Consider the following 101,943-nt stretch of genomic DNA (forward strand, 5'->3'; position numbering starts at 1 on the left):
TCTTGGGCTCACTCTTATCGCCTGCTGGGAATGATGGCATTTTAGTCTAGGGTTCTCTCTAGACACTTCTTGGTGGAGGAAAGAAAATCAGAGAAAGTGGGTATTGGAGTGCTCTGTGACCTCTCCTGACCTCTGTTGTTCAAGTCCATGAGGCCTAGGGAAGTCAGTTATTATTCTGAGCATTTGTCCTCCCTCAGGATAGGGTAGAAGTAAAGGCACAGCAGACGGAAGTAGAGGAGAGAAACAGCAGGAAAACCGGTAGTGGGAAGTCTAGGATTGTTCATTGTCTTATTTAATACTGTGAGGAGTCTAGGTTTATGGAATTAGAAATGGTTTAATATATTATTTATAATTCTCAATATAACTGATATTTATGGGAACTTTAAAAATAAGTACATAGAAAAACCACAAAAATTGGGAAAAAACATGAAGGAGGAATTCTTCATATTTTATAGCATGGAGTTAAAATATATTTTAAGCTTAATAAATTTAGATAAAATTGGCAAACACATCTTATCAGAACTGCTGAGAAGTGGTTGTCTGTGTAGCGTTGGAAGCAGGAAGAAAAGCAAAGAACAATGCATTTGCCTTTCCTTTTTGCCCCTTTTGTACTCTGATTTCTTTTCTCTTTTGCATGTAAAATACAATGAAAAAAATTTCATAAAGAATACACATCAGCAAAAACAATAATAATAAAAGAAATAAAATAGGGCATTTTATAGAAAGGGAAGAACTGAGTCCTCCAATTGTGAGATTTTCAAAGGTTCTCCAATGGGTGTTCATTTATTTACTTATTATTTTAGTTTATTTTTTAACATCTTTTATTGGAGTATAATTGCTTTACAATATTGTGTCAGTTGCTGCTGTATCACAAAGTGAATCAGCTATACATATACATATGTCCCCGTATCTCCTCCCTCTTGCATCTCCCTCCCACCCTCCCTATCCCACCCCTCTAGGTGGACACAAAGCACTGAGCTGATCCCCCTGTGCTATGTGGCTGCTTCCCACTAGCTATCTATTTTACATTTGGTAGTGTATATATGTCCATGTCACTCTCTCACTTCGTCCAATGGATGTTTATTGAGCAATTTTTTTCTTGTTTCTGTCCTTTGTTCTAGAGGATATGTGTCTTGGTGTGTGTATGTAAGGAAGGTGGTGATGAACTAAGTTGTAGGCCTTAAAATTCAAGTGGGTGTCATTTTATTAGGGTGAATAAATATATACAGAAAACAATGACAGAATGACAAATAACAGCACAAGGTAATTTCAAACCCTATGGACATATGGTGAGTCACTAAGTAATCAGAGATTTTTGCAAAAACTTCCCATTCTGTTTTTGGGAAACATTGCAGAAGCATGCTAATTGGTAAGGGATTTCTTTCCAAAAGAAGAAGACAAAGCTTTCTAGGAAGACATTTTGCCCTTTTTCCTTCTTCCTTCTGGAACTGAAGATATTAGGCCTCAAGGAGGAGCAAGAAGCCATCTTGCCACCAAGAGGCAAAAGCATAGGGATGAAAGATGATGAAACACGGTGTAGCAGGAAGACAGTGAGAGCCAGGCCACCAGCAGTGGAAGGGCTGAGTTTTGCAGGCTTTTAAGTTTACCAAATGTGAGAGGAAGGCCTATAAAAAATTTCAAAATGATGAATACATAATAAAATTAAAAGTGATAATTTACTTAGAATGAGAACAAAAAATCACAAGTTCCATATGATATGCTTTCAGACATGATCATGATTTCTTTTTTTAAAAAAGCACTACTGCAAACATTAGAGTTAAATGGGATATTTAATTTTAATAAAGCTTTCCTGCTGACGTTGGGAGTGAGAAGGAAATGGCTACTATTGCCATTTCTATTCAACATTATGTCCTAGCCACAGAAATGGGAAGAAAAAGAATTAAAATTTGTAAGGATAAGAAAAGAAACAAAAAATAAAACTATCAGTGACACGTTTGTATTGCAGAAAATCCACAAGTTACTATAGATGAGCTATCAACGTGATTAAGTGAATTTTAAGAAAGTTCACTGGTTACAAGGGCAGTCCACAAAATCAAATGCAGCTGTTCATATATCAATAGCAATTAGGAAATGATATTAGTAAAGCATATTATTTAGTGTAGCATCAAAAAAACACAAAAAACAAAAAATAAAACCACATTGAAATCCTAGCAATAAATCTTATTGTGTCTAAGACCTCTATCCCCAATACTGCAAAGCAGTATTCAAAGAAATTAAGACCTACATCATGTTCATTTATTGAGAGATTTAATATTTTAAGGATGTCGGTTCTCCCAAATTTTATCTATAAGTTCAGTGAAATCTCAGACAAAATCCCAGTCGTTTTTGAAATGTGGATATTGACAAGATTAATTTGGCCTTTACATGGAAATGTAAAGGGCCAAGAAGAAATCAAAGCAATCTTGAAGGGTAAAGTTGGAGAAGCCCACCACCAGATGTTAAGACCTATAAAGCTAAAGGAATTAAGCCAGCGTGATATTGACAACCAGTCTCCCATCCCTGGTGCCACTCTCTTCCTTGCAGAGACTTTCTTCACCCCACACAGAGTCCAACACCGTGTGCTGCTGGGCTGCTCTTTTCCTACCTGGAAACCCTTCTCACCCTTTTCGGGTTCCAACACCTCACATCCAGCCTTCACTCTGCTCTCCCCCACAGTGATGTCTTCTGCACCCTATTCAGGTCTGACACCCATGGCAGGGTGCCCCATGTGTGATGTCCCCCTTATACTCCTGTGATGGTTGGTGCTGTGTGTCAACTTGGCTGGGACATAGTATCCAGATATTTGGTCAAACATTATTCTAGATATTTCTGTGAAGGTCTTTTTTAGATGAAATTAACATTTAAATCAGTAGACTTTGAGTAAAGCAGATTACCTTCCGTAGTGTGGGTGGGCCTCACCCAATCAGTCAAAAGCCTTAATAAAAAAAGACTGGCTTCCCCTGAGGAAGAAGAAATTCTCCCAGCAGACTGCCTCTGGACTAAAACTGCAACACCAACCCTTCCCTGGGTCTCTAGGCTACCCCCCTACTATCTATCTATCTATATCTATCTATATCTATCTATCTATCTATCTGTGTATCTATATCTATCTATATTTATCTATCTATCATCTATCTCCTCTTGGTTTTGTTTCTCTGGAAAACCTGACTAATAGACCCTTCCTTGGATTCTGACACCTATGCTAGACTATCCCTCTTATGGACACTCTCCTAACACTGCTTGGACTCCTGGGCTTTTACACCCACTCAGGTCCCTGTAGTTCCCCTTAAACAGCTTTCCTCCACCTGCATCTACCTACATACCTACTTTCTTGGCCCCATCTAATGGCTCAGGATTGAATTATTCTGGAAGGAAAAGGACAAGACAAAGAAAGAGAAAGAAAAGAGAAGACCAGGAAAGGAAGGAGGGGAAGAAAACAATTGAATATTTGATAAATTTTAGAAAGTGAATATTATGTTGGATGTTATGTATCCAGAGAGTAGATGCATATTGCTAAGTGTATTTTACACTAAGTACACCTATGTCTAGGTCGAGATTAATAAGTGCTATTACACAACATTGTAGCCTTGAAATTTATGTTGATTTCCTATTACCTCCTGCTCTAGGATGAATAGAAACAAAGAGCTTCTTTTATTGATTGTATATTTAAAATGCTTTTCCATTTGTTCAACCACATAGTAGGCATAAGAAATCTTGGAAGTGATTTTTTTAAATTTATGAACCATGTATCTAATTTTTAAATTTATTACTCGAGAGATTTGTGGATCCAACAAACAACTGCCTGAGATTGTTTTTATATTTTTAAACAAGGCACTTACTTTCCTTTTAACTGTTCTCAAATTTATAGCCTGTTATATGTGTATATGACTTATATATGTGACTCATACAGGATACAAATTATAGAAATGGCCCAAGTAGTACTCAGAGCTTTATTATAAACAAAGCTACTGAAGTAAAGCCTGGTGTGTGATAAAAACAAAATATGAAACTTTTCTTGCAATCAGCCCTAAGAAAAATTCAAGCAAATGTTACTTTAAAATCAAATGGAATAAAATAAAAAGGAAATCACAAGACTCTTCAAGCCCTCAGATGTCTGTAATTCCTATGTGTATGGCTATTAGCATAACTGATACCATCTTGAGCACTAACAGTTTCTCCTGTCCTTCTGCTGACTCTACACAGGACTGTATTGTACAGTAAATCACTTCTCTGTCATGAGGGGATTCATGGTTAATAGACACTGTTTACTAATCATTAGGAACAGGTAGCCTTTAGTCCCCAGTGATGGAAACCTTCCCTGACGTATTCTCAGCATCCACAAGACTAGTTACCCATTCATAAATCTTGACTTAGGAATGCCCGTCCTCTTTCCAAGCAACTACCCCTTTCCCTAGGTCAACTAAAATCGTCCCAGTGGCCCCTTGGCAGTGTGAGTGCAGCTGTGAACCCTTCTGGATCGTTGTCTGCCCAATCCTATCGTGTGAATGTTACCCTATAATAAACTGATCCATTAATTATATCGAGCTGCCTGCCTTGTTTTTTGGTTTCAAAATGCCTTCTCAGTTCAGTGGGCATTTTTCATTCCTTCCATCCTCCAACACTGTTGAAGTCAATTTCTGAATAAAATAATAACTTAACATATCCTAATGATATATCAAGCTTGACAGATTCAAAAGACATCCTTCACGAATTCAGAAAGATACATGCACCCCAACATCCAGAGCAGCATTATTCTCAATAGCCAGAATATGGAAACAACCTAAGTGTTTATGAATGAATGAATAAAGAAGAGGTGGTATATATATATATATATATATATATATATATACACACACACATACATACACACACACATATACACAATGGAATATTTTTCGACCATAAAACGAAAATGAAATCTTGCCATTTGTGACAACATGGATGGGCCTGGAAGGTATATTATGCTTAGTGAAATAAATCAGAGAGAGATAAATATTGTATGTTTTTCCTTATGTGAGGAATCTAAGAATAAAACAAGTGAATGAATATAACAAAACAGAAACAGGCTCACAGATACAGAGAACAAACTGGTGGTTACCACAGGAGAGAGAGGCGGGGGGAGGAGCAAAATAGGGGAAGGGGATTAAGAGATACAAACTGTCAGTTATAAAATAAATAAGTCACGGGGATGTAGAGCACAGGGAATATAATAAATATTTTATAATAACTTTGTATGGTATGTAATCTATAAAAATATCAAATCACTATGTTGTTCACCTGAAAGTAATATAATATTGTAAGTCAACTATACTTCAACAAAAATATACATCCTTCACCAGTATCATTTTTGATAACTAAATGAAATGACAGCAATAGAAATTATGAAGGGAGGGGAAGAGAGAGAGAGATTCTTCCCAAAGTAAAGATATACTATGCTGAGTTTCTTAGAATGGTTAGTATGGAGGAAGACATATTTAAGTGGCTTTAATATGTGTGGAAAACCTCATTCTTTTCATAGCTCTGCATGTTTCCTTAAGACCTGGGAGAAAAATCCCTTGCAGACCCAGCATAGTACACACCTAATAACGTCTAGCAACTTCGCCACATTGGAAATATTCTTGTAGTCATCCCAAACATCAGATGTATTTGCAAGATTACACCTTTTCTTCCACCTTTATTCTTAATGGCGTTATTTGTTATTTTCTTATCAGTTGTCTGGAGACTTTATATTAATGAACAGATCATAAGAATATGGGAGATATTGCTGGGTGAACATCACTAGAACTCTTTATGCACAGGTGCTAGGGATAAATCTTTGGGTAAAAAATCCAGCATAACAAAACCAGACTCACTGTTTTAAAAAAATTTCCAGTCAGTCTTAAAACATTCAACTGAGAAGATAGAAGGAACTCAATAGAAACAAAATAAAAGACTTCTTGCCTGATGACTTGGCCCTGTGGAATGAGTGAGTTTAGGAAAGGTCTATTTCAGAATGATAGCTGTACTTAGAATTGTTTACCAAATAGATAATTTCCTAATTATTGGAGAATCTATTGACTAGCATCAGGTGAGGGAAAGGAAGAGAGGTACTCTCATATAAGTCAACTAGGTCTTGAAAATTCCTAAAGTTAACTGAAACACACTTTCCTTTACATCAAGGGAATAAAAGTGAGACTTCTGGTTTCAGCTCAGACATTCACAGAGCAGGAAAAAGTATTGCATCCATACTCTTATAATAAGAAAAAGCTGGAAAAAATGTAAATTACAACTTTTCTTGAACCCATCAGTGAGCTGAGGTTAGTGGATAAACAGCTAACTGGATAGCTAGAGTCAGGATCCCACAGGGAGAAGCAGGATTTGAACATTTACTGACTTGGGGCAGAAACCACTTAATACCAAATAAGTCAGTACAAGATTCAGATGGAAATTTTTAATGAGTTGCTAAAGACCAAGTGTGGGTTGGCATGAGAAAGTGAAGCCCCTGAAGGTGGCCAACAGAAGGGGGTTCACACCTCTTGCAGCTGATTCCTCCAGAACCTCCACCAGCCATTCGGGGGAGGTTAGAGAGGACACCAGGGGTGCCAGCTGGGGCAGAACAGCAGCTCCTTTTCCCATTCTGCTCACACCAGTCTCCCTTTTCTCCTCTAAGGAATGGAAGCTTTTCTCTTCAGTGGGGATGATCAACAAAAACTGTAGCTTGAGGGTGCTGGTGAAAACTCCTGCAGCTGAGAAGGAAAGCAGGAAGAAAAGCTCCACTCCTGGGAGAGGGGCACGTCACCCGCAAACGCTGGTTTACCCAGTCTGCCTGTCTCCCTCCTCCATACCCACGTCCACCCATGGTAACAAGCATACAGAGACTTCCCTGGTGGCACAGTGGTTAAGAATCCGCCTGCCAATGCAGGGGACACGGGTTTGAGCCCTGGTCCTGGAAGATCCCACATGCCGTGGAGCAACTAAGCCCGTGCGCCACAACTACTGAGCCCACGCACAGCAACTACTGAAGCACACGCGCCTGGAGCCCTGCTCTGCAACGAGAAGCACCGCAGTGAGAAGCCGGCGCACCCCAATGAAGAGTGGCACACAACTAGAGAAAGCCCGCGAGCAGCAACGAAGACCCAACACAGCCAAAACTAAATAAATAAATTTAAAATATATATATATATTAAAAAAAAACCCAAGCATACAGTAAAAATAAAAGTGGGATAAATTGGGGACAGCAGCAAGAGACAGATTGTTTGTGGGTAACAGGGCAAAGGGAGAACCAAATCCACATGGGGAGTAGACCCTAAATACAAGGTTTCCCTAGAGGAATTTGAAGCCCTTGATGCACTAAGGGTAACCACAGCAACAACAAACTTCAAATCCAGCCCCACTCCTGATAGAAACCCCATGCTACAGGCCTAGTAGAAGGAAAGATATGCTCATCTCCAAGTAGGAAAAATATTTACCTCTGTATCAACTGTCCTATACTACATTTATGACCTTCAACAAAAAATTATGACATAAAAAGGTAATAAAAAACACAGTCTGAATAGGCAAAGCAATCATCCAAACCAAACTCAGATATAAAACAGAGTACAGACATATTATTAGAATCATTAAACAAATGAAGGGTTTTTAAAGATGAATGTGACTCAAAGGAACATTTTTACAGAGGGTTTAAAAGTATAGAATCATTATTGATAAGATCAGTCTTAAACAAAATGGGGAATAGACAAAAGATTTTTGGTGCTAATCATCCCACTTTTCTGTTACCTTTGCCCTTGCTTTCTGAATATCTTCATTGTTTTCCATTTCCACTCCTTTTAAAAACCTATTGCTTTAAAATGATTAGAATCTCACTTCTACTGTGAAGTACCTGATAAATATATGATCTCTTCCAATTTAAACAAAGTCTCAATTCAAAGGTATAAGCTTCTAAGGATAGAACTTGAAACAGCCTCGAGTTTAACAATGGAGACTGGTTGGGAGTCAGAGGTGTGTCTGTGGGGTTTTGTTGTTGTTTTTTAGTGATAATTTTTAAATTTCTACCTTTCAACTACTTCTACCAACACTCCCTTTACAAAATATTTTAGTCTTATAAACTATGACAGTCAGGTTTGGAGTTGGTGTTGGGGAAATCATACTGCTTGTCTAATCATCTTCTTGGTTTCCAGGTGGTGAGCAAGTCTACTTAGGAAGGGTAGAAGGCACGCAAGAGGAGAGTGACAATGGCCACTGCCAAATTTGTTGTGATAAATTCTCAATATTTTTTTTTGGAGGGGGTAAAATCTCCAGAAATATATATGTTGAAATTGAAACAGAGAGACTAGCATGGTCCCTATGAATGAGATACATGAACACTTTTTGATTCTATTATAGTATTGATTACAGTGTATATTATCCTACATTTATATGCCTATTCTCCACCTCATTTGTGGGCTCCCAAAGGGCCAAGATTCTATTTCATAAATATTTTTATCTCATGCTTAGCATGTAGATGGCAGTCAAAAACCACTTTTTTGACATTTAAAAAAAATTTTTTTTGTTGAAAGATATTAAAGAAAATCTTCAAAACATCAGAAATCATCACTCCCTATCCAATGACTTAATACAGCTATTTTTATTTTTGCACATGGTTTTTAGTTCTTATTTATAACATTCATGTGACTGGCATTTTTGGAGTTCATTCACTCATTCATTCTTTCAAAAATAATTGATAAAGCACCTATTTGTCTGGCACCAAGCTAGATTCTGGGAATAAAATAAGTAGGTAAAATGAGTTCACTTCCTACTTTCCTAGAGCTTATGACTGGGGGGGAGACAGACAGTTACTAAATAATCATAATAAATGTAAAATTACCATTTTGATAAGAGCTGCATTACTACAAATACACTGGAAAATTTCTCACCAATTAAGAAGTCTGAGACATTGAAGGAATGGTGATTAAGCTTAGATCTGAATTCTGAGAAGCAGTTACATGGTAAAAAAGAGTATTTCAGGAGAGAGAAATATCATGATCAAAGACTCAATTGCATGAAAATGGAAGGGAGTGTGAAGACATGGTGTAAATAAGGAGACCTCAGTCTGGATACTCAAGTCTTTCTTCAGAGCAGGAAGGCATTCTTCCACTACATCTCTGATTAATGCTTCTTTTCCAACTCTGATTTCTTCCTCAAAAATAGATTTCTTAGGTTGGTGCTTTAGTTTGTCCTCTAAGTCACCTACCTTTCTTTTACAAATTGTTTCTTTACCTTTTTCTTCCACATTTTCACAGATTTTTCAAATGTATCTTCTTTATCATGGATTTGGGGTTTTGGCCATTGTCTTCTTTCAATTTTATCCAATGCATATTTTAACTACATCTTGCATTATTTTGCTTCCTTGAAAATTTTACTTATCATATTCTTATCTCTGTTGAATTTTTTCCCCTAGGATCTGTATTCATGTTTAATAAATGCCATTGAATTAAATATTAATATTTATTTTGGATTCCTGGGTTCTAAAGTAGATCAAATAATCTACTGTATATGTGTTAATGTTCCTTTCCTTCACTGCACATATCACATATAAATTTATTCTTTTAATTTATAGAACATTATAACATTTTATACTTTAATCTTGTTAATGTTCTTCTTCCCCTTTAAGTGTAAGTTCATCAAGAAAAAAAAAGGGAGAAGACTCAAATCAATAGAATTAGAAATGAAAAAGGAGAAATAACAACTGACACTGCAGAAATACAAAGGATCATGAGAGATTACTACAAGCAACTATATGCCAATAAAATAGACAACCTGGAAGAAATGGACAAATGCTTAGAAATGCACAACCTTCCGAGACTGAACCAGGAAGAATTGGAAATATGAACAGACCAATCACAAGCACTGAAATTGAAACTGTGATTAAAATTCTTACAACAAACAAAAGCCCAGGACCAGATGGCTTCACAGGCGAATTCTATCAAACATTTAGAGAAGAGTTAACACCTATCCTTCTCAAATTCTTCCAAAACATAGCAGAGGGAGGAACACTCCCAAACTCATTCTACGAGGCCACCATCACCCTGATACCAAAACCAGACAAAGATGTCCCAAAGAAAGAAAACTACAGGCCAATATCACTGATGAACACAGAGGCAAAAATCCTCAACAAAATACTAGCAAACAGAATCCAGCAGTACATTAAAAGGATCACATACCATGATCAAGTGGGGTTTATCCCAGGAATGCAAAGATTCTTCAATATATGCAAATCAATCAATGTGATACACCATATTAACAAACTGAAGGAGAAAAACCATATGATCATCTCAATCGATGCAGAGAAAGCTTTCAACAAAATTCAACACCCATTTATGATAAAAACCCTGCAGAAAGTAGGCATAGAGGGAACTTTCCTCAACATAATAAAGGCCATATATGACAAACCCACAGCCAACATCGTCCTCAATGGTGAAAAACTGAAACCATTTCCACTAAGATCAAGAACAAGACAAGGTTGCCATTCTCACCACTATTATTCAACATAGATTTGGAAGTTTTAGCCACAGCAATCAGAGAAGAGAAAGAAATAAAAGGAATCCAAATCAGAAAAGGAGAAGTAAAGCTGTCACTGTCTGCAGATGACATGATACTATATGTAGAGAATCTTAAACATGCTACCAGAAAACTACTAGAGCTAATCAATGAATGTGGTACAGTAGCAGGATACAAAATTAATGCACAGAAATCTCTTGCATTCCTATACACTAATGATGAAAAATCTGAAAGTGAAATTAAGGAAACACTCCCATTTACCACTGCAACAAAAAGAATAAAATATCTAGGAATAAACCTACCTAAGGAGTCAAAAGACCTGTATGCAGAAAATTATAAGACACTGGGGAAAGAAATTAAAGATGATACAAATAGATGGAGAGATATACCATGTTCTTGGATTGGAAGAATCAACATTGTGAAAATGACTATACTACCCAAAGCAATCTCCAGATTCAATGCAATCCCTATCAAACCACCACTGGCATTTTTCACAGAACTAGAACAAAAAATTTCAAAATTTGTATGGAAACACAAAAGGCCCCAAATAGCCAAAGCAATTGTGAGAAAGAACAAGGGAGCTGGAGGAATCAGGCTCCCTCACTTCTGACTATACTACAAAGCGACAGTAATCAAGACACTATGGTATTGGCACAAAAACAGAAATATAGATCAATGGAACAGGATAGAAAGCCCAGAGATAAGCCCACACACATATGGTCACCTTATCTTTGATAAAGGAGGCAAGAATATACAGTGGAGAAAAGCCTTTATCTTTGATAAAGGAGGCAAGAATATACAGTGGAGAAAAGCCTCTTCAGTAAGTGGTGCTGGGATAACTGGACAGCTACATGTAAAAGAATGAAATTAGAACACTCCCTAACACCATACACAAAAATAAACTCAAAATGGATTAAAGACCTAAATATAGGGCCAGACACTCTAAAACTCTTAGAGGAAAACATAGGCAGAACACTCTATGACATAAATCACAGCAAGATCCTTTTTGACCCACCTCCTAGAGAAATGGAAATAAAAACAAAAATAAATGGGACATAATGAAACTTACAAGCTTTAGCACAGCAAAGGAAACCATACACAAGACAAAAAGACAACCCTCAGAATGGGAGAAAATATTTGCAAATGAAGCAACTGACAAAGGATTAATCTCCAAAATTTACTAGCAGCTCACGCAGCTCAATATCAAAGAAACAACCCAAATCAAAAATCGGCAGAAGACCTAAATAGACCTTTCTCCAAAGAACATATACAGATTGCCAACAAACACATGAAAGAATGCTCAACATCATTAATCATTAGAGAAATGCAAATCAAAACTACAGTGAAATATCACCTCATACCGGTCAGAACGGCCATCATCAAAAAAATCTACAAACGGGGAGGAGCTTCAAGATGGCGGAAAAGTAAGATGCTGAGCTCACCTTCCTCTCCACAAATACATAAGAAATACATCTACACGTGGAATAACTCCTACAGAACACCTACTGAACGCTGGCAGAAGACCTCAGACCTCCCATAAGGTAAGAAACCCCCCACGTACCTGGGTAGGGCAAAAGAAAAAAGAATAAACAGAGACAAAAGGATAGGGATGGGACCTGCACCAGTGGGAGAGAGCTGTGAAGGACGAAATGTTTCCACACACTAGGAAGCCCCTTCGCGGGCGGAGACTGCGGGTGGCGGAGGGGGAAAGTTTCGGGGCCGCGGAGGAGAGCGCAGCAACAGGGATGCGGGGGCAAAGCGGGGAGATTCCCGCAGAGAGGATCGGTGCCGCCAGGCACTCACCAGCCCGAGAGGCTTGTCTGCTCACCCGCCGGGGCGGGCGGGGCTGGGAGCTGAGGCTCGGGCTTCGGTCGCGGCGCCGGGAGAGGACTGGGGTTGGCGGCGTGAACACAGCCTGCAGGGGATTAGTGCGCCACGGCTAGCTGGGAGGGAGTCCGGGAAAAGTCTGGACCTGCCGAAGAGGCAAGAGACTTTTTCTTCCCTCTTTGTTTCCTGGTGCGCGAGGAGAGGGGATTCAGAGCGCTGCTTAAAGGAGCTCCAGAGACGGGCGCGAGTCGCGGCTAAAAGCGCGGACCCCAGAGACGGGCATGAGACGCTAGGGCTGCTGCTGCCGCCACCAAGAAGCCTGTGTGCGAGCACAGGTCACTATACACATCCCCCTTCTGGGGAGCCTGTGCAGCCCGCCACTGCCAGGGTCCCGGGATCCAGGGACAACTCCCCCGGGAGAATGCACGGCGCGCCTCAGGCTGTTTCAACGTCACGCCGGCCTCTGCCGCTTCAGGCTCGCCTCGCATCCGTGCCCCTCCCTCCCACCGGCCTGAGTGAGCCAGAGCCCCGAGTCAGCGGCTCCTTTAACCCCGTCCTGTCTGAGCGAAGAACAGACGCCCTCAGGTGACCTACATGCAGAGGCGGGGCCAAATCCAAAGCTGAACCCCGGGAGCTGTGAGAACAAAGAAGAGAAAGGGAAATCTCTCCCAGCAGCCGCAGAAGCAGCGGATTAAAGCTCCACAATCAACTTGATGTACCCTGCCTCTGTGGAATACATGAATAGACAACGAATCATCCAAAATCGAGGAGGTGGGCTTTGGGAGCAAAGATATATATTTTTTTTCCCTTTTCCTCTGTGAGTGTGTATGTGTATGCTTCTGTGTGTGATTTTGTCAGTATAGCTTTGCTTTTACCATTTGTCCTAGGGTTCTATCCATCCGTTTTTGTTTTTGTTACTTTTTAAAATTTTTTTCTTAATAATTATCTTTTATTTTAATAACTTTATTTTATTTCACTTTATTTTATTTTATCTTCTTTCTTTCTTCCTTCCTTCCTTCCTTTCTTTCTCTCTCTCTCCTTCTTTCTTTCTTTCATATTTTCTCCCTTTTATTCTGAGCTGTGTGGATGAAAGGCTCTTGGTGCTGCAGCCAGGAGTCAGTGATGTGCCTCTGAGGTGGGAGAGCCAACTTCAGGACACTGGTCCACAAGGGACCTCCCAGCTCCATGTAATATCAAACGGCAAAAATCTCCCAGAGATCTCCATCTCAACGCCAAGACCCAGCTTCACTCAACGACCAGCAAGCTACAGTGCTGGACACCCTATGCCAAACAACTAGCAAGACAGGAACACAACCCCACCCATTAGCAGAGAGGCTGCCTAAAATCATAATAAGGCCACAGACACCCCCAAAACACACCACCAGACGTGGACCTGCCCACCAGAGAGACAAGATCCAGCCTCATCCACCAGAACACAGGCACTATTCCCCTCCACCAGGAACCCTACACAACCCACTAAACAAACCTTAGCCGCTGGGGACAGGCACAAAAAACAACGGGAACTATGAACCTGCAGCCTGAGAAAAGGAGACCCCAAACACAGTACGTTAAGCAAAATGAGAAGACAGAAAAACACACAGCAGATGAAGGAGCAAGGTAAAAACCCACCAGACCTAACAAATGAAGAGGAAATAGGCAGTCTGCCTGAAAAAGAATTCAGAATAATGATAGTAAAGATGATCCAAAATCTTGGATATAGAATAGTCAAAATGCAAGAAACATTTAACAAGGACCTAGAAGAACTAAAGAACAATCAAACAATGATGAACAACACAATAAATGAAATTTAAAATTCTCTAGAAGGGATCAATAGCAGAATAACTGAGGTAGAAGAACGGATAAGTGACCTGGAAGATAAAGTAGTGAAAATAACTACTGCAGAGCAGAATAAAGAAGAAAGAATGAAAAGAACTGAGGACAGTCTCAGAGAACTCTGGGACATTAAATGCACCAATATTCGAATTATAGGGGTTCCAGAATAAGAAGAGAAAAAGAAAGGGAATGAGAAAATATTTGAAGAGATTATAGTTGAAAACTTCCCTAGTATGGGAAAGGAAATAGTTGGTCAAGTCCAGGAAGCACAGAGAGTCTCATACAGGATAAATCCAAGGAGAAACATGCCAAGACACATATTAATCAAACCACCAAAAATTAAATACAATGAAAAAATATTAAAAGCAGCAAGGGAAAAACAACAAATAACACACAAGGGAATCCCCATAAGGTTAACAGCTGATCTTTCAGCAGACACTCTGCAAGCCAGAAGGGACTGGCAGGACATATTTAAAGTGATGAAGGAGAAAATCCTACAACCAAGATTACTCTACTCAGCAAGGATCTCATTCAGATTTGATGGAGAAATTGAAACCTTTACAGAGAAGAAAAGGATAAGAGAATTCAGCACTACCAAACCAGCTTTACAACAAATGCTAGAGGAACTTCTCTAGGCAGGAAACACAAGAGAAGGGAAAGACCTGCAATAACAAAGCCAAAACAATTAAGAAACTGGGAATACGAACATGCATATTGATAATTACCTTAAATATAAATGGATTAAATGCTCCAACCAAAAGACATAGACTGGCTGAATGGATACAAAAACAAGACCCGTATATATGCTGGAGAGGGTGTGGAGGAAAGGGAACCCTCTTGCACTGTTAGTGGGAATGTAAATTGATACAGCCACTATGGAGAACAGTATGGAGGTTCCTCAAAAAACTAAAAATAGAACTACCATACGACCCAGCAATCCCACTACTGGGCATATAGCCTGAGAAAACCATAATTCAAAAAGAGTCATGTACCACAATGTTCATTGCAGCTCTATTTACAATAGCCAGGACATGGAAGCAACCTAAGTGTCCATCAACAGATGAATGGATAAAGAAGATGTGCCAAATATATACAATGGAATATTAGTCAGCCATAAAAAGAAACGAAATTGAATTATTTGTAATGAGGTGGATGGACCTAGAGTCTGTCATACAGAGTGAAGTAAGTCAGAAAGAGGAAAACAAATGCTGTATGCTAACACATATATTTGGAATCTAAAAAAAAAAAAATGGTCCTGAAGAACGTAGGGGCAAGATGGGAATAAAGACACAGACCTACTAAAGAATGGACTTGAGGATATGGGGAGGGGGAAGGGTAAGCTGGGACAAAGTGAGAGATTGGCATGGACATATATACACTACCAAACGTAAAATAGATAGCCAGTGGGAAGCAGCCGCATAGCACAGGGAGATCAGCTCAGTGCTTTGTGACCACCTAGAGGGGTGGGATACGGAGGGTGGGAGGGAGGGAGATGCAAGAGGGAAGAGATATGGGGACATATGTATATGTATAATTGATTCCCTTTGTTATAAAACAGAAACTAACACACCATTGTAAAGCGCTCCATGAGATAGTGTAATTCTTTGTTTTTGTTTACTGTTATATTTCATTTTACCTGTCAGATTTTTGACATTCGATAATTGGTAAAGAAATAAATATTCAAGATAGTGCCTTTATTTTCTTTGCAATGTTTTAAAACACAGCTCTGTAATTTTCTGTCTTTTTTTTTTAATGATACAAGATCCCATCAGACCTGTCACACAGTAACCAGCTGTGGGTGATTTTTCCAAATTTCTGCTTTTGTGATTAATGAATCTTTTCTCAGGTTTACTGTTTGAGAATAGGTTAATATATATAACTTCCAGTGTAATTCTGAGATTGTAGCAAGCATTCATGTTGTGTGACTTTGGTATACTCAGGAACATCTTCTCCTGTCATGTGGTTTGTTTTTTTGTGTCTCTTTATCAAGGGCTCTATGTGAATTTTTTTTTAAAGGAGATGTCCTGGCTGTATCACAAATGTTTTGAATCAGACTCTCATGTGGGTGTATGATTGTGGTTTCTTTTAAAAAAGTGTTTCACAGTTGATTCTGATGACCCACTTTTTTTTTTTTTTTTTGCTATTCAGAGTAAAAACTACAACTTCTAGCATTCACTATAATAAAGCTGCCATCACTAGCAAATGCTGTATTCAAATATTTGTTCTCATTCACTCTACTTCTTATCCTACTTGTGAGGGTGTGAAAGATCTCTGTGCACCAAACAGAAACACACAAAAAGCCATGCAATTGAGAGAGAGTTGGTAAATGATTTGGTGCAGACTCCATTTCTGCCAGAGCAGACAAACAAAATGAAGACACATCTTTTAAATGGGCTTTGCTTTCTCAGGTTAATGTCAGCGTTTCTTAATCCATATCCATGTGCTTGAAAGAAACTTAACACATTCTGTAATATGTTGTCTGACAGTTGCAGCTTGGAAATTTTCTATTAGTTCTATTTCTTCAGCAGTATTTTAATGAGAGGTTGGAAGAAGATGTATCAAGTGCTGATAGTCAAATTAGAAATTAATAAGGTCTGGGAAATATATGACTTAACACATGAATGACAGATGTCACGATAGCATAAGCCCTCCATCATACTAGACTTTAGGCTTGAGTAACATTGTCCAAACTGGTTTTGGTTCTTGTTTTAAAAAGAAAGGTATTAAGCTTTTCTTCTTATTTAGACTATTAATTTCTCTCTTCCTTTTTCACCTCTACCTATCTTCTAGTCACCGGTTTTATTGCGTTACAATTACCTGAGCAAATACATTTTCTTCTATTACATATTAACCATACCTTTCACTTTAACTTTGTATGGATCATATATTCTAATCTTAACCACAAATGCATAGCCACACCTTAACAATGAGTACTCCCATTTTTTCCCATTTATAGTTTGTTTCATTGTCATAAATTCATAGGTGATTCATTGTTCCATCATTAGTATAGAATGTGAAAATTGTCAGTGAAGGGACCAGGAACTGCTCAGAAATAACATCCTACTCAATTAATACAATGTTAGTTGAAAACACAGCAGCAGAAGAATTTTTTTCTCCCCTTAAATATGTGTTTCACGGTCCACTGCGGCATCACTACTTAACGGTTCTAAGTTCGCTTCGTTCACGGATTTTCTTTCATTTTCTGATGTCTTGATATCTTTTCCTTGATATTTTTTCTTCATAACAGAAATTAATACAACATATAAAACAAGAGCTGGGAGTTTTAAGCCTGTAGTCAAGCCAAAGAAAGTATTTCTGTGAAAAGAGAAAAAAAGTCAGTTTTTACTTGGAAAACACTTTACAGTGTTGCTCTTCAGTATGCAGAAGGCCTTTAAAAAATAATATTTGAAATCTTACATAAAAACATTGAAGTAGCAATTTCAGTGATTCTTTTGATTGGAGCATAAGAAGTTTGTGATTATTTTTAAAGGACGATTAACCCACAGAAACTAAGGATGGTTCACGATCTGCCCAAGTGCTTTCCGTAAAATAAGGTATATTTGGAATGTTTAACTTTCTCAGAGACAGATTAGTTCATGTGTAATGAGAACAGATTATAAAGGAAATGAACTGACTGTGAGATAATCAGATTGAATCCATTTATATTGAACCAGGAGCCAGTGTTTACCTTATAGGCTTGCTGTCTACGAAGCCCTGCCCTGTAGTCTACTGAAAATTTTTCACAAGGCCACATAAAATTACCTAGTACACATGGTCTAGTCCAAGGATTCTCGGCTTTGATTGAACATAAGAATCACCTAAGGAGATTTTAAAACTCCCATTCCCCAGGCCACACCCCCTGACCAATAAAATCAAAATTGAAATAAGTATTTCAAAATAGAAGTTAGCATTTTGGGGGAATTCCCTGGTGGTCCAGTGGTTAGGACTCCATGTTTTTACTGCTAAGGGTGCGGGTTCAATCCCTGGTTGGGGAACTAAGATCCTGCAAGCTGCATGGCACAGCCAAAAAAAAAAAAAAAGGAAAAAAATAAATAGTTTTTAAAGCTCCTCAGGTGATTATAATGAGCAGGAAAGATTGATGACCACTGACCTGGTAGGTTGAGAAGCAGTCGCCTCATAACATTATTAACTAATAACATTATTAACTAAATGTTGAGAAGCTTTATGCAAAAGATACTTTGAACAATTATTAGGTTTAACTGAATGGAATTAATTCTATAACTTTGAGTTGTTTACAAAGTTTATTAAATGGTAGCTATAATTCCTAATATTATTATTACACTGAAAATATCTCATTCTTTAGTAATTAACATAGTCAAAGGAAAAAATCAATTAATGAAATATATTTATGAGAACTTACCCATATAATGTGGAATTGTATATCCGACAAGACCCTTGCTTCCCATAGTTGTTGACAGACCACTTCATACAAGCTCTATCAATCAGAGCCCCAAAATATATAGGAGCTGGAATTCCTCCTGCAACGTAAGATGAGAAGATGTCAACCCAAGGAACATATTTCAAAGGAAAAAGTGATATTCCACACTGATATATTTGGATTATGTAGAAATTAAAAATTTTGAAAAAAAATATTTTGGAGCACTTGTCCATTGATTTGGCCTAACTCTACTCAAGAATCAAGATTATGAGGAATCTCCAAAGCTCAAATCACATACAATAGCATAGACATCTTTTATCTACCCTCACCATGCCAACACGTATAGGGAAGAAGGAAAATTATATGCCTGTACATTGTTCTTCTTATAATGCCAATTAAGCCTGGTTGGTAAAAAGGAGAATGTTGTCAGTAAAACATAGAAGTTATATTGGTTCATATGTAATTTTTCTTAGGCAAGGAAGGACAGCTAGGATAGCAGGAGTAGAGTTATAACTTCACAGGGAAAGGGAAAATCTCTCAGCTCAATTGCTGCAAAGGCAAGAGATTTTTCAACTCTATTTTTAAGTAAATTAAAAGGTGGGGGCTTCCCTGGTGGCACAGTGGTTGAGAATCTGCCTGCTAATGCAGGGGACACGGGTTCGAGCCCTGGTCTGGGAGGATCCCACATGCTGCGGAGCAAGTAGGCCCGTGAGCCGCAACTACTGAGCCTGCGCGTCTGGAGCCTGTGCTCCACAACAAGAGAGGCCACGATAGTGAGAGGCCCGTGCACCGAGATGAAGAGTGGCCCCCGCTTGCCACAACTAGAGAAAGCCCTCACACAGAAATGAAGACCCAACACAGCAAAAATTAATTAATTAATTAATAAACTCCTACCCCCAACATCTAAAAAAAAAAATCTTAAAAAAAAAAAAAAACTGAATGCCAACACTAGGACTTCCTCCCCAGAGAAGCACAGGCCCAGCTTCACTGAGTGCTAGGCTCCTGGTAGGCTGTGCTTTTTTTTTTTTGGCCTCAGGGCTCCACTCCCACCTTCTTGGAGTCATGAAGCATTTTCTCTCCATTGATTGTGTTCTTTCTTTTTTTTTTTTTTTGCGGTACACGGGCCTCTCACTGTTGTGGCCTCTCCCATTGCGGAGCACAGGCTCTGGACGTGCAGGCTCAGTGGCCATGGCTCACGGGCCCAGCCGCCCTGCGGCACACAGGATCCTCCCGGACCGGGGCACGAACCCATGTCCCCTGCATCGGCAGGCAGACTCTCAACCACTGCGCCACCAGGGAAGCCCGATTGTATTCATTTTTAATACCTCCTGAAGCAGCCTGGGCTGTCCAAGGGCCTGTGGTGCTGAATTTTGCTTCTGTTGATGTTCTGATCATAATGATGCCTAGGTCTCTTCAGTGGCCTGTACCTAACCCAGTTTTTATTTGTAGTTATGATTTTGCAGAATTTGAGGATTTTCAGGAACACACATGTTGTCTTATAGCAGAAGTGCCCATCTGCTTTTACTGCTATTTTAATAAACTCTGACATTGACTCCTAATTCTAAGCATTAGTAACTTGACCAGATTTTACAGATATGCTAATTTTCAAATTTTATATTGTTACATAAAAATGGTAGTGATTCATAGTTTACAGTTTTGCCAATTTCATTTACTTTTAATCAGTCTCAATTTTCTGAGAGTGAGAAATCTTAGAATGTCAAGGAACTGCTGTCTGAGACGAATATATCTGAGGAAAACTGTTACTGAGAAACTGGATTAGGAATTCACAGGTTTCTACAAATCTAAGCCATTCCTTTGAAAAATGAAAACTATGTGCCAGCAATTTATTTTTCTTATATAAAAATAGCACTGGTTTGATCAAACTTAATGAATTAAATGTTTCAGGTAACAAACTTAGTCTTATATTATTGAAAATTTAAAACTTCAGATAACTTGTTTTCCAAATACCTGTTTCAGTTTAATATACCTTCCACAATTTACATTGTATTCAGACAGTTGTTTGTGACTGGACATTTGGTCCTCAGTATGTATTTCTCCCCTAGAAGAGTTAGATTCCATTGGGCCATATACTGGACGTATCAAAATAGGATGCTCAAAATCAGAATAGCAAAATTCCTTTTTTTCTATTTTACGTCTCTAGAGGAACTTCTATTCTCAATCTCATTTCAGCATATCAGAAGGAATACTAGCTCCCCCAATTCTCTTTCTATCTGCTAACTTCTATAGCTTAGATTCTAGGAGTGAGGCATCTCCATTGGATCTAGAGGAACTGCCAGGATTGGACAGAGAGCTACAAAAGACAAGGTAGAAACTTTAATGCACATAGCTAACTGAAAGAAGGCAGTCTGAAAAACTACTTACGGTATGATTCCAACTATATGATCCTCTTCCATAAAGTTTGCACTATTCCTGCCAGCTGGAAATAACTATCCTCTTTAGAACTCTTAGCACTTTGTAGCTCACTCACAGCCCTTATCCTACAGTACCTCCATCTTCTCCTTCTCTCCCATACCTTTTATATTTTCTCCTTTTACCTTTGAGGATCTGTGATTTTCTCCCAAATATACTTGTTGGACACCTGCTCCATTGTAACTTGGCCATAGTTATGCTTCTTTCTTTTGCTTGCAAGAGTCCCAAGGATTGACGCCCTCCCATTTCCTTTTCTTTCAGCCATCGGTGGTTGCCTCCCGGCCATGATCAGTTGCCTACCCCAATTCCTAGAGCAATCATGTCCTTTTCCTACTTCCCAGGAATAAGCATATAATGTAAACAGGTCTTAAAAAGCAGTAGCACAGGGGTTAGGTTAGAAGTTGTTAAGCTACCAACAGGAAACTGTATGGTATAAATGGCAAATGGCAACAAAGGGAAAAGGATAATTTTCTAAATCTTGTACTAATCACCTCATCTGAATATTTAGAAATAGGCCTTTAGCCTCTAGATTCTATAGTATTACTATTTGACAGCAACAACAAAATACAACTTCCTGAGCTTTCTTTCATTCAGAGCACTCCCCATTCTAAGATGCTCAGTTCTAGAATTTTAGTTCCCATGAAACCAAGCAGAACCCTGTGGGCCCCTGCAAGTACAAAGTTCCCTCCATGTCCCCTGCCTCTTGTTTGTAGAAAAGATGAAGTCTCCCAGGCCTTCCTGAGTCACAAAAGAGCAAGCTCAGGCAGTTAATGATTAGGACAGCAGAGTCACAGAATCTTTCCAGTGTCTGATGTACATCCCTGAGTTGTGTTGCAGATACCATAACTGCCACCAAAGAGAAAAAGCTAACCGCCTAATGACCAGCCTGTAGCCATGCCATAAGCTGCTCCATCTATGGCTAGCACAATTCCAAGAACTGGCTTCAGATAATGGGATTAACATTATTATTGCTCATGATAATCTATATTTGGTGGGCATCAAAATAATTGTAGTTTACTCTGCCTGTATATGTAGGTGGGCATCTAAAATTATCAGCAAAAAGATACTACAGATCCATGTCGACATCTTCCACTTTAAGAATACAATGCCCTATGTCGGCATGAAATTATAGAAGATGGACTTTCATCCCTAATCCCATGGAATGGAATGATGTCTGACAAGCAGCTCTTTTGCTCCTTTTCTGTTTGTCTATTTCTGTTCCCCTTAAACCTTAATTATAAAAATCAGATCACTAGGTAACATTTAACCTAACTCCTGACTTGTGCTCTACTTAATGCACACCATGCGTTGCCTAACCTGTTGATTCTTTTCCTAGATTAAAAGAAGTAGGAATGAAGAATTAAGTAATTAAAAATGATTGACTCTCTATCCCCAGTGCCCCCTTAGCAAACTTGCAAGCAGACCACATGGGCAAGATAGCATCCAAAGGAAGATCAGGAGTAGTCAGCAAGTCTGCATGAAGTGAAAAAATGATGAGGAATCTGACCTCCTACCTTAATAATTAACTGAGATTATTTCCCCTTTTTCCCTTTAAAAACTATCATGGCTGAGCAGAATCTTCAGAGATGGTTTTGGGATGAGTCTGCCTTCTCCCTAGATTGCTGGCTTTTCTGATTAAAGCAACTTTCCTTTCTACCAACACTTGCCTCTCAAATATTGGCTTTTGAACAGGGAACAGCCAGACCTGAGTTCAGTAACACCCATTCCCTTCTGCATTTTAAATTTCTATTAAAGGTTATCTGCCCCAGCCTTAGAGAACTAGTCTGAGGGACTGTGAAAGTCCTCATCTGTTGTTTTGCACAATCTCCCAGGTCTCCTGAGCTGTTTTGGGCATTACGCCCCTCAGCATAGAAGGAAGGTCCTGCACTCTGCATATGGGAAGAAATATTCCTAAGTCTTAAATTAAATTCTTGGAGACCACTGATCTTTGTTTTAGAAAGGATATAATACAACTATGATGATGCCTTTTTCTTACAGATTGATTCTAAATAGAACTGACAATGAAATTCTCTTTTAGGTCATTTAGTTCTCCTTTATCTCATTATTTTTCATTTACCACAAACATTAAAATGATATTTTACTTATACCTTTTTAAAGAAACTTTCTGATAATTGGAAATCAGTTACATTCAGTCTTTGAGCTTTGACATGAAAATTTATACCTGGAATTTATCATCTACATATTTATCATACCTAGTGTTCGAATAGTTAGTGAATGGAAACCCATGGCAAGTGATTTCAGTTCAGGTTCAACATTTCTGAAATAAGATAAAGGCAAAGCAACATTAAGCATCTCTAAAATACCAGATTGAGCTAAATATTAAAGCATTTCTCAGTGTTGTTCTTCATGATCTAATGAAAATCCTCAAGTGAAGAGCAGATATTATTTAAAGTTATATTTTCAGTTGTTTTAGAAGGCAAACATCTGAATGATAGTAACAGTTCTTATTTCTTTACTTATTCAATGTGTTACAATTTCAAGACAGTTTTACAAACATTTCCACATTTGATCCTTAGAAAATCCTGAGATAGTGGTTGGAATAGACTTTATGATATCTATGAAGACAGTGATTTCATGTGATCTATTCAGTTGACACCTGCCATATGAGAGAGCAAATACTTTTATGTAGGTCTTGGTCTGAGCAGAACTCTTTTTACTACTTCATTTCTATCATTGCTCTTAACAGAAAAGTTGACTAATATGATTCATAAACTACATAATATAACCAGGAAGGTCTAAAAAGATATCTGTATTCTACTGTCTAGTGTATTTAAATGTCATTTTAAAGGTAGCAAATACACTTGTATCCTCTCACAATTTAACTCACTTTTGCATTTAGAAAGTTATTTCCACAATTCCATATTTCTATGTTCAATGAGCTGATGATATAACCAACTCTGTAATAACCTAATACATATCAAGCAAAATAAATTATCTGACTGTAGTGGCAAGATGGGGGAGGGTGACTGAGGCTCAGAAGTTCTGTTTTTACCGAAATATTGAATTAACTGATACAAAGGTTTATTTTTTTTCTTGAATGACTGTATGTGTTCAGAGATAAGTAAATTTAGTCATTCAACAAACATTTGCCATGTGCCTCCTAGGAGACTCTATGCTAGTCTTTGTTATTGATATAAAGAGATAAATCATGTTTATAGTAACTAAATGCCTTAGATAAGTCATTCAACCTCTCTTAGCCTCAGTTTCCTTATCTGCTAAGTAGTCTTATCTTGTGTGTTGTGAGGATACAATGTAATAAGCTAGCCCTCTAAACCTCAATTTTCTTTACACAAAATTGCCCTTTAAGCCTTGTAGGAGAGCTACCCTTGAGTGAGATTCTCAAAAGTATTCAAGAAAGCTTATAAAAGTAAACAGGATAAAAAATTAAACATAGCATAATAAAAATTAAACACAGCAGAGTTATGTATTAAGAAAGAAAATGAATGGAAAGGGTTTTTCCTCTGCTTTTGCAAAAGGCAGGGACACTTCCACTAGCCGAGCTGAGGACACAAAACACTATGCTTGAGGGCAGTGAAGCCATGCCAGTAAGTAGATGAGGTCATGTTATTCAAAGAGGTGAGTTCTTCCCTGAGGAAATTGTCATGAGGGAATCAGCCATGACAGCTAACTAGTCCAGTTAGCTGTCTCTCTCAAATAATCAGATTTCTTAAAAGGGCTTTTGGGAAGAGAGAGAATGCAGTTTGTTCCTGGTTGAATTTTCTGTGACAAGTGCCTGAAGTGTCACTTTTCATTGCAGTTGATTTTTTAAAGGGTGTATTTGGCTTACAAGCTGGATGCAATAGAGGCAAAATTGAGATGTTTGCTATCAACTTGTATTTTTACCCAGGGAGAGGGCTAGTGTGTAGGAGAATTGAGCGGACTTGGGGATAGTGATAATATCTTCCTGAAAGGGAACTTGAAATCTTAGACAACTCAGTGGAAATGATAGACTTATGTGATATAATGACACACAACACACATACACACATATAGAGTGACAATCACACACACTCCTACATTCACATGGATGCACACTTACAGACCCTCATGCTCATACTTACATGCACACTCTCAACACACACACACACACACACACACACATTTTTATCATGTAAAGTATTGGTCACTGCAGCATGAGTCCTACCTCAATCTGACAGTGATCAGCTCTGTATTTTGATCAACATTTCTCAGGATGGATTCTCCACAAAAAGCACCTCCTATCATAGCCTTCTGTTTCCTCTGATTCTGTTCTTGCCTCCCAAAGACATATTTTCCACTCAACAGGCAGTGATCTTCTAATTGGATAAGATAGTTGTATAATTCTACTGCTCAGATCTCTCTGCTGGCTTCTTAATACAATGAGAGTAAACTCCAAAGTCTTTACTGTGATCCATAGGGTCTGTGCTCTCTGCACCATGCCTGCTCTCTCATTGTATTTCTTACCTCTTTCTTCTTCGTACAGTCCTCCTGGTCTTGTACATGTCAAGTATGTTCCACCTCAGGACTTTTACCTCCACTGCTACCTTCCCTGGATTGCTGTTCACCTGTTCATATCTGCATGATTTGTACCCTCAATCTTTATTCAGGTCTCATCAAATGACTTTCAATGGAAGGTATCTGAATTAGTACTGCTTCTCCACCCCCTCTTCTTTCTTTGCTTTTCTTTTTTCCTTTCTTTTTTCCTCATCAGGTTATTCTCATCTATGGTCTCCCCTTTCCCACACTGGGGGAACATCAAGTCAGGCTGTGGTGACAGTGGAATGGGGATCCTAAAGCAGACCCTGCCATTGCGATTTACAGAGACAGAGGGTAATTAAAACCCTAGTTAGTGAAGATGCAGTGCGCCTCCTTCCTCACCAGAATTTAGTGATGGAGGGCTCTGCCAAGGGCCTGAGCAATGTACTGTAAACTTGGCTGTTAGGCTTCTTAATGTTTAATTTTTTTGGATGCATGGTGATTAGCTAATTGCATTTTACTGGAGATGCAGGCCGTTGACCTAGTGAGGCTGGAGGTTCAGATGCTCATGGAATGTCGTGGTCTAGTTTGGTGATCCATCTCTTTCAATGGCTCAGACAGGTGATTGAATAAAATCCCCAGAAATGCACTTGGTAGACTAACCACACTTTGTAGAAGTGAAGTAGGTTGTTTATCATGCACATCCAGATCATAGCTTTAGCCTCAATTATTCTATAATATGTGGATTTCTTCAAAACTTAACTATTCTTGCAGAGAGGGTGGCTTTTACTAAGAGGAAAGGGGCTCTTATGATGAGTCGTCTTCTATAACTCCTGTCCAATTTTTAAAGATTCACAGAGTTGGTTGAGCTTTCAAATTCTTGGGAGGGAACAGTCTGAAACTACCATTTCTTTAAAACAGTGTTGTAAAAAAATGCTTTTGAAATTATTTCGAAAAAAGTTTTTGAAATTAATTATTCTTGCAGAAAAGTTGCAAGAATAGTACAAGAATTCCTTCCTTATTCCTGTCATCTGTATTTCCAAGCATTAAAATTTTATTACCTTTTCTATATTTTTACTCTGATTTTTTCTTCCTAATGCTTAACACTTCTTTTTTTTGTGTATTTACATGCTTATTTATTTATTGTTTCTTCTCCTACACCCATCCACTCTCCCATCCCTCACCCCAATGAAAGCTAGTGAAAGGAGAGCCCTTATCACTTTTGTTCACAGTTCCATCCGTGGCCCCTAGAACCGTGCCTAACATATATACTGAATGTGTAAATATCAACACTCCTGCTTAGTCTAGTTTTAATAATAGCCTTATGATGTAAGCATTGGGGAATCATTAATAGACTGAAGTTTATATTTTTATTCCACAGTCTGCCTCACAAAAGTTCTCTTTCAATAAAATCGAAGAGAAATCAATAATGTTGATGTGAGAAATCAATAAATGTTGATGTGAGAAATCAATAAATGTTTTTGATAAATGGTAATGTTGATCTTATCACTTTCTTATTAAGATAAAATTATCATCAATGTTGTAACAGTTTTCTCTAAAATTCTCGTTCTCCTCATGAAAAATTTTAAATTAAGAAGCCAAGACTTGTTGAGATGCAAGCTAATTTGGAGTTTTGAGACAACTTCCTGTAATTTAATGAATCTGTAATTTGGCAAATATGGAAAGCTTCTCCTTTTGAGTAGACAGTATTTTATGGTAAGGTAGAGCTTTATCTGTGGAATAAATTAGTATAAATAATTTGACAAGATTTAAGGGTCATTGTGGAATTTAAACAACTGTAGTCTCAGTTTATAGCTTTATACTCATTTTAAAAAACATTAATATATTTGTTTTCTTTCCCTTCTAAGTCATGCTGTTGGCTGACCGTGAACCTGTTGCTAACTACTTATGTCTTAAAAGTATAACTAGAGGTTAACCCAGATCACCATATTTACACATATATATTTTAATACCTACATGCAAGTCTTTACATGCTTTCACTTTTAGGTGATTGAATGATTAACTTCACCAACAGGCCTTGTATTACCTACTCCCTTCCTAACCCTGCAGTCTTACCTTGTGCCATCTGTCTCACTCAGTATGTTCCAACCAACTGGCTTCTCTTCACTCCTCAAACACATCAGTTCTTTCCTGCCTTGAAGCATTGGCATATAGCCCCTCTCCCTGTAAAGTTCTTCACTTGCTAACTTTAACATACCCTCTAGACCTTTAGATTGTGTCACGGTTTTTGAGAAGTATTTTCTGAGTCCTCTTCCTCACAGCTCCTCACCTCAATCCTAAATTTGTTTTTCCTTTTTATTCCCGTTAATAGCACTCTTTTTTTCTTAGTAGTACTAACGACAGTTTGTAATTATGTGTTTATTTTTAAGCTTATTTGCCTTACATAAGTCTTTCCTGTTATACTCTAAACTGTATGAGAACAGGTACTTTATCTGTTTTATTCACCATGGAGTATTCTTCACCAAGTGTGGTCTAAATATTTGTCTAATCAGTGGAGAAAAGAATGAATATTGCTCATGTATTTTTCTTTTCTCTACGAGGGTATTTGAGAGACTAGGTCAAAAGCCATTCTTTTAACTAGGATTAAAAACTTTGGAATATCATAGACTGTTTATATTATGTGATCTGGTTCCCCAATTTTTTTTTTCAATGGAATCAATAGGTGATTCACTCTGACAGGCCCAACAGGGTATAAGGCATCTCAAAATGAGAAGTTCTTTTAGAATAACAACGGGGATTCTTTCACATTGAGGCAGTTGTCGATCAGTCTCTGTCTTAAAATTCTCATTAAGAGGAGAAAGTACAGAATCTAGATTTTGTAGTGGCAAAGGTCAAGGCAAAATTATTATTAATTATGGCAGTGAAATATCACAGTAATCCTAAGAAAATGCACTCTTAGAAAATTTAAATGTAACAAAATATGAATTGGGGTTCCAAATATATTATGGAAAAATATGCACATTATTAGGTGTGTTTATAGTCTATGTAAAAATGCTTTTAAAAAGTAATACTCACTTAAAAACCAGCATGATATTTGAAGTGCTTCCCAATGCAGAAGAAAAAAAGATAAATATTTGCACTACTATATAAACATAAAATTTTCTTGTACATTGATCATTTTTGGGGCATTCACCCAACTTCATTGAGTTATTTCTGCTCTGGAAACCATTTACTTCCACACAACTACAGTTATGAAACATCTGAAAAATAGTTTTTGAAATATGACAGAATATATTTACAAAATATGACTGGGCTATAAATATATTCTATTATATTTAAAGACATCTCACTCATCTAAGCTAAAATATTTACAGTTTTTAAAGAAAACATTCTAACAATACAGTTGTTTAAGAATTGAAGGGCAAAATAGTTTCCTGGATTCCTTTATAGACAAGAAAATGTAATTTACTATTAACTTTTCATACATCCCTAAATTAAAAATTAGGAAAGAATAGAAAAAAAGTAATGTCTGAAACTCTGTAAATTATTTTCTCATCAATATAAAATGTTTAAATATTTCTCTATCACTCACTTTTATTTTCTATAGCACACCTACTTACTCTCTTTAACAATCTCTACAGAGTGTTAGTGACACTCCCTGAGTAGGATTGCCTAGGGAATCCAGAAATTATAGTAGTTTTGGAGGGGTCAAACCTGGGTCGAGAACCACCCATTCGAATGGGGCAAAGTCCAGGGCAGAAGGGACCAGGCACGGATGCTAGAATTCCACTTTGGCCAGCAAATACAACATCTGATTGCATAATGACAGATTATAGGATAGATGATGCCATTACCAGAGAGGTTCAACACAACAGAATACCCTAAAGGTTAGAACACAGCTGGAGAAAATTTAGGAACAAATGATTTTAGAAATTTAATTTGGCAGGCAGTTTATGTAGCTAGATGGCTTTAATAAATTCTGTTCTGAGTCTAGGCTAAACTAAGGTTTAAGGGAAATTTGAACCCATTAATGCTAAAGGCCAATTACTGAAGGAGGAACTGGGGAAGAATTTGAATTCATACTTATCTGATGACCAAGCTTTACTTTTTTTTTTACTAAGAATTGTATGGAGAAATTCTTTATGTAGCAAGCCTAAGTACAAAGGGCATTATTTTGAGTGATTAAGAAGGGATGACTTATTACTAAGAATTTGGTAAAAGAACTCCGCAGTGGTCCCTAAATGGTAAAGTATTAAGAAGATGATGTCTCCATAGTAGACAGAGCTCTCTTTAGGATTCTAACATCATGTCTCTTCCAGCCCTTCACGCATGGACAAGGTGGGACCATAGATTAAACGGGGCACTCTCAATGAAAGGCACTATAGCCATGCATACGAGATATGGGTTTTTAAGTATAGTCTTTGGGCCATTTTTGTGCAAATTTATGACTCAGCTTCAAAGAATCTAGGTTCTTCAAAAAGTTCTCAGTGACCTTCATTAATGCAGTTAGTAGGACTATGGGCAAGAAAATGATGGTAAAGTTTGAAAATCAAATACAGGAGAATGTGGTAGAGAGCAATGATCATAGCTGATAATATTGCTAATATTGGTGATAGGAAAAGGGCCCAGGAAATGGGTCCCCAACTTTGTGAGTTGTTCAGTGGATTGGAAGTAGAATAGAGAACACCATATCTGATGCCCAGCTATTGGAAGTTACTTGGGGGATTGGGGAGAACTCATAATTTGCATGGAAGGGGATATTTTGAGTGAAGAAGACAGTGGCACTTCTATGGGAGATGTTAGCAATAGTTAAGCAGAATATTAAGTTATCCTGTGTAGGAAAAGTGCCAACCTTGAAAAAAATCAAAATTGGAAGCCAAAAATTGGACAGTCAAGTGAGCATGAAGCCTTGATTAATTTCTTGGAAAGTCAAAAGGGTATTGAGCCTCAAGATAAACTCTCCAGCATCTATATGCAAGGTTGCATCTAGATGGTTGTCCTGAAAAGGCACCCAGATTGACAAGGGGTTGGCTCAGGATTTTCCCCTAGCATCTGAAGGGTAAAGTACTTCCAACCTAATGGAAATCATATCCTTTAGTCAAATGAGGTGCTTCCTAGAAATCATAAATGTTTTTAAATTTCAAAAGGTCATAGTCTTATAAACGCAAGAAGAAAAGGTGGGAGTAATCACATGAGAATTCAAGCAACAGAAAAATGTAGCTAGATGTGTAGCTGTTTGTGTCTCAAGCAGGATTTTATGTGAGGCTTTGTTTACACATCACAGCCATCACAATGACAGGCAATAATGGGAATCTTTTTCTATCTTTTTACTGGTGACCTTAGTTGTAGAAACATTTGGTAAGTAATTATCAAAGTTCAAGTAAGTTAAATCAAATCTGCAGTTTTGATTAAGGAGAAGAAAGTAAAAAATAATACTCACAACAGACTTTTTACTGCCACTTGAAGATTTGCATCCTGCTAAACAAGGTGATATGTAAGTTATTCCATTGTCTCCACAGAGTGGTTCCCATTGACTTTGATCACAATTGCAGTCAGAGTTGCAATAAGAAAGTGGTACATTTATATGAGATGCCACTGGATTATTTCTGGAAATATATGATAGACATATATCAGAAAGAGAGAAAAGAAGAAGAAAGAAGAAGAAGAGGAAGGAGAAGAGGAAGGAGAAGAGGAAGGAGAAGGAGAAGAAGAAGAAGGAGAAGGAGAAGGAGAAGAAGAAGAAGGAGAAGAAGAAGCAGGAGGAGGAGGGGAGAGGGAGGAAGGAGGAGGACAAAAAGAGAAGGGGAGGGAAAGGAAAAGAAGGAGGAGAGACGAAAAGGAGATGAGAAATAAGGGAAAGGGTTGTCTTTAAATTAAATAGAGATATTTTGCTTGTCCAAAATGGCAAAGTTTATTTTTAGTGCTTATTAACTTTTTCACCCTTTATCTTTACCCAGACATGATTTATGATGTAGAGAAAATAAAACATAAAAAAGAAACCAAAGAGGATAGGTAAGACATAGACAAGAGGTCTTTGTGATTCTGTCAAAAAATTCCTTAAAAATCACTTCAGTTTTCTAAGAATTGGTTTCTGTTCAGTAGGGTAATGGCATTAGACTAAGGTTCTTCTCAGCTCACTGTAAAGTCTCATGAATCTGTGAATGTTAATTAACTAGTTTGAATTTTTAAATCTATATTTTAACTACACAAGGAAAGGATTCAACGTGGTCAAAGCAGAATCCTTAAGGATCAATTTTTAAAAATCAAGAATAATAGAATCAGGCTTCCCTGGTGGCGCAGTGGTTGAGAGTCCGCCTGCCGATGCAGGGGACACGGGTTCGTGCCCCGGTCTGGGAAGATCCCACATGCCGCGGAGCGGCTGGGCCCGTGAGCCATGGCCGTTGAGCGTGCGCGTCCGGAGCCTGTGCTCCGCAACGGGAGAGGCCACAGTAGTGAGAGGCCCGCGTACCGCAAAAAAAAAAAAAAAAAAAAAAAAAAAAAGAATAATAGAATCAGTTGAGGAAGACTAGAAAAACTTCATATGCTTTTTTAAGGAAACCATAACAAAGTTTATAATGATTTACTGTGAAACATCGTTGTATTTATAAAATATAATCTTATAATATGGCTAAAATTATTAAATGGATTATTCATATAATTAATTTTCTGCTTATAGATTTTTAAAATTATTCTTTTTTTTTTTTGGTAAAAATCTTGATAAATTATCTTTGAATGAGAAAGTAATTTTCATGAAGAAAGAAGAAGGTAGATTCAGAAATTCTGTAATCAATGATTTTACTGAAAGCATCTAATACCTAATCCTGCTTGGGGACACACGATGGACAGGGAGTGATTTATCATAATGATTAATGACTCAGTCCGGACATTGCAATCAGACAGTCCTGTGTTCACATTAGGTCTGCCACTTCACAGCGATGTGACTACTCTTTCTAAAATTAGATTTGCCATTTGTAAGTCATAAATCCTCATAGAATTTTTTTTGGAAAAAAGTTAATTTAGCTGTTCTCAAACTTTCTGTTCCCAGCAGCCTGTCGATTCTTGAAAAGTATTGAGGACCCCAAGGGTTTTTTGTTCAAGTGGATTCTACTTATTGATGTACATACTCTACTAGAGATTAATAATAAGAAAAATTTAGTACATGAGAATGTGCAAGCACACATATCCTTAGCCAACAGACTGATATTATCATCACATATCTTGTAGCCTTAGAAAATATCTCTGTACAAGCACAGGGAAGTCTGTTCAATACTCTGTAATAACCTAAATGGGAAAAGAATTTGAAAAAGAATAAATACATATATATGTATAACTAAATCACTTTGCTGTACACCTGAAACTAACACGACATTGTTACTCAACTATGCTCCAATATAAAGTAAAAATGAAAAAAAAATATCACTATATACTCATTAGAAAATGAGAATGAAAAAGAAAAATACTATCTTGGTATTAATATGAAAATAGTTTAGAATTTGTTGACCATCTGCAAAAGTCTCAGGGACCCCTGTAGATTCTCAGACCACATTCTGAGAACCTCTACAGTAATTCATACTCTAAAAACTTACCCCAGTGACTAACATTTCATAAATGCTAAATATATTGATTCTGTTAATAGCCATCACTTAGACTATGAGTTCCATGAGGGCACTGAGGTATCCTATAAATTTTTTGACCTTTAAGGAGGCACTCAGTGAAATTTTATTGAATGAAAAAAGCCCATAGAACTCTAGCTGCCTTCTTTTGAATAGATAGCACAGTTACTGTGCTTGTTTCAGGGAACTGGCTTTAGGTTAAAGCCTGTATGCTTGTGCTGTGAAGTAGCATCATTCTGGAGTCACTGTATGACTTCAAACAAGCCACAGTTTCTCCGGGTCTCAACTAACAAAGGAAGAGGATATTAGAGGGTCGGGCTGCATAATCTCCAGGATTCTCTTCCCTCTAAAGTTCAATGTTCTAGGTACTCTGTATTTTGATATACCAGAGTGAGTGGTGGTCAATAGGAATATTCAACAACAAACAGGATTAGGAGGGAATGGGGAGATAATTCAAGATTAAGTTGGCAAGCCTCCAAGAATAGGATGATGTTTAGGTAAGCAAATGTGGGAAGATTCGACAGGTTCAAATTGACACCTCATAAGACCCAGAGTTTCAAAGCCCAAAGCCAACAATAAGCAGTGCTAAGGAGTCTGGTTACTAAACTGTGATCCAAGGATCTTTGCTTGTTGCTTGAACGTGAACATTCCTAAACTTAAATTGTTGGCTGTATTCAGGAGATGATCAGAAATCTGCACAGGAATCTTGCCCTTGATTTGGGGTAGAGACTGTAGTACTAGGTATACTGCACAATGCGTGATAATAATGAAAAGTAAAAGCTTTCTAGGTCTAATATGCCATTATGTATAGAGTATTTATCAATTCTACTGCTAATGAAGACAATACCAGAAGAAACAGAATTAGCTTGCAAAAAAGGAGAATTGAGTGCAGTGTACTGGTTTTCTTATAAAGATAATTGTTAAACATCAAAATTAACTGCAGATAAAGATTGTTCAGTCACTTTTGGAAAATGTCATTTATATTTCTCTTATGATTCACCCAAGATCATAGTGGTTAGGATTAAGAGTTTTGAAGTCAAAACCTTCAAATCTGAGTCAGAATCTTAACATTGTTAGATATGTAATCTGTGTATCTTTCTAAGCCTTGCTTTCCTTATCTATAAAATGGGGATAAAAGTACCCATCACTCATTGTAAGCACCCATAAATAATAACTATTACTATTACAAACTATATGGCTTTTCTTTAAGGAAGGAAAAAAAAGAACTTTTTGAGATCTTAAGAAATGAACATTTTAAGAATTTGTAAATTGAAATTTCTCTGAGTTAAAAGTTTAGTAAAATTGCCATCTGCCTTGTTTGCCTTACTTTCTTTTACATTAGATGGTTTATATATTGTGCTATTGGTATATTGATATATATATACAAACCCATCATAAGTCAAGGTTAGTCCAGCAACTGATTTGTTTTCACAGATTAGCGCAAAATTTAATAGGTGAAATAGGAAGGACAACATATGGCTACAAAATGAAAATTTCGCAATTCCAACCAAGGTAAATTTGAATTTTTTAATGATATATCCTCCTGTAAACACTCCAGATGCAAAAGTTGGTATGGTTATGAATCCTAGAAGTAAGAGAAAAAATGTAATTATATAAATATGGTTATTCTGAATGTCTTTACACATGAAACACTGTATATCAACCAAAATCATCCTATCTTGTTACTTCTTAAATAGAAGGCTGGCAGTCCAGGATGGAGGTAGAGGGTCAGTGCACCATGTGGGGGAGATAAAAATAATTTCTTCCTGCCAATGCTGAAGTTCTAGTTTCCTCAGTAGCAAAAGTCAGTGACTAAGAATATCTGTATGTCTGAACATATGGTTTTTATAAGGTGCTTTTTGTCCCCTCCCGGAAAACAACAACAACAAAATATCATCTTCCTGACTCTGAGACTTTTATCCTACCATCTAAAATCCTTTGCATTTCCTTAAAATGAAGAGTTCCCATCCTTAAAAACTTACTACAAATTTGCCCAGTAGTTTAGAATTGAACACTTAAATTAATCTCTCTTCTTCATTCATCTAAACACACACATGCCCTAAGATGATAAACAGGTCTATATGTGATGTTAAAAATAGTTGATTCCTCTTATAACTTTTCCATTTCATTGTCTTCCAAGATTGATTAAAGATGAAGATCCCTCTAACAAAAAATTTAGGCTGAGAACTTTATTAGGAGTTAAATTTACAATTTTAACTTTTATCTTAAGTTCAATAAGCACATCCTACAGAATTATATTTTTCTTGTTTACTTATGACCTATTCATATATCACTTGATAAATTCAGCTTAACTTATCAAATATTGGGTTTCTACAATGTGCTGGGCCATGTACTGGGTATTCTACTGCTCTTAAGAATCTTATATTATACAGGAGGTAGAGAAAGAATAATATGAGAAAACCTTTCCTTCATAAAGAAGTCTCCTTGTGTCATTGGAAACAGATACTGCAGCAAAAAAACCTCTCTAAAATATGAGATTTGTATTGAATTATATAGATACCAATGATGTGTTTAAATTGATTTTTCTCCTGGAAACATCAATGTCCTATTTTTTGTAAGTATCTGGGTCCTGATTCAAAGTCCATGAAGGATAGAAGTATAATAATTACATTACAAAAGGATTTGCCTCAGAAGCTCAGCACTAGATTATAAGATCCAGTTATGCAGATATCATATCTATATGTTCCATTCACATGTCACTTTTCCTTCAGGAATTCATCTCCTCAAAAATAACATGAGCTGTAACTTCAAATGCAGAACAATGATGATATCACAAGACCCATCGATTTGATAAAATTTGAAAAAAATAAATGAAAATTATATTTAATAAAATGTGAAATTGCCTTCACAACAAAATGTCACTTGGAGCTCAGTGACTCAGTAGCATAGCATTTATCAAGCAAACATAAACAGGTCTTACCAAACAAAATGCTAGTCTCAGATGCTGACTGGCCATACTGCTGTTCTACATATTTGAAGACATAAGTAATAATTCCAATATGGCTGCTGGCTTGTAGCAGTGTCAAAACTAATGTTATAACATACAGGGGATTGGTAAGGATGCTTTTCAAGGACTGGAAAAAACCTATAAAAACATAAAAAGAAAGAAAATATTATAATGCAGCTTACATATATATTAATATCTTAATCTTGTAAATATAATTTATATAAGATTTAAAATTCCATAAATATATAGCACAGAAAGTCAGAATACCCTGCAATCCTACTAACAGTTTTTTAAAAAAATTCTTTCAATTTTTTCCATATGTGCATTAATATTTATTTAATTAGTTCATTTTACTCCAAAACGGGATCAAACATACATGCTGTTTTAGTCAGTGCTTTGTTCGCCTCGTATTTGGTTATTCTTAGCATTCTACCATACAACTGTATACATCATTAGTTCATTTATTCATTCATTTAGCAAACGTTTGGTTTTTAATTGGGTACTGGGCAATATGCTAGGCACTCAAGAAACAAAAGTGAATGAAATGCCATGTCTCTTTTTTATTAGCACTTAATAATATAATCATTATATTAATAATATAATTATTAACTGGAAATTTATCTTAAAGATAGTATAATCCAAAGCTCACAGAAATAAGAAGACTAAGGTTCAAAAATCATAAAGGTCAATTTAGTACCAGGATTCAGATCTCTTGTTTCCTGGTATATAGCTTTTCTACCATAAAATACCGCCTCAGTGAATCTGGCAGTATTATCCATCAGCTTTCTTAACGACATATTGTGTCTCAAGTGACATTATGACAACAGTAGGGCAAAAAACCCATGCCTACAAACAGGTGTGTAACAAATCCGTAACTTCCGTACCTAGCAAGAATTATGTAATTTGGGTCTATGATCACCAGGTTAACTAGCTGTAATGGGAGTTAAAAGTGGAAGAAACCACTTAGAAAAACAGTGGGAAGTATCAGAGTCTAGCAAGACAGAACCAGATATGGTTACTGAGTTTTGGATGGTGTGGACTTTGAAAGATCTTGTGCTGTAGATCTCTAAAGGTTTCCATTAGATATGGTTAGAACCAAAACTTCTATCCAATGGTAACTAAGAAATAGTTTCATCTGCTTATAATAACAAGAAAAAAGATTAGGGCAAAGGGCATAGAAGGAGAAAAAAGAAGATGTAAGGAAATGTATAGCAGGAATAAATAACATTTTAAATTGTTAGGTCAAAATGCTAAACTTCTCTCTATGGGACTCTCCAATCAGGAAGGACAATTGACTTGTGAGGCATTCTAAGTGAGTTGTGATGTTTGATCAAAAGAAATGGGGTATATGGGCTCACCAAATCATTTAATTTTTGAGGTGAGTGAGAACGTGGATGTCATCTGAACTTCTACACAATCATGATCCACTATATATCCTCAATAAACAGATCAATAAACAACTCATTAAGCTGACTATCTCAGAAAGAAATTGCTCATTTTTGGACAATTCTCCTTGTTCACAATTTTTTTTGGTAATGAACTGATATCTTTATTTCTTTCTAACCAACTAGTCTTGTTTCTATTCAAATTAGATATATTATTTTCTGACTAAATGTTCTTAGTTATTTCATCCATTCCTAATAGCACATAATTAAGAACCTCTTTACTATCTTATTTTGGTCACTATCTTACACACACAGTTGATAACACAGATGATGTTTACAATTGCCCTATTTTGCATCTTCATTATCCTCTCCATTTTGGGGAGGCTCACAGTCACCACGTTCCTTATTTTTAGATAATCCACTACTTTTTACGGATTTAATTTACTGCAGTGTGAAAATAGCATAGCAAATGAAAATTTATTGGAATGGTATTTTTAGTGTGCATGTTAAATTTCAAAGACTCCTAAATCAGTGGTGTGCTGGTAAATGTTTAACAACTGATTCTTGGGAAAACAACATTGATTTGAATATTTCCCAATTTCGGTAATAAATGGTGGTAACTTCTCCCATCATGGCCAATTTAAGCTACCAATGTGACAGAAAATTTAAGTCTTCTCTCATGAGTCAATACAAGTCACACCATTACGTTCGGATTAGAGTGGTGGAGAGGAGAAAGTAACAATAAAAGGAGTGAGGGGAAGAACTGATGAGAGGGAGAAATTGGGCTCCACCTGACAAGCTCTAATGTCACTTCAACTTCAACTTGAAAAGGTTGTCAAGGGTTCAGGCATTGCTCTGCTTTGACTCTTACTATTCTGCCATTTCTGTGCGGTCTGAAAACTGCACTATTAACATCATTTCCACTATCTTGCTCTGACTGCCACTGGATCGTTCCCCAAATTACTGCTCCTAAATTGTTCTCCATTAGCCCTCAGGGCTTCTGTTTGAAAGGAAGGGCACTATCAAATGATGGAGGGCTCTTATTCACATGACTGACTACAATAACCTTAACTACTACTGTTGCTTGTACTTCATTTTTTAATATTTAGGTAAGCAATTTTTTCTATATAATTACCAGGAAAATAATCTTACTCTATCTAGAGAGAAACTTCCTCTGATTTCCTTCTCCATACTCCATGTCTCCACCTAAGAATAGTTAAGTTGCCCAATTTATAGGCACTCATAATTGTTTATATAGGCACTATATGGCAATTGTCTATATATTTTTTGGTACAACCCCATTATATTGTAAATACTTGGAAAACAGAGGCAATATTCTATTACCAGGGCATAGTATGCTTCCTGGTACTATTTGTGAAAGGAAAGAAGGAAAGAAAGGAAGGAAGGAAGGAAGGAAAGAAAGAAAGAGAAAGAAAGAAAGAAAGGAAGGAAGGAAGGAAGGGAGAAAGAAAGAAAGGAAAGAGAGAAAGAAAGAGAGAAAGGAAAGAGAGGGAGGGAGGGAGGAAGGACAGGAGGGAGGGAGGGAGGGAGGGAGGAAGGAAGGAAGGAAGGAAGAAGGAAGGAAGGAAGGAAGGAAGAAAGAGAAAGACGTTTTAATCCTTATAGTTTGTACTATGTAATTTGGAAATGAATATATACTCTTTGGTTTACAAATAACAGATATTTTTAGCCTTTGATTGGTTTCTCCCTGCTAAAGATCACAAGCCTAATCCCCTTCCCTTCAGAGTTGATATGTGTTCAGAATATTCACAAATTTTAGTAGGAACTTAGAATAATTTAGCCAAATTTAGTAAAGAAGAAATCGAACTTTATTTAGATGACTTGAGTATGACTTATTGTTTTGGAATATTCACCCCTCCCTTTCACTGGGATTAACAATTCCAAATTGACTGTGAATGTGAAATACTTACCAGCTACAGTTTCACTAACATTTTGCCCCTGCTTGGTCAAATGAGCCATTTGACTCTTTTCCTCATTTTGCACAGGCAAAGATACTGAAGCTTTTTTTTCTTTCCTTGGTTTATCCAAATTTGGGGGCAAGAAAAAGAATGGTATAGAAGAAATAATGGATATTAGTCCAGCCACAAGGAAACCAAGCCACCACGCACCAACCCAACGAGAGTCCTTAGGAGTTATTCTGATAGTGCCTAGAATAAAGAATTAGAAGAAGCCAGTCAAAAATCATTTTGAAATGTAAAAATTTCTGGTAATAATTGTAGTAATTGCTGTTCTCCATAGATGAAGAAAGTAAATGATGTTTCATCAATTCTGAGACACTCTTTTCTTTCTTTCACACTTTTTATCTTTGAAATAAGTGTAAGTCATGACATCTTACAATTGCTGTTGTCCAGGAGTCAGTCATGACATTGTTGTCATTGCCTGAGCCTGTGTGAACTTGGTGGCTTTTCTGGTGACATGACAACAGCAGCCACCATTGAACAGTTGAAGCCTGCAAACTATTTAAGGGCCATTTATGGAAAGCATGATACTCATTGTCTGAAAACTTCTATTGGCACCATCTCCTGAGGTCAAGAAACCAATGAAATTTACAGCACTTCGCAAGAAATTCTCAGAGCCAGTAGTGGGGTTTTTTCCCCCTAGAACCTGCATTTCCAACTCCTTGACAGCACAGAGGATGATAATGGTGAAGATATACGTATAATGAAAATCTGAGTTTAAAATTTAGACTCTAAATTTTAGGGATAATTTAACCATTTTATTTCAATAATATTTCCCTTTAAAGCTGTGTGAGTGCCAGGTATGTGCTATATCTAAACAAGTATAAATGAGCTGTTTCAGTAAATATAAAGTTTCAGTATATATTTAAATTTATAAATATAAACATTCTAATAAGAAAGCATCACACACACACACACACACACACACACACACACACCCCCCATAGATGTTTGAAGCACAATAATGGTGTTGGTACTCTTTGATCTATAAGAAAACTCTTTAATGTGAGAAAACATTGACTTGATATATAGAAATAAATTATTAATTCTATTTATTGAAGTGGTTTTCAAATATATACAGCTCTGAGTTTAAAATTGATTTACATGTTCATATTATTCCATAATCAGCAACTCTGACAGACTGCAGAAATGATTGATAAAATCAGTGACTCCATCTACATGCTAAGTACTTATTCATCATCCATCAGAAGTGTCATTTTGATAACATTTTTTTGTGTTCTATCCCTGGTGTACACATAGGAACTAGAGGTCATAACCTGGCTAGACATAGCCTGCCAAAGTGTTTTCTTTTGTTCACACATTGTTTTAAAAATTGAAAACTTCCACATGAAAATCTGGATTCCAGGATTTTCTTGAAAACCAATCAGAAGATTTTGTCAATGCTGGATCCAAATTTCTTCATGAAAAGAATAGGTTGAGGCTGAGCAGTATATGCACTTTCAGGTGTGTACAGAGGGCAGTTCACCACCAACAATTCTTCCAAGTTTAACCACCACACCGAACACTCTTTATTCACTTATGTTATCTCGTTGGCTCCTTTGGCATTGGAGTTTGCCAAAATGTACTTCACAATACGTTTACATCATACCCATAACTGAATAAGAGAAGATATAATAAGGTCTAGACGTTCAGTGCTAGAAATGGGATCACCATGGACCTAAATACTGTGAGTAGTGATTTCTGACTATAGAAAAGAGGTTACAAATCTATCATCCTAAAGACTTTAACCATTTATTTCTGGGTGCTTAGTGATAAAAACAAGGATGAACCTGGAAATGATCGAGTAGAAACACTTGGAATGTGAACCTACTCTAATTCACACACCCAAAATAGAAGACAACACATTCCATCAGGTCCACGTTTTAGCTTTATATTAAAATACTTTCAGATTGTGGTTATTGTTGGTCTGCTGTGATGTCTACTCTATGTAGTCCTGGTGAAATAGAAAATCAGATTTGTTTATTTCTAAACACTAATTACTTATATGTTAAGACAGATATCATACTGTTATGTTCTCAAAGAGATGGAAGATCAGTGGCACAAATATTTATGGCTTATTGTGACAAAGGCTACAATAAAGGCATGCTCTTGGTGATTAATAGGGACATTTAACTTGGGGCCAGTAGGAGGTGGTGAAGTAAGGCATCTCTGAAGAGGAGCCACATATTGGAAAAGACTTTAGAACTATGCAAATCGAGACAGGAGAGAGGGTAAATGTGGGGAAGTGACATTAGTAGGCACATTGAGAGACCTGCAATTATTTGGGGTGAAGTAATCTTAAGTTTGTTAAATTTTCTTATTTTGTGCTTAGTTGTAAAAGCCTGATGTAGATAGGAGCTGAAGTTTATTTTTATTCTAGTTATTAACACATTACCTATTTGTAACTTTTGACAATTAGTCAGCAAAGGGCCACTGAAAGAGTGAATTCAGTTATTTGAAAGAATGGTGTCATGTACTTGAAAAGCATTATCATGTTACCTTGTTCTGATTGTACTTACTCAGATCTACGTATCCAACATCCACATACATTTTAGAAAACAGAGATACGAGTAAAAAGCCAATGATTGGACCAATCATTGTTACTGCAAACAAATTACCTGAAAATATTACAAAACATTTTTATCAAATGCCAATAATACATGGTTCTTATTCAGTTTTTTAAAGTAATACAATATATTTCTCTAAGTAATTTTTAAAGTAAAAGAATGAGTTTAGGAGCACTGTTATTTCAAGGTACACCCAGGGAAAGTAACCATAAAATCTAATATTTTCTATACATTACCTAAATAAAAAGAAGAATGTCCTTCTTTAGCAAAATCATCGATGTAAGAAATCCCCAAGGGTGTTATGGGCGTTTCCCCAATTCCACGAAGCATATTACCCAATAGAATATATATCCACATATGTGACCCAGATTCCTTTTCCCAACCTACGTAGACAAGAGAGTGTTTTATCTTAAACATTAATTTTAGCATTCCTTTTGAAAAGTCAACTAACTTAACCATTTAATTATTCCATTTAAGAATTTTTTCTAATTATAAAATGATTTATAGTCACGTTACAAAATTTGACAATACAGAAAAGCACAAAGAAAACAAGTAAAAATTATCTGCCATCCCTCCACACACAGAGTACCACTTCTAATGTTTGTTTATATCTTTCACATTTTTAGTGAACATAAAAATATGCATAATATTCTTTATGTTCTCATATCAGGATTTTAATGACTGCATAATAGTGTGCTGAATAAGTTTCATCATTTATTTAATCAATTTTTTCTATGTACTCACACAATATTTCTAATTTTTCATTCTGTTAAACAGGGATGCCATGGCTATAATGATAAATAAATCCTTCTGCACATTCCTGATTATTTCCTTAAGATAAAGTAATAAAAGTAGAATTGCTGATTTAAGCAGTTGTGCATATTTTTGTTCTTTACCATATTGAAAATTAACCTCCAAAAGAGAAATTTATACACTCCCCATAATACATAAAATGTGTCTTTATCTTCTACCTCATTTCTTTTTATTTTTAATCTTTCCTATCTAGTAGGTAGGAAAATCTTTAACTAGTACTATAATTTATAATTAAAACTTATGATTTGTGTTATAATAGGTAAAAAATCTTGAATTGGTGAAAGAATTTGAATTTTTCTTAAAGAGTAAAATTGTTTTAACATATTTATACCACTTCCTCTTCTTTATATTAATTGCATATATTCTTTGCCAATTTCATATCAAAATATTCCTCTTTTCTTATTACTTCTAGAAGGTCTTTATATATAATATATATTAACACTATGATTTTTGTCTTACATATATAAGATGCAAATGTTTTTCCTATTTGTCTTTTAAATTAATTTTGCTAATGGATATCACAATCTTTTTTCTTTTTTCACGGTACGCGGGCCTCTCACTGTTGTGGCCTCTCCCGTTGCGGAGCACAGGCTCCAGACGTGCAGGCTCAGCGGCCATGGCTCACGGGCCCAGCCGCTCCACGTCATGTTTGATCCTCCCGGACCAGGGCACGAACCCGTGTCCCCTCCATCGGCAGGCGGACTCTCAACCACTGTGCCACCAGGGAAGCCCCCACAATCGTTTTTTAATGACGTAATTAAATTGTTAAATTTTAGAATATTTATTAGTGACACTAATATTCACTAGTGCCAGTTCAATTCTTACCTTTTCCCACTATCTCCAGTGATGTTCTATTGAGTAACAAATTTTGATTAATCAAACAAGTTGATAAGCTTGATGTTGAATTCTCTGATGGATTAATAGGGGTGTCTTTAGAATACCTGTAACTGTAAGAATATCACTATATTTACTGAGCATTTTCACTTTTCCCAGAAATACAGCGGAATCTTCCCCTTTATTTGCACCATTCTCTTCTCCAAATTATCAGGATACTCTGTCAGTTTCCCAGCTTATATTTTAGGAGTCGTGATGGGTAACAGTGAAATGGGAGTGTTCGCTAAGAAATATAATGCAGTACTCCCCAGGCAAGGTGGAGTACCATGTTGCTCTCATCCTAGCAGTGCTTATATTCTGGGCAACATATGAAATATCTTGGTTTCATGCTTTTAAAAAACTGCTAACTGTATTTATCAATCTTTTGAATTATCTTCAAAGATGGTTACAATCTAAAATTTCAAAATCAATTTATAATCACACACAGTCATATGCCTGACTCTTCAAAACTTAGTTTAAAAAGTTCTAATCCATTTGAATTTGATAAGGAAGCACTTAATAGGAACAATAGAATGGACCTAGAATAGGGACAAATGCTGATATTTAAAAATACATGAATGGACCGAAAGGTATTAAGCTTAGTAAAATAAGTCAGGCAGAGAAAGACAAATACTGTATATTTTCACTTACATGTGAAATCTAAAAAAAAAAAAAGAGAACAAATATAACAAAACACAAACAGACTCACAGGTACAGAGAACAAACTAGTGGTTACCGGTGAGAAGAGGAATGGGGGAAGGGGGGAATATAGGGTAAGGGCAGTTAAGAGGTACAAACTACTAGGTATAAAATAAGGAAGGAGACCTTCAAGATGATGGAGGAGTAAGATGCGGAGATCACCTTCCTCCCCACAGGTACATCAGAAAAACAACTACATGTGGAACAACTCCTACAGAACACCTACTGAACACTGGCAGAAGACCTCAGACTTCCCAAAAGGCAAGAAACTCCCCACGTACCTGGGTAGGGCAAAATAAAAAAGAAAAACAGAGACAAAAGAATAGGGACAGGACATGCACCTCTGGGAAAGACTGGTGAAGGAGGAAAAGTTTCCACACACTAGGAAGCCCCTTCACTGGCAGAGACAGAGGGTGGAAGGGAAGCTTCGGAGCCATGGAAGAGAGCACAGTTTTAGCCACAGCCATTAGAGAAGAAAAAGAAATAAAAGGAATCCAAATCAGAAAAGAAGAAGTAAAGCTGTCACTGTTTGCAGATGCATGATACTAAACATAGAGAATCCTAAAGATGCTACCAGAAAACTACTAGAGCTAATCAATGAATCTGGTAAAGTTGCAGGATGCAAAATTAATGCACAGAAATCTCTTGCATTCCTATACACTAATGATGAAAAATCTGAAAGAGAAATTAAGGAAACACTCCCATTTACCATTGCAACAAAAAGAATAAAATACCTAGGAATAAATCTACCTAAGGAGACAAAAGATGTGCATGCAGAAAACTATAAGACACTGATGAAAGAAATTAAAGATGATACAGATGGAGAGATATACTATGTTCTTGGATTGGAAGAATCAACACTGTGAAAATGACTATACTACCAAAGTAATCTACAGATTCAATGCAATCCTATTCAAATTACCAATGGCATTTTTCACAGTACTAGAATAAAAAAATTCACAATTTGTATGGAAACACAAAAGACACCGAATAGCCAAAGCAATCTTGAGAAAGAAAAAGGGAGCTGGAGGAATCAGGCTCCTATACTACAAACTACAGTAATCAAGACAGTATGGTACTGGCACAAAAACAGAAATATAGATCAAAGGAACAGGATAGAGAGCCCAGAGATAAACCCATGCACATATGGTCACCTTATTTTTGATAAAGGAGGCAAGAATATACAACGGAGAAAAGACAGCCTCTTCAATAAGTCATGCTGGAATAACTGGACAGCTACATGTAAAAGAATGAAATTAGAACACTCCCTAACACCATTCACAAAAATAAACTCAAAATGGATTACACACCTAAATGTAAGGCCAGACACAATAAAACTCTTAGAGGAAAACATAGGCAGAACACTCTAGGACATAAATCACAGCAAGATCCTTTTGGACCCACCTCCTAGAGAAATGGAAATAAAAACAAAAATAAGCAAATAGCACCTAATGAAACTTAAAAACTTTTGCACAGAAAAGGAAACCATAAACAAGACGAAAAGACAACCCTCAGAATGGGAGAAAATATTTGCAAATGAAGCAACTGACAAAGGATTAATCTCCAAAATTTACAAGCAGCTCATGCAACTCAATGTGAAAAAAGCATCCGAATCCAGAAGTAGGCTGAGACCTAAACGGACATTTCTCCAAATAAGATATACAGATTGCCAACAAACACATGAAAGAATGCTCAACATCACTAATCATTAGAGAAATGCAAATCAAAACTACAATGAGGTATCACCTCACTCCAGTCAGAATGGCCATCATCAAAATATCTACCAACAATAAATGTTGGAGAGGGTGTAGAGAAAAGGGAACCCTCTTGCACTGTTGGTGGGAATGTAAATTGATATAGCCACTATGGAGAACAGTATGGAGGTTCCTTAAAAAGCTAAAAATAGAACTACCATATGACCCAGCAATCCCACTACTGGGCATATACCCTGAGAAAACCATAACTGAAAAAGAGTCATGTACCAAAATGTTCATTGCAGCTCTATTTACAATAATCAGGATATGGATGCAACCTACGTGTCCATCAACAGATGAATGGATAAAGAAGATGTGGCACATATATACAATGGAATACTACTCAGCCATAAAAAGAAACAAAATTGAGTTATTTGTAGTGAGGTGGATGGACCTAGAGTCTGTCATACAAAGTGAAGTAAGTCAGAAAGAGAAAAACAAATACTGTATGTTAACACATGTATATGGAATCTAAAAAAAAGTTCTGAAGAACCTAGGGGCAGGACAGGAATAAAAACGCAGACATAGAGAATGGACTTGAAGACACAGAGAGGGGGAAGGGTAAGCTGGGACGAAGTGAGAGAGTGGCATGGACATATATACCCTACCAAATGTAAAATAGATAGGTAGTGGGAAGCAGCCGCATAGCACAGGGAGATCAGCTCGGTGCTTTGTGACCACCTAGTGGAGTGGGATAGGGAGGGTGAGAGGGAAACACAAGAGACAGGAGATATGGGGATATATGTATATGTATAGCTGCTTCACTTTGTTATAAAGCAGAAACTAACATCCCATTGTAAAGCAATTATATTCCAATAAAGATGTTAAAAAAAGAAATAAGATACAAAGATGTACAGCACAGGGAATATAGCCAAAATTTTATAACTATAAATGGAGTATAATCTATAAAAATAATGAATCACTATGTTGTACACCTGATACTAATATAATTTGTCCATTATACTTCAATAAAATATATAAATTAAAAATACTGAGGTACCCTGTGAAGTCTGAGGGCAACTTACTCTATGCCAGGCATTATGCTCAGCTCCAAATCACTAGAAGTAAAACACACTGTTTTTTTTACTTAAAACATCTTACACCCCCTAAGGTAAACATATACAATCAAAGATATGATAAGGTTAATATACCAGGTCCTGAGTTTTCGTAAAGGAAAAAGGGATTATCAGCTTGGCTTGCGGGTTTGGAAAGGTGTGGATTAGAGAAGACTTCACAGTGAGGATTCCATATGAGATGTGTCTTGAAGATGGATAGTTTAATAGACAAAGAAAGTCATTCAAAGCTGTAGAAACACTATGAACAAAGCTGACATATTATGGCACATTTGGCAAACTGTAGGCCTAGAGTGTGGTCCTCAGTCATGGGAAGCAGTGTAAAATGAAGCTAGGAAGATAGTCAAGGACCAAATCAGTGAGTGACCTGTATATGCAAATGAGCTTAGATATGCAAATGAACCTAGATAGTAATTCATAGGCAAAAGGCTTTCAATACTTTGTTACTAACAATGAGAAATATATTTTGCATCACAATCACAATACATGGATATCCACACACACACAAATTTATGTTCAACCAAAACAAAAGTTTCACAGAATAATATTTATCCCCACTCTCATTGTGTTTTCTTCTATTCTATTCTATCCTATCCTATCCTATTAAAAAATTGTTGGTCTTAATAATCTTAATTGATTTATTGGTCCATGAGTGGTTCAGGATCTGAAGTTTGAAAAATCCTGCTCTAGGATACGGGACTTCCCTGGTGGTCCAGTGGGTTAGAGTCTGAGCTCCCAGGACAGGTGGCCTGGGTTTAACCCCTGTTGGGGAACTAGATCCTGCATGCTGCAGCTAAGAAGTCCACATGCCGCAAGTAAGACCTGGTGCAGCCAAAATAAATAAATATCAAAAATAAAGAAAAATACTGCTCTAGGATATTGGGAGTTTTAAGTGGTAGTAAAAAAATTAGATTCTTATTTTTTAAATCAATACTGTAGTATAGAATATGAGTTAGAATGAAGTGGAGTTGGGAGGCAAAAAGTCCAGGCCAGAGATGATAGAATCCTCTATCAGGTTAAGGGCAACAACTATGACAGATAGCAGGCAGAATAAGCAAGATTTGGTGACCACTGGTCATGTGTATTGAAGTAAAGAATAAGTCTAGGATGAGACCCTTGACTTTAGTTTGAGTTCCTCTGTGGCTAAATGAATCATTGCTGAAAGAGTGAATGTGAAAAATCTGAGCTGATGATGGCACAGGGATGAATTCTGTTCTGAATATATGGATGCAAAATGTTTGTAGGATGTTAGGTTGGAGATACCCATGAGGTGGTTGGTTATATAGATCTTGAGTATAAGATAAACTCACTGTGTACAGTGATAGTTGCATTTAATGCGTGTACTCCACACAAATCATGTAGAATGAAAAGTGAAGAAGATTGAAGAGGGAGCTTAGGCAACACTGACCTTACGGTGTCAGTAGCAGAAGGAAAAGATGAGCATGATGGAGAAGCCAAAAGGAGGAAATAAATCAAGAGAGAGTAAGATGATGAAAATAAGAAGGAACAGCACCAGGAAGAAGAAAGAACTTATGAGGGTCAAATAGAGTAATTAATATAGTAACCAAAAGGCATGGCTGTTGGCGTTGATAATGAGTAAGTAATTGATATCTTTAGCAGAAACTGCTCATTGGCTCTCAATATCCATTTTTCTTTCCTTCTATGGTAACAGAACCTGGGATCTTTAGCTGGGAAGGGGACACCTGAAGTAAGGTCTATTTTTCCCAATGACTTTCTATCTGAATGTGAGGTGTAACAAAGTTCTGGCTAATGTGAAGTTGGTAGAAGGGTTATGCTTCTGAAAATATTTCTTAAGTCTCAGCCTGTGTGCCTTCTGTTTCTTCTTATTCTTCTTCCCTTCTATCCTGTTGCAAGGAACAACATTGCCACAATTTAGACCGTGAAGTCAAGGCCAGTCAAGGGCTGGGTTGGCTAAATTTTTTATGTAAAAAATAAGCTCTTATTTAAGCCATCACTATTTTTGGTTTCCTGTCATTAGTATCTGACTCTAATTAAAACTACACAGTGACTTAGGAAGAAGTCTCAGTGGAGATGGTAGTGGGAAAACCCATACCGCAGTGAGTTGAGTGGTGAAGTTGTAAGCAGCTTTTGGCAGGAAAGAGGTTCTGCAGGAGGCCCCTTTGTCCTGTCACTTTAGCAAAACTACATTGTAACTAACATTTAAATCAGGCGCCCCATACTCTACTCATCACCAACCCAAGTACACCTTTCAAATCTTTTGATCACACAATACCTTGCCTAACCTGTTGGTTCTTTCTGTAGATCAAAGTAGAAATGAAGAATGAGTAATTAACAGATGACCAGATCTCTTCCCTAGCTTTCCCTTCAGTAATCTCATGAACAAACTATGTGAACAAGATAGCATCTAAAGAAAAATCACAAGAAGCCAACAAGCCTGCACACAGTGGGGGATGGTGACGACTTTGACCCTCTATCTCAATGATTAACTGACATTACTTCCCTTTTCCCTTTAAAAACTTTTATAGCCAAACAGAATCATGGGAGTTGGTTTGGGGGGACATGAGTCCACCTTCTCCCTAGATTGTTGGCATTCTGATTAAAAGCAACTTGCCTTTCTACCAACAATTGCCTCTCAGGTATTGATTTTCGAGTGGTGAGCAGCTGGACCTGAGTTTGGTAACAAAGACTTATTAAATATTATCAAAATCTTGTAGGCAAAGACATGAAATACATATCATACTAAAAAGCTTATTTATTTTCTGTGAAACTACTCATTTATTGCTATTCATATTTTAATATCAATGAGAGTCATGGTAGATAAAACAATTTAATTATTACATAGAAAATATACTCCATTTCTACACACACTTAGTGGATATTCTTCTCAAAAGGGGACTGCTTATTTAAAAGAAAAAAAAATAAAATTCTACCATTAATTTACAAGGAAATGATCACTGATGGCATAGAGCCACTTACTATCCCATGAAGAAATGAGGTAAAGCAGTCAAAATACTTCCAATTCCCATAACGAAGCAACCAATTCCGATTAGTTTTGGTCTGTGTAATTTGGCTCCAAAGTAACTCACAAATAAAATCACAAGCAAATTTCCTAGAAAGAAAACAAAATTATTTTGATATGATTGATTATAGCAAACAGTGACTGAGTCCAATTTTGTGTCCAGTAGAATGGAAGGCCACAGAATGGATAAAAATAGAGCATAAGACATGGTACCATTCCTCAAAGATCGGGTAATTTTTTTTTTTAAATAGACTCTGCCTTTATTTATTCATTCATTCATTCATTTATTATTTATTTATTTATTTTGGCTGTGTTGGGTCTTTGTTGCTGTGCACGGGCTTTCTCTAGTTGCGGCAAGCTGGGGCTACTTTGTTGTGATGCATAGCCTTCTCGCTGTGGTGGCTTCTCTTGTTGTGGAGCCTGGGCTCTAGGCACGCGGGCTTCAGTAGTTGCAGCACATGAGCTCTGTAGTTGCGGCACGTGAGATCAGTACTTGTGGCACATGGGCTCAGTAGTTTTGGCTCATGGGCTTAGTTGCTCTGTGGCATGTGGGATCTTCCCAGACCAGGGATCGAACCCGTGTACCCTGCATTGGCAGGTGGATTCTTAACCACTGCACCACTGGGGAAGTCCCCGGGTAATTTAATTACCCGGGATGAAACTCACTTACCTTAAGCCACTCACTATAAAGTTGTGTGGTGTTAATAATAAGCAGAATTGACTTTAGATAAGAACTAAAGTACTTGAATTACTTGGCGATATTAGTGAAGCAAAATTTTATGAAGAATTTGGAGTTGAGTGGGTTGTACTGGAATGGAGAAAAATGGACAAAAATACCTGAGGGAAGGTATTTATTCATGCATTTTTCATTCACTCCTAGAAATCTTTAAATTCTTATTAAGTACCTGTCATGGGGTTAGAAGCCAGAAATAGAGGAAAAGGATAAACAGTGCATGGTATCTGCTCTAAAAGAATTTACCTACCAGTGACAAAAATAGATAAATGGACAGAAGTACTCTTAGACCACAGAAAGGGGAAGCTTAAATTAATTAGAGGTTTCAGGAAAGTTTCCTGGAGGAGAGGTCACTTGAGATTTAATGTTAGCTATAAGTTATTTAGATTCAAAAGAGGAAAAAGACCAATCTAAGTGGTGGGAGTCATGACCAATTCCAGTCCATCTGGAGCTACAAGTATAATAACGAACAGACAACAACCAAGAATTACTGAACATTTGATGGAAAAAAATAACATGAAGTAAAAGCACCAAACTGAACCAGCAGATAAAGTAACCCATGAAGAAAACAGTTAAATGAGGAAACTAAGAAGAGAAGACATTTTGAAAAAATCCAGTTAGTATCTCTAGAGGTACAAAGGTATGTTGCATCCATAAAATAAGAGCTAGCAGACTAAAAATAATAAGAGAACAATAAAGTATTGTTGAAAATTTTAAATACTCTACAGAAATGTACATATTGGGACCTGATACAATAAGATGAAAGATGGCATCAGCAAAGACTGATGGAGTTTCAAGAAAAAAGAAAGGTCGAATTTTAGAAAGAAAAACTTAAAGTGAAAAAATAGCCAGAAAATTTAATATTCATATATGTTTCAGAAGAAAATAGAGGGGACGGAACAAATTTAAATATAGAAAATAAATTTCCTGAGGTAAAGGAAGGCTTAAGACATCAGATAAAAATTTCTACATTTCTCCAGCATAAATAATGTAAAAGAGACCATCCTAGGTATATGTTGGTAAAATTTCTGAAATTCAGGCATAAAGAAGAGGTCCTATCAGTGCATGACAATGATACTGGTAATGATTTCTTATGTATAATATTGTGTTATAACACAGTAGATACATGTTTTTAATGTTCTGAGAAAAAAAGATTCTGAAGTTTTAATTTCATACTCAAATTATCAGTTGACTATGATAGTAAAATAAATACATTTTCCAACATGCAAGGGCTCAGAAAATATGTCTTATGTTCAATTATTTCTGGAAAAAAAAAGCTACTTGAAGATATACTCCAGAAAAACTAAAGATGAGACTTGAAGTCATAAGGTTCAAGAAATAGTGTTAGGAAGGAAACCAGTAAAACTTATAACCATGTCCAACTAATTGCTTTTAAATAGCTACAAAGTTTAACAAAGATAATAAGAATCAATTCCTCAATATAAAGAGATATACAATGAATTAGAATTTAAAGCTAATCACAGTCTAATACTAAAGTTCTAGATGGTTTCATTAAACCTAGAAGGTGGAAAAGTGAAGGATATGTATGGTGTAATAGCTTCTGAATCATGAAAAGGCAGAATTCATGACCAAAAGATAGATGGGTCTTCCTTTACACAATTATTTTTTAAACATTCAATAAACAAGTATATTTTTAAAAGGTTAAAAGATAAAGAGCAAACTTGTAAAAAATATGTGTAATCTATACAACAGACATAAATTTTGAAACCCTTCAAATCATTAAAAGGCGGGGGGAGGAAAATGGGCAGAGGTAATCAGCGACCAGTTCATAAAGTAAGAGAAAAGAATGTTAAAAAATTATATAAAACCTCACTGTTATTGGAGAAATCCAAATTAAAATGAAGACAACAAAACAATATACTCAATGTTCTAAAAAAAAAAAAGACTTTTAACCCCAAATTTTATACCCAGTTCAACAGTAGACCCTAACAAAGATTGCTTCAAAATTGTTCTCCTCTCCTCAAATCATCAGAATCATAATCCTCTCTCCAACATTTTTTTGCAATAGGACATCTTGAGAAAGAGAAGTTTTAGCCCTGCAAAATATTAGTTTGCAGGCAACGAGTTTGTGTAAATCAGGGTTTTTTAACCTCTATACTTTTGACATTCTGGACTAGGTAATTCTTTGTTTTGGAGGCTGTCTTGTGCATTGTGGGATGTTTCAAGGCATCCCTGGCCTCTACCACTAGATGCCAGTGACATTCCCTAATCCTCAGCAATGACAACCAAAAATATCTCCAGATATTGCCAAATTGCCCCTGGGCAGGGGGTGGGGATGGGGGCAATTTACCCCTGGTTAAGGATCAGTGGTGTAGAGCGTATGTGAACACTTTTTTCCCTCTGCAAATCTCGTTACTAAGTAATAATCAAAACAGAAACAAAAATTACCCATTTCAAAGCTTCCATCAATTAAGCCAACAGTAGAAGATGATATGTCAAATCTCCTTTCTATTTGAGTGATGGAACCTTTCATAATGATTGCACTTAGTGTCTTAGAAATAAAGCTGAGTGACAGGGCTGCCAAGAACATCTAAGAAAAAGCAGAAGGAAAGGGAAAAATAATTAATCATAAGATCACATAATGCTTATATATGCATAGAATTAAAATAGCATTTCTTCTTTACTTAGTAATATTTTTATTATAAAAAGCATACCCATCTTTCTTCTATTCCAGTTGGTACTTCTTAGTCCTTTTAACATTAACATCAGTGTACCGATAAAGTACCATTTTCTTTCTTCCTTTCTTTTTAAAGCCAATTTAGTTAGTTATTCCAACCGTGCTGCACGGTATGTGGGATCTTAGTCCTCAACCAGGGATGGAACCTGCACCCCTGCATTGGGAGCACGGAGCCTTAAGCACTGGACCGCCAGGGAAGTCCCTCATTTTCTAACTTGGTTACAACATCAGATTATTAGAGCAGGACAGTCAAAGTTGTTATTTTTTAATTAATGTCATTAGCTGATTTCTAAGAAGCTAGATAATGATGTGAGATGGCCAGGATGACAAGCTATTCTTTAGTCCCAAATGAACAGCAAAGGCGAACTGTGAGGGGAGTTGCTAGACATTCTCAAAGGTAGTATTTCCAGGAAGTCAGCTGAAAAAATTTTCATTTATGAAACCTCTCTAATATTGGAGAAAACCAAATTAAAATGAAGACAACAAAGCAATATAGTCAGTGTTCTAAAAAAAAATAGAAGACTTTCAAGCCCACTGGTTATAGATGTTTTATTTTCACTTTGATTTTAACAAAATTTATCTATTCATCTTTCTTACAGCCCACACTTATATCCATAAGTAAATTCCTTTTACATCCAGTATTATTACCCAGAGTCACAGGATCATCATAAGATTCAGCAATCCCACTTCTGGGTATATATCCAAAAGACTTAAAAAAAGGATCTCAAAGAGATATTTGCACATCCATGTTTACCACAGCATTATTCAAAATATCCAGGAGGTAGAAGCAATCCAAATGTCCATCAACAGATGAATGGATGAGGAAAATATGGTATATACATATAATGGAATATTATGCAGCCTTAAAAGGAAGGAAATCCTATCACATGCTACAACATGGCTGAGCCTCAAAAATATTATGCTTAGTGAAATAAACCAGTCACAAAAGGACAAATATTGTATGATTCCACCCATATGAAGTATTTAAAGAAGTCAGAATCATAGAAGCAGAAAATAAAAATTCAGTTCCCCAAAACTGGAAGAAGACAAGAGAGAGTATTAGTATTTAGTAAGTATAGAATTTCAGTGTTGCAGGATGAAAAAGTCTAGAGATTTTTTGTACGACAATATGAATATACCTAATACCACTGAACTGTACCTTCAAAAATTGGTTAAGATGGTAAATTTAACATTATATGTTTTACCACAATAAAAAATGCATTTTCCCGTTGAAAAAAATGTGGGTGGTCTTTTGCTGAGAGACGTAACATGTCCCACTGGATATATTCAAAGTGTTACTGGCTGAAGGGTAATGGTACATTACTACATAATTTCATTTTTTTCCCATAACTTCACTGTGTTGTTGTCCCCTGACCTGTGAAGTTTTATACAGATGTAGAACTTCTTGGTAAACCTTCCCTCCTCCATTCCTCTCCCCACCCTTTACTTAAAGTTCTGTTCTTTTATATAAATATAAATAAATAAATCATATATATATATAAACATATATATTATATGTGTGTGTGTGTGTGTGTGTGTGTGTGTGTGTGTGTACAGCCATGGGAGAATTTTTTATTTTATTGAGTTTGTTGCCTCCCTTCAAGAGTGGTGAATGAAAATATCTAATACCTAGTGATTCTTGCCTGTCTGCTTTGTTTTACATATGGAAGCTCCCGTTTCCTTGTCTCTGAATATTCAGTCTTTGTGAAGCCTATCTGGGATGGAGAGGCAGAAATCTTTAGCAGTAGGGTAGTTAAGAGTTAATCTGCATATGGGCACCTCACTTCTTCATGAGTGTTGCCAGCCACTTGAGACACCGTTCTGCTCCATACACCCGGGAGGGCATCCGCCCACGCTCACTACCTCCTGCCCAGGGTAGATGTCTCTGCAGTTTGCTGCTTGCACTAAGTGGGGGAGGGTAATTTGATGATCAGGGGAGATGTTAAACAAGGAAAGAAGCATGTTTTCTCTGATTGAGTGGAATAGCCTATACAACAACCTGTCGGTGGTCCCTGGGACCTCTCTTGATCCCATTATCTGTGGCTTTTGCCTTTGAAACATGCTTGGAAGCCATGTCCATTTTTTTTCAGGTTTCTTTTCCTGCACTTGTCTTGGGCTGTGATTTCTTTCTTTAGCCTAATTCTTTCTACTTCTTACTTTTTAGAAAACTCTCATACTTTCTGATTTACAGAATGTATCTCTTCTTGTTTTCTAGCACATCTACAAGTTGCCTTTAATACATTTTACATTATTTAGTAAAATTGGAGGGGGGAGGAGAAGGCTTCAACCTTATTATTCTGTCTGTCTTATTGAGCTAGAAGTCAAGTTCTGCCCTTCCTTCTCTAATAAATAGAAAAAAAATGTTATTAGGCTCCTATCAAACTCAGATGCCTGACACATAATGAGTAAGTATTCAATAAATGTTTTTTGGTTGTTGAATAAATTGTTATTCCCCAAATTTAGGTTATAAATCTGGTACAGAGCTTACATGTAGTGAAACCTCTCATTTCCTAGTTTCCTCAGCTTTTAGATGGAGATAATTACAGTAAAATTGTTGTGAAGATTAATTAAAATAATATACATAAAATTTGGGGCACATAGTATTGAGAAATGTCTGTTTTTATTATCACTTTGAGCTCTCATCATTCAGCTTTTGGCTGTAAGTTCGGTCAAATAAAAATAGGACTCTGATTATTTAGCCAAACACATTTTTTGTCAGGCACTATTTCAGGTGCTGCAGAATCAGTAATGAGCATACTGGCAAAATGATTTATTGATTATTAAAGAAATACTGAGGCAAACTTTTACCTAAATCCTTATCATCAAAACACTAATTGGTAAAATCAAAGAGGAGGGAGTTTCATAAAGTAACAGGATATCTCAGTAAGCAGATACAAGCATAACCAGATGTAAAACCTGTCCTATATAAGAGCAGCTTTCTAAAAGTTCAGAGAAAGATTTTGTAATGTCCATGTCTTCAATCTTAAAAGGAAGATTAGCTCAAGACAAAAGAGAGACTCAATAAAGTCAAAATTCGTACAGTATAATCCTAAATTGGTTTTACAAAGAAGAAAAGGGTAACAGATGCAAACACAATGGCTACAGCAGGATTCCTCCAATAAGCTAGGATTTTAGAAGGATATGAAATGAGTTAATATAGACAGATTTATAAATGTGTTTTCTTTTACTCTATAACCCTGGGAGATGGGCATTTTTAACCATGTTCCTAATGTGAGGCTGAATTTCAGAGAAAGAATGATATGATGATTTTCTCAGAACATAAAAAATTAAATAATAATAAAACTGAAATCTCCAATGAAAAATATTAAAAGACAAAAGCATAAGGATAGAGAATTTAAGATTGAGAGATTTCAAAACAGAGATACGAATGTTCACAATCATCAAATAGATTTTAAAATATCACAGGCAGAAAGACACAGCTAGCATTGAGATAAGAGGTAAAGTCTATATTTACCTGCACTCGTGGCAGGTCAGTCCTTTGTTTATGATGGCAAGAGTCTTAGGATTAAGGTCAGAAAACAGTTCCAAGTTTCTACATTGCCATATGTACAGCCATGATTAACTCAGTTAACTCATAGGAACCTCAAACAAATTTACTCAGCAAACATTTATCGAGCAGCTACAATATGGCAGTTCCTCCACTAAACCTTGGAGTTGAGACAGGCACAGAGTAAGAAAGGAAATAAAAGCAATTAAGACGTAATAAATGCCCCCAAAGAACTAATGTTTCCCTGGGCCAATAAACAATTAATGCCAGTATAATAATGTAATGAGTACTGTAATTGCTATACAGTTTTAAATTTATGAGTACACAGAAAAAAGTGATTAATTCTTTCTACACAGGTCAAAGTTTCTATAGATGTGCTAACATTTAAACTAAGTCTTTAGGGGTTAATAGAAGCTTAGAAACCGAAGAAGAAATAAACACTTAAAACAAAATAGGAAACACATGAAAAGCCCCAGAGTAGTGAAAGAACACAGATCATTTGAAAAACAAAAAGAATATCTGTGGGTGGAATATAAGGATAGAAGTATGCCAACCATTGGGAGATCAATCTGTATTTTTAAATGTGATGTAAGGAGATTAAATTTTAGAGGGCTAATTCTGGTAGCCATGAGGAAAATGAATTTATGGCAAATAAATTAATTAGAAAGCTGATTTCAGAAAAAAAGATGAGCAGAGATGGGAAGAGAGGACTAAAAGGTTACAGACACACTCGGAAAAAGTTTAAGAGGAGAACCAATAAGATGTGGGAATAATGGAAAATAAGTATTCTGATTTTGTTTTATAGTTTGTATAATTGTATGTAGTAATACTATTATTGGGGATGAGAAAAAGAGAAGTATTAGGGTTAAAGACAATGAAATCATCTTTTCAAAACTCAAATTTGAGATGTCTAAAAATAAACATCTACCAAATGGACACAACTAAGGCAGGGTTTGTGCTCAAGAGAGAGTTTTGTCTGGAAGTAGTTTTGAGATTTACCAGGGAATAACTGTACAATTAATCCATATTCAGGCTTATTCCATTAAAAAGCTTCCTCCTGCCCCGCTGCGTCCTCACTTTTCCATAACTCTCTCTCATTTTTTCCAGTCAAATCTGAGAGTTGTTTATGTTTGAATGAATCAGATCTTATTTTTTGCATCATTTTTCAAACTATCCTCAGCAGGCCTAGGATACTTTAGCTATTCCAAACTTTATTTCAGGGTTTTGTTTCAAACTCTCTTCTCTTTTTATTCTACATACTCTTTCTGGAAAAACTCATAAATTGTCATTGTTTTTATTGCCACCTAAATGCTGATGATTGCCAAATCTATATTTTAAGCCAAGCTTGCTTTTGCTGAGGTTTAGGCTGCTTTTCCAAAGTGCCCGCATTAGAGCTCCATTTTGGTTTTAATGTCCAGATTGCATCCTTTTCTTCCTCCCCTTTCACCTCCTTTCCTGTGTCACCACTTAGAATCTACTCTCTTATATATCACATCCAATCAGTCCCCCAAAGCTAAATATTTAATCTTATAAACATCTCTCTTTTTAATATGCTTCACTTTATATTCCTACCTCAAATAACCATCATCTTACACCCAGAATACTATTTCTAACTGGTGTCCCTTTCCTCACTGTCAACTCTTTTTCACACCACACCCAGGGTGATTTTTAAATACTTATAACTATTTCCACTTCCAGTATAGCTGAATAAGTTCCCACTGGACTGATCCTGCAGCAAACAACCATTGTAAAGTCTGAGGGGAAAACAAAAAACACCCAAAAGCATGGGAGAGCAAACAAAAGCAGTCAGATTCTGGACAGGGGTTGACCCTTAAAAGAAGGAAATGCCTAAGGTTAGTTTCTCATTCTTATGGCTTTAAGGTAAGGTCACAGCATTATTCACAAAAGCTAAAATTCTTCTAGAGAAATCACAGTCCTTGTGGCCTGAAGAATGAGAAAGAAGAGTTTAGGTTAAAATTTAGGGGAGAATCTCATGAAGGAGAGATCCAGAGAATGGGGAGCCCCAAATTCTGCATATAAACTGTCCACATTTTTTTTCTTTTTTTTTTTTTTGCGGTACGCGGGCCTCTCACTGTTGTGGCCTCTCCCGTTGCGGAGCACAGGCTCCGGACGCGCAGGCTCAGCGGCCATGGCTCACGGGCCCAGCCGCTTCGCGGCACGTGGGATCCTCCCGGACCGGGGCACGAACCCGTGTCCCCTGCATCAGCAGGCGGACTATCAACCAGGGAAGCCCTGTCCAAATTTTTGACCTCTGAACTATTCATGAACAGGGAAACTCAAGTAGCCCTATGGATAAAGTAATTTAATTGAGATTTGAACTATTTCCTAAGAGATAGAGTTTGCAGTTTCAGGTCAACAAATTTAATTGCCTTGTAAAACAAAAAAAAATATCAACACCCTTTGGAAGAATGTAACAATGTTCAAAATTACCAACATATGAAGAGCCAAGAAAATGTAACCATTTCTCAAGAAAGATAACAGTCAACCAAGACTAACCCTGAGATTACACATATGTTAGTATTACTGGACAAGAATTTTTTTTTTTTTTTAGAAGATGTTGGGGGTAGGAGTTTATTAATTAATTAATTTATTTTTGCTGTGTTGGGTCTTTGTTTCTGTGTGAGGGCTTTCTCTAGTTGTGGCAAGCAGGGTCCACTCTTCATCGCGGTGTGCGGGCCTCTCACTATCACGGCCTCTCTTGTTGCGGAGCACAGGCTCCAGTAGTTGTGGCTCACGGGCCTAGTTGCTCCGTGGCATGTGGAATCCTCCCAGACCAGGGCTCGAATCTGTGTCCCCTGCATTAGCAGGCAGATTCTCAACCACTGCGCCACCAGAGAAGCCCTGAACAAGAATTTTAAAGCAACTAATCTAACTGAGCTCTTTGATGTAAAGGGAAGTTATCTCACAATGAATGAAAATAGAAAATTTCACACACAAAAAAACTGTAAAAAGAAGCTACAAGAATGAGAAAAGATACAGTATCTGAAATAATATGCATAATCAAGATGTTAATTTATGCCACATCTTCTGGATAGGTGTTGTGTGTGTTCTCTCTTTGTAACCTATGCTTTCCTATGACATAAATCTTAGTTAAGTCTCCAAACTTTCCTAAACAGAAACTATCAATAGTCAATATAGCTTTCAAAAATATTTGAGAGCAGAGATAAAGATGAAGGTTTGCATCAGACATCCTACAGAAAACTTAATATCTCCCCATCCACTGGATATTTCTCTTTCCAATTAATACAGGAAGGATATGAATGTGAATTATGTTATGTGGGAGCTAATATTTGCTAGGGCTGTTCCAGGTATTCTAGAAGTATTATTTCTAATGCTCACAAAATCCTTGCATGGTATGCATTACTCTCTTCATTTTACAAGTAAGAATAATAAAGTTTAGAGATGCAAAGTTATTTAACTAAGGGAATAAGGCTAAAACTGTTGCAGAACTGTGATTTGAACACAAGTATTTCACATATGAAAAGCAAAACAGTTCTTGGATCTAATATACTAACCCACTTTTCCTTCATCTCTTTATTTTCCTAAGTCAGATTCTTGTTGCATCTCACTTGGTTTATTTGTAGTAGTCTACCTGCTTTCCTCCATTTGCACTGGGAATACTGCATGCAATTTTATTTTTCCAACTTTATTGAAGTATGATTGACAAATAAAATTGTATAAATTTAATGTGTATAACATTGCAATTGACATATGCATAAATTGTGAAACGATTAGAACAATAAAATTAGTTAACACATTCATCACCTCACATAGTTACCTATGTTTTATTTTTGGAGTGAGAACATTTAGATAAACTCTCTTAGGAAATTTCAAGTATATAATACAATATTGTTAACTAGAGTCATCATGCTGTACACTAGATCCCCAGAACTTATGTATCTTATAACAGAAAGTTTATACCCTTTGACCAACATCACTCAATTTCCCACACCCTCTGGTTCTAGCAACCACCATTCCATGCTGTTTCCATGAATTCAACTTTTTAATACCCACCTCAGTGACACCTCTTTAGTGAAGCTGTATATTGCCTAATAGGAATTTGGTTTGTATCTCTCTTATATCTAGTGTAAATATATAATTTATCATATAAACTGGAATAATTTTTAGAGCAAAATGAGTGATAAAAAATAATTAAGCTTAGAACAGTTTTTGAAATTTTATTGATGAATAAATTGCTTGTTACTATTGTTCTAATTTTTTCAAATAAAAAACACATATCCAAGTAAATTGAAGGAAACATTAAATTTTTTTTCTTTTCATTGCTTACTTTAATATTTTAAAATAATACACAGTATAATTATTCTTGGTGGATATATTAGTATATTTTTATGTATACCAATATGTATATCCATGTATTTTATTCAGTTTCTTATGAGTATCTCCATTACTATGTCACTATTATTTTTCTGAAGGATAATTTTCAAATTATTCTTAGACATTTTAGTTTATTTAAAAAATTATCTGAAATCTTCATCAAAATTGCATTTTATGATTACTGAATTTGAAATTGTCAATATTTCAATTGACTCTTCTCTGTAGCTCATAATATTTTTAATGAAGAAAATATTCTCTTAATGAGCCCACAGCAAATTGTGCTAATTGGAAATATTCTCAATTCCTTTTTAAAAATATTTACTTATGTACATTTTTTATTCTAAATATCACAGTTGCTATCATTTTTGCCTCTCTTTAGAGTATCTTTCTTGAAAAATATTTATATAAGAAAAATTTATGTTTTCTTTAACATTTGCCAATTTTTGTCACTGGAAAATTATAGGTATATTCAGTTACTTTTTATTCAGATAAAGAATATACGTTTATCCAATTCAAATAGTACATGTATTGGGCTTCCCTGGTGGCACAGTGGTTAAGAGTCTGCCTGCCGATGCAGGGGACACGGGTTCGTGCCCCGGTCCGGGAAGATCCCATATGCCGCAGAGCGGATAGGCCCGTGAGCCATGGCTGCTAGGCCTGTGCATCCAGAGCCTGTGCTCCACAACGGGAGAGGCCACATCAGTGAGAGGCCCGCATACAGAAAAAAAAAAACAAAACAAAAACTGTAAAGGGGCTGAATGTATGTTTTTTTTAAAAAAATGTTTTTTTCTGTGTTTATTGAGATGAACATGTGATTTTTATTCTTCCTTTGTTAATATGGTGTATCACATTGATCGATTTGCAAATATTGAACCATCCTTGCATCCCTGGAATAAATACAACTGGATCATGGTGTTATGACCCTTTTTATACACTGTTGGATTCAGTTTGCTAATATTTTGTTTAGGATTTTTGCACCTATAATCATCAAAGATATTGACCAGTAATTTTCTTTTTTTGTAGTGTCTTTGGTTTTGGTATCAGAGTAACAGGGGCCTCATAGAATGAATTTGAGAGTGTTCCATCCCTTCAGTTTTTTGGAATAGTTTGAGAAGGATAGTTACTAATTCTTGTTTGTATGTTTGGTAAAATTCCCTGATGAAGCCATTCGGTTCTGGACTTTTGTTTGCTGGGAGTTTATTATTATTATTATTATTATTTTTACAAACAATTTCACTACTACTGATTGGTCCGTTCAAATTGTCTATTTCTTCTTGATTCAGTCTTGGCAGTTTGTATGTTTCTAGAAATTTGTCCATTTTTTCTAAGTTACCCAATTCATTGGCATGTAACTATTCATAGTATTCTCTTATGATTTCTTGTATCTTTCTTGTATTGATTGTTATTTCTCCTCTTTTATTTATTGTTTTGTTTATTTGGGTACTCCCTCTCTTCTTCTTGATCATCCTGGCTAAAGGTTTATCAATTTTATCTTTTCTACAAAAGCAGCTCTTGGTTTCATTGATCTTTTCTATTGTTTTTTGATCCCCATTTTTCCTCCTTGATCTTTAATATTTCCTTCCTTCTGCTGACTTTGGGATTTGTTTGATTTTCTTTTTCTAATTTTTTTAGATGATAGGTTAGGTTGTTTATATGAGATCTTCCTTGTTTCTTGAGGAAAGCCTGTATTGCTGTGAACTTCCCTCTTGGAACTGCTTTTGCTATCAGTACATTCCATAGATTTGGGAGTGTTGTGTTTCCATTTTCATTTGTCTTGAGGTATTTTCTGATTTCCTCTTTGATTTCTTCATTGATCCATTGGTTTTATAGTAGCATGTTATTTAGTTTCCACATGTTTGTTCTTTTCCCATTTTTCTTTCTGTAATTGATTTCTAGTTTCATACCATTGTGGTCAGAAAAAAAGGCTTGATATAATTTCTATCCTCTTAAATTTGTTCAGAAGTATTTTGTGTCCTAGCATGTGATCTATCCTGGAGAACATTCTACGTGCACTTGAAAAGAATGTGAATCCTGTTGTTTGGGGATGTAATGTCCTATAAATATCTATTAAGTCTAACTAGTCTATAGTGTCATTTAAGACCGCTGTGCCGTATTGATTTTATGTCTGAATGATCTGTTCATTGATGTAAGTAGGGTGTTAAAATCCCCTACTACTATTGTATTATTGCCAATTTCTCCCTTTATGTCTGTTAATATTTGCTTTATATATTTAGATGCTCCTGAATTGAGTGCATATATGTTAATGAGTATGAATCCTCTTCTTGTATTGATCCCTTTATCGTTACATAATGCCCTTGCTCGCCTTTGTTATAGTCTTTCTTTTAAAGTATATTTTGTATTGCTACCCCTGCTTTCTTGTTGTTTTTGTTTGCATGAAATATCTTTTTCCTACCCCTCACTTTTCAGTCTGTGTGTGTCTTTAGCTTTGAAGTGAGTTGCTTGTAAGAAGCATATAGAAGGGTCTTTTTTTTTAATCCAGTAAGCCACCCTATGTCTCTTGATTGGAACATTTAGTCCATGAACATTTAAAGTAATTATTGATAGGTATGTACTTATTGCCATTTTATTACTTGTTTTCCAGTTGTTTTTGTAGTTCTTCTCTGTACATTTTTTCTTCTTTTTATTTCTTCCCTTACAGCTTAATTTGAAATCTATTCATGATAAAAACTCTCATAAAATGTATATAAAGGGACCATATCTCAACATAATAAAGTCCATCTATGACACCCCTAGTTAACATCATACTTAATGGTGAAAAGGTGAAAGCTTTTCCTCTAAATTCAGGAGCAAGACAAGGATGCCTACTCTTGCCACTTCTGTTTAACATAGTATTGGAAGTCCTAGCCACAGCAATCAGACAAGAAAAAGAAACCAAAGCCATACAAATTGGAAGGGAAAATTAAAACTGTCACTATTTGCATGATACTTTATATAGAAAACCCTAAAGCCTTCACCCAAAAACTGTTAGAACTAATAAATGAATTGAGCAAAGTGTCAGGATACAAGATTAACATACAGAAATCTGTTGTTTTTCTATATCTAATAATGAACTATCAGAAAGAGAAAGTTTAAAAAATTCCATCAAAAAGAATAAAATACCCAAGAATAAATTTAACCAAGGAGGTGAAACAACTATACTTTGAAAACTTTAAAACACTGATAAAATTGAAGATGATACAAAGAAATGAAAAGATGTCTTGTGCTCTTGGATTAGAAGAATTGATATTCTTAAAATTTCCATACTACCCAAAGAATCTGTAGATTTAATGTAATCTTTATCAAAATACCCATGACACTTTTATAAAACTAGAATAGGTAATCCTAAATTTCATATGGAACCACAAAAGACCCTGATTTGCCAAAGCAATCTAGAGAAAAAAAGAACAAAGCTGAAGGTTTCACTCTCCCAGATTTTAGACAATACTATAAAGCTACAGTAACCAAAACAACCTGGTACTGGCACAAAAACAGACACATACATCAATGAAACAGAATAGAGAGTCCAGAAATAAACCCACACATCTATGGTCAATTAATCTTCAACAAAAGAGGTAAGAATACACAATAGAGGAAAGACAGTGTCTTTAACAAGTGGTGCTGGGGAAAATGTACAGTTACATGCAAAACAATGAGATGAGAGCACTTCCTCACACCATACACAAAAAAAATTAAAATGGATTAAAGAGCTGAGTGTAAGACCTGAAACCATAAAACACCCAGAAGAGAACATAGGCAGAACACTGTTTGACATATTATAAATTGTAGCAACATTTTTCTTTTTTTGGTTCTGTCTCCTAAGGCAAAAAAATTAAAGCAAAAATAAACAAATGAGCCCTGATTAAACTTAAATCCTTCTGTACATAAAGGAAACCATGGATTAAAAGAAAAAGACAACCTTTGTAATTGGAGTTAATATTTGCAACTAATATGACTGGCAAGGGGTTAATATCCAAAATATATAAACAGCCCATGCAACTCAATATAAAAAATAAGTAAATAATTGGCAGAAGACCTGAGTAGACATTTTTCTAAAGCAGACATACAGATGGCCAACAGACACATGAAAAGATACTTAACATCACTAACTATTAGATAAATGCAAATCCAAACAACCATGAGATATCACCTCACACCTATCAGAATGGCCATCATCAAAAGGTCTACAAGTAATAAATGTCAGTGAGGATGTGGAGAAAAGGGAACACTGTACACTGTCAGTGGGAATGTAAATTGGTGCAGCCACTTGCAGTATGGAGGTTCCTCAAAAACTAAACAGTATGGAGATTCCTCAAAAAACTAAAAATAGAATTAACATATGATCGAGCAATTCCACTCCTGAGTACATATCTGGAAACCTCAAAAACACTAATTCGAAAAGATATATACACCCAATGTTCATAGTAGTGCTATTTACAATAGCCAAGATATTGAAGCAACCCAAGAGTCCATCAACAGATGAACAGATAAAGACACACACACACACACACACACACACACACACACACACACACACACGAATATTACTCAGCCATAAAACAGAGTGAAAATCTGCCATTTAGAGTAATGTATATGGACCTAGAAAATACACTTAGTGAAATAAGTCAGACAGAGAAAGACAAATACCATATGATATCACTTATATGTGGAATCTAAAAAATAATACAAACAAATGTATATAGCAAAACAGAAACAGATTCACAGATATAGAAAAAAAACTAGTGGTTACCAGTAGGGATGGGGAAAGCAGGAGAGGCACATTAGGGGTATGGGATTAAGATATACAAACTGCTATGTATAAAATAGATAAGCACCAAAGATATAAGGTATAGCACAGAGAATTATAGCCATTATCTTGTAATAAGTTCTAGTGTAGTATAATCTGTAAAAATACTGAATCTCAGGTATATAGAGACTATATACCTAACACTGATATAGTATTGTAAGTCAACTATACTTCAATTAAAAAAATAAAAATGAAAAAGAAACGACTCAACTATGACTTATGTATAAGAAACTCACTTTAGATCTAAAGACACGCAAAGACTGAAAGTGAAGTGATGGGAAAAGATATTCCACACAATTGGTAACCAAAAGAGAGCAGGGGTGGTTGTATTTATATCAAACAAAATAGACTTTAAGTAAATAATGTCACAAGAGACAAAAAGGACATTATATAATGATAAAAGGGTCCATTGACCAGGAAGATTTAATAAGTATCTCTATCCCTATCTGTCTATCTATCTATCTACCTCTCTTTCTATCCCCAACATTAGAGTACCTAAATATATAAAGCAAACATTTACACAACAGAAGGGAGAAATAAAGAGCAATACCATAATAGTGGAAGATTTTAATACCTTATTTTAAATAGTGGATAGAAATAATAAGGAAATGGATAACTCAAACACCACTATAGACCAAATTGACCTAAAAGACATACAAAAAACGTTCCACCCAATGACAATGAAATACACATTCCTTTTAAATGTACTCATATCTTTCTCCAAGATATATCACGTGTTAGGCCACAAAATAAGTTTTAACAAATCTAAGAAGATTGATATCATCGCAAGTATCTTTTCTACCCACAATGGAATGAAACTAGGAATCAATAGCAGGAGAAAAACTGGAGAATTCACAAATATGTAAAAATTAGGCAACACCCTCTTGAACAACAATAGGTCCAAGAACTCAAAAAGGAATTTAGAAAATATCTCAAGACAAACAAAAATGAAATCACAAAATACCAAAACATATGGTATGTACAAATACAGTATTAAGAAGGAATTTCATAGTGAAAAACAGCTACATAAAAAAAGAATGATCTCAAATCAGCCACCCAACTTTATATCTCAATGTGCTGGACATTGATTTCATTCTCACATGTACAGCAAGATGACAACAATCTGGCCAAAGCAAGTAAGAAGCAATAAAAATAGTAGTAGCTAGCATTTATTGAGCACTTACTATATACCATACATTGTTCTAGTGTTTTACTTCTGTTAGTGGATTTATTCCTTACCATAAGTCTGTCAGCCAGATGCTATTATTTCCCTTTCATAGGTGAAAAAACTTAGATGCAAAGAGGGCAAATGACTTCCTCTAGGAAAAATATATATATTTACAGGTTTTGGAGATTAGGACCTGGACATCTTTGCATGCCGTCACTCTGCCTACCCATGAATATATTAGGTAGCCCGGCAAGGGGGTCTTAAGGTTGCAAGTGGAGTTAAGGCTGCTAATCAGATGACCTTGAAGAGGTTATCCTATATTATCCTGGTTAACTCAATGTAATCCTAAGGGTCCTTTAAATGTGGAAAAGGGAGCAGAAAAGTCAATGTCAATGTGAAAAATACTTGACTGACCATCACTAGCTTTGAATATGGAAGAGAGCTATTAGTCAAGAACTTTGGGCAATTTCCAGAAGTTGGAAAAGGCAAGGAAATGAATTGTCTTTTAGAGTCTCCAGAAAGGATACAGCTCTGCCAACGTCTTGATTTTAGCTCAGTGAGACCTATTTCAGACTTCTCAACTTCAGAATTGTATGATTATTACAGAACTGTGATAAATTTGTTTTGTTATATTAAAGATATACATACACACCTATACATATGTGTGCATTTGTATTTCAGTGTCAGGAGGTGATAAATGCTATGAAGAAAAATCAAATTTGGTTCAAGGGTTATGGATAGGAAATGCTAATTTATATGGGGTGGTCAGGCCTGAGGTAATGTTTAAATAGAGATTTGAATGAGATGAAAGAGCAAGATATCTGGGAGTCAGACATTTCAGATGAGGAAAGAGCAAGTGCAAGCTTCTCCAAGTCAGAAGTGCACGTCACATCTTGAGAAATAGCAAAAAGTCTAATAAGCCAGAAGAAGCTTAGCCAGAGGAAAACTGTGGGGTAGGGATACTGTTGGTGGTTACAAATGGGATGGTTATCCTAATGATTTCCGGAAGGGGAGTGGGAATGAAGGTAGAATGGGAGACCTTTTACTTTTTCCCTATTATTTATGTTTTTTGATGATGATGCACTGCTATTGTGTTTTTAAAGAATTTTCATTACAACGCAGTGGTACAAGGAATCTGAAGCACAGAAATGACAAGTGTAAAGATGAACAATGTACTTGCAGGGTTTATATAACCTACTTGGTTCAGTTCAAAAATTGAGGGAAAGGGGTAAGAAAGAATCAATCTATGCTGTTGTTATTCTAAATTATTATCTATTTGCACTTTTACACATTTTTCCCTGCTGAGTCTGTAAACCCACATCAGTAACAACGTGTATTTGTGTATGTGCAGGCAAATATGCTTGCTTGAAACTCAATTATTCGGTATAAAGGGGAATTTTTAGAAGTACAGAATGAGGAAGATTATTAAGTAGCCCACTTACAAATCTGTGCTTACCAGAATATCTTGAGGGTACTAATATTATGGAAACCCACAGGTACTTTAGCAACATGGAGTACAATTGAGCTCACGGGACTTGCAATCAGACCGCCTAATTTCAGACCTTGGCTCTACCACTTTCCAGCCTAGGGACCTAGAGAAAGTCATTCACCCTCTAAGTTTTTTTTCATGTGTAAAAGGGAGATAATAGCATATGGCTGACTGAATTGTGGTAAGGAATAAATCCATTAGTAGAACTAAACTACTAGAGCAGTGTCTTGCATTTAGTAAGTGCTCGATATACTATTACTGTTATTGCTTCTCTGTTCTTTATTATTGGGCTGCAATTCACATACTTTATACACACTGACAACTTGCTAACTCGAAGCTTTTCTCCAAATATGCTGCAAGAGACTACCCAGGCAATTTTATTTGCTTCGGCTAGTTTGTTGTCACCTTGAATGCATGTGCAAATGAATCACTGTAACCCTCCATATTTAAAAGCGAAATAAGCCAGCACAACCTACTACCCCTAGGCAATAGAATGTGGTCCAGTTGCATTAGCCAGTACTTTCTCCTGGTGACTGCTTTTCTGTTTAAATATTACTTAAATATTTCATCAGAACTGATTTTACCAATAATCTCTGAAAAGCAAACAGACCTCATGTTCCCTGGACAAAGTTAAAACAGACTTTATATAACATGATTGCAATTGAATCTGATCTCTGGTCTTTATTCAGCTAGATAAGACTATAACTTTGAGGAAAACATTTTAAATATTGATCAAAGTCAGCCCTGATTGGTTTCTTGATTTCCTCTAGTCTTCTCTATCGGGGTTTAAAGGCTTTGATTTAGTTTTAAGAGTTTTCCATTTACAACCTAGATGACTTCACACAAACTTCTCAACTTCCTTGAGTCTTGGTTTCCTTGACTCTGTGCTCAAGGATTGGTTTTTCCTGTCTGTGAAAATCGCAATACAGTCTATATCATTCACTGTCTCACCGTTTTGTGACAAAAGCAAGAGACAGGATTATCATTTTTACCCACTTGCATATGGAAAAATTAAATGACTTTCCTAAGTCATCAACTAGGTCTTTGGGCCAGGTCTTTTAGTTCCCTTCAGACTATATCATTTAAGTTAATAGAATAACAAATGCTGTTCTTTAAAAAAAAAAAATTAAATAGGTCAAGACCACAAAGTGATTCACAAGACTGATAAATCTTCTCTGTTATAGGTCAAATGTAAGAATTTTTTTTTACATACTATCCATTACACAGAGACTGCTTTATTTTAATCACATTTATAAGTATCTTTTTGTCCATCAAGAATCAAAGAGAAGATATCAAAATCTTTCTAAATTTTCAACTTTAATAAATTCTTAACTAGAAATGTCACCAAAGACCTTTTATTCAGATTTAAAGATTGATTTATATCAAGATGTATATCATTGTGTTAATATTTTAACGTATGCTTCAGTTGAAAACTCTAATTTGAAATATAATATTCTTTTAAAAAACTGGCTGCCTTTTCTTTAAATCAAAATTCTCCCTTTACTTATTTTAGTTTGAAAACATGAAACGCATTCCACCTTGAATCCATTGCAGTAGTTTCTAGTTTTCCTTTTCTCAGAATGTTGTGCCTCTGCTGTCTTACTCAAATGTTGATTCTGGTCCATCATTGAAATGCAGATATCATGTGAATGTTTTCAATTTTTGTCGATGTTTCCTTCAAAATGATCACCTTTTTGGAGAGGAAAGTTATAATTTATTTCACTTTAACAATTCAGAAATAAGAAAAGCCTCAAGGTCAACATCAATCAATCAATAATTCCACTAATATTCATTCAGGACCTACCATGTCCTGAGCACCGGGACACAAAAGGAAACACACACTCACACACACACTCACACACACACTCACACGTATACAAATTTCTAGCTTTAGCGAGATTGTAATTTAGGAGGATAAATGTATGGAGGGGAACTTGAAACAACAAATAAATAAAGTAATACAGAATCACACATTAGATGGGATTAAATAAATTATCAGCAATTACCTATTGGAAATAAAATTTTGTTATATTTTCTGTATATCTACATTATAAGGTTTAGGAAGACAAATAAGTGTTTAATTCATCTTTCTGGTTTTACAAAATGCCAAACAGTACCTTGCATATAGTAGATAGTCAAAATGAATAGAAAAATAATGTAATTAATTATAATTAGAGTGGCCTAAAAAGGTTTCAGAGAGAAAATATTAATACCTCTGGAACCAGGCTCAAAAACCAGAGAAAGTTTGGATTTGTTAAAAAGAGCTTAGTGTACTCCAAGTACCTGGCAGAGGGACTATGGCCGTGCTTGAACTTACCATCACCATGATTCCACTTTATTTTAATTTTGTTTATTTTTGAAGAGAGAGTATATTTGAAGTTGAAAGCACAAAACATCAAAAATGACACATAGGAAAAATTCTTCCTCTAACCCTCATCCAGTTTCTCTTTCTGAGGAAGAGTATTATTAGCTTTCAATGAATCTTGTCCAGAAATACGATATGCATTTTTAATTAAATACACCACATGTTCCTTTTTTAACACAGATGGCGGCATACGTTACTACAGTTATCTGCCTTTTTGCTCTGCTTTATATACTTAACTTTATATTAATGTGGCTTACTCAGTTTTCTTATGGTTCTAGGGTATTCCACTGTGTATAGTTTATCTACCTAGTTTTATGTCTAGGTAGCATCTAATTTAGATTAGGTTGCATCGAATTATTTCATATTAGAAAAATTTCTTAATATGTCTTTTGATTTATGTGTGATCATTTCTGTAGGATAAAATTCCTACAAGTGGAGTTTTGAGGTCAAATGTAAGAGAGATTAAAATTTTGAGAGTTATTAAGCCCCTATCTTAAAGACTAGTAAAATAAATCAACTTATTTCTTAGATTTGCTCTTTTTTGTAGAATAGTATGTTATTCACTGAGGTTTAGAAAATGTATTCTTATTTATTCATATGTGCATAATACATATTTATGTAGCAAAAATACCTATTTATGTATAGAAACAAGCATAAACATAGATATATGATTTAATAGGGCACTAATTATACAGTATATTTAATACATGTTCTATATACAGTTGATTCTCATTATTTGCAGTAGTTGTGTTCTATAAAGTTCTTGCAAATGCTGAATTAGCAATGACTAAACATTGCTCCTAGGGGAAATAGAGGGTTTGGTTCCTGTTTATCTGTGGTCACAACATTTTTGTCAACCAATGAATACATAACCTTGTTTTATGTTTCCTTCCTGTTAGACACCTTATTTAATTCGTATTATTGATCACTAACATTGAATCTGTGGACAATAGCACTTTGCAGCTCAAGCCTGAAGGAAGCTTATGTAATTCATGTATCTTTTCCGTCAGGCACATCACAGCTCTCTTGAACTTAGGAACACTAGACAGCACTTCAGCATTATGCTTGAGAGCCATTTTAATAGCAAAATCACCTACAGAAAGCACACAAATGAAAAAAAATGGCTCTAAGTAGACTGTGAAAAGGTCACTTGTTTCTATTACGAGAGCAAAAACAAGAAAGCAGAGCCATATCTTATATCTTGTCCAACCTCAGCTGAGAACGTTCATGTGGGAGAACTCAAATTTTTTGCCACTCTCTGCAGGTTTGTGAATGACCATGAAAGAGCAGCAGTATTGATTTAAGGGTTACAAATCCATTTTAGTGAGTAGGAAAATTCACAAATACAGAATCCACAAATGATGAGGATCAACTGTATATTCTATTCATTAATTCATGCAGTAAGAATTTATATATATATAAAGTCCATCAATATACATAATGCATATTAAATGGCTAATGTACAAATACAGAAATGATAAATATCTGAAGATATTATCACTTGTGTGTATATGAATGTATATAAACATACACATGAATGCAGAAACCCACACCCTTGTACATCTAAGTGAATCCTAGTTATTCTATATTTCTGGCATGTGGTCCATATATACCTGGGCCTGTTCAGTTACTGAGTGAAGTGGAGTGAGGAGGGAATCAGTAGTTCGGTCCCAAAGTCACAGGCAGCCTTTTGATAAGTTTTATGTCATTTTTACATGAACACCTCTTTCTGTATCCTTTGTTCAGGACTTAAATGTTAGGAAAGCATTTTTACCACTTAATCCTCTGAATTATTTGAAAGGTAGATAGTCACCCTTTAGCTTTAGTTTTTTGTTTGGTTGGTTGGTTTGGCTACTCAACAAACATTCCCGAATGCTATGATCTCACCACTCCTATCCTTGTTGATTGCAATTGATTAAATTATTGTCCTGTCTCCCAGCCTTCTCCCTTTCCTATGCATATCACTTCCATCCTTAGAATCTTTCAGAGGTCTCTTGTACCACACAAAATAAAACTCACGTATAGTATTTGATATTCTTCCTGAACTAAAACCAGCCTTTGTGTTTAGTCTCAATACACCCATAAACACTTTCCACCCTGTGGAACCACTGTCCCCAGAAGAAAGGTCTCTGCTCACCTGTATGTTTCTTCTTAACCTGTAATGTTCTTCTTCATCTCTTGTTTGTAATTCTGCCCCAACTCACCCCTCTTAGATATTTTCCCGTTGTTACTCCCAGTTGAAATAACCTTTCCCACACTGCTGCTCCACTGGACAATATCCCTTGTAATGTAGTCATTCCTTTTCCCTGTATTTCTACTACTTTCCCAAACAGATTGCTAGTCCACACCTCTCTCCTATATATTGGGGAAAAGTATCCAGATAAAAAGTTGGAAATGTAGGCACTTTTACCTTATTTCTGAAAAGGATTAAATTATAACAAATCACTACATAGTAATTAAAAGGTTGAAATATCAATTCAGGGTTGACTCTAAACACCATATTTTCCACATCCCCACGGCATTTTAAGCCTGACTTGAAGACATTTAACAATTTTTTCTCTGGACATATTTTTTTTCTCAGAGTTCTAAACAGCTAACATGTAAATGAATTTTGGGGATGCAATAAGTTTATAACATAAACCACGATGTTCTGTAAGACAGGCATTCAGATGTAGCATTGCAACTCTTCCTTGAATAATAGTACAGTCCAGTTCTGCTCCCTTTTGATTGGGGTGGAGCAGAGGGAAGAATCTCACCAGCCTCTGCTTATCTGTGCAAGCTTTTCCTATTTGAGTGATCATAGAAAAGCAGTGCAATCCAAGTGATCTACCATGTACAATACATGTGGTACTAAGGAGGGAAAAAGGGAAAACAGCATTTACTAACTTCTTAAACCTTTTATGGGTCTGTAAATAATTTAATACTTTTTAATTAAATAATATTAATAATAATTATAAGGGTAGCCACCTTCCTGAGTTGGAGAAAGGAACTAATATTTTTGAGTCCTTAGTTTGTGCCAGGAACTGTGTTGAGGCAGAAGTTTTTTCTCATTTAATCAGAAATAAAATCATCTAGAAAACCCCTTCTTTTGACCTCCCCTTGAGTCAAATTTGAGTTGAAACAAGGAAAGTTGAGGTGAGTAAGTGGCTATGAGGCATATCCCATTTCTTGATGTTTACCAACTAACTCTCCAACCCACATTATTTTTTCAGACTTGAAGTTCCACTTGAATAGAAAGTAATAGGAATGGGATTTCAGTCTTTATTTTTAAATTATAAATGTCTGATTTTCTGTATTTTATTTTTAAAAACATCAACCTGAGGCTCAGCTACCTCTAGAAGGGATAGTTAATAAGTTTTAAAGGTTTAGAACATAAGGGTGTAGAAGACACATAACATAAAATATGTAATATTTATCATGTCCATCAAAACAATTTTTCCCCTTGAAATTTCTGGAAGTTTCTCACATACAGGAAACATTGAAATTTGAGAATTTCAAAGGTTCTTACCTGGACTTAGGATCCTACAGCAATGGCCACAGGTCCGTCCCTTTATCTGTTGTTATAGTCTCTTGTTAAATAGTTGGCTCGTTATTTTTTTTACAGTCCAATGATGATTAACTACCTTCTTAGGTCATTGTCCCAGGCAAATAGAAGAAAATTAACTACTTATCCTAGGAATCTCCTCTGCATGCCTGTAGTTTAAGGATTATGTTAAAAATTTCTCATAATTTACAAATTACTTGTATGTAAAAGTTCAAAAATTAAGCTTTACTTCTGAGAATAATTTACATTTGCTTACTCAATTAAGTTGTTTGCATATTTTTCTTTAAAAATACAAATACAACAGATTATCCAAAGTGATAAAACAATTCCACATAGAAAAGACTACAAGGCAATTTAAAAAATTTGTCTACACAAGGACCTACTATACTATACTGTACTATATAGTACAGGGAACTCTGCTCAATGTTATGTGGCAATCTGGTTTGGAGGGGAGTCTGGGGGAGAATGGATACATGTATATGTGTGGCTGAGTCGCTTTGCTGTGCTCCTGAAACTGTTACAATGTTGTTAATTGATATACTCCAACATAACATAAAAAGTTTAAAAATAAATAAAATAAAAATGGGGAAAAATTTTGAAAAATAAAAATCTGTCTACAGGTTCCTTTAGCATTCAAAAAATCAAATGTACTCTTTTGTTTGATATTTGCATGCAATTCTAATATGATGTGTCTGGATACTGGATGTCCCATATGGAATAGTAAAGTGCCAATTCATTGCAAGACAGGTCTTCTAAGTGACAACATTTTTAAAGATGATGAAAGTCAAGACTACATTGCATAATAGATGTCTTATATCAAGGTATACAGAAAGTAGGTCACATTATTTCTTTCTAGTCACTTGGTTTTCAGAGACGGGGAGACCTTGACATAATTGAACATTTTCTTGGGGTTCTTGAAGCTTCATGCCCTCACTTGTTCATTCAGCAACTCAAATGTTTTTGAATCCCTGCTATATCTCTCTACCTCAGATATTGGGCTCTGTTCTGGAGGTGTACTAATGCAAATAAAATTCATACCCTTCTTCTCTCACATGAATAAATAATGTATATTATATATGTTTTATACATATATGTTATTTATTCATTATAGTTATATATAGTATATATAATATATGTGTATGTAGAGAGACATGTGTGTGTGTATATATATGGCTATCATATATAGATAGCAATGTGAATGTATATACATGTACATAGATATGCACATACACATATGAATATATATATGTACATACATATATAGCAATGTGAAGATGCATATGTGAAAACACAGTTACCCCTTATCACTCCTGCAGGACAATCCTTGATACAGCTGCAACAATATTTATTTAAGTCCTATATCTCAGTTATTTGATAAATTGGTTCGATCCTTGGAACTGTTGGAATCATGGGAAGAATCAGAGACTGTGGAGGGGAAACGTTAGGAAATATTAAATTTCTCTATTAAAGGGAACTGAGGAATGAAGACCTGGGCCTGGGAAGGTTAGGATCCAGTCATCTATAGCAGACTGGGGCCCACACTCAGGAGATTCTGATTCGGTTGACCAAAGATTATGATGTTTTAATAAGCACTTCAGTGAACTTTTATGTTATGCCAGATTTTGAGAACCACTGTAGCAGAGCTAGAGAACATTTTCAGTTGATTTTGTGAACTTCCTTTTCATTCAGAGTAGGGATATGGTCTAGGGGTTCCAATGCTATTGATTTTCTCTTTAAATTTCTGTTCTACCCAAGTCACATCACTTTGTTTTGAGACAGCTGTGTTGAAAGAATGAAGGTAAAACAGTACAAATTAGTAGACCCTTTTTAATCCCTAAACTAAAGCTTTCTGTTGAAATTCTGGAGTGTTTCCAGAGATCAAAGAGCATTTGCTCTTTTTCTTACATGACTGTTTTAAGTACTTGAACTGTTCTTCTTGTGTGACTTGTGGAAGAATATAGGTGGTCAGGAAAGACGTTGCAACAGCTCTTTCAAGATCAATATTATGCTAACATCCATGAGTCAATAGAATTGCAAAATTTGCTAAAAATAATCTTATTGGTATTTACTTCAGAGATAATCATCCCAGTTCTGATGATATATGGTCTTTGCAATCTGATAGATTTTGATGCCAATTTGTCTCTGCTACTTGCTAGCAGTATGAACCTAAGTAGGTTATCTAAACTTTTCTGAACATGAATATCCGTATCTGTAAAGTAGGAAGATAATACTTGGGGTAAGGATTAAATAATGTGTGCAAAGTGCTTTGCATAGTACCTGACAAATTACAGATTTGATACCTAATAAGATTCAGTGTGTGACATTAGTGTATTATAAATACTCAAAGCAATTAATTCATATGAAATGAGTAAAAATAAAATCTCCATGACATGTACCCAGCAGTTTTTATTTCCAGAGTACTCAGAGGGGTCCGCAGGCATTCTTGAAGAGGGAGACTTTAGGCTCAAGGACAACCTGCAGCTGTCTCCTGCCATACTTCTCTTAGTAATGGTCAAGAGGCAGCCCCGTAACACATTGTAAATCAACTATACTCTGATAAAATTAACTTTTAAAAAAAAGAGGCAGCTCTGGGAGGCTGCAGATGACTCCTGGAAAGAACCTCACATCTTTCTACCCACTAGAGCCCTGGCATCATCATGATTGATCTTATTGTGGCCATCATTTCTCTTGTGTTGGTCACCACCATGAGAAGTGAGGGATTCCCTGATCACTCTCTTCAGCTCCTGTCTAATCCCCAAATGGCTCTGCACCCTCCTGTATTTGCCCTCATCTCCTATCCCTCTCCCAATCCTGAACTGAGATACTTCTCTTGAGATGTTTGGAACTCATGGTTAATCACAAGTAGAATTCCCTCTACCTTTAGCCTCTTCCCTGACACATTTTGCTTTACCTTCTTGCTTTAACTTAAACCTGGCCCTTCCCTGATGACATTGCCTTTCAAAGCTCCTGTGATCAATGGGGGCTACATTGTTCTCCATTTTGCTCCATACCAGATGCCTTGGTCTCCAATTTCCCTTACTGCGCTACTTCCTTTCTGTTTTCACACCCTCTTCTCTCAGAATCCATCGTTATGAATCTCATATCTAAAGACTCTATCACTTCGTCTTGGTGGAATCATCTACCAGTCCTTGAGTCACTCCTACTTCTTCCATGAGTTTTAGCTCTTGATTCAAAGCCAATCTTTCAAAATATTCCTGCTGTAATAATTATCAGTAATTGTAATGACCATGAAGAGAATACTTCTAATTCCCTGACTTCTTAGCTTTTCAACTTTCTCTTCTTCGATAGCCTTGCTTCTACTCACTCCAATGGATATATCCTAGACTTTGTCACATCAAAACTGCAACTTCTCCATAATACAAGTTTCAAGAATTGGAGTTCCACTATCTGTCTTGCCAGCTCACACACTGTAGTACCCTGGATGCTTCCACTGACCAGGATCTATCTGACCATTGATTGATTTTACCAGAGGTTTCACTGTGCCTTATTTCACGTTGTCATTTCCCTCCATATCTGGGTTAAATTTAATGGTCATGGTAATCACTTTCTTCCATATATCTTCAAGTCATTTGTGACCCTGGCATCATTTTAATTGCTTGACAAAACACAACCTGGATTAAATACAACTCTCAGACTACTCTGTCCATTCATCCATGCTGCTGAACGTGATTGAAGAAAAACCCTCAGCCGTGTTGACTTTAAATTTAGGATCGTGAAGTTCAAATGGGTCTTTCTTGGGCTTAGGTATCGTGTTGCATTTTCCCAATCCATGTCGTCTTGCTTCCTCAGTAACTATCTTTTGCTTTCATCTCTCTCCTCAAAACTCTAACACATCTTTTCCTATCTCCACCTTCAGCTGATGATGATTTCCACTAACAAAAATGAAGATCAAAATTTCCCAAATCTTCTTTCACCACATCTGTCTACCTATAGCGTCAGTACCACATACTCTGCCTTGATGAACTGTCTATGCTCTAGCTAAGGCCAGCCTCCACTTGTGCACCAGATTACTTCCTCTGGCATTCCCAAGGATAGCAGTTTTTCCTTTCTAGAGAAATGTTCCCCTCAGCATATAATCATGCCATCACTTTCCCATCTTCAAAAATCCCTCTTTTGATCCCATTCCCTTCCCTGGTATTAACATTATTTCTGTGCTATTTTTACATTAAAAAAAAAATCTTCTCAAAATGCTTATGTATAATTAATGTTTTCCATACCTTTTCTCATATTCTCCCTTGCGGACACTTCAATCAAGTTTTGCCCCCAACTCCTCACTAAAACTATTCTTGCCTAAGTCATAAATTACCTAAATGCTACATGTAATGGTCTTCAGCTGACTTGACCTATTAGCAGCATTTTTTCAGAGCTGATTACTTTCTACTCAGCACACCATCTTTTATGGTTTTCCTCTTAACTTACTACAATACAATTTAATGCAAATACAATTTGATGTTTTGACATATGTATTCACTGATGAGACCAAAATAATGAACATAAAATTCACTCCCAGGAGTTTTCTCCTGCCTTCTCTACTGTTCCCCATCCTAGACCAAGCCATTGATCTGTTTCCAGCACTATGGATTGATTTACATTTTGTAGAATTTTATACTAATGTAATCAAATTGTACATACTGCTTTTTGTCTGACTTCTTTAATTCAAAATAATTATTTTGAAATTCAATCATGTTGTGTATATCAATAGTTTCATTTCTTTCTATGCTGATTAGTATTCCAAATATGAATATGTCACAATCTATTTACCTGTTTATAGAAATTTAAGTTGCTTTCAGTTTTGGTCTACTACAAATAAAAGTCTTATGGGGCTTCCCTGGTGGCGCAGTGGTTGGGAGTCCGCCTGATGATGCAGGGGACACGGGTTCATGCCCCGGTCTGGGAAGATCCCACATGCCGCGGAGCAGTTAAGCACGTGAGCCATGGCCGCTGAGCCTGTGCATCTGGAGCCTGTGCTCCGCAACGGGAGAGGACACAACAGTGAGAGGCCCGCGTACCAGAAAAAAAAAAAAAAAATCTTATGAACATTGGTTTATAAGTACTTTTGTGTACATATGCTTTCATTTCCCTTAAAAAATACCTGGTAGTGGAATGCCTGGCTTACACAGGAGGTGTGTGTTTAAGTTTTTAAGAAATTGCTAAACTGTTTTCTAACATAGTTGTATCATTTTACATTCGCATCAATAGTGTATGAGTTTCAGTTCCTCCACATCCTCACCAACAATTGGTATAGTCTTTTTAATTTTAGTCCTTTTAGTAGATGTGTAGTGGTATCTAATTGTGGGTTTAATTTGCATTTCCCTAATAACAAATGATGTTGAGCATCTTCTCATGTGCTTATTTGTTGTCCATCTCCCTAAATATAATTTTCATTTTGAGTTGTTTTTCCTTGTGAAATGTCTGCTCATATCCTTTGCCCAGTTTTTACTGGAATGTTTGTCCTCATTATTGAATGGTAAGAGTTTTTTAGATGTCTTCAAACAGGCCTTTCTTGGATAAATGTTTGCAAACATTTTCAAGAGCAAAAGTTTAAAATTTTGATAGAGTCTAATTTCTTTTTTCTTTACAGTTTGTGCTTTTTGTGTTCTATGTGATAAATCTTTACCAAAATCAAGGTCAATGAGATTTTCACATTTTGTTCTAGAGGTTTTATATTTTTAGCTATTACATTTAGGTCTATATTCTAGTTTGAATTAATTTTAGTATAAGGTGTGAGGCAAAATCAAGGTTCATTAATTTGTCCATTGTTATCTAATTTATTTAGCATTGTTTGTTAAAAAGATTATTCTTTCCCTATTAACTTGACTTAGAATCTTTGTAAACTATCAGTAAAACATAAATGTGTTGGTCTATTTCCAGACTCCTTATTCTATTCCATTGATCAATATGTCTATCTATACATCAATACCATAGTATCTTGATTACTATAGCTTCAAAAAAGTCTTGAAATGAGAAGTGTTAAGTCTTCCTACTTTGTTCTTCTTTTTCAAGGATGTTGTGGCTATTTTAGGTCCTTGGCACTTCCATGTAAATATTTTGATCTGCTTGTCAATTTCTGAAAAAAACCTCTGCTGGAATTTTGGTCAGGATTGCAGTCACTGTATAGATCAGTTTTGGTATAATTGGCATCTTAGCAATATTGAAACATATAATTCGTGAACATGGTATATCTCTCTTTTGTTTAAGTCTTGTTTAATTTCTCTCAGCACAGTTTGTAGTTTTCAGTGTACAAGTCTTTCATATCTTTTGTCAAATTTCTTAAGCATTTCATATTTTTATACTATTATTGTTTTATTTCAATTTCTGACTGTTCAGTGCCAGTATATAGAAATAAAATTGATTTCTGTATATTGGACTTGTGTCCTGCAATCCTGCTAAACTTACTTTGTAGTTCTAGTGGATTTTTAAAAATATGTTTCTTAGGATTTTTAATATATGTTACCATGTTCTGTGCAAATAAAGACACTTGTATTTCTTTCTTCCTTTCCAATTTGGATGTTTTCCACCCCTGCCTTAGTGTACTGACTAAGACTTCCAGTGCCCTCTCTGGGCTCTCATATCACAAAATAAAAGTGGTGAGAGCAGGCATCCTTGATTTGTTCCCAATGTTAGGGAATAGAATTTTCAGTATTTCACAATTAGGCATGTTGCTACCTGTACGTTTTTGTAGCTGTAGGTTAAAAAACTTTCCTGCTACTTCTATTTTTTCTGAGTTTTTATTCATTATTAACAAATGACTTAACATTCAAGAGTCAATCAAGGTAATTCACTGCATCAGTAGGATAAAGAGAAAAAAAATCCTTAAACTTATATCATCTCAAAAGATGAAGAAAAAGCATTTGATGAAATTCTTCATTCACTTATGATAAAAACACTTATCAAACTATGACTAGAACTTCCTTAAAGTAATATAGAGTTTCTACCAGAATACCTATATAATTATCATACTTCATTATATTTTTATTGGACATCAAGGTATTGATGGATAGGGAGAAATAGAGGGTCCAATAAATTGGAAGTCCAATGAGTTAGGAGAAAGGGTATTTGAGAGAAATTGAGGGAATGAGATGAAGGAAAAAAGTGGAAATTTAAATACAGTATTTTGGAGCAGTTCCAGGTGATGACAAATACCAGAATATGGCTACAGGATGGGGTGACTGCAGTTGAATAGAGGTGTGCATTTTCCCACTGCTCAAAAAGGCATAGAAATCCTACTCAAGGCTGTCTGTGTTGAGCCTTCAGGGCAGTGTTGTACAAATACACCTTCTGTGATGATGAAAATGTTCTATAAGTGCATTCTCAAATGCAGTAGCAAGTAGCTACACATGGCTATTAGAAACTGAATTTTTAACTTTATTTAATTCAGATTTAAGTCACCACATATATTTAGTGGCTACCTATTGGATAGCATAACTTCAGGGTGTCAGTCTGTACCCTGGTGGAGCAGAAGAAGAATGGCCTTTTCCCAAGACTGTCACAAAATCTCACTTAAACAATTCCTAAGGCTTTTACCTTGAACCTAACTCTTTCCAAGGACCAAAATACCAAATCATTAGGCTGTTAAGACACAGAGGGGATAGGAAATGCTCTATTACTTCTATTTTCATATATGATTTCCTTCTTTCTCCTCTATTTTCTCCCTTCAATTTCCTGCTGTCTCTCAGGATCAAGGATCAAGCACAATGTCAGATATTATGATCACTCAATATGTGGTAGCTATTATAATAGACTTTTCTAATTATAAACAATACCATAATGAACATCTTTTAATGTAAATATTTGAAAACATCTATGATTACTTCTATGGTGTACTATTCTAGCACCAAAATTACTGATTCAAAGAGTGTAAGCTTTTAAAAACTCACTTTTCAAATAGCTTTCCAGAAGGATTCTATCAGTAACAGTCCCTCCATATATATTGCACTTCTCAATTTATATCTGTCATATCTTTTTTCAATCTTAGATTATTAGTTGCAAAATGGAAACTCACTGTTGTTTCATTTTTCACTTATTTGATTATAGAACATATTTAGGCTAATTCCATAAGGCCTTATGATAAAGTCCTCTAATATATTTCATATGACCCAGGTATTATTTCCTTCATCTCTTTCTAGTTGTCTTTGGCTCAAACTTAGAATAATATTTTTTCATCCTCAAATGGCAAAAATGTGTGTCCTCTTGAACAGCACCAGTATAGCATTGGTTTTCTGTAATAGGAATCCTGATTAGCCCTATTTTCTGGTATATTCTTAATACTACAGGCCACACAATAAACATTTTTTTTCTGGAAATTCTAACTTTACTGGATAATTCTCAAGTTATTTGCTCTCACATGATATAACAAAGACCAGTCACAATCCCCAACATTGTCTTTGGAGCAAAAGAATTACAGAATTCTCCTGTTCTCAACTACTGCTAATCAAGAAGCCCGTGAAATTCCAGTTATGACCTGACTTCCTTGAATCATCTTGTCCATTTTCCTCAGTCTTCTCTAAGTGTGTCGTGTCCCATGGACTTCATGGCTTCAGATGTTCTCTTGGATATCTGTAGCTGCCTAACAATTTTCATAACACAGCACACTGGCTAGTTTAATCAATCATTCCATAAGCGAGGACTAGAAGAGCTGGTAGGTTTGGGAGTAAAGAAGTCCCAAGTAGATGGGAGCTGACGTTATGGCTACAAATCAGAAGCACATACGAAGACCCAAGTGGAAATTACCTGTATAGTACTGATGATTGTGAAATTCTTCAGCCAGTAGGTGGAAGCAGACTCCTGTCTGTAAAGAGGGAAACTATAAACAGCTCACATATCTGAGTAGTTATTTAGCACTTTGCAGTGAAAGCAGCTTTCATTCTCCAGGAATCCGCTCTCTTGGGCAATATTTATGCAGCCACTAATCCCTATTCAAAGGAGATTAGGAGCCTTCACAAGTTTAACCCATGCCTAGGATATTCCAATATTTTCTGTGCAACTTCAGGTTAGGTGAAGTAAACATAACAAAAGACTAAAACATCATCTGAGTAGGTTTTTAATGCTAATAAGTTAATCATTTACCTGGTAAATGAATTCTATCCTTACCTCATTCTCCTAAAAGGACAGTGCTATTTGACTTAGGGTCTGGAAGGCAGGATTGGACTAGGAAGGGCAAATCCACAGAGAAGGAGGTAAGTGGGAGGGCAAATGTGATTTAGTAATGGGGATGATGTTGATAACTATCAGGGTTCTTGGCCTTCCCCAAGCAATAGAAATTGATAAGAGGCCAGACAAGAAATTCAGGCAAGGTTCTATTGGGGCTCCTGCAGTGTCGGGGTGAGTAAAAAACAAGTAACAGTTTCCCTTGCTCGCTCCCCTAGAGGGGAGAGCTGGTTCCTTACATGGGGTGAGGGTAGGGGTGTGTCAGGTTGAAGGGGGCTGCTTAGGTGGTTTGCCCACCCCTCTGGTGATGTTCTGTGCAGGGGGCATGGGAAGTACCCTGCTTTTGCTCCTGGCTCTTCAGAAGTGGCAGTTGGTTGTTTTTGGTCTTTTTGTATCTTGCTGTCCATAATTTACCCCAACTGTGAATTCACACAGTTTTTAGTCCCTTATAGTTTCTTTGCATTCTGTTGTTTGAGGAGACTTTTGTCCAGGTGGAAGCACTGCAGCAAAGGGTCCCGGGTCCCAGGTCCCAGCCTGTCTCAGTGTGACCTTTGAGCTCCATGAGGGCAGGGATATATCTACAATGTTTGCTTCAAAGGCTAAGATACAGTTCCAGATACCTAGTGGATACCCGTTAAATATTTGTTAATAAAATTATGAATAATTAAATAGGCGTTTGAATGGCGTCTCTTCTCAGGATTTGATAGCTCAGCAGTATCCCTTGTAAAATGTATGTATTAAGAAGTTGAAGGGCAATGGAGAACGACGATGTGGGAGGCTGAAGAATGATCTCAGAAGAAATCCACATCTTAATCCCTGGACCCTGTGAATGTTAATTTATATGGCAAAAGTCATTTTACAAATATAAGTAAGGATCTTAATGTGAGGAGAGTATCCTGGATAATCTGGATGGGTCCTAAATGTAATCAAAAGTGTCATTTAAGAGGCAGGCAGAGGGAGATTTGAACATGGAGGAAAAAGGTCACGAGTCAAGGAATACAAGAGGTCACTAGGACCTGAAAAAGCAAGGAAACAGATTCTCTCTCTTCTGAGATTCCAGAAGAAACCAGCCCTGCTGACACCTTGACATCAGCCCAGTGAAACTAATTTCAGACTTGTGACTTCAGAGCTGTAAGAAAACACATTTGTGTTGTGTTAAATCATTAAGTTTGTGATACTTTGTATTACAGTAATAGGAAAATAATACAGGTGGTAACCGTCATCTTCATCCCTCATCTCTCTTCCTCCGCTGGCCTCCAAGGTTGGATATAACCAATGGAATATGAAGTCAAGGCCATCTAGTCAACATGATCTGTCCTAGAAGGAAAGACACAGCCAGTGGGATAGGCAATGTCAGAGAAAAAACTCTGATATTGGAGTCCCAGCCAGGTCAGCCTCAGGGTAAAGGAGTCAAGTCCTTTAACACATAACTGAATTTTGGAACACGATTACAAATACATTAGTAACTTAAAGGCTGGGGAAAGTCAACTTTATTTCCATATGTTGAGAAATATAGGCTTGAGCTGATCTCTGATTATTTGTGTCATCTTTATACATAGAGAACTTTTACATCAGTCTTGGGATTATGGAAAGTAGCTGAATACTGGAGACTGAATACAACCTACTAGTGCTGAAGACTCAACTCATTCAACTGACACAAGTTTATTGAGTAGTACTAATATGCTAACCAGTGTATGCAGAGCTGGGCATCGACACAAACAAATAAGTTATGTTCACATCCTCAAGAAGCTCACAGACTGATGGTAGATAAAATGAATGACCTTGGGTTGTGCTACTCCCTAAGTAATACTCTTGATCATGCATGGACAAACTATCAAATCCTTAAATTTCATTGAATGCAGTTCAAGAGTCAGTAAAACGTTCAAACTAAATGCTAGAGGATTAAGAATAGCAGGGGCTGGGGGTGGTCTTATAGTAATAGCTTATTGATCATTACTTTCTGTTCCTCTAGATCAGTGGTCAGCAAATTACATACTGAGGGCCAAAAGTAACCCCTTGATGGTTTTCTCAAAAAAATGTTTTATTGGAACACAGCCATGCTCATTCATTTATGTATTGTCTTTGGCTGCTTTCATGCTACAATGGCAGAGTTAAGTGGTTGTAACAGAGATCATGTGGCCTACCTCGAATGTATACCGTCTGCCCTCTTTTTAGAAAAAGTTTGCTAACCCCTGCCTTTGTGAATTTTATCCCTTTCTAGCTATTGGTGTTACTCTCTATGCTGGACTCCATATCAAAACCTATAATGAGTAAAAACCTATAACATCAATTATTTGGTGACTAGACTCAGAGTGGAGCCTGAGACTGACCTACATTCCACTCTCTTAGTCAAATTTTCTGTCTAACGACTCCGTTTTTCCCAGGTTAATGACATTAAAACCTACCTTATCCTTCCATGACCCAATATAATAACAAGCATAGAAGTATTTTCCTTATAGGTCTTCCCACTTGCAAAAGGCATATACACATAGTAATGTCGGGGTAATTTCCTCACAGGCAAATTAAGTTTGAGACATCTATGGTTAAATAAAAATGTGTCCAACAGACAGCTCTAGATTAGAGAGGTCACTTTTAGGAGACATGGTAGAAAAAAATCTTTGAATACAAAAGAAATCACACGGGGGAGGGTGCAAGTATGAGTATAATAAACGTAAATTCAGAAGAGATAGAAATGAAGGAGAAGCTGAGAGCAAGCAGTCAGAGAAGTAGGAGAGGGTCCAAAAGAGAATGCAGTCAGGGAAGCCTAGAGAGCTGGCGTCATCAAGTAAAAAGAGTTAAAGGTATTGAGTGCTGAAGAAAGATTGAAAAAATGGCTAAGGGACTTCCCTCGTGGTCCAGTAGTAAAGAATCTGCCTTACAATGCAGGGGCTGTAGGTTTGATCCCTGGTCAGGGAACTAAGATCCCACAAGCCGTGGGGCAACTAAGCCCACACGCCACAACTACTGAGCTCGCATGCCTCAACGAGAGAGCCCACGTGCCGCAAGCTACAGAGCCCGTGCGCTCTGGAGCCCATGCACCACAACTGGAGAAGAGAAAACCCGCATGCCACAACTAGAGAGGAGCCTGCGCGCCACAACAAAAGATTCTGCCTGCCTCAACGAAGATTCCATGTGCCACAACTAAGATCCGACGCAACCAAAAATAAATAAAAAATAAATCTTTAAAAAAAGAAAGAAAGAAAAAGTGGCTAAAATTCATATATTGAGTTGGAACTTTGTTATCTGGAAATCGGATTATAGTGTATTGTAGGATGACTACGTATTGAGCTTGAGCATATCTTGGCCATCTCAGAACACGGCAGCATTGTAGCAAGAGTGTAGATTTGAATCCCAGGTCTGCTGTGTACTCTCTGTGCAACTTTGTCGAAATTTGTTAACCTCACTAGGCCTCAGTGCCCTCCTCATTTCGAACACAGGGATAAGAGTTGTACACACATCTAGACTGTCCTGATCAGGAAATGAGGTGCTATATTTACATCAGTTAGCACAATGCCTATGCATAGTGATTAATAAATACTTATTAATATTCTACAGAAATATTTTTGGAAGCCTAGCTACAGTATAAGAAGAGGGATAAAACAGAAACTAGAGTGAGCTGTCGGAACTAGAGACTTGTTTTACTTTCTCTTGTCTTTTTTTTTTTTTAATATTTAATAGCTGGAGAGAAAGGAACTTACCATCTGGTGGGAATATAATGTAGGAGAAAAGCTGAAAGCTGGAGCAGTACTTTATTTCACACCCAGAGCTTTTATAAATTCCCTGTGTCAATTTCTTGAGCGGTCTACAAGTTGGAGGACCAGGAAGCATGGAGATAGCAGGAAAAAGGAAGAATGCAGGTCCAGGGACTCATTAACAGCAATGGATGTCCCTGGCTATTTGGGAAATTCCTGAGGACTGTAGAATGTTTTGATGAAGGCAAAGAATGAGTGCCCCTGTAGTGAGGGTGACTGGATTCCCTGAGGTACCGTGAAGTGGGGAGGAGGGTAGGTGTTGTCTAAGTACTGATACAGCACTTGCCCAACTCCTAGGTGATCATGGCCCAGATTTAGAATGGCAAAGACTCCATTTAGAATTGCAGTAAACTATATACTTTCAAAATGGCCAGGGTTCTGGCAGGGTGTTGTTGTTTTTTTTTAATATGTGTTTCTGAATAAGGCAAAAACAGATGCACTTGTTCACCTCCTGAATACTTTTCTGTCTTGGAATTGGAATCTTTCACTACTTTGGATTTTGCTTATGAAGCGTGGAGTAGGTTCCAATCACAGTGGCCTTAGGCATGAAATAAATCAATGCCTGGATTTGTAAAATGTGGATTTAACCCAAACCAGACCTGGCCTAAAGCACTGTACAACCTAAGATTTAGTTGTACTGATGTTGGAGGCTGAATGCTAGAAAATGCAATCTATTAAAGGGTCTTATGTGTAGATGCACCTGAGTAGCCTCAGCTGTAAAGTCCAATTAATTGTAAATAATACCTTAATAAAGCCTTTCTGTAAAGAGTAACTTACGTAAAACTTTGGGTAAAATGTTTGTTAGCTTCCAGTATGTAACATCTATTTACATATTTTTCAGGGACAAATTGATTCCTTTTTAATGGTGAAGAAGTCTTCTACATCTCTAGATATTTCTCCATTGTCCTTCCTACCTCTTTCAAGTCTGGGATGTTTTATTCATTCAATCTTTGGGTGCTTACTCTGTTCCAAGTTCATTACAGTGGAGAATAACAACTATTCCTTGACACTTTGTGGAGCTTGCAGACAATAAATAAATTAGCAAAAAGATCTATATTGGGGCTTCCCTGGTGGCGCAATGGTTGAGAGTCCGCCTGCCGATGCTAGGGGACACGGGTTCGTGCCCCGGTCCAGGAAGATCCCACATGCCGCGGAGCGGCTGGGCCCGTGAGCCATGGCCGCTGAGCCTGCGCGTCCGGAGCCTGTGCCCCGCAACGGGAGAGGCCACAACAGTGACAGGCCCGCGTGCCAAAAAAAAAAAAGATCTATATTGAGGAGTGATAACTGCTATAAAGAGAAATGAGTAAGGTTAAGGGGATAAAGAGGGCCAGTGCATACTATTTTAGAGAAGGTGGTCAGGGAAGACCACCAAAAAGCTGATGTTGGAACAAAGAAGGAGTGAGGGATCAAGTTCTAGGGGGAAAAATATTGCAGGCAGAAGACTCAGGAGGTGCAAAGACCCATGACTTAGGGGCCGCTTGATGTGTTGAGGGAACAGAGAGGGGGCCCAAGTGGAACAGAGTATGTATGAGTAGAATGAGAGGAAATGAGATTTGAGGGGCAGCTGTGCTTAGTTGATGCAAGGCCCATGAAAACATTAAATATATAGAATCAACAATTATATGCTATATTACTGTGAGTGCTCTATTTACAAAGTTATCAGAGTTTCTCAGTTTTATTCCCAGCCTTCTCCACCTTGAATTTCAAAGTCTTTGATTTTCAACTCAGGTTGATCAATGGCGGGCCTGGGTGAGAGATTACAGGACGTCAGGTGCCCAGCCTGCAAGCTCAGCACAGTCAGTAAGTAACCGGATGTTTTCAGACTATGAGACCTTTCACTTCCGGGGCCCTCATCCTCCTATCTGTTCGCTAACAATTTCTGAGATGCCCTCTAGTGCTGATACTCTAATTACCATGGTGATAGATGCTCTGTGTTCATTAGCCAGCCCTAGGCTGTTACAGCGTTTTTTGCAGGCTGTGAGCTACCAAACATTCTTCTTTACCCATAAATCAACCGTTTTAGCCAGCCCAGAAATCTCAGCTAGAAAGAAAAAGGAAAAAAGAAAACAACAGGAGAGGAAAACTAATTTTGTTATTTAAGTACAGGAAAAAATTGTGGAATGGAGGTAAAATTTGATATTATCATAATCAAAACCGAATATCATGAATATGGCATCATATCACGGTCTCTGCTGGTTTGGGACTTTAAAAAAGTTTCAATCAGGTTTGGTAAGTGTCTAGAACACTGGACTAGGCATCAGAAGATGCAGGGTTTGGCTCTTGCTCTACCAATACCTGACTCTGTGACCTTAGCAAGTAAGGTTAACTTGTGTAATCCTATTATAGTCAGGTTTTTCATGTATAATGGGAAAAAATATTATCAATCTTTATGTGAAATTAAGAGAAAAACTATATGGTAAAATGCTTTATAGGCTTTAGAGAAATGGGCAAAAATGAAGAATTATATAGAGGGACTTCCTGACAGTTCAGTGGTTAAGACACTGCGCTTCCACTGCAGGGGGCACGGGTGCATTCCCTGGTCGGGGAACTAAGATCCCACATGCTGTGCAGCCAAAAAAAAAAAAAAAAAAAGAATTATATAGAAATGATAGAAATGCTGCAAGATAAAATACATATCTAAATTAAAATTGAGGTTTTTTTGTTGGAAAAGTGATTTGTAGAGTTCATCAAATATCTAGCTGCTTAGGTAATAGAAAATAGTGTATCCTTATTGGTTATGTTTTTTCAGCGTGGTCAAAATTTCAAAGATCCAGAAAAACTTTAGAGCACTTAACCTATTTCTATTTCCATATTCTATTTCATTGTAGTCTATTCTTGCCAAATTCTTCCTGCAGTGAATTCAATAAAGAATATAGAAATTTCAGGAAGAATTATGTAAGGTGTGATTTTATTAATCTTGTTCACAATTCCTAAAGGAAGTTTATTTTTCCTATATCATTTGTTCATTCATTTACTCAACACTGAGTTTGTAACACGTGTCCAGTAATATACAAGATGGTATAGATTAATAAAAGAATCTCTACCATCAGTCTGTACTGGGCCACTACCTGGTACTTTGGGGGTGCAGTGAGGCTGAGGTCCAGGGAAAGCTGACTAGAGGTGACTGAACTAAATCATCATGGAGGAGGAGGTCCTTGCTCAGGATGTGATGCTGCTGGTCTGTGGGGCTAGTTAGAAGTGCAGAATCTCAGGCCTCACCCCAGAACCACTGAATCACATCTGTTTTTCAAACAAGATCTCCAGGTGATTCATAGGCATAATAAAGTTTGAGAAGCCCTGAGCTGGGTAAAAAGGTGAAAAAAAGGAGAAAGTGTTTTCTAGGCCAAAAAAAATAGCAGGTCTGAACAGCACATTTAGGAAACTACATGTAGTATAATACAATAGGCCACGGGATCTAGTGAAGAATTTGAGTGAGGGTTTTTGTGGGAGATGGAGTGAAGAAGTTGTCATGGACCAGATCCTGAAAGGCCGCGTTTTACCAAGGATGTCTGAGGTTTCCTGAAAATGTTGGAAGGCTACCAGATGATATTTTTAAAATTAATTGATTAATGTATTTTATTTTTGGCTGCATTGGGTCTTTGTTGCTGTGCGTGGGCTTTCATTGCGGTGAGCGGGGGCTAATCTTCGTTGCAGTGAGTGGGCTTCTCATGGCGGTGGCTTCTCTTGTTGCAGAGCACAGACTCTAGGCGCACAGGCTTCAGTAGTTGTGGCACACGGTCTCAGTAGTTGTGGCACACAGGCTTTGTTGCTCTGCAGCATGTGGGATCTTCCCAGACCAGGGCTCGAACCCATGTCCCTGGCATTGGCAGGCAGATTCTTAACCACTGCGCCACCAGGGAAGTCCTTACCAGATGATTTTGAATAGCAGATTTAAATCATAAGCAGATTTAAATTTTAGTTGTATGACATATATATCACTGGCTTTTCTATCAGACAAGAATAAAATGACATAAGAAGTATCAACTTTGAAAAGGAGTCAAAATAACACTCTTTCATAGATACTCTCTCTGATCACCTTCCAAGAAACACCTAGAGAATCAATTGAGCAAACTAAACCAATAATGGACTTTGGTAAAGAAGGCCAGTTAAAATATTAACATGAAGCTCCTAATAGCTTTGCTAAATCTGTTACACAGAAAATAGAATAAAAGATCCTAAATAATCTTTTAGAAAATAAAATAGGCAACACTGTAAAGCAATTATGCTCTAATCGAGACATTAAATTAAAAAAAAGAAAATAGAAGAGAATAAAACATTCCAAATTATATTAACAACATAAATATTGAAGACTATAAGTAAACTTAGTTAGAAATATTTGGTGTGTACATATTTTTTTAAAGTATAAAATTTTATTGAGAAACATAAACCATGTTGCTAATGGGAAGATTCAATGTTATAAAAATATCGGTTTCTAGGGTTGGTGCTACGAGATTATGTGACATTGTGATTTATAATAAGAACAGAGCTCCTAAAACCATTGGAATTTCCTAAGTGATAAAGTTGAAAGGGGCATTTTTGTTCTTCATAACAAGCCCCTTTCAACCACCTGAGTTTATGTTAATGAGGTAATTTTAGGAAAGTCCCTAAGGAAGTGGGGCTGGTTGCCAGGGGAACCAAATACTTGAACCACTGCAACTTTCAGTCTTGCCTCCCCACCACCTCCAGGGATGGGAGAGAGGCAGGAGGTTGAGTTAATCACTAATGGTCAATGACAATCAATCTTGCTTACTTATGAAACTTCCATTAAAAAAAAACCCCAAACGATGCGCGGTTTCAGAGAACTTCCAGGTTGGTAAACCCTTGGAAGAGCTGGGTGATGTACCTGGAAAGAACATGAAAGCTACATACTTCTTCCCACATACCTTGCCCCATGCATTTCTTCCATTTGGCTGTTCTTTTTTTTTTTTTTTTTTTTGCGGTACGCGGGCCTCTCACTGTTGTGGCCTCTCCCGTTGCGGAGCACAGGCTCCGGACGCGCAGGCTCAGCGGCCATGGCTCACGGGCCCAGCTGCTCTGCGGCATGCGGGATCCTCCCGGACCGGGGCACGAACCCGTGTCCTCTGCATAGGCAGGCGGACTCTCAACCACTGCACCACCAGGGAGGCCCCATTTGGCTGTTCTTGAGAGGTATCCTCTCATAATAAATCAGTAATCTAGTAATAAGCCTTCCTGAGTTCTGTGAGCTGTCTAGGGCATACCTCGTTTTATTGTGTGTATGGTCAGGCCACTCACGGTGGCTGTTCTCTTGCTCTCTGTACATCCCGGGCTCGACCAGTAAGCGTCTGCTTCACCTACACCCTACTCACTTGACTGACTTTCCTACATACTTGCTGCAGGTTCCAGTCAGTGATTGCTCTTATCAAAGGGGCAGTAAGGGGCGTGCCCCTCTGCTAGTTTCCCTGGTAACTGACGAGCCAACCTGATGTCAATTCCCACTATAACTGGCAGTCTCCCCCTCCCCGCCCCGGAAACAAGACTGCCGCCATGTCAGGCCCTCTGTCTGCTTCACTGGGTGGGGTGTTGTGTCAGGACCTTGCTTCAGAGAGGTAAGCTCCCCCCCGCCCCCCCATTCCGTTAAACCATTGATGTCTCTGCCACTGACTTCGGGCTCTTTCTTCAATCTTGAAGCCGGGCAAGTAGAGGTCTTGGAGGCCTGCGGCGTGCAGCCCAACTTGTGCTTCATAGATAATTGCGTCTTTTACAAACTGAGGGTTTGCGGCAGCCCTGTGTCAAACAAGTCTACTGGGCTCTGTTTTTCCAACAGCATTTGCTCACATATGTCTCTGTGTCACATTTTGGTAATACTTAAAATATTTCAAATGTCTTCATTATTTGCTATGGTGAGCTGTGATCAATGATCTCTGATGTTACTACTATGCATGACTTGCTGAAGGGTGTTGGTTAGCATTTTTCTAGCAATATAAAATATTTTTAAATTAAGGTATGTACATTGTTTTTTTAGACCAACTGCGATGGCACACTTAATAGACTACATTCACTTTATGTCTGTGGTCCGGAACCGAACGCGCAGTATCTCCGAGGTTTGCCTGTATTGAACCTGAAGCGGTGGTTGTGGTCATCTTTGATTTATAGCCAGATGGTTAGAAGCACAGGTGATTGTCCTCTGAAGGCGGGGCCCAGTCTTGTCGGATGAGCTCTTAATCTGTGGGATCTGACAATTACTCCAGGTAGATAAAATTGAGTTAAATTGTGGGACACCCAGCTGGTGCTGGAGAATTGGTCGGTGAGCAGGAAAAAAAAAAAAAAACCCTGTTTGAGAAAAATGAGGTTTTTCTTTTAGTTTAAATATTGCATATAGTACAGAGAAGAAACAGGTAGTTTTTGTTCTCTCTTTTAGATTAGTAGTCTCAATTGGATATTTTTGGAACCTGACAAAATAATCCTAAACTTATTCAGAAAAAAAGAATGAACGTATTTAAGAAATTTTAGAAATGAATCATGTGAAGGAAGACATGAGTTGTCAGAAGTTAAAATGTATTTTTACATTTTACAGATATAATTCTTATATAGAGTGACCCTAGACAGAAACAGTACCTTAGAACATGAGTGTATTTGGTGATAGGGTCTTTAAAGGTGTGATTAAGTTAAAATGAGGCCATTAGAATGGGCCTGAACACAATTTGTCTGGTTCTTATAACAAGAGGAGATTAGGACAGAAAAAGAGACATCAGGGATGCATATGCACAGAGAAAAGACCTTGTGAGCACAGTGAGAAGGCAGCTGTCTGCAAGCTGAGAGCCCTCAAAAGAAACAAACCCTGCCAACCTTGACCTTGGGCTTCTAGCCTCCAGACTGTGCAAAAATAAATTTCTGTTGTTTGAGCCACCCAGTATGGTATTTTGTTATGGCAGCTATAGCAAACTAATACAGCTCCCAAATTAGAAAAATAATTATTTTACATGGGACACCATAATGTGTTATCTTATCATTAATAAGATAACTACCAAAACAAACATATAAGCAAGGCTGTGAACACAATCTCTAAAAGAAGAGATATAACCAGTACACATATAAAAGTTTTAACTCAGTGGCAAAGACATGGAAATCAAAACATTGAGATGCCATTTTTAATTTATAAAATTGATAGATTAGTGAAGTTTGAGGAGAGCTAATCTTTCAGATGCTGTTTGTGTAAGGCTCTACTGTCTTTGCCTTTTGGAATGCTGTTGGTTAATATGTTTGAAACATTCTATCCCTAGGAGTCTATTTTAAATAAATAAATAAAGATAAGGAAAGGATGCATGCATGAAATTTTCCTTATAAATTTGTTTATATAGCAAAAAGATTTAGAAAGTAAAAATAATTTATTAATAACTTAAGTCTTAAATCCTTAATTACATTAGTAAAAAAAATCTTGGACTTGTGGGTAGGAGATGAGATAGGAAGTAAAAACTTCTTTTTAGTTAAAATTTTTTTAAAAGTTTAGCTTTATTGATCTGTAACTGATGTACATCCATTCATGTGTGACAGACACGTAGTTGTTTTCATATCTTGTCTATTGTGAATAATGCTGCAATGAACATGGGGAGGTAGATATCTCTTTGAGATATTGTTTTTCATTTCCTTTGGCTATATTCCCAGAAATGAAATTCCTGGATCATATGGTAGTTCTATTTTTAATTTTTTGAGGAATCTCCATACTGTTTTCCATAGTGGCTGAAAACTTTGTACATTCCTACCAACAGTGTACAAGAGTTCTCTTTTTTCCACATCTTTACCAACACTTGTTAGGTCTTGCCTTTTTTGATGATAGCCGTTTTAACAGTTATGAGGTGGTATCTCATTGTGGTTTTGATTTGATGGTTTCCCTGATGGTTAGTAATGTTAAGCACATTTTCATGTATCTGTTAGCTATTTGTATATCTTTGGAAAATGTCTGTTCAGATCCTGTGCCCATTTTTTAATCATATTGTTTGTGTTCTACTATTGAGTTGTATGAGTTCTTTATATATTTTGGGTATTCACCACTTATATGATTTTCTTCCATTCCATAGGTTGCCTTTTCATTTTGTTGAGGGTTTCCTTTCCTGTGCAGAAGCTTTTTAGTTTGATGTAGTCCCACTTATTTATTTTTGCTATCGTTGTGCTTGCTTTGGGTGCAAATCTAAAAAACTATGCCATGACTAATGTCAAAGAGCTTACCCCAATGTTTTCTTATAGGAGCTTTATGGTTTCAGGTCTTACATTTAAGTCTTTTAAATTTAATGTTTTAAATGTCTAATCATACATAAAGAGAGTCAACAGACAGTATTTATTATCTGATTCTTGGAATTTTTAAAAGAGAATATCAAAGTATATTTTTATAATTTTGGGATAACCAATGGCAGAATATTTTTCAGAGTGCGAAAGAAGAGGCTATGACTTCTATAATTCTGAGAAATAAAAGCAAAAAGATAGTACATATAGCATATGGAAGAATGAAAGGAAAACATAAGGGAAAAAATTTAATGAACAATATAGCAAAAATAAAGCCAAACATTCATGTGATAATTAAGTATCTTATTAATAGACAAAATTTTAGATAAAATAAAATTCAATTCTGTACTGTTAACAAATATCGAACCTTAAACAAAACACAGGAAATTTTAAAAAATAAAGCTAGGACCAAAGATATATCAAGTAAACACAATCAATAAAGAAAGCAGAAATGGCAATGTTAATTAATTGAGAATTCATTTATTTAAAATACAATTCAAAGAAAAATTATTAACTATGACAAAGTTTTAAAAATCAAATATATGCATTATAAGGATACAATATTTATGAAACACAACATTCAATTCTACAAATAAACCCTTTTTTAAAAGTGGGAGCAATTCACAAAAATTCATTCAATTGTAATCGGAAGATCTTGACTCTCAAGCCTTGAAGAGAAAACAGGAAAGAAAATAAGTATCAAAAGATGTGAATGGGGGCTTCCCTGGTGGGGCAGTGGTTGAGAGTCCGCCTGCCGATGCAGGGGACACAAGTTCGTGCCCCGGTCCGGGAAGATCCCACATGCCGCGGAGCGACAGGGCCCGTGAGCCATGGCTGCTGAGCCTGAGTGTCCGAGGCCTGTGCTCCGCAACAGGAGAGGCCACAACAGTGAGAGGCCCGCATACAGCAAAAAAAAAAAAAAAAAAAAAAAGATGTGAATGGTATAAAATTTAATTGATTTGGTTTGGTAAATAGATACCTAGTATTATCATCTATAATCAATGAACATACTTTATTTTTAAAATCTGGACATTTTCACAAATTGATGATTTGGCTTAAACCCTCAAATTTCCAAAATAATAAATTGAATAGGCTACATTCCCTAATTATAAATGTAATTAATCTAAAAATTAAAAGTTTAAACAAATATCTGAACACAGGGAAATTTTAAATCATTCTCCTTTAGAGCAAATAGGAATTTTGAAACAAACAGAAAATCAAGAATGCATTTGTAAACAGGAAAACATCATTGGTACTACAGCATGGCAAACCTTTGAGTTATGAACAAAGCTGGACATTGACATATTAAAATTTTTATTACTAAGCTAGAGCATACAGTTGTAAGACTACAAATTAAGTATTTAGGTAAAGAGTTTTTTGAAAAGCATGCCTAAAGAAAGCAGAAGGAAAAGAAGTAAAGTAAAATACAAAAATTAAACAATTAAATAGCAAATCACAAATGCCATTTCTCTGAAAAGTCCAATGGAATAAGTTCCTGGCAAGCATAATATGCAAAAAAGACAAACCCAAATACACAAAATTAAGAAGGGGAAAAGGGTATAATAATTATCTTAATTGCTCTAAGTTTATAGTAATAAAAATGTCTTTTAAAAATCTGGAAGATTTTTATAGAAAAATACAAATGTTGAAAGTTGAATCAGTAAGCTGATTTTTTTTTTAAAGCTACAATAACCAATCAACAACTTTTCAAGGATTATTTCTCAAAAAGGCTAAAAACATTTTTTCAAATGTAAAAGGAACAGAAAATTCCTATGTTGTAAAATCTTTTCCAGACTTTTAAAAACAAAATAGCTTTCTAGTTAATTTTATAAAACTGCATAATCCTGACAGAAGCTGATAAAGATAGCAAAAGATTTTACAAAGAGAAGGATAAACTTGTGTTTTCCAAATATATTGTACTGAAAATTAGGTCCAAGACTTGTTAATAAAACAGTGGATTCAATGCCAAATAAGTTTGAGATACACATCCCCTTTAGTAGACTGGCAATGTACCACATCACATTAAAGAATCTGAGAGATTCGGCAATCATATGAGAGCTATCATTAACTCAATATATTCCCAAATTATTCAAACATAAAACACTTTTAAACATCACACTTATTAATATTTAGATATGCTAACGTGCCCCTAATGCCTCATTAAATATGTTTTTCCCTCTTTTTCATTTTTTTCTAACAGTAGGTTTCATGACTTCAACAGTAGATGGCATCGGTCATGATCATAACCACTTAGGCCTTTCCTAGATTTAATGGTTGCAGAGTTGACTATAATTGTCATCATTCTTAACAATGTAAAAATAAAGGTACTTTACCCAGAAAGAGGGAGATGGGCCAGAGTTTGGAGACACGGAGGGAAGGGAGGGAACCTCTAAGGTCTTCATTTTGAGAAATGGGGAAACATATGATACTCAGTGTTTATTGAACAAGCAATGGAGGTATTGGTGTGACATTTGAGGAACTCAGAACAGTGACCCCAGCATGTACAGATTACAGGGGGAAGAACAACGGGGCATGAGTAAGTGACATTAGTTCTAATCTATCAGAATAGAGAGTCAGTAAACATTGCCCACGTTAATAAATCAAGAAATTGGTATGTGCATATTATTTAAAGATACTGGAAGTGACCATCAGAAAAACCAACAAACGAAACTGGTTAGAAGTAATTCCCTTTGAGGAATAGAAGTGAAGGTGGTGTGAAGGACTGTTACTTCTCATTTTAAATCATTTTGTACCATTTGATTTTTTTTTAACCATGTGTGTGGTTTAGCATGCTAAAACCTCTCTAATGTCTATGTACAAAATTTGACTTTCAGCGAAGTTAGTGGAAGACAACAGTTTAGGATCTAGATTAATATGGGGATAACGTCGCTGTTTGAATTTGATAAACCTCAGTTTAAATCTTGGCTTTACCAGCTACGAGAAAATATTGGCTTTGCACAAGTAACTAAAACTCTTTAAGCTTCCTCTGAACATACCAGTACTCATATCTAACACGTAAGGTTATTTTGACCTTTGAAATTGAGATAATGTGTCTACAGCACTCAGCACACATAAAGAGAGTGCTTAATATTATATTTAATAGTTATTATAACAATTATAACTGTACATGCTACAGTCAACTTATTCTTTCAATCTTCTTTTATGTCTGAGTCTATAAATTTATAATAAGTGGGGATTTCTTAACTGGTCATGGTCACAAAAGTTCTTCCAGCTGTTTTTAGAGGTTTCAGATTGTTTGTTTTTATTACCTGCTTTAGAGGCATCATGATGTAATGGAAGAACCCAGCGTTAGTTTGACTGCCTCCACCTTGGGCAAGTCTTTTAATCCAATTGAAGTCACTCCACTTATAAAATGATATTGCTGGAGTGTTTCCTGTCTGAAGGTTAGAGTGAATCAGATGTTCATTTGAGGTGCTGGTCACCTCCAGGGGTCATGACTGTATAATAAATGAATAAAGTGGTGCAACTGTGGGATCCCACATGTCCATCAAGGCCTTACCTCTAATGTCTGGCCCTGGGGCTGAGGGAATTTTTTTTTTTTTTTTTTTTGATGATGAGAAACAACGTCGTATTTTATTTTATTTTATTTTTTTGCGATGCGGGCCTCTCACTGTTGTGGCCTCTCCCGCCGCGGAGCACAGGCTCCGGACGCGCAGGCTCAGCGGCCGTGGCTCACGGGCCCAGCCGCTCTGCGGCATGTGGGATCTTCCCGGACCGGGGCACGAACCCGTGTCCCCTGCATCGGCAGGCGGACTCTCAACCACTGCGCCACCAGGGAAGCCCTGAGGGAATTTTTTGACCTCTGAAATGGGGTTTGGTTTCTCAAAAAAAAAAAAAAAATGTGCTTTCTGAGGCATGAAAAGCCTGCTTACTTCTGTCAGCTGAATTTACTCATTTAAAACGTCAAGGTTCCTTTTAGTAAATTCACTTTGCCACTAAATGATACCCTCATATGCCATACAAATGAGTTTAGTATGTATAATTCCACTGTTGAATTAACGATTATGCATAAAAATATGCTTTTCATTAACAGTTGGTGCTTTTATGAAAAAAAAAATCATTTTAAATATGCTTTATGCTAATTTTTATTTTTCAAGTCATTCAAGAGTACATTGGATAGGATCTTGTTTAGAAATTTACTTGCAAAGAAGTTATTTTTCAGGATATTGCTACAAAAGCTTTAGAAAATAAAGAGGATGTGGGAGACAGGATGAGGAACTTGAATTTCAATTATATCTCTACAAAGAAAACTCTTGACAAGTGTTCCCACTCACCCATTCAGTAAATATCCGCTATGGGTAAGGCTGATACTGAGATGACAAAAAGGATTCCTGCTCACAAGTTAGTACAGCAGCAGCAGGTCTGAAGTAGGCCTGCTGGAAACAAACCAAGTCTATTTTCATTTTTAAAAATAGTAAAATATGAAATAATCTGGCACCACCAATTCAAATAAAATGGCAAAATTAATATGTATTTAAAGGAAATTTTCCCTGCTCTCCATCCCCACACTTTTCATCTCTAGTTTTTTCCATTCATCATATTCTTAGGACTGGTATGTAAGGGGAAAATTTATTTGATCCTTCCACTGTGTGAGTAAGGCGACTGCATTTCTTTTTTATTTATTTATTTATTTATTCATTTTTGGCTGCGTTGGGTCTTCGTTGCTGTGCGTGGGCTTTCTCCAGTTGTGGCGAGTGGGGACCACTCTTCGCTGTGGTGCACAGGTTACTCATTGCAGTGGCCTCTCGTGTTGCGGAGCATGGGCTCCAGGCGCACGGGCTTCAGCAGTTGCAGCACACAGGCTTCAGTAGTTGTGGCACACAGGCTCAGTAGTTGTGGCTCATGGGCTAAGAGCACAGGCTCAGTAGTTGTGGCACACAGGCTCAGTAGTTGTGGCACACAGGCTTAGTTGCTCCATGGCATGTGGGATCCTCCCTCTGGGGCTTGAACCTGTGTCCCCTGCATTGGCAGGTGGATTCTCAACCACTGTACCAGCAGGGAAGTCCCGCGACTGCATTTCTGAGCTGGAATTTTGTTGGACTCAGGCTCCCAAGAAATAACTCAAAGAGACTCCTTGTTGGGAGTGCCCTGTTTTTGTGTTCTAAAGGCTGCTAAGAATTGTGGCAGTGGATTCCAAGATTCCAGTGCAGGGGAGGGGTGGATCTACCTAAGTTTGCTTTTCTTGGGAAGGTCAGGCCCCTTCTAGGGTGCAGCAGTGGTGGAGGAAGAAAGACATAACACATAGTAGAGCTGAAGATTAAAGATGGTGGACTGCTGAATCTACTAGTTCAGTGAGAGCAGGACCAGGAAGCCAGTGAACAGGAAATGCCTGGCATAACTTTTTCAGTTACAGAGAAACAGAGAGCCATCTGGCAGACTGTACCAATGGCATCACCCTGCCCAGAAGCCTTGTGACGATGCCAGGGAGAGCACCAAAAGGGACCACAGCATCACTCACCCCATCACCCTGTGTTCCTGTTATAACATCTAAGTTTATTGTGGACTTTCAGAAATTCACTATCAAATATATTTTAGGACCACATCACAAACATAAGTCTGGAGCTGCTTATATACATTAAAATATGGGCAGTATTTAACAATACTTTTTACTCCACTGAATTCATAGAAAGACAGGAAAGCATATTAAATATTAATTTTATTACTTTACAACTATGGTCACTTAAAATCTCACACATAAAATACATGCAGAAGAGTTCGTAATGGTAGAAGAGTTAGTAATTCAAAATTCGAATCCTCCAAGATCATTTACAAATATACATTTCTATATCAATTATTGTATTTCAAAAGAAAGAAGGAGCTTAAAACAAAATCTTCCTCTACATGTTCTGACTCCATCCTAACATCATCATTAAGGTGATATTTGAAGGAGACCAAGATGTCATTTAATTTTTTTTAAGTATTCTCTTATCCTA

The 101,943-nt window shown here is 36.5% G+C and overlaps 1 protein-coding gene across 1 annotated transcript; it reads right to left on the reverse strand.

Annotated features, from left to right (window-relative positions):
• Positions 1 to 17,294: 17,294 nt before the first annotated feature.
• On the reverse strand, positions 17,295 to 70,550 carry LOC307194738 (solute carrier organic anion transporter family member 1B3-like; the record flags this gene model as incomplete). The annotated part of the gene is made up of 14 exons (XM_079938043.1): positions 17,295 to 17,490; positions 18,557 to 18,674; positions 23,218 to 23,282; positions 28,517 to 28,701; positions 30,882 to 31,047; positions 34,444 to 34,639; positions 35,996 to 36,160; positions 39,339 to 39,575; positions 41,906 to 42,004; positions 42,190 to 42,336; positions 43,592 to 43,713; positions 50,124 to 50,256; positions 53,309 to 53,450; positions 70,461 to 70,550. 14 exons carry the CDS (start codon positions 70,548 to 70,550, stop codon positions 17,295 to 17,297), a joined length of 2,061 nt encoding a protein of 686 aa, XP_079794169.1.
• Positions 70,551 to 101,943: the final 31,393 nt, after the last annotated feature.

This window comes from Stenella coeruleoalba, assembly GCF_951394435.1.
Source record: "Stenella coeruleoalba genome assembly, chromosome: 11".
NCBI lineage: Eukaryota > Metazoa > Chordata > Mammalia > Artiodactyla > Delphinidae > Stenella > Stenella coeruleoalba.